General features: G+C 44.9%; 3 protein-coding genes and 1 long non-coding RNA gene across 8 annotated transcripts in view; 1 reads left to right on the top strand and 3 right to left on the bottom strand.

Moving 5' to 3' along the window:
* Window positions 1-34,027, bottom strand: part of Rabgef1 (RAB guanine nucleotide exchange factor 1) — a 50,147-nt gene extending 16,120 nt beyond the window's left edge. Inside the window, exons 1-4 of one of the 2 annotated variants that reach the window (XM_059248817.1) lie at window positions 33,947-34,027; window positions 12,914-13,099; window positions 10,523-10,689; window positions 861-1,030 (exon numbers count right to left, since the gene is read on the bottom strand). In XM_059248817.1, the coding sequence (XP_059104800.1) occupies window positions 861-1,030; window positions 10,523-10,689; window positions 12,914-13,092 (516 nt within the window). In that variant the 5' untranslated portion in view covers window positions 13,093-13,099; window positions 33,947-34,027. Of the gene's footprint in view, window positions 1-860; window positions 1,031-10,522; window positions 10,690-12,913; window positions 13,114-33,946 lie in introns of those variants that run through there. The other variant, XM_059248816.1, reaches the window with a different exon arrangement.
* A 30-nt stretch (window positions 34,028-34,057) lies between these two features.
* On the top strand, window positions 34,058-35,096 carry LOC131898444 (uncharacterized). Its single transcript, XR_009375926.1, has 2 exons — window positions 34,058-34,395; window positions 34,920-35,096. It is a non-coding gene; the product is annotated as an uncharacterized LOC131898444 (long non-coding RNA).
* A 16,892-nt stretch (window positions 35,097-51,988) lies between these two features.
* Kctd7 (potassium channel tetramerization domain containing 7) lies at window positions 51,989-61,391 on the bottom strand. The gene is made up of 4 exons (XM_059248771.1): window positions 60,339-61,391; window positions 57,290-57,459; window positions 53,196-53,374; window positions 51,989-52,735 (listed from the first exon to the last, which is right to left on the bottom strand). The coding sequence occupies exons 1-4, from the start codon at window positions 60,480-60,482 to the stop codon at window positions 52,359-52,361; spliced, it is 870 nt and encodes a 289-aa protein (XP_059104754.1). The 5' UTR covers window positions 60,483-61,391; the 3' UTR covers window positions 51,989-52,358.
* Window positions 61,392-72,323: 10,932 nt separating this feature from the next.
* Window positions 72,324-136,689, bottom strand: LOC131898645 (protein-tyrosine sulfotransferase 1). Of its 4 annotated transcripts, none has more exons than XM_059249848.1 (6): window positions 136,480-136,689; window positions 113,980-114,925; window positions 102,667-102,865; window positions 78,540-78,590; window positions 73,538-73,580; window positions 72,324-72,829 (listed from the first exon to the last, which is right to left on the bottom strand). In XM_059249848.1, the coding sequence occupies exons 2-5, from the start codon at window positions 114,822-114,824 to the stop codon at window positions 73,563-73,565; spliced, it is 1,113 nt and encodes a 370-aa protein (XP_059105831.1). In that variant the 5' UTR covers window positions 114,825-114,925; window positions 136,480-136,689; the 3' UTR covers window positions 72,324-72,829; window positions 73,538-73,562. The 4 variants fall into 4 exon arrangements, with proteins under 4 accessions (XP_059105831.1, XP_059105833.1, XP_059105832.1 ...); XM_059249850.1 differs by lacking the exon at window positions 136,480-136,689 and adding an exon at window positions 136,242-136,375; XM_059249849.1 differs by lacking the exon at window positions 136,480-136,689 and adding an exon at window positions 123,166-123,294.
* Window positions 136,690-144,179: the final 7,490 nt, after the last annotated feature.

The following is a 144,179-nucleotide window of genomic DNA, read 5'->3' as shown; positions in this document are numbered from 1 at the left end:
GCCAGGCGGATCTCTGTGAGTTCCAGGAAAGGCGCAAAGCTACACAGAGAAACCTTGTCTCGAAAAAAAAAAAAAAAAACAAACAACAACAACAAAAAAAAACCACCAAACAAACCCCCTACCAGGCATGGTGGTATGCTCCTGTAATCTCAGTACTGTGAAGGCTGCGGCAGGAGGTGGGGAGCTAAAGACTATATAGTGAGATGCACGTGGAAGCCATAGCTCTAGCCTACCACTGGTGAAAACCCTAGCAAGGGACCAGACAGTTCACTTATTTTCTTTGGTTTTCAACGTCCTTCATCTACAAAACCAAAGGACTGAAATTGTAGCTGCCAAGCTGCCAATTGTAGCCTTCAGAGTCTACAGTGTATCTTTTTGTTCTCTAAATGAACACGAAGAAGAACATTAAAAACCTAAATACATGCCAGGCATGGTGGTGCACTCCTTTAATCCTAGGAGGCAGAGGCAGGCAGATTTCTGTGAGTTCGAGGCAGCTGGGCTATACTGTGAGACCCTGTCTCAACCGGGGAATAAAAGGGGAAAGGGAAAGCTCCAAACACAAAAAGTAAAACAAGTAATAACCAAGTCTACTTCATGCTACCAGCCTAGGAGTTGAGCTAAATGTCTATGGAGCAGGCTACTCCATTACAAGGTAACTCTCTAACTTCAGAAGTTCCAGACATGATCAGAGCACAGTGGAAAAGTACTAGCCTGGGAGTCAGGTGTTAGCTGAGCTAAAAAGGCTTGTCTTAGGTAAATATCACCTTGTTCTTCTCAGGTGTACAATGACAAGATTACAGTTATCTCTAACCCTCCCTAAAACCACAGCTCTTGTTTCCAAGTGGTTACTCTCAGCCTACCCTTTTGTAATGCATTGCTTCCAAAAACATCTTCGTCTGTTTATAGATTTCTTGGCCTGTCTTGTGGAAGGTCTTGAGAAAGTCTATGAACTCTTTAGTCACTCGATCCGTCTCAATGCTGGTTTGCCGGTTTATGGAGGGACTGGGAGCTTTGGCTTCCTGAATTTCTGCTGAGAAAATTAAACACAGTAAGTTTTGTTACCCAGAAGACTGATGTATGGAATTACTCTATGTAGCTAACAAGACTACTGAAATTATATGTAATCAAAGTTAAATTGATATCACTTTATAGTTAAACATTTGGCTGAGTGTCCTTAAAGTAAGGAAAATGTGAGGGTATAAGTAGATAAAACTACATGATCTAAAACATATTTAGCTGGACTGGAAACGTGGCAGTTGGTAGAGTGCTTGCCTACCATGTACAAATCCCTGGGTTCCAGTCCCAGCAATGTATAAACTAGGCATGGTGGTGCACAACAATATCCCAGCACTATAATCCTTGGGAAGTGGAGGCAGGAAGATATAGGTCAGTTCAAGTCATCCTTGAGTGAGTTTGAAGTCAGTCTGGGCTACATGAGACCCTGTCTCAAAAAGCCTAGTGACCTGAATTCAATCTCCAAGACCCACAGAATGGAAACAGAGAATGACTCCTAATTGTTCTCTGTGCTCAACAACTGAATTAGGACACAACTATTCTTAAAAATACAAATACAAGGCTGGGAACGGTGGTGACAACCTTTAATCCCATCAGAGGCAGAGGCAGAGGCAGAGGCAGAGGCAGGCGGATCTCTAAGTTGAGGCCAGCCTGGTCTGCATAGTGATTTCCAGGCCAGCCAGAGCTACAAAGTGAGATCCAGAAAATAAATGAACAAACAGAAAAAGCAAATCAAGTAATAACAAAAACTCTCAAATTTGTGCAATGATCTTAACAACTGCGTTAAAGTGAGTTACAGTGTAAGAAGGCAGGATACTTTTATAAGATAAGAAGTGAAGGGGGCCTGTGCTCCCTCAAGTCAGAAGTTCAACAGAGATGACCCCTGAGTGCAATGGAAAAGTACTAGCTCACACCCTGCCCCCAACCAAATAACATGTAGAAAAATAAAAAATAAACAAACAACTAACCATGGGCCAGTAAGATGGCTCAAAAGGGAAAAGTGCTTGCCACACAGGCCTGGAGATGTGTTTTATCTCCAGAACCCACATAAAGTAGAAGGAAAAAAACTCCACACGTTGTAATGTTATCTCTACAGGTAAACAGACACACACCCAACTGATAAATTTTTAAATTTTTTTAAAATAGCAGAAAACAAAAGATACTAAACAGAAGCTGCTCATTAGCACTCTTTTAGCCAAAACACACAATCCTTTGAGCTATATCATTAATAACTAATACTGAAATGGTACCCTTTCTTGAACAACTTTCTTAATGATCACCTGAGTCTGTCAAAAAAGTCAGCAACCAAAGTAACCATCAAGGCAGCACAAAGGCATCAGGTAACACACAGCATTAGCAAACCTTCCAAATGACATTTCACCTGCCAAAAAGACAAAGGCCAATTTATTTTTCCACCATTCAGTGTGCAAGTCACACTGCTCACAGTAAAAATGCATCCAAGCTGGATGTAATGGCACATGTCTGTAATTCTAGCACTCAAAGGCTGAAGCAGAAGGATCAAGTTCTGGGTCAACTTGGACTACACAGTGCATTTGATAGCAGGTTTATAGCAAGATTCTAACGCTGTCACACACACATTCTAAAACACACACAGGATCCTCCTGCCTCAGCTTCCTCAGTGCTAGAACTACAAGTGTGCACCACCATGCCCCACAAGAAAAAGAAATTGAAAGGCATTAAAATCGACCAACTTCACACTATTATTTTATTGATCTGTTTTTTGAGACAGAGTCTCACGATGTAGGCCTTGCTGGCCTGGACCTCAATAAGGAGGCTAGGCTGGTCTTGGACTCACAGAGATCCATCTGCCTCTACCTCTTAAATTCTGGGACTAAAGGCATGGGACACCATGCCTAGTACCACATTATTTAGCAGAAAACCTCTGACCTCTCCACACATGAGGACATACCCCACCCCTCACAAAACTAGATAAACAGACAGACAGAATTATTTATGTATTTTATGCATATGGGTCCTTTGTCTGCATAACAGAGGAGCATCAGCTTCCATTACAGGCAGTGGTGAGCCACCATGTGAATGCTGAGCCATCTCTCCAGCCCCATGACCAATAATCTTAATAGGGAAGATGGGCACTTCAAGCATGACAAATACACAAAGTAAAACCACAAGAAGATGCTACTCAAAAAGTTAACTTGCTGGGCAGTGGGCATACACCTTTAATTCCTGTATTTGGGAGGCAGAAGCAGGTGGATCTCTGTGAGTTTGAGGCCAGCCTGGTCTACAGAGCGAGATCCTGGATAGCCAGGGATACAAGCGAGAAATCTTGCCTCAAAAAAATAATAAATAAATAAATAAATAAATAAACAAACAAACAAACCAGAAAAAAAGTTAACTTAGTAATTTAGTAATAGTAAAAGTCATAAAAACTTGTGGTGGTTTGAATAAAAATGCCCCAGAGGCTCATATATTTGCATACTTAGTTCCCAGTTGCTGAACTGTTTGAGAAGGATTAAAAGTATTAGAAGGTGTGGTCTTGTTGGAGTGTGTCACTGGGGGTGGGCTTTGAGTTTCCAAAAGCCCATGCCAGGCCCAGTGGCCCTCTGCCTGCTATCTGTGGATCAGGACATAAAGTTCTCGGCTACTGCTCCAGCACCATGCCTGCCTGTACACTGCCATGCTCCCCATGAGGATAATGGACTAAGCCTCTGAACCTATAAGCAAGCCCTCAATTAAATATTTTCTTTTTTTAAAAGTTGCCGGGGTCATGGCGTCTCTTCACAGCAAAAGAAACCCTAACTAAGACAAAATCTGAAATTTGATCTTGACAAGAATATTACAGCCTCTTAGACTACGCAGGTGGAACGCAAGTGACAGAACTTTAAAGGGCGCAGTTTGGTAATAACTGCCAAAGTTAAACCCACATGTCCAGCTGGGCATGGAAGCTGCACAGTAACCCCAACACTCAGGAGGCTGAGGCAAGAGGCATGTGGATTCCAGGCCAGCCTGGGCTACAAAGTGAGACCCCATGTCACAACAACAACAAAAAGGCTGACCTGGGAACTAAGAATAGGAAAAAGATACAGTCAAATAATCAAAAAGAAATTACTCCCAACTACCAGCAAGGACATTCCACAGGAAAGTCAACTCTCCAAGACACAGTAATCCTAAATGCATATCTAACAAGGCAGCTTTAAAATGCAAAAAGGAAAACCAGAAATGTAAGGAATGAGAAACAAATTTACAACTGGAGAGTTTGATCCTCCACCGTGAGTGACTGACAAAGCAGGAAGTAGAGAAATCAGTAAGAACACAACACTGGGGCTGGCAGGATGGCCCAGCAGGTAAAGGACAAGCCTGACAGTGAGTCTGGAGCCCACACAGGAAAGGAGAAAACAACTCTCATATATTGTCCTCTGACCACCACATACTCACCAATGCCTACACACATATACACACTCATTGTGTGTGTGTGTGTAATAAAACACTTTCTTAAAAACCCACAATCTTTGTACAATACCATGGATACATATGACCAAACTAAAATTTACAGACTGCTCTAAACAGAAACAGAACATACATCCAGGTGCCAAGATAATGAAGGTAATGGCTTACAGTGAGTACTACCGTATATTAAGTGCTTCTATGAGACTGCTATGCAATCCTCACACACACCAGGTAGTATCCCTAGAATGAAGCTGAGGCTTGAAGGTGTTTAGAAACTTGAATGATCTTCAGTTGCTTCCATGGTTAAGGGCAGAACTGAACTAGAGTCGGAACGTCTGACTCCTGAGCCAGATGCCCCCCTATACTCCCTTACCCCAGAGGCAAAGAATGCCATGGGACTGAAAGCTTCAGGGTCAAAGGCAAGCAAGAAAGCCCAGTCATCTCCTTTACTATTTCGCTTTTGCACACTCCTCTCCAACAAATACTTCTGATTAAACAAAGCGGGGGAAAGTCCTCAGCTGAGCAACTGCTCATATCTATAATCTCAGCACTTTCAAGGCTGAAACAAGGATTGTTGGGAGTTCAAGGACATCCTGGATTACAAAGTGAGATGTTGTCTAAAAAACTCAGACTACCTCAAATCCCCCTTTAAAATGTAAGCAGAGAGGCTGGGGTAGAGCTCAGTGCTAGAAGATGGGATTGGCTCTATTGGTGCTCTCCAGACAACACAAAAACCTTTCAACAAAACAAAACAAACAAGAAGAAAGGAGATGGAAAAGAACAATCCAGTCACATTACAACTGTAGTGTTTGCTAGGGGCCAAGTAGCCAGAGCTTGCACATCAACTTATCCCGAGTTTCTCAAATAGAAACATAATTTACAGTTCAAGTCCATCCAGTCAAACAGGATTCTCAAGCTGTCCATCACAGCTAAACAGTTTACAAGGCTTTCCAGCTGAGCAACCCTGTACCAGAAGGAAAGTAGTATTTCAGCTATCATTCAAGAAGCACTTAGTAGGTGCCAGACACTGTGCTCATTAACTCGTTACAATTTCACAAGGTGGGTGATAGTACCACCTTACATATGAATCTTAGAGAACCTGCCACTACCTGTCCAAAGCCACGTGCTAGTAAAAGGAAAAGCTGGGATTTAAAACCAGATTGGAATCCCAAGCCCAGGCAGGTTCTTTATAACTACACTGTACCACCCTGTGATTATTGCAGCATCTGTTTATGTCTACCTAAATCAGTCCCAGAGGGGCTCAAAAGATGGATTAGTGGCTAAGAGCACATACTGCTCTTCCAAAAGACCCAGTCTAGTTCCCAGCACCCATGTTGAATGGTTCACAACCCATAACTACAGCTCCAGCAGACCCAATGCTCTCTTTTGGCCTCCCTGAGCATGGTACTCACATGGATACACTCATACAAAATAATAATAATAATAATAATAATGCCACCAAAGAGGAGGGTACAAGTATGCCAGCATGCCAAGACAACAGGCTCACTTAAGTCCAGGAGTTGGAAGCCAGCATGGAGAATACAGTGAGATCTTATGTCAGTCACTCAACTAAAAAAATCTGTGAGTACTAACCAATCACCTGCTATGTATGATTGTTAGAAAGACAGACCAAATATTATATCAAACTTAGCCTTCGGTATCTGAAGAGAATAAAATCTAATTGTATTTGAATGGTTATGAAGAATAAGACAGCCTGAGGAGGTGGGGAGGGTCAAGTATTTGTAACACAATCCTGGGAACCTGAGTTTGATTCCCAGCACCCACTAAAAAGGCCAGGTGAACTGTCATGTTTGTAATCCCAGCAATGGGATGGCAGATACTAGAGCTCACTGCTAGTCAGCCTATCCAAATTGGTGAGCTCCAGGTTCACCAAGAGACCCTATCGCAGATAGTAAGGTGGAAAATAATGAAAGAAGGTACCCAATGTCGACCTCTGGTCTCCACACTCACTCACACACAAATGCACACACCCACACAAACACATACATTTACCACACACACAAATTCTTCAAATCCCTTAGAAGATTGTGCTTTGTTTGCAACCACACTCCCTTGGCTTAAGACTATTCTTTTGTCCTACTAATATAAATAAACTAACAGGAGCACGTATTAAGGAAGTAAAGACAGAATAATAAAGTTGACACTGGTCTGGACTGTAAGTTGAGGCTGCACCTGGTAGGTATCAGCTGAGTGTGCTCACAGAAAGGCCAAATGAGCAAGCAGGCTGAAGTGGAAAGCTCACCTGGCAAACTTACATAAGCAACCCGTGAACTAACAGCCAGCAGCACCTCACTGAGAAATGAAGGATTTTTAAAGACTCTGAAGCTTTCTACCTACAAAACAGCTACAATGTTAAAAAGCTGGAGTCCAACTCCTAACACTGAAAAAGCAAAAGGCGGATGTGATGGTGCATGACTCTTACTCCAGCAGGAAATGAGGGCACGAAGATTCCAAGTTTGAAAAATCTTCAAGGTGAGCCTGAGCTACACGGTGAGTTCAAGGCTAATCTGAGGCTCTAAGTATGACCCTGTCTAGAAAAACCCAAGGACTGGGGACATACCTGGTGCTACTAGAGCCCTTGCCTAACTCAGGAGACCCTAAATTTAATCCCCAGTATTGGGGAAGTGGGTAAAAGATAGAAACTAAAGGAAAAAGTAGAACTCTCTATTGGTGACAACGTTTTCCTAGAAGCTGGAAAGGCAACAAGGCAGCTGACAGACAAAGAGCTAGCCCACAGGAACATTAATCAGTCCCTCCTTGCCAACATTTCAGAGATTTGTGCTAGCATTGCTAGGAAAGCTAGCTACAGAACTCCTAAATTTAATAGCTACTTTCCAATACTCAGAACCTGAAGACTGGGCCAAGTATCTTTTTAAATTACATTTACTTAGGTATTTGGTTAGTGTGTGAATGTGCATGCGCGTGCTTATGTATGGGAGTACACATGTTGCAGTGCACCTATGGAGGTCCGAAGACAATTTTTGGGACTCAGTTTTTTCCTTCTACTACATAAGCTCTGGGGATCTTTCAAACTCAGGTCATCAGGCTTGGAAAGAAATGCCTTTATGGACTGAGCCACCGTGCTGGCCCAGCCAAATCTCTCTCTTTTGAATTTAAAAAAACTGCTTTTTCACATAATATACTTTGATCATATTCTTTACCCTACCCCAAACATCTTATAGAAAGAATGTGGCAAGTGAATGTGACTCCTGGCCTCAGCTCCATGTCAGTCACTGGAGTCCCACCAAGATCCCCCAGACAACAGCCAAAAAGCACTTCATTGAGCAGATACGCTTCAAGGAATCTGTTCCTTAGTTCTCAGAAGAGGGATGCAAAGGTAAAAGCTATTTTGCACACGAGTTTTTACAATGCAAATCTTTTATTGTATGGGATTGTTTATCTGTACCGTGCAGTGCTGCATTGGACTCCGACTGCACAAGAGGCTTTTACAATGAGACTTTCCGAGACCAGCAACAGAGACCGGAAAAGTGCATGGGCACCAGGTGCCTAAGCAATAGGAACTGCTCATTCAGTATATGGACATACTTAATACGACATTATATTTAACATGTACTTACGTTATATACAAAATGACTATATGAGGCCTGCATATGCAGAAATCACACATGTATGTATTAAATGTAAACAGCAATAATCATCATATCTGGAAGGGCAGAAAGGGTCTTCCGGGGGCTATCACTGCTCATTCTGCCTGTAAGCAATGCATTTGCTATAGGAAGCATGCAGGGGCTCTGAGAAAGCAATCTTCCTGCCAGCATCTATGTGTACCCTCAGTCTCTCTCACCATTTCACACTTACAGCATAAGGCTGTGAGGCTCAGACACAACCAGTATCTTTTCAGCCTCACTCGAACCTCTTTCAAATAGCCTGTGTGCTCACTGAGCCTTTAATTTTATTTATTTCTTGTTTTAGTTTTATTTCATATGGATGGATGTTTTGCCTGCATAAATGTCTGTGTACTAGTTCTATGCCCAGTGACCAAGAAGGCCAGAAGAGGGTACTGGATCCCCTAGAACTGGAGTTACAGATAGCTGTCAGCTACCATGTGGGTGCTGGGTCTCAAAGCTGGGTCCTCTAGAAGAGCAGCTAATACTCCTGACTGCTGAACCATCTCTCCAGTATCAAATCACTATGCCTTTAATGACAATCTTCTTTACACAGCATTTTATACATATTTATCATTTGCGATTGTGTATATGTGTGAATAAATACAGGTGCCCACACAGGCCAAAGGCATTGGTTCCCATGGAGCTGCAGTCCTGACAGAACTGGAGTCTTCCACAAAAACAAGGGCCCTTAACTACTAAGCTATCTTTCCAGTCCTCACTGACCATTTTAAGAAGCAGTTGAGGGCCAAGAGAGCCTCAGCGGTTAAGAGCACATACTGCTCTTCCAGAGGACCTGAGTTCAGTTACCAGCACCCACATCAGACAACTCACAACTACCTGTAACTCTAGCTCCGGGGATCCCGCTCCTCTTGTCTCTTCAAGCACTTGCACTCACATAAAAAATTAAAAACTTTTTTGTTGTTGTTTTTTTGTTTTTCGAGACAGGGTTTCTCTGTGTAGCTTTGCGCCTTTCCTGGAACTCACTTGGTAGCCCAGGCTGGCCTCGAACTCACAGAGATCTGCCTGGCTCTGCCTCCCGAGTGCTGGGATTAAAGGCGTGCGCCACCACCGCCAAAACGTTTTTTTTTTTTTTTTTTTTTTTTTTTTTAAGTGACAAAAAAAGTAGATAAAGGAGCAAGGGAGAATGTAAAGTGCTTTGCTGCACAAGCATGAGGACCTCAGTTCAGCTCTCAGAGTTCATACCAAAGCTGGCATGCTGGCACAAGCCTGTAATCCCAAGCTTGGGGGGACAGAGACAGGAAGACCCCTGGGACTCAATGGCCAGACAGTCTAGCTAAATCAGGAAGGTTCTGGTTCATTAAGAGACTCTGTCGCAGAAAACAAGGTGGAAGCTGAGTGGTGGTGGTACATGCCTTTAATTCTAGCACTCAGGAGACAGAGGCAGGCTGATCTCTTTGAGTTCAAGACTAGCCTGATGTATAGAGAGAGTTCCAAGACAGCCAGGGCTGTTACATTGAGAAACCCTGTCTCGAAAAACCAAAAGCGAGAGAGAGAGAGAGAGAGAGAGAACAATCGAAGATACAAAAGTCAATCTCTGGCCTGCATGCATGCATGCATGTATATGCACGTGCATGCACGCGCGCGCGCACACACACAGAGAGAGAGAGAGAGAGAGAGAGAGAGAGAGAGAGAGAGAGAGAGAGAGAGAGAACAGATGAACGAGGAGCTGGAGAGATGGCTCAGTAGTTAAGATCACTGACTGCTCTTCCAGAAGACCCAAGTTCAATTCCCAGAACCCACATAGCACCTCATAACTATCTGTAACTTCAGTTCTGAAGCATCCAACACCCATTTGTGGCCTCTGAGGGCACCAGGCACACAGTGGTACACAGACATACAAGCAAACAAAACACTCATACACATAAAGATTTTTTAAATAGATGAAAGACTACAAATCTGTCTACAAGAAAATACTCACATTGAGTTACTCAAGAGCCTCAAATGAGCCTTCTCCTATCTGTATGTTTCCTAATAGCATAGTAAATAAGCTTTGGGAGAGAAACATCTCTCGGGTGACTTTCAATCCCAGAAAGAACCACTTCTGATAACGTATGAACAGAGTGGGTATTACACAAGGAAAACAAGGATCAAAAAAAAATAAAGGTTAAAAAAAAAATTAAGTAGCCAATGGTAAATAGTTTGGATGAGAATGGAGAGTCTTATAAACAGAACTACACATTCAATTCCCTTTAGTTCTCCTGTGGAACAGCTTCTTTGAAAAAACAAACGAACAGTGTCTCTGAATCAAAGAGAAAATTATTTCATGTATTGTCTGGCCATGAAACTTGATTTCTGTGTTAAAGCTGGACTAGAATTCTCTTAGGCTTACAGATGTAAAAGGCTGAGTCCACCTGCCTTCTAGATCCAGTCTGCCACTTATTCAGTCATACAAGAAGAAGAGAAAAAATTACCCTTCTTGGATCCAACCCTGGAAGAAGCACTGAAGAACTTCTTCACTGTGGTGACCTTGCGGGTCTTCTCATTGGTTTTCTTTTCCTCGAACTTGGAGAATGTGAGGGACTGGGCTCCTTGGCTGCTCTGGCTGCTAGCGAAGGCCTCTTCCTCTTCCCGCTGAAGTCTGAAATTCAGGGAGAGAATAAAGATCTGGATCCCCTCCAAGCTTTCCCAAGGTCTAAAAGATCTTGTTTAAATGACTGAAGAGGATCTGAAAACTTTATAAACAGGAGCTAAATATACCAAATGGGTCTGAGGGCTCTAGCACATAGCTATAAGATGAAATTCTATACCTGTTGAAGAGTTCAATGTATGGGTTTAATCCCCAGGATCTCAACAAAAGAAAACAAACAAAAACCAAACAAACAGGCTTTATACTTATAATCTCAGCATTTGGGAGGCCGAGGCAAGATTGCTGAGTTTGAGGTCAGCCTGGGTTATAGACTAAGACCCTGTCTCAAATTACCATATTAAGAAATGGTCCTGGGTGATGGAGGCATACACCTTTAATCCCAGCACTCAGAAGGCAGAGGCAGGTGGATCTCTGTGAGCTCCAGGCCAGTCTGGTCTACAGAGTGAGTTCCAGGGCAGCCAGGGCTACACAGAGAAACCCTGTCTCAAACAAACAAACAAACAAAACCAAAGAAAAGAACAGGGCTAAGGAGGGTTGGTGAGATGGCTCAGTGTGTAAAGACACTGGTCACCAGCTTGACCTCTGGAGTTTGAGCCCTGAGCTCCAACGGTGGAAGGAAAGAACCGCTGCAAGTTGTCCTCCGTCCTGCAAACAAGCACTGTGGCACCTGCACACTCACACACACACTAAATTAATGGAGGAGCTGGACAGATGGCTGAGTGTGCAAAAGCACCCGCTGCTTGTGTAGAGGATCTGGATTTGGTTCCCAGCACCACGTGGCAGCTCACAACCTCCTATAACTCCAGCTCTAGAGAATCTGACTTCTTCTGGTCTCCTCAGGCACTGAACACATGTGGTGCACTTACATACATGCAGGCACCCACACACATAAAAATAAGCCTAAAAAATATAAAAAGAAATGTAATTTTAAAAATTTAAGGCTTAGGCTGTAGCTTAGCTGATAAGACTGCTTGCCTAGCACTCACAAAGCCCTGAGTTCAGTCCCCCACACTGCATACATGGTGGCATACACCTGTATTCCCAGCATTGGGAGGTAAAGGCAGGAATATCTAAAGTCTGGGGTAATCCTCGATGACATAGTAACTTTGAGGTCAGCTTGAGATATAGGATGACTAGGAGTCTACTACACGAAAGTATAGTTTCCAACAGGAACTTAGACATAAAGTGTGGCTTCTAGCCAGGCTTGGTGGCTTACACCTGTACCTCTAGCACTTGGAAGGCAGAGACAGGAGGATCACTGATAATGAGATGGACTACATGCTGGATATACTGAAGTCTCCAGATGATGACGGATTGACTGCAAACCAACTATCATTCTGGAACTCATTGTGTGGCAGAGAACCCAGAAAGATTACAAACCCACGAAGTTACCCTGTTTATATCTGTACTTCAGCACTTACCTCCAGGAGCTATATAAAAACCTAAGAGGCTAGAGATGGCCCAGCAGTTAAGATCACAGGCCCTGGAAGTAGATCACAAGCCATAATTCTCTGAGTTCACCACAGATGTGAACGTGAACGGCACAGTTACTCAACAAATACCAAGTGACTAGACACGGAAGAGCAGCAAGCGCTAGCATCCGGTTTGACCCACTGAGACAGCATCACAGTCAGCAAGATGTCATGGCAAAGGATCAGCTTTACTCCTGGCATTTTCCAAGCCCCTGCACTTCTACCTTTTAATTTTTGTCATACTCATATTCGGAAATGACAACTACTTTGGAGTGATCCCATTTTAAAAGAAAAACTGAATATCCCCAATTCAAGGACCATGTACATAAACTAGTGTTGATTACTGAGTGAGTGTTTTATATGGTGCTACATGCCTGCCATACTGGGTATGTCAAAAGAATGAGAAGAGCAATACTTGAGCGTCACTTGCCAAACCCTGTGTGCAGCATATCACATGTATGACCTCAGTTCATCTTCACCACAAAGTATGCTTGCCTTCAAAAGAGGTAAGAACAACACACTCAAATGTAAAATCAACAAACACAAAATGAAGAAATCACTAAAAGTGATTTAATGAGTGTTGACCAGAAAGTAGAAAGAATCCTCTCTTGATGACAAACTGACCTGCTGATAGATAGCTCTTAATAAGAGAGAAGTACGGCTGGGCAATGGCAGGACTTTGTGCCTGGTTATGTCACTGGTAGCCACACCCCACCTCCACCTAGCCAGTGAGGTCCTTTTACCTTTCTGCCAATTCCCAGTCCTCTTGGATCTGCTTCTGCCGGGCCTTGTGGTACTCCTCCCTCCAGCACTTGGAGCAGAAACCCTGCCAGGCAGGGTTGCCGTAGTAACCGCATCCTTTCTTGCACAGGAGCTCAGATTGATCCACATGAATTCCCCGGCGTTCGGACTTCAGGCTCATCTTCTTCCTGATAACCAAGGAGTGAGAAAGCATTGAAAATTAATTTACTACCATACTACTAAAATACAACACTCATGAAGAAAAATTCGAGTGAGTCTGAGATCTTCAAGCTGTAAGGGGAAAAATGAAGAAGAGACAGAGGGAAGACAGAACAAAACCCAAAGTTAAGCCTGGCAAGTTCAAGCAGAGTCACACTAAAGAAAGACTTCAATCTGATGGCCCAAAATACACAGTGCACCTTAACAGACTAATACTGGATTAGAGACCTAAGCATAAAGCTTTAAACTCCTAGAGGAAAAGCCTCCTGACACTGGCGAGGACTTCTTCACTACACCGAAGCAACAAAAACAGACAAATGGGACGACAGCAAACTTGAAAACCTCTGCACAGCAAAGCAATCAGCAGAGTAAAGGGACAGCCTATGGACTGAGAGAGGACATTTCCAACATCTACAGAAACGGCAAAACCCAAATCATAAAAAGCACACTGACAATCCAACAAGATAGACAAAGAACTAGAGTAGACAACTCCAAAGAAGCAATAAAAATGGCCAGCAGATAGCAAGACCCTGTCTCAAACACACACACACACACACACACACACACACACACACACACACACAGGGCTGAGAAGATGGCTCAGCAGCTAAAGATTCTGCCCAGCAGAAGCAGATCCAAGAGGACTGGGAACTGGCAGAAAGGTAAAAGGACCTCACTCACTAGGTGGGGGTGGGATGTGGCTACCAGTGACATAACCAGTTAATTACCTGAGTTTGATCCCGCCAACTTGCATGGGAGATGGAGAGGCAACTCCTAAAAGTTGTCCACTGGCCTCCTCACATGTGCTGTGGCACATGCTTACACACAAACAAAATTAATAAAATATACTTTGTATAACGGCCAACAAGCTGAGATGGTAGTGCATGCCTTTAATCCTAGCACACGGAAAACAGAGGCAAGTGGATCTCTGTGAGTTCTAGGCCAGCCAGGAATACACAGTAAGACCCTGTCTCAAACAAACAAACAAAAATAACTAACAAAAACTGGGCATGTTGGCATATGCCTATAATTCCAGAAATCTGAGGCAGGAGGATTGCAGGTTCTGGGCCTACCTAGCTTACAAAAACTTTATCTCAAAATAAATATTTAATAGTCAACAAATGCATGAGAGAAACTATTGGAATAAATCAAAACCACAATGAGACATCACTTCACATTGGTAGGAAATTCACCTTAAACACACATACACACACACACACACACACACACACACACACACAAATTGGAGGTGTTGTTGATAGGAATGTGTGAAGATCTGAACCTTTCTGTACTGTTGAGTAGGAATGTAAAGAGGTGCAGTTACCACAGACACAACCTGTCCATTATATAGAACCTGTTTTTGAGAAGACTGGGAATTGGAAGTGATTAATAGCCTGGTGATCTGTTATCTGTAGGGCCAGGCCATATCAAGCTCCCACAACCAGGACCAGAGGTAGCTAACAGTCTAAATGATCCTTACATTATCTGTCTAGCCAGGGGCTCCCCCAAGCTCCCACAATCAGGACTGGAGATGGCTAATAGCCCAAATGACCTGTTCACAATCTGTATGACCAAGACCACACCAGATCCTTCCCTAGGCCCTTAAGCTAGTACAAGTGGTCTATCTCTAGAATCCATCTTCTTGGAAGTAGTGACATGCACTTTGAGTTGAATTTCGATATAATTATACCTCCTTGTACACCAGGGATTGTATGACATCAGGAACTTTTCCCCAAATTGTACTGTGTTTAAATATGCTGCCAATAAACCACTTGGCATCAGACTCCCAAAGATCTAGCCATGGCTGGCTAATTTGAGCTGAACTGAGTTTTCATTTTCATCTCTTTGAGGTGTGTTTCTCTACCTGCCATGACACTTGCAGGGACCCCAAAAGACCCTATCTCAAAAAAACAAAACAAAAACAACAACAATTAAAAACAAAGCCAGGTGTAGTACCACAGGCCTTTAATCCCAGGCAGGCGGATCTCTGTGAGTTGGAGGCCAGCCTGGTCTACACAGAGTTCCAGGACAGCCACGGCTACAGAGAGACCTGTCTCAACATTTAAAAAAAAAAAAAAAAAAAAAAACCAGTAGCCATCAGACACTTGAAACCATTAATTTAAATAGAAATGTGTTTTATATTTAAAAATCATTTCCTCATTTGTGTCAGCCACATCCCGTGCGCCCAGTGGTTCATGGACTGGCAGGATGGCTCGGTGGGTAAGTGACTCACACGGCGGAAGAAGACACACCTCTGACCTCCATACACAGTGGCATGTGCACAACCCAACCCTACACATGCACAAATAAATAAAAATTTTAAAATGTTAAAAAAATAATATAAAGAGAGGGCTGAGGATCTACCTCAGTGGTAGAGTACTTGCCTAGCATGTGGGAGGCCCTGTGTTCAAACCACAGTACTAGAAGAAAAATAGAAGTATATAAACTGTACTAAAAACAAGTAACAGAGAAGAGGTTCACATGCAGGTAAGATTACAATTTTTTTTCTACTACACTATCTGCAACTGCTTGTCCAAACTCACACATATGCACAAAAATTTCAGTGGGATCACTGTTTCCCATACAAATAATACTCATGCCTCAGCTGACAACTTTCTTTTTTAGTTGTTTGAGCAGAGTAAAGGTAAATTTATTAGGAATAAGTGAAGGAAAATGCTGAGTGGGAAGGACTTCAAGGGAGGAATACCCTAGAATCATTAGCTACACTTTTGCTTTTTCAAAGAAAGATATATCTATTCTAAGGATCCTTTGTTTCAGACATTGTTGCTACAGCTCCTTTTTCATGGTGAATAAGCTTTCCTTTAACATCTGACAGAGCTGAGAGCTTCCAAAAGATAGAAAGGTACTTGCGTGTGGCTGGAGAGGTGGCTTAGCAGTTAAGAGCACTGGCTGCTCTTCCAGAGGACCTGGGTTCCATTCCCAGCACCCGTAAGGCAACTCTCCATGGGTGCCAGTTACACATGTGGTGCAGAGACATACATTCAAGCAAAACACCCATATACATAAGAAGTTTTTAAAGATATTTGTCTAATAAAGAAAAAAATTGGCTAAACATATTGACAGCCATGTAACACCAGAGCCACCTCCAGCTCATCAAGCTCCATCCTAAGGAGAAGCCATGTAAGCAGGAGACCATGGCGGGGCCAGCACATAGCTAGCTGGCTGCCAGCAGACCCATTAAAGCACCTGCTCATGAGAGTACGCCCTCTCTGGAGGGGTGAGGAAGCCTCATCGTGCAGCCCTGCTACTGTGGCTCTCTATGAGACAAGTCCACTGATCCGCTTCTCAAACTTTCCTCACAAATTCAGACCTGTGCTTCCAGAAGGAAGCTGTTGGTGCTCTTCTGGGGGGGGGGGGGCGCTGTTTGACCTGATTGGTACATTTTTAAAGAACACAATCTATGTGCTAACCTCCCTAAACATGTGACCATTATGCCAAAAGATATCCAGATAGCACACTGGGCACATGGAGAATGTGCATATGAGTCCACGATGGGGTGGGCATGATGGTTCAGCAGACGCCTGATAACCTGAGTTCGATGTTAGGAAACCAAATAAAGGTGGAAGTAATTAATCAACTCCATCAGTTGTTTTCTGACCTCCACAAGCATGGTGGGGTCTCTTTATTTACACATACATGCACACACTAATAATAACAGTAACACTTCAAGCCACTGATAGGGAATGTGTCATTCCATCACTGTAACAAAACAGATGACATAAACACCTTATAAGAAGGAATGGTAGGTTGTTTGTTCATTCATTCATCCAGACAGGGTCTTGCTTTGTAGCCTAGGCTGGCATCATACCTGCAATACTGTCAAGGACGACCTTTAACTCCTGAGGGAACAAAAGTACATAAATTCTACTAAAAACTAGCAACAGAGAAGGGGTTTACACACAGGTAAAATTACAGTTTTCTACCATGCTATCTGCAACTGCTTGTCCAAACTCACATATCTGCACACACTGTTTTTTCAGCAGAGGAACTGGCTGCTCAGTCGTTAAGAATGCTTACTGCTCTTGCAGAGGACCTGTTAGGTTCCCGGCATCCACACTGGACAGTTCACAACTGCCCATAACTCGAGCTCCAGGGGATCTGACACCCTATTTTAGCTTCAGTGGGAATCTGCACTCACATGCACATACTTACACAGACACACACCCACAGTACCCCTATCAGGTACTTACAACTGCCTGGAATCCTGACCCCAGGGTACAAAGAATGTAGTGTATGTGGGCACCTTCACTAGTGCATGGATAAACATGCACAGGATAAAAATAACAAAATAATAATTTTAAAAGTTTTTTTCTTTTACTGTTATCAATAATTCTGAATGTTAGCTATTTTCCCCCAATGGGTCAAAAGGTAGCTAAGCACAAGATGAGGAAGAAAAAACACCAGGGACAGAGATCAGGTCCTAGCAGTTTTTCCATATTCATGTATGTAAATTCTTAAGATAAATTCAGAAATATAAACCGTTTAAACAAGTCAGAATGTTTCAGGGAACCAGTTTCAGTAGTTCAACTCTGAAGTCATCTTAACTATGACCTCGGCAACTGGGAGGTAGAAGCAGTGGCATCAAGAGCTCACGGTCGTCCCTGAACATAGCAGGTATGATGCCAGCCTAGGCTGCACAGCAAGACCCTGTCTGAACGAATGAACGAGCCAACCTGCCGTTGCTTCTTATAAGCTCTTATCTCGTGTGTTTGTTACAAGATGGAACACTTACAGCACTTGAATGACGACAATATTCAAGAACCACTGGAAAGATTGATTAAAACTGGGGCTGGGGAGATGGCTCAGTAGATAAAGTAACTGACGCACAAGCATAAAGACCTGAGTTCAGTCCCCAGCATCACCTCAAAGCTGGAACGGCAATATGCCATGCACCTGTAACTTCAGTGCTGGGCATAGAGACAGGGAGATAGATCCCTGGGGCTTGCTAGCCAGTCCAACTAGTGGTGATAGGCACACTCACCTATATTAATTAATGAACTAATTTTTAAAAATTTGATACAGGGTTGCATTATATAGCTCTGAATGGCAAGGAACTAGCTATGTAGACCAGGCTGGCCTCCAATTCAGAGATCTGCCTGTCCCTGCCTCCCAAGTGCTGGAAGTAAAGGTGTGTGCTAGCACATTTGGCAAATAAAAATATTTAAAAAAAATAAGGACAGCAATTGAAGAAGGTAGTCTACCCAACTTCAACCTCTGGCTTCCACACACATGCACACACATGTGTACCTATCTACACACTCATATGGACACATACATATACCATGCACAAACCAAATAGATGAAATTCCACCTACTAGTGGATCTATGTATGTGCCAAAGTATGCGCTCAGACTTCAGACTCTCATGTGTTTTCTGGAGCTACCAAGTTGCCTCTGTATTCACAGGTTCTGCCCCTCAGAACCAAAGCCCTACTGGCCAGAGAGGTTTGAGCACAATCTCACCCTTTAGCTGAATATTTAGGCATGCAGACACAAGGTGAACCCCAGAAGGAAGTCAGGCGTAACCTGACACCAAAAGCCGATCACAGAGATGAGTGGATGCAGACAAAAAGACCTGACACGTGAGCTGTAAAGACAGAAAGGGCACACTGACCACTATCTTCTTAGGATGCTCAAAAGTGAGAGGGAGGGGAGGGAGGGAGGGAAGGAAGGAGGAATATATGAATTAGGGAGAAGATCACAACTCAGTATCTCAGTATCACCAAGCCCTCAGTGAGATCGCCATTTCCCTCCAGCATCAGACACTGGGCCTGCAACACAGGGAAAGCTCAAGTTCTGGCCAAAGCAGGAGAAAGGCACAGGGAGATCCTACTAGTCTACTGTGTCTAGTGGTGGGTGTGTGTGGTGGGTGCGAGTGCATGTACTCACATGGAGGCAAGTGTCAACCTCAAGTGTCATTCCTCAGGACCATCCTTCCCCCGCCAAGGCAGGGTCTCCCACTCACCAATTAGGCTAGGCTGACTGGCCAGTGAGCCCCAGGGACAGACACTCGGTCTCTGCTTCCGCAGTGCTGGGATTACAAGTCTGCCCCCGCCCCAGGTACTTTCCTGACCGCTCTCTCCCCAGCCCCTACTTTACTGCCATCCTCTCGTAACCACAGGGACAGACAACCCTGTACACCCGCAGCAGTGGCTGGGGTAGGAGCCCAACTCGGGTTCTCCCGGCTCTGTGCTGCTCCTGGGTGGTGCCGAATGCGGAAGCAGCGAGCAGAACAACAGAAGAAAGGGAAGACAAGCCCCCAGAGAACAAAATACAGGAAAAATGTCTCAGGCACAATTCCCAAGAAAGAACTTTCCAAGCTGGAAGGTGGTGGTGCACGCCTTTAATCCCAGCATTCAGGAAGCAGAGGCAGGCGGATCTCTATGAATCTGAGGACAGCCAAGTTTACAAATCAAGGTCCAGGACAGCAAGAGCTGTTATACAGAGAAAACCAAAAAAAGAAAAAAGAAAGAACTTTCTGGCCAGATGTTGGGGTAATCCAAGTACTGGCCAGACTGAGGCAGGAGGATCATGAACTCAAGGCCAGCCTGGGCTACCCAGTAGGTTCCAGGCCAGCTTGAGCTACCTAGTGAGACTCTTTTTGGGCTAGGGCTGGCAAGATAACTCAGCAGTCAGAGCTTGCTGCCCAGCCAGACAATCTGAGTTCAACCTTTGGGTCTGAAATGGTGGAAGGAGAGAACAAACTCCAGCAAGCTGTCCTCTGACCTCCATACACACAGCATGATGTGTGTGCATCTACAAACACACACAAAACATAACTGAAAATGTAAAAAGAAAAGAGATACAAGTGTTCTTTTCCAGAACAAGGGGAGAGTCTGTTTACTGTGCAGTCCAGTGAGTGCACCACGTCTCTCCCCATGAAAGTCAATAGACTAATAAAGTCATGAAATCTGGGTTCCTTAATCTTGAACTCCTCAGCTGTGACTGCCCACATGGGACTTGTGGGGCAAAGGTACTCCCTATGACGTAAAGCCTATTCTGCTGATATCCTGAATAGCGGGTCCCTTTGTTCCTGTCTTCTGCCTGTATCTATCAACTTTGGCAGGCTCACTTGCTAGCTGTAAGCAGGGCAAAAGTTCCAGTCCTTTACTGTCCTTAACAATTCCAGCAAGGAGTACATGGGAAACTATTACCACCCTTAGCCATGAGAACATTACAAGGAGAAGCCATCAGACGGGGCTGGGGGTGTAGCTCAGTGATAGAGCACTTACCTAATTTGCTCAAGGCCCTAGGTTCGATCCCCTGCACTGCCAAAAACAAAATGAAAACTCCACCAGCGTGAGGCATCACTCACACCTATCATATTGACACAAATACTGGTACTACCCACGGCATTCCTGTACACTCTGAGGGGAATGTAAAATAGCACAGCTGACAGGTGATAGCTTCTTTTTCGTTATTTTGGTTTTCTGACATAGGGTCATACTCTGAGATGCATACTGATGTCAAACTCATAGCAATTCTCCTGCCTCATGCTCCTGAGTGCTGGCATTATAGGTGTGAACCACCACACCCACCTACATATTCTATAGTGTTTACTCAATAACAAATATTTTTACATACTGACAGATACCTGAGCCACTACCATAAGTAAAAAGCTCTGTGGGTCTTACTGTTTAACATGGGCAGCATATAGTTTAGAGCCTGAATAAAGAAATACTACTAATATTGAATAATTATTCTTTTTTCTTTTTTTTTTTATTTTGCTAGACAGGGTTTCTTTATATAGCACTGGCTGTCCTGAAACTTGCTCTATAGACTAACTCAGAGATCCACCTGCCTCTGCCTCCAGAGTGTTGGGACTAAAAGCGTGCACCACCATCTTCCCACTGAATAATTAATCTCAGAACTAAATTTCATGAACTCGTAACAAGCCAGTTATGGGGGGCTGGAGAGATGGCTCAGAGGTTAAGGACACTGGCTGTTCTTCCAGAGGTCATGAGTTCAATTCTCAGCACCCACATGGTGGCTCACAACCATCTATAATAAGATCTGGTGCCCTCTTCTGGCCTGCAGGGATATATGCAGACAGAACACTGTGTACATAATAAATAAATCTTAAAATAAAAAAAAAAATTAAAAAAAAAACAAAAAACAAAAAACAAAAAACAAAAAACAAGCCAGTTATGTGTATATGAAATCTATGGAACTCTAACAATTGCTGAATAACAAGATATATAATGAGGTACAAAATATCTCACCCACAGTAACATCAACATGTAAAAACACCTAGGAAATATTTTAATAAAAAAGTCATGGGGCTGATGTAAAAATATTGACATATAAGGCATGGTCACAGACACGAATACTCCTAGCTCTTGGGAGGTTGAGGTAGGAGGGGTCCATGTTCAAGATCAGCCTGGACTCAAAAGACAAAAATGGAAATGAAGAAAGCTAATGGTAAGGCTATAACTAGTCAGACGTACAGTGACACTGAATAAAATACATATAAAACATTAGTAAAATGACACAGGTTCCAAGATCTATAACTTTACTACAAATGACAATAAAATTCTCAAGACTTTTTGGAACTTGCCAAAATGATTCCATATCTTACCAACAACAGTAAACAGTACAGTTTTGCTGGGCAATGGTGGCACACACCTTTAACCCCAGCACTGGGGAGGCAGAGGCAGGTGGATCTCTGAGTTTGAGTCTAGTCTACAGAACAAGCTCCAGGACAGTCAGGACTACATAGAGAAACCATGCCTCAAAAAACCAAAACCAAAACCAAACCAAAAAAACCTCCATGAGACAGCTTTTAATTTTCTTTTTTTTTTTTCAGTTTTTAATTTTCTAAATTAATTTTCTGAATTTTTTCCTGCATACTAGTTAAGACAGTATGAACTCAAAAAAAAAAAACACTAAAAAATACAAAACCTCCAAATGAATTCTAATATGCCATAACACATGAAGGAAGGAAGGGAAAGGAATGTTTAAATAAATAGTTGTGAATAACTGGCCAGCAATCTGATATCCCTCAAAATAACTGGAAAGATGTGTTAAAGAGGCTGGAGAGGCAGCTCAGTGGTTAAGAGCACTGGCTGTTCTTGCTAGAGGACCTGGGTTCTATTCCCAGCACCCACAGCCGCTCACAACTGTAACTCCAGTTCCAGGGGTTTTGATGCCATCTTCTGGCCTCCAGAGGTACTGCATGCAAGCTATGATAGACAAGTCAGCAAAACACCCATACACATAAAACTCAGTGATAGCAAGGTCTGGGATGGACTAGGTTGCATGAAAACCTGTCTCAAATAATAAAAACAAGAGGCTGCAGAGAGGACTCAGTGGTTCTGTTCTTGCTGCTCCTGCAGAGAGCCTGAGTTTGATTCCCCAAATCCACAATATGTGGCTCAAAATTTCCTGAAACTCCAGCTCCAGGGGATCTGATGCCCTCTTCTGGACTCCATGAGCACCTGCACATGGGCACAGACAAATATATACACATAATTAATGAACTTATAGTGATCCACTTGCCTCAGCTGGGATTAAAGATGTGCACCATCACATCCGACCTTTTTAAGAGGGAAGAGATGACCAAGTTTCCAATTTGTCACACTTATGTAACCCAAGCTGGCCTGAGTCCTCCTAACTCAGACTCCCATGTGATGGTTACAGTGTCCACCATCACACCATCACAACTTAAAATCTTTGAAGAGAGAAAGAAAGATGAAAGACCCAACATTACACATTTATGAAACTTCTATACCTAGAGGCTACAGGAAAATCAAGAAGGAAGTGAATCTGAATACACAAATTTAAACGTCCGTCTAGTTTTAAAAAGGCCTCACCTGTGACCAAAATAGAGCGGCAAAAAGAGAGTGGAAAATAACACGACATGTGCCAACGAGGCAGTCTCTTATACAGAGAGATAATATTAATAAAAGCCTGAGATTGGCTGGCAGCTGGCAGGACAAGAGCATGGGTGGGTTCTTTGCAAACTGAGCAGCCTCCTTGAAACCCAAGTGGAAAGTCCTAGTGCATGCATTTGACATTTTCATATACGCCTCCAAACAGGCCTCAGAAAAAGGCAATGCCTGTCCTGCCTGCCATTCCACTCCCAGGGTAAGGGAACCTACTTCCCACAGCCTCAGAAGCAGCATCAGAAAACTTCCATTTTTGCCAATCAACAGTTATCCAATGTTATTGCTGTTTGCCTTTAAAGATTTTATTTTTAAGCTGGGCAGTGGTGGCGCACGCCTTTAATCCCAGCACTGGGGAGCAGAGGCAGGCGGATCTCTGTGAGTTCGAGGCCAGCCTGGGCTACAGAGTGAGTTCCAGGACAGGCTCCAAAGCTACACAGAGATACCCTGTCTTGAAAAAAAAAAAAAAAAAAGATTTTATTTTTAACTATGTGATGTATGTGTGGGGGCAGAGGGTGTCCTGTGCACATGTGAGTGCAGGTGCCCAAGGAGGCCAGAAAAGGGTGTTGGGTCCTAGGGAGCTGGAGCTACAGGTAGTTGTGTGCCTCCAACATGGGTGCTACAGGTTCTCTGTAATGGCAGAATGTGCTCTTAACCTGAGCCCTTTCTTCAGCACCCGATTAACAATTTTTATTGATATTTGTTACCACACGTAAATTTTTTCAAATAAATTAACTACTGATATTCTCTGCTCCCGTGTTGGTATCTCTAATTTTCCATTTGATTCCCAAGTGCTCTTTTTGAATGGTCTTTTTTTTTTTTTTTTTGCCTTCTTTTATGTTATGAAGGCACTATCACACAAAGACATGGCATTTCAAATCTGTACACAGGTTTCATCAACTTCCCTGCTTGATACACATTCCTTGTAAAAGCAGTATTTCGTATATACAACTGACGTCAGGCTTCCGTGTTAACTGCTACAAAACAAAGTATGTAAACACTACTCTGTCCAAGTCATCCCCAAAGATAATCAATCCATGAGACACAATTTAGAGAGTGAGCTGAGCCAGTGGAGGGGCATTCTTCAGGACTTCCAGGCAACTACCCTTTGCTGTGCTTAGCCACAACCTCTTCACTTGAGCACATCAGAACTCTAATCTGAGCACACCATTCCCAAGGCTACCTACCATCCTCCTCTCTCAATACTCTTCTGGAGAAGCAGTCAGCACTGAGATGGACAATCACTAAGTGCCTAAGCAAACAGACTTGGCTCCACCCGAGGAACAGCACTTTGATCCACCACGGGAAGGTTGTTTTCAGTTCTATCTGACTTAGTTCTGCTTTAGCCATTTCACCTTTTCTCATACACTTCTGAGTCACAAGGTCTGAGAATCTGAGTTTATCCAGGTCCTAACAATGCTACTGGGAACCACCTTGGAAATTACGGCTAGAAAGAAAGCACCACAGGTGTGAAGCGACTCATCTCTCCTCCTGACCCCAGGAGGGGATGCCCTTTTCTTTTTCAATTATTTTTATTTTATTCATATTGGTATTTTGTCTACATGTATGTCTACATACCACATATGTGCCTGGTGCCCTCAGAGACCAGAAGAAGACAGACTCTCTAGAACTAGAGTTACATACAGGTGGTTGTGAGCCACCATGTAGGTGCTGGGAATTGAACCTAAGTCCTTGAAGATCAACAAGTGCTCATAACGACTGACCCATCCCTCCAGCCTAAGATGCCCTTTTCTGAGTATGATAGAAGCCTGTGCCAACCTCCCGCTAAGAACTAGAAAGCTAAAACAACATGAAATATCAGTGTTGAAAGGCACTATCACAAATGCACTAAGAAGCTTCTGAAGTACTTCACACTAGGAGGGTCCAGGTCCTGGAAAATGGGCAACATTTTTATAAGGAGGTGACTCCAGTAAAAGGCAGAGAACCCAGGATGTGCTGCTAGAGAGAATAGAGGAAAATTGGGGAAGAGATAAAAATCAAAGCTTGGTGCTAGGAAGGCACTAGTTGATGAGTGCTTGCCTAGCATGGAGGAGCCCAAGGTTCCATCCTCAGCACCACATAAACTATATATGGTGACATATGCCTATGATACTAGCAGCCAAGGGGTGGAGGCAGGAAGATCAGGAGTTCAAAGTCATCCTCAGCTACATAGCGAATAGGAGACCAACCTGGGATACTTAAGACCCTGTCTCACAAAAAGAAAAGGAAAGGGAAGAAAGAAAGAAAGCCATACAAGTATAAGCCCAACACCTAGGAGGCTAAGACAGGAGGACTGCAAGTTTAAGGGCAGTTTGAATTAGCTAGCAAAACTCTATGTCAAAAGAAAAAAAACAAAGGCTGGTGGTAGTGTCAAAACACCTTTAATCCCAGCACACCAGCAGAGGCAGGCAGATCTCTGTGAGTTCAAGGTCAGTCTGGTCTACAGAGTGAGTTCCAGGATGGTCAAGGCTACACAGAGAAACCCTGCCCCAAGAAATAAAACAAACAATATATAGGAAGTTATTAGAGGCTAGTGAGATGGCTCAGCCGGTAAAGGCATTTGCTGCACAAGCCTGATGACTTCAGTTCAATTCCTGGAACCCACATAAAGGTGGAAGGAGAGAACCAACTCCAGAAAGTTGTCCTCTGATCTCCATACGCATGGCATGGCATTTGCAGTGTGCATGCAAGCGCACGCACACACGCACGCACACGCACGCACGCACTCACAAATACACACGTACAAGTAATAAAGTTTTTAAAGACGTTATTAGAGGGGACTGAGTGATGGCTTAGTGGTTAAGAGCACTAACTGATCTTGCAGAGGACCTGGGTTCTGTTCCCAGCATTCACATGGTGGCTAACAACTGCTATAACTCCAGCTTCAGAGGATCTTCTGGCACTGCATGCACATACGTGCAGGCAAGACACCCAAACACACACAAAAAAATTATTTTTAAAAAAGAAATTAGAGAGAAAATGGAATAAATGTGACTCTAATGTGTGTGTGGCTGGGGGTGTAGTGCAGGGGTAGAGCACTTGCCTAAAAGTATGAGGTACTGGGTTTGATTCCCAGCACACACAAAAAAATAATATATATATATATATATATATATATATGGCTGAAATATGCTATTTTAATGTTGTCTCTGTCATAAAACATTCTATTTTGTGGGGCAGGTAACAATATAATAAAGTTTTGCAGAGGAGTCAGTAGTTACTAATAAAGTGGGGAGGGGCTTGGTCTTGCCTCAAATGAATGTACCAGGCTTAGCTATCCCCCTCCATGGGAGAACTCACCCTGTTGGAGGAAGGAAGGAGGGGTGGGGGGGAAGGTGGGGAGGAGGAGGAGGGGGGAGCAGGAGGAGGGATGAGGGGGGATCTGTGGTTGGTATGTAAAATGAATAGAAATAAAGAAAGTTAAATAAAGAGTCAGTGGTTAGCATATGGGTATGAAGGCAACTTTGCCATATGAATCTCATCAATAGTATTAAAAGTGATATATTTGTGACTGGACAGTATCTGAAACCTTCCACAAACTACACAATTACCACATTAGGTTCCAACTATAGTAGCTAACAAACTTTTGAAGACTGAAACATAATTTGCTACATAGACGCCAAGCATATTATCCCAAGACACTAATTATAGAAAACTTTGGGGGGTTTTTTTTGGTTTTTCTTTTTCTTTCATGTACTTCTGAAGATGAAGGCCAGAGGTCTGTGCACACTATGAACTTACTGCACCAATGCACTGCATACCAAACCCTGTGATAGATTTTAGTCAATCTATCTCACTGGCTGTCAATTCTGTTTCTGTTTCTAGAATTCTCATTTGCATTATTCTTATTATAGTCAAAGCTTTGGTCACTGGTCCAACTCATTCTTCAGGGCACATTAAAAAAACAATGTCCAAAGTTGATGGAAAAGTAATTAAGGAGCCACACAACATTGCACAACTGTATTTAGGCAAGGATGGTCCCACCTACTGTTTACTAAGGGTAAATAAGAACAGTCTCCTGGCCACACTAACCATGCTGGCACTCTAGAAATCCTAACTATTATTCCTGAAAGAGTTACTTTTCAGTACCTAAGTGGCTATGTTCCCACCTTAAACTAAGTCCTATGTGTGGGCTTTTCAAGCTAATGATCTCTGTGCTGAAGATAGTATCTCAAAACCTACTTCTAGAAATAAATCCTCACTCTGGTTTTGTTATCCTTTCAGCCCATCTAACACACACACACACACACACACACACACACACACACACACACAGTTCTGACTGCCCAACAACACAAAACAGACCTACTCAAGGTGCTTTCCAGACAGCACAAAATCAAAGCAAAAGCTGAAAAACAAACTACTTCTGAAGGTAGTAGTCTGAAGACTGTACAGTCTTATCTGGATCATGTGAAACAGACCCTTGATTAAATGGTAAGATTGAAACACCTGGATCACATGAGGGACAGAGCACACAGCCCTTCCAAAGCAATTAAACAACAGAGCTGAGGAGTTTCTGATTATCTTTCAAGGTCACTAAGCCATTATATTCTTTTCTCAGCTGGCTGCTAAGAGCATAGCCACCTCTTTAGCCCTCAACCAGAAACTTCATACTTCAGCCCAAGCATTTGGTACAGAGCTGGTCCTTGTTCCCACCTTAACTCTCTGTCTACTCCAAATCACTCATCCACTCACTCATCTCGATTGGTATGTTAACAGCAGCAGGTTGGGCAAGTCTTCACACGTCATTAAGAATCCTTTCTGGAACAAGATGTGATACAAGAGATACGCTCTACTTAAGAAAATTATGGCATAATACAAGGAGATTTTCATCCATTAATAAGCATTTTGAGTTCATTCTCTAAAAGCATCTTTTAAATGTGCTCCAAAGTCCTATCTAAAGGGGGGAAAACTGCTCTAGCAAATAGCATGCCTAAAATTAGAAAATTCTATAGAACCTGTTATAGAGAAACTACAAAAATAAAATATTGTCATTGTGTATTTTTAACTTGAAAACACATAGAAAATTATAAATATATCCTATGTAAAAATTCCCCAAATTGTGAGACATGTATGATAAGGTCACATGAAATACATTATTTTTTCACTTTTACACTTAAAAAAAAAAAAAAAGCCAGGCAAGGTGGCACATACCTTTAATCCCACGGAGGCAGAGGAAGGCAGACTACTGTGAGTTTGAGGCCAGCCTGTTCTACACAATGAGTTGCAGGCCTCAAACAAACTAACAAAAAGAATAAAAATGTAGACCAGTACAATTTTTATATAAAGAACCAATGGTACTTTTAGGTTACTAAAGTAAGTGTAGGTTAACACAAATAAATACTTTTGTCAGAGAAAAACACATAGTGGTACCTCCATACTAAAATCACAAAACAAAGATAACCAATACTGCACGTGCACCTATCTGAAGACACTGTATTTCCTAATTCTGATGAACAGCAGTGGTAGTAGGAGAAGGATAAAAATCAGAAATTGATAAGGGACATTTAGTATTCTGCTCTTGAAAAGTTAAAAGCTCATGTAAAACTTTTTTTATTTTTTTTAAATCAGAGCTTATTTTTATTTTCTAAAAAAAAAAATAATAACCCCATTTTTCTTTCAGGGCTGGGGAGATGGCTCAGTGAGTAAAGGTGCCTGCTGCCGAGTCTAACAACCTGAATCTGATCACCAGGACCCACATGGCTGAAGGAGAAAACCAACTCCCACGGATCGTTCCCTGACCTCTACACATACCCTGAGCATGCATTCACATGTGGGCATGCTCACACACATACAAACTAATTAAATACAAAAATGATTTTAATCCTGTTTTTAACTTTTAAAGATTTATTTTTATATGTATGAGTGTTTGCCTTCATGAGTGCATGTGCACCGTCTATGTGCCTGGCGCCTACCAAGGCCAGAAGAGAACATCACAGTCCCTGAGACCAGTTACAGATGGTTGGGAGCCACCATGTGGGTGCTAGGATTCAAACCCAGGGCCCCTCCAAGAGCAGCCAGTGCTCTTAACCATTGAGCCATCTCTCCAGCCCCACCCCATTTAAAAATTTTAATCCCTACATTTAATTTTAAAATACTACAAACTCAATTATAATGGCTACGGTGAATGGCAACTCAGTAGACTAGCTTGAAAAGTGGTCCGTGGATTTTACTCAAGAACCAGGTGTGGTAGCACAGTCTACACAGTGGTCTACACAGTGAGGTCCAGGACTGCCAGAGCTACATAGAAAGCCTCTGTCTCAAAAAACAAAGCAAGCAAACAAAACAGATTTTACTCGGTTTCCTCATAGCACCACTCCCTAAGGTTAGAGCCCGCAAGGCTCTGGCTACTTTCCTGCTTCAGATCCTTTAACAATCTCTTCCACATCATTTGGGAAAAAATAAAAAGCTTATGACTCAGGACAGGGAAGGTAAATCAGTGGTACAGTACTCACAGAGCATGTGTTCCAGGTGCCCTCAGTACTCCCATCCCCAAGAAAGCCAGCCTATGAACCCCCACCTCAACATGTAATGCTCTATGCTTCCTAGTCAGGATGAACAATGTTTGTCCCTCTGATCATAACTTAGGACTCCTGTTACATCTAATTAACTGATCATAATCACAATTATTGGCTGTCCTAATGATCACAAGCCTGTAAAGAATGCTACCAGAAACAAGGAAAAAGTATGCTCCTATCCCATCGCAGTTACACTTCCTACCCCAGTGGGAAGAGCTTGGGTAAAAACAGAAGCCTCTGATAACAGGCATGATGCTGGAGAGACAGCTCAGGAGTGAAGAGCATGTACTGCTCTTGCAGAGGACCCAAGTTTAATTCCCAGCACTATATCAGGGGACCTAAGAACCTCCTCTGGTCTCCAACGGCACATCGTGTACACATGCTCACACCCACACACAAATACACACATACGCATAACTGAAAAAATAAATGCAGCCATCAGAGTCTCCGGCATGTTAGGCAAGTGCCTTACCATAGAGTGACAACCCAGGCCTTCTTTTGCTATTCTGACAGTCTCACTAAGTTGCCCAGGCTGGTCTGCTCTGGCAATCCTCTCACAGCCTCTTCTTAAAACATTTTAGGAGCTGGGCGGTGGTGGCGCATGCCTTTGATCCCAGCATTCAGGAGGCAGAGGCAGGTGGATCTCTGTGAGTTCGAGGCCAGTCTGGTCTTCAAAAGCGAGTTCCAGGAAAGGCGCAAAGCTACACAGAGAAACCCTGTCTCGAAAAACAAAAAACAAAAAACAAAACAAAAAAAATTTTTAGGAACTTTATTCAAGCATTAAAAATACCAGTTAAAAATAAAATAAAATAAAATATCATGCTTCTCTTTGAAAAAAAAAATACCAGTTAAGCTGGGCATGATGGCACATGCCTTTAATCTCAGCACTTGGGAGGCAGAGGCAGGCAGATCTCTGTGAACTCAAGGCCAGCAGTCTGATCTACAGAGTGAATTCAAGGACAGCCAGAACTACACAGAGAAACCCTGTCTCAAAAAAATAAATAAATAAATAAAAAATAAAAAAATAGAAAAAAAACAGTTAAATAATGATTAGTGTAATAGAAGTCAATTGTTTCCTCTGTACATACTACTTCTTACAGTGTTGTCTGCTAAAGGTGAACATTGGGTAAGATTTGCAAAATGATCTATTTCCATGAAATTCTCATTTTTAGCATGGTAACTTTATTATTAGGCTAAGAAAGCCACTTAGCAGCATTTCTACTGACACATAGGTGTTGATTGTACAGATAACCTCAGCTAGAGATGCTTATCTCACAGCCAATAAAAACGAGTGCCAGAATTTAATTGCACACAGTCAAGATTTAAAAGTCTACAGTACCTAGCCAAAGACTGGGAGAAGTCCATGGAGTGTTCTCATGAAGTCAGCAAATACTCATGAAACCATTAAATGTCCAATATAAATTGAGAGTGGAGAGATAAAAGTAGATTTCCTGTTATTGGAAATTTATAATGGAGCCAGTCTTAGTAAATGAGTACACAATTCAACCCAAACACTTAATGACCAAAAAAGAGAGCCATGCAAGACAGTACCTAATGCTGCGCTACATCGGACACAATCATCTCCAACCACACAGCAGCAGCCTGTGTGTGGGAGCTGCTGCTTAAAGTTTATCTGAACCACAGGATGACCTTGCTTCATGCCCTCCCCTGGCCCTGTCACCAGCGCAGAAAAGCTCCAACTGGCATCTCTGCCCTGCATATCCCTTCAACAGTAGCTTCATGTAGTTGGGTGGCCTCTTCTCCTGGTCCCTGATCCCCCAACAGACACACTAACCTGCCTCCAAAATTCCTACTCCAGCTTGTTGGTCTGAAGTGTTACACATTCTTCAAGACACTTTAGGAAGGTATTCCCTGATCCCTTCTTCCACCTTCCACACTTGACAAGGTTGGCCTGTGTTCTAGTCCTCAGAGCTCTGTGCAACATACATCATGATAGAATTATATTGAAATATTTGTGTTATTTCTGTTTCTTTGTAGTGCTGGGGATAGAATCCAGGGCCTTGGTGCAAACTAGGCAAGCACTCTATACCTTAAAGTATTATTACTGTTCACCTCTGTGATTTAAAAAAAAAAAAAGATTTATTAATCTTCATGTATGAGTATTTGCTTGCATGCATGCATATGCACCATGTGTGTGCCAGGTGCCCTGGAGGCCAGAGAAGGACATAAAATCCCAGGATCTGGAGTTGCAGACAGTTATGAACCACCATGTGGGTGCTGGGAACCAAACCAGGGTCCCTTGCAAGAGCAGCCAGATTCCCTTAAGCACTGAGCCAAGTCTCTAGTCCAATTTTTTTCTAAGCAAGTAAAAATTCAAATCCTGACTTCATCTTAACTCCCTGATTAAGAATCAGTAAATCAACAGGTGGTGGAGCACACCTTTAATCCCAGCACTCAGGAGGCAGAGGCAGGCAGATCTCTGAGTTCAAGGCCAGCCTGATCTACAAAGCAAGTTCAGGACAGCCAGGGCTACAGAGAAACCCTGTCTTGAAAAACAAAACAAAACAATAAATCTTGGAGACTCTCTTGAGCCGTCCACACCTGTGTCTTGAAGGTGTACTGTCCTTTTAAGTGTCTCTCCCTCTCCCTTAACACCTGTGCCTAAACCTATAAGAAAACTGTTTCTTAACCAATTCCAACTTCATTTCATCAAAAGCAAAAAGCGGGGCTGGGAAGACAGCTAAATCTGCAAAGCACTTGCCACACAAGCATGAGAACCTGAGTTCAGATCCCCAGTACACACACACACACACACACAGAGAGAGAGAGAGAGAGAGAGAGAGAGAGAGAGAGAGAGAGAGAGAGAGAGAGAGAGAGAGAGAGAGAGAACTTCGTCTGTAACCCCAGCATGTGGAGGCAGAGACTGAGAGATATCTGTAGCTTGCTGGCCTGCTATGGGGTCTAGCCAAACACAGCTCCAGGTTCACTGAGAGGTCCCGTCTCAAAATCCAAGGTTAGTAAAAAACTGAAGAAGATATCCAACACCAGCTAGCCTCTGGCCTCTATAGTCACACACTGTGAACACACACACCAAAAGAAAAAGACAGAAATCAGTGGCCCACGCCAGCAATCCCAGTACTTGAGAGGCACAGGCAGGAAGATCGCTCCAAGTTCAGAGTCCTGTCTGGTCTACATATGGAATTCCAGGCCAGCCAGGGCTACATGATGAGACCCCGTTCCCTTCCAAAGAAACAAATATAAATACACAACCAAAATAAATAAATAATCCCCCGAACAGTAATCCGTAAAGGATGAATGGGAGCTGGGGATGTAGCTCAGTTTAACAGCCTCTATCTAGCACATGCAAACCTCAAAGTCAGTCATACTAAGTGGCAAGTTTCTTGACAAGACAATTTTATTTGGGACTCTTCTTTTAACTGCGACTGGGGGCGGGGTGTGTGTGTAGAATTTCACTCTATAGCCAAGGCTGGTCTCAAACTCACTAGGCAGCCCTTGTTGATGTTCATGTCGAACTCCCAAGTCGGTTCCTGCCTCAGTTCCCAAACACTGAGATGACCGAAGTGGGTGACTAATCGGGTCTTTCTTTTAAAAGTAATTTTAAGTTTGCAGGTTAAAAGGCCCAACAGTTAACTTCCAAGAGGGGGAGAAAAACTCTTTTTCACACAAAACCAGGTGACTGCTGTAAACTTCTCCTGCCAAAATGTCACATCTAAACTCCACAGGCGGACAGAGCCTACCGCATCCAGCCACACATTTCCCAACCACAGGGATTGGTCACCAGCTCTGAGACACAGCCAGCTGCCCGTGACCTAGTCTCCAAGGCGCTTCCCTCTTCGGAGTCAACTTCCGCGAGGGGATGGATGGAGGGACATCCCCTCAGCTCTTCTCCTAGACATCTCGGCATCAGGGGCTACCTTTACTTTTTTCCCCTCCCCATAAAAAGGTCTTGCTATGTGGCGGAGGCTGGCCTCAAACTCGCGGCCATCCTCCTGCCTCAGCTCCAGGACTTCTCATTCAGAGACACCCATAACCTTGGCCACTACCGCCCGGCAGAAGTATTTCAAAACCCCGCGCCCACAGCAGCCCGCACCATCCATCCCCGAGACCCACGCGGGGTCCGAACGTGACCCTCCCGGCCGCAACCACAACTCGGGACTCGGACGGGACCGGAGCGGCAGCGGACGACCCGGCATCGCGTCCTCCCGGGAGCCCGAGTCCCGCCGAGCTGCGGAGAACTCGGCCGAGGCGGAGAGAGAGGCCGAGCGCGGAGCTCTGGCGGCCTGGCCCTCCGCGCCCGCCCGCCTCAGAGGCGGAACGGAGCGGCCCCGGGTCAGCGCGCGGGCCGGACGCCACCGCCGCCACCCCGCTCCGAGCGGTGAACGCGCCTCCGTGGGCCCCCCGTCCCTCCGAACCTGGTCCGCGGCTCCGCCGGCGTCCGACAGCCGCTCCCAGCGCCGCTTCAGTCAGTCGGCTTCCCTGCCCCGCCCCTGCCCCCGCACGCCCCGCCCCCGGCACCACGAGCACGCGCGCGTCGGCCTGCGTGTTGCGTCACTTCCGCGACGCTTCGGATTTCCGGGGTTTCGAGGCTGCCGGCCGGAAAAGGTACCCTACGCTCGGGAGGTTGACCACGGGAAAGGCTGTAGGGTCCGGGCTCGGGAGCTCGGCACACCGAGTGACCCTCAGGCCATCGCTGGCGTGTCCGCGACTCGAGAGAAGCCGCTCTGTCCCCCCGTCCTTCCTCACTCCATGCTTTCAGCTTCTGCTTGCACTAGCCTGAGGGCGACAAGAAGCCCCGAGGATTAGCAGGAATAGGTCGTCAGAAGAGAGGTCGCAGGGAGAGATAACGCGTGGCTGCTGGTCGGTAAAGATAGATAACAATCCCACTTTACAGTTGAGAAGCCACCTCACCGCCTTTGTTATCTCCCCGGGCCAAGAACCATCCGGGGGGAGGAGATAAAGAGGAAGAATGAATAGAGAAAGAAAAAAATGAGAGAGCCCATGAACTCTACAAATGATCAACCCTGAACTATTAGACAGTCTCCCAGCTCTGGAAAAACCACCCTTCCCGAATGCTTTTTTTCTGTCTCAATTAATGCCTGTGTTCACCTTTTCTGAGCCTTTACTTTTTTTTTTTCCAAGACAGGGTTTCTCCATGTCGTTTTGGTGCCTGTCCTGGATCTCACTTTGTAGACCAGGCCGGCCTCGAACTCACAGAGATCCGCCTGGCTCTGCCTCCTGAGTGCTGGGATTAAAGGCGTGCGCCACCACTGTCCAGCGAGTCTACTTTTTTGTCCCTGGGCATTCAATTCTTGTTCACCTCTAGGAAGAACCTGGTCACCTGGGCAGGTGGCCCACAGAACTGACACTCCCAGTTTGCCTTCACAGATCTCAGAACTTTAAAAGGATTCGAGTTTGAACCTGAAGGGAATTAGTCCAAAAAGCAACCAGGCTGTAACCCCAGTACTGGGAAAGTGGAGACAGGAGGATCAAGATTTCTCATCCCTGGTGTTTCTTGGCCTGGGTGACTTAGAACCTGTCTGAAAATTTAAAAGGTGAAAAAGGCCAGGTGTGGTGGCGTATTACTCTAATCTGAACACTTGGAGGCTGAGGCAGGAGGATGACAGCATGGGCTACACTGTAACCCTGTCTCAAAAAAAAAAAAAAAAGTGAAATGAAAGCTGTAGGTATAGCTTCCTCGCCAGGGCACATGTGGATGATGCAGGAATTTTGAGTGTAAGGGATCCTGATGGTCTAGTTGTATTTGACACAAGGACCTAGGACGCCAGACATGGTCAGATTGGCCTGGAAAATGGCTCCACGCTGGATGTTTAAGGTCTATGAAGTTTAAAGACAGGGGCACTTATAGGAGTAAAGTAAAGGCAAGTTTTATTTAAGAGGATTACAAGTTAAAAAAAAGAGGGCCAAAGAGATGGCTTGGTGAGTAAAGGGCTCAAGCTTCACAACCTGAGTCCAAATCCTGGAACTGGCATAAGGGTGTAAGGAGAGAACCAACTCACAGAGTTATCCTCTGACGTCCATACAAGTGTGGCACATGCATCCACACACAATAGTCGTAATTTTAAAAAGTTTAAAAAAGGAAAACTGAGGGAGACTCCCTGTTTACTACAGAAGAAAAGTAACACTTTTGGCATCAGTGAGAGAGGGCAGGGTTGTTGGAAGCCATCCTACAATTCAGTCTGCTATAATCAGAGAGAGGGGAAAAGGGGCAGGCCAAGCAATGGTGGTGCACACCTTTAATCCCAGCACTCGGGAGGGAGAGGCAGGTGGATCTCTGAGTTCGAAGCCAGCCTGGTCTACAGAGCAAGTTCTAGGACAGCCAGGGCTACACAGAGAAACCCTGTCTCAAAAAACCAAAGAAAAAGAAAAAGCAATAATGCCTAGCATCCAGCAGGCCAACCCACACTGACCTTGTTTCATCGGGTCCCTTGGTTTTCTCACACTTGACTTCAAGCTTCTTTGTTTCTCATCACTAGTGTTTTGGCTTGCTAGAACTCTTTCTCTCTCTCTTTTGTTTTGTTTGTTTTTTGAGACAGTTTCTCTGTGTAGACCAGGCTAGCCTCGAACTCAGAGATCTGCCTGGCTCTGCCTCCCAAGTTCTGGGATTAAAGGCGTGCGCCACGACTGCCTGGCTGCTGCTTGGACTCTTAATGTTCTTTAAAACCTTAGGTGCATTTTCATTGCAATATGTGTTTTCACCACAGGCCCTTTTCCTTCCCTCCGTCTATAGAAGGCTAGCTCCTGCCCCCAGAGGCTCTAGGTTCAAGCCTCAGGATAAAATAAATAAATAAATAAATAAATAAATAAATAAATAAATAAATAAATAATCTGAGTATAAATAAATAAATAAATAAATAATCTGAGTATAATTGACACCTAAAAGTTAAATAAGTTAGCCAGTGTTATACAGCATTACTAGTGGAGGCACAAACAACTACTTTCTTTTTTTTTAAATTTAAGTAACATTTTTTTCATTCATTTTACATACCAGTTTCCTCTCCCTCCTCTCCTTCCTTCCCCCACCTCCCACCCTTGCTTCCCATCTACCCCCCTCCCCATCCACTCCTCCATCTCCATTCAGAAAGGGGCAGACCTCCCATGTGCTTGAACAAAGCATGGCACATCAAGTTGAGGTAGGACCGAGCTCCTGCCCTTGTGTCAAGGCTGGGCAAAGTAATCCAGCATGGAGAACAGGTTTCCAAAAGCCAGCTAAGCACCAGGGACAGGTCCTGATCTCACTGCTAGGAGCATTACAGAGACCCAAGCTACACAACTATCCCCGCACACATGCAGAGGGCCTAGGTCAGTCTCATGCAGACTCCCTAAATGTTGGTCCAGAGTCCATGAGCTCCCACGAGCTCAGGTCAGCTGTCCCTATAGGCAGAACCTACTTTCAATTCCCATTGCAGGGATGTTAGAGGCGACAGACCAATGTTGTCTGCCTTGTGACATTTTCTAAAAGCCACACTTGGGTTAAAGATTCTGTAGACTGATTTTTGGAGAGTTGGAATGTTGTAGATCCGTATCTCAGACTGTCTCTAGGACTGCTTAGTAGTCATGTCTGACTCACTCTGTCTCTGACTTAATGTCCTTTTGACCATCGGGTAAAATCTTTGGAATGTATTCGTACATGCCAAACATAGCTTCCACCCATCCAAAAGCTGAGAATGTAAACAGACAGCGTCCGAAGCCTAAAGCAGAGATTTCCCCCACTTTGCTCTAACTCCCTACCCGGTGTCCCCACCAATGTGTTTGGCAAATGCATTCGTGTATGATTTACTCAGTGACCCTGAAAAGTTCACATATCATGGTGCATGCCTTTAATCCCAGTACATGGGAGGCCGAGGCAGGAGGATCGGAAGTTCATCATCAGCTACACAGTGAGTCTGAGGCCAGTCTTCTCTACATGAGACCATATCTTTTTTAAAAAAACAATGTTCATCTAACCACTACCATGGTGAGTGCATCATCTGGGACCATCTGAAAGTGCTGGGAGGGCCGTGGTCACTCACATTTGGAGTGAGTGCTGTTCTGTGTCCACAGGCTCAATATGCCAGGTGTGGTGGATCTGAGTGCGGTCACCAAACACCAGCCTGAGCTGCCATCCCTGCTTTCAGGCCAATCATTTACCAAGTGGGGATTCCTGGACTCCCTCTGCAGCTTTTCCTTCAGTGCCTGTTGTTGGACAGATTGTAAAACAAAGGTACCTTTGCTGAGGAGTTACATTCTAGGGGACAGGTCAGTGAGATGGTTAACTTGGTAAACACACTCAACCAAGCCTGGTGACCTGAGTTCAATCCCTGAGACCCGGACGCTAGGAGAGAACTGACTCCTGCAGGTTGTCCTCTGACCTCCATGCGTGTGACATGGCATGCACATGTGCAAGCACACACTCATGCACACACACACACACACACACACACACACACACACACACACACATAAATGTAATGACCTTCTTAAAAACAGCTGGGCATGGCGGTAAACACCTTTACTCTGAGCACTCGGGGAAGAGGCAGGAGGAGTTCTGGGAGTCTGAAGCCAGCCTGGTCTACCTGGAAATTTCCAGGACAGCCAGAGAAATTGTGAAACCCTTTCTCAAATTAAACAATTTTATTTTAAAATTAAAAATAGGCTGGGCATGGTGGCACAAGCCTTTGGTCCCAGCACTTGGGAGGCAGATTCAGGAGGATCTCTGTGAGTTCAAGGCCAGTCTGGTCTACAGAGAGAGATCCAGGACAGCCAGGGCTACACAGAGAAACCATGTCTTAAAAAAAAAAAAAAGTAAACAAAAACCCTGTTAAATTCTAGGTGGTGGAGTCAACAAAGAAATTTACATTAGCTGATGTGCGAGAAAAGGATATAGGGAAGGGGAAATAATGCAATGGGGAAATTTGCATTTGGGGGCTGGCCACCTTAACACAAGCTGGTAATACTCAGGTGGCTGACGCGGGAGAATTGTGAGTTAGAGTCCAGCCTTGACTGCAAAATAAGACTCTAGGAAGGAAGGAAGGGCGGTAAGTGGACAAGTCCAAGGTCAGCATGGGAAGGAACTAGCTGGAGCGTGGACCCTGGAAGTTCTGACTCATTGAGGCCGTTAGTGGAACAATCTACCCATCATGCTTTTATCATTCCTCTGCCAGTTTTGATGTTGCTTATTGATTTAAAGGGGAAATGATCATGCTGAGTACTTTCTGCTCCAGTCATGGATGGAAACCTGTTACTAAGTTACTATCTCATATCTTAGTTAAAACACTGGCTTAGTACCAAAAATTATTAATCTCGATGTGCTCATAAACTTCCATTGCCCGGTCTATTTTTTAAATTTAATATTTATGGGTGTTTTGCCATCATATGAGTCTGTTCCACATGCATGCAGTGCCATCAAAGGCCAGAAGAGGGCATCAGATTCTCTGGGACTGGGGTTATAGATGGTTGTGAGCAGCTGGGAATCAAACCTGGGGCCTCTGGTGGAGTAGCCAGTGCTCTTAACCAATGAGCCACCTCTCCAGCCCCCTACCCCATCTTGTCATTGGTGTGATTACAATGTCTGAAAGTCCACATTTTCTTGTTTCATCTTACACTTGTATCCACAGGCTTCCTTTTTTCCTCCCAATTCTGTGTTGGTCTAAAACACAAGTTGGGTAGGAGGGAAGGGGATAGAGAATTATCTTGGGAAAGAAGGTAATACAGAGTTGGTTTCATGACTTCGCCTAGGAAGGCATGAACAAATGTCTATTCACCACAGATAGGGCACAGACAACAGACCAAGGAAACCGTCCCACCCAAGCCTGCCCTGCTGAACCACTGTGTTTAATTAGGAATACTTACAGTAGCTCGGATAATTTATGGACAGCTATTATACTGAAGAAGGGACCCCACAGCACACTCTCAAGCATTTTTTTTTTTTTTTGAGACAGTATCTCTAATATCCCAGGCTGGCCCGAAGCTCATTATATAGCAGAGATTGACTATAAACTTCTGATCCTCCAGCCTCCACACACAGCCTCTTGGGGTTACAGGCATGGACGGGCCACCACACATGGCTCAAGGCCTGTCCTTGGCTGTGTTGGCATCGTATATTGTGTTCAGTACAGTGTACTATTTCTCCCAAAGCCAGAATTCAGGGACTCAGGAAGTAAGGGAACAGAATTCAGAGTGGGCCACTGAAGTTTTGCTTCTTGTCCGCATGACACCAAAGCTGATTCTTTAATATTTTAGATTTGGCCCCAGCTCTTTATTTCTCAGTACCTAACTAGTAATCCCTGCTCCTATCCTGAGATCACCCTTGTAAGGCACACAGCTATGTAGAGGGACACACCCTCACAGGCCAGCTCAGTTAGGTCTGGAGTAATTCTGCACACGTTACTCCAGGGCTTTGACACTGTATTTTTGGGACGTGGCCCTCAGACCAGCAAAACCTCAAGTGTGGATGATGGATTATCAGGTTCCCTAGTGGTCTTCCCGGGTCCGCTCTCAGAACACAAACTCCTGCTTCTTGTGGCCTCAGAACTGAACAAGCGTCTACTAGAAGTCGAGGCTTCCCTAGCCCTTCCTTTGACTTCCCCTTCAGATACATTTGTATTATGTCAGCCCTGTCTCTCTCAGTGCTGTGAGGGAGGGGACACGGTGGAGAGGACTCAAGTGTCAGTTTTAGGGTACTCTTTCGTTTATAAGAGGTGATGGTAAAATAAAGGAAGACTCCAGATTCAGGTGAGGAAATACCATTTGCTAGGCAAGGTGTGGAACTGGGAATCGGCCTGAGGCTTTTCTGTATCATGTCTACAAGCTGGTTGGATCATTTAGTGGAAGTGCAGCCGTATGAAGATAGACTGCTGAGGAGCAGAGTTCTCAGGGTTCTTGGGGGTGAACTAGGGAAATTCAAAGTCATACCAGAACCTTTGGGAGGACCATGGCTGAAAAGATGGGCCAGTGATTAAGAGTTCTTGTTCTTGCTGAAGACCCGGGTTTAGTTCCCAGCACCTTTGGCCCTCCTGGGAATGGCATGTGTGTATTTATGTGTACCGCCTGGCATCCGTGGAGGGCAGAAGAGGGTGTCAGGTCCTCTGAAACAGGAGTTATAGAAAGTTGTTGGCCTTCATGTGGGTGCTGGGAACCAAACAGCCTTTCTGGCTTCTGCATGTTCAAGGTGCACATGTAGTACATAGACACACATGCACACAAAACACTCCAATGCATAAAAATACTTTTAAAAAGAAAATAAAAGCCATGTGGTGGTGGTGCATGCCTTTAATCCCAGCACTCGGGAGGCAGAGGCAGGTGGACCTCTGTAAGTTCAAGGCCAGCCTGGTCTACAGAGCGAGTTCCAGGACAGCCAGGGCTACATAGAGAAACCCTGTCTCAACCCCCACCCCCTAAAAAGAAGAGAAAAAAAAAATACCTGGAGTCAGGCATGATAGCGTACATCTGTGATCCCAGCATGTGGGGGTCCAGGAGTAGAGGCAGGAGGATCACTGCAGGTTTAAGGCTAGCCTGGTCTGTATAGACTTCAGGCCAGCTACGACTACACAGCAAGCCCCTCAGCCCTCTATGCTGATGAACTAAACTTTCCCCGAGATGAGACAGTAAATGATTCCTCCTGTAAGGTGTTCCTGGCAGGTATTTGGCTGCAGAAGTGAGAAAGGGAGTGGATTCAGGAAGCATCTGGGAGCTCAGCTAAACCAAGAGGTGTCTGTAGCAACAGCTGAAAAATTTCAGGCGACAACATGGATTCAAGATACAGGTTGGAGATGCCCGTGCTCAACAATGGGCTATTGTAGGAAGAAAGATGACTTCCAGGGTTTTGCCGGCTTTGGTGGACGGTGCAACCTGAGATTGGGGAAACTGATGAAGATGTGTGCGGCAGAGAGGAGTAAAGAGCGCCCACACTTTTTTTTTTTTTTCCGAGACAGGGTTTCTCTGTGTAGCTTTGTGCCTTTCCTGGAACTCACTCTGTAGCCCAGGCTGGCCTCGAATTCGCAGAGATCCGCCTGCCTCTGCCTCCCGAGTGCTGGGATTAAAGGCGTGTGCCACCACGAGCGCCCACTCTTAAGTAGACATGTGAGTAGTAATATTTAACAGATAATGTGAATACGTCATTCAAAGCAGCCTTAGGCAGGATTATAAAGCTGGGTCAATCAACATAGAAATGTGATAGTTATCAACCGGTTGACTCTCAGCTGCAAATTCACCTCTCACTGCCTTTTCAAGAGGAGGGCAATGGAATCAGAGAAACGGGAGCCCTTTCGATTTTTAAAAAAGTGATATTCCTCTTTGTCGGTAGTGGGCGCTGGCGGGCCACGGAAGAGGACAGGCATTTCTTTACCTTCTTGGGCTTGCAGAGTCCAGCGCCGGCGCCTGCAGCACATGCTGCCCAGCCTCTTCAACCAGTACTCTTCTCCCGTGGGTTTATTCTGAAGCGCCCCAAGCAAGCATCCGAGGACTCCTCTGCCACTCTGTAAGCCATGGCTATGACTTCTCCAACAAGAGCTGGACCTCAGATTTGGAGGGAGAAAGGAATTCTTCCCTTGATCTCTAGGCCAACCCTAGGGCAAGGATTTTAAACTCTCAGTCCTGAGCCCTAAGGGTGGGCCTTGACCTTTTTATATGACTGGGCATATGGGTATATGAAGTAGGGAGACAAGTCAAACATTTACTGAAAACAAATCATAAAAGACTGCATTTTAGAATTCTCTGGTGTAGATATACAATTTTATCACTTATAAAAGATGAAGGCAAATTTGTGTTCTAGTGAGATGGATAAAGAACTAAATCTTAGCTGAATACTTGATGCTGCGGGACATGGAGCATCTCCAGTGGTTTTACAGAGTTACTACTTTGATTTTATAATAATCCTCAGTGCTGAGAACACCGCTTCACATACATACATAGTACAGAATGGCAGAATGTAGAGGTCTATTTAAGAAATTGTAGCAGGGCCAGTGAGAGAACCCCCAAGATGCTGAACTGACTTCAGGCTGTCCCTGGACCTCCATGTGCTATGACACGAGTGTGTCACCCCCCACTGACTAAAGTAAAAACAAAACACAATGGCATCAGGGTCCAGATGTGTGTGGAGGCACAGGCCTGCAGTCTCAGCTAGTGGGAGGTTAGCCTAGGCTACATAATGAGAAGTCTCCAAAAAGAGTTTAAAAGGGGTCGGGGTGGGGGGAGTGGGGAGGGTGGGGGAAGACTGCTGCTTCGACCTAGTAGTGCTCACCTATCATTCACAAAGCCTTGTGTTCCATCCCCAGCACGGTATAAACTAGACAAGGTGCTACATGTCTGTAATCCAGGAAGGAAGCAGAGGTAGGAAGCTTAGGAGTTTGGGGGGTTTTGTTGTTGTTGTTTTCAGACAAGTTTCCTGGAACTCGCTCTGTAGACCAGGCTGGCCTCAAACTCACAGAGATCCACCTACCTTTTAAAGGTGTGCACCACCACTGCCCCGAAAGATTAGGAGTTAATGATCATCCTTGGCTACACAGTGAGTTCAAGCCCCACCTGGGATATATGAGACCCTGTCTAAAACTAAATTAATGGTGAAGCATGATGGCTCGTAACTGTAATTCCAGCACTCAGGAGGCTGAAGCAGGAGGATTGCCATGAGTTCCAAACCAGTCAGGGAACAAGATGAACCTGTCTCAACACAAATAAATATAATAAAATAAAGCAAGATACAGTGACACATACTTTTAATCCCAATACCTGGGAAATGGAGGCAGGAATATCAGGAGTTCAAAGCTACTCTTGGCTATACAGCAAGTTTGAGGTCAGGCTAGGCTACATGAGACCAGCTCAAAATAAATAAATAAAATAATTAAAAAACACAAAAAACTCAAACTCAAACTCAAATCACAGGCTATAACATATTAGGAGAATTGTCTAAGTCATGCTCTGTGGATGGATGAATCATAATGTAGAGGGCAGAAAACACTAGAAAATTTGGATGGCATCTCCTTCCAGTTTCCAGCCTCAAATATGAAGTGTTTCGAGATGGTTCCAAGTCTTTCACACAGTTGGCTGGATGTTCCCCTGGTACACAAAAGCCCTGTTTCCATTTGGTGGCAGGTGGGAGGAGAGTTTTAATGATACGCCTTGGACCTTAGATGTGTGTTAGTGACTGTAGGAGGCAGGCATGGTCCCTGGCTGGGCATGTGGCCTGCAACCATAATCCTGCTTTCTCTAAAGGCTGGAGCAAGGAGAGCATTCAATCCCAAGGGTTCAAAGCCAGCCGGGAGACAAGAGGCCCTGTCTCAGGAACAAAACATGAGACCCTGTCCCCAGCTTGGCACTACTGAGTGGTGACAGAGCCTCTCAGAGGCAGGGGGCCTATCAGGAAGTTTTAGGGCAGTGCTTCTCAACTTTCCTAACGCTAGGACCCTTTAATACAGTTCCTCATGTTTTGGTGACCCCTTAACCATAAAAGTATTTTCGTTGTTACTTCATAACTGTAATTTTGCTACTGTTATGAATCATAATGTAAATATCTGTGTTTTCCAATGGTCTTAAGCGACCCCTGTGAAAGGGTCGTTCAGCTCCCCGTCCTGCCCCCCAAAGGGGTCGAGACCCACAAGTTGAGAACCAACTGTTCTAGATCATTGGAGGGGCATGCCTTCAAAGCAGATTATAGGGCCCTGATCTCTTCTCATTCCCAACCTTGTGGTGAATTGTTTTGCTCCATCACAGTCTCAAAATCAATCTTTTCTCTAAGTTGATTATCTCTGGTAGCTTTTAGTTTTTCATTCATTCATTCATTCATCCATCTGAGTGTGGATATGTACATGTGAATGCAGGGGCCCATAGAGGCTGGTACCCGAGATCAGACCCCCTGAAGCTGGAGTCACAGGTGGTGGTGATCTGCCTGACATCTGTGCTAAGGACCAAACTCAAGTCCTCTGGGAGAGCACAATTCGCTGATGAACCCTCTCTCCACCCCCTGTTTTTGCAAAACAGAAGCTGACACAGGTGGATTCCAGGAACTTTGGATGCTTTTTCAGAACAACTGTGTTGGGGCAAAAATCCTTGCAGCTCAGTAGTTAAGCTGCCCTGATCCAAGCTGGGCAGTGGTGGTGCACACCTTTAATCCCAGCACTCGGGAGGCAGAGCCAGGTGGATCTCTGTGAGTCTGAGGCCAACCTGGTCTACAGAGCGAGATCCCAGACAGGCACCAAAGCTACACAGAGAAACCCTGTCTTGGGGAAAAAAAAAAAAAAAAAAAAAGGACTGCCCCAATCCAAAGGCTACTCTGGCTGTTATTTTATGTTGGGGAGTGTGAGATTTTGGAAGAGGAAGTACAATTCTGGCTCCTGGAACTGGTAGGTAACCCCACGGCATGAATTCTACAGTAGCACTGTCGGTTTCCTAGATTTAGAAGCGGGCATTCACCTAAGGAAGAAATGAAGCGCGTAAGCTCACAGCGAATGCGAACACTCCCAAGGTGACTGGGAAGAAGCAGCCGTCACAGGTTAACAACTGCCTTCATCAGCATCCGACTCACATGTGGCCTTTGTTTAGAAGTTGTGTGAGAGGATGATAGTGCGTGCCTGTCATCCCAGAGGCAGGAGGATTGTTGCAAGTCGGAGGCTAGCCTGGGCTACACAGTAAGCACCTATCTCAAACAACAAAACAACCAATCAAGCAGAAACAGAGAAGGAAATGGGAAGAAGGAAGGGGAGGGAGATGAGGAGAGAGAGAGAGAGAGAAAAGCTCAAGAACAAGACAGGAAGCAAAGGATACAAAAGCTTTAAGGGATCCTGCTGTAAATACAACCAAAAATGAACTGGTACGTAAATCAGTTCAGAAGACACGTTCACAAAGCCAAAGGTTCACCCCTTTGTGTAGAAATCCTGAGTCTAAGGGCCATGAGCCAAAGCCAGACCTGGAGCAACTGAGCATAGAGCTCAACTCTCCCAACACCACAGGTCCCCGGAAGAGAGGCCATATCCTGGTTACACCCGCCCCACGCACACATGTTGAAATGCCCAGTGTGTACATGCAGGGCTGCAGCTCCACTTGCTCAGGCTTTCCCAGACCTAGGGCCCAGCCAGCAAGCCGTCACACCGTGGAGGTCATCCTGAACTCACTGTCCCAGGAGCAAGGCCTTCCTCTACCTCACAGGCACAAGGACAATCAATTAATGTCAAGGTGGAACCCACAGGGGACCCCAGAACTCAGCAGTGGAATACCAAGGTGAAGATCATATTGGGCTCCACGAGAGCCTGCTTCAAAAGAGAAAGAGAAAAACAAAAAGGGCTAAGAATTGAGAGGCCCTTTAATGTTCTGAGCTTAAGGTTTCCTTTCAGTTAAGAGTCAGGGTTTCCAGAGGCCTTGAACCATACCAGGTAAAGCTGACTGAACAAAAGGGAATACTGTGTGACACACCTCAGTTCCCAATGCAACCAGGACAAATGAAGAGGTGGGAAAGAGAAGTGAAGGGGTGTGTGTCTTTTTGTTTTTGTTTGTTTGCTTGATTTTGTGTTTGATTTTCTTTTGAGGGGGTGCTGCAGGGGGAGGGGAGGATATGGAGGGCCTAGGGGGTGAGCAGAATTAGGATGCATGATGTGAAATCCCCAAAGATGCAATAAGAAAATCATGTTAAATAATAATAATAATAATAAAAAGTCAGAGTTTTGGCCAAGTGGTGGTGGTGCACACCTTTGATCCCAGCACTCTGGATACAGAGGAAGGAGGATCTCTGTGAGTTCAAGGCCAGCCTGGTCTACAGAGCTAGTCCAAGACAGCCAGAACTGTTACACAGAGAAACCCTGTCTCGAAAAACCAACCAACCACACACACACACACAAAAAAGGTCAGGGTTTGAGCCCGAGGATACGGCTTGGCCTTAGAAGACTTGCTTGGCATATGCAGGGACCTGGGTCCAATCCCTAGCCCTGAACACACAAACAAAAGAGCAAAAGCAGCAGCCTGGCATGTAATCCCTTCCTTTCAATGTAACCCCTTACCTCCAGCAATAGAGGCAGGACCAGTTCAAAGACAAGCACTGCTACACAGTGAGACTATCTCCAAAAAATGAGGCATGGGGCGCTGGAAAGATGTCCCAGTGTGTAAAAGCATCAGCTGCTCTTCCAGAAGACCCAGGCTTGATTCCCAGCACCACATAGCAAATCACAACTATCTGTAACTCCAGTCGCAGGGGATCTGAAGCCCTCTTCTGGTCTCTGTGAGCACCTGGTCGGTACACACATGGTTCAGACAAAACAGGCATCCACCTAAAAATCTTAAAAAAAAAAAAAAAGCCAAGCATGGTGGTGCACACACCTTTAATCCCAGCACTTGGGAGGCAGAGACAGGTGTACATATCTCTGTGAGTTCGAGGCCAGATCCAGATATTTAAGACCATTGTTAAAACAACAACAACAAAAAAGCCTGACTGTAGCCAGAAGGTTTCTCCAGTCCCACCCAGCCCACGGCCCCGCAGTTGCTTATAAAATCATCATTCAGAGGCTTAGTATTAATTACCAATTGTATGGCCTTTGGCAACTTGCTAGCTAGCTCTTATAACTTAACCCATTTTTATTAATCTATAAGTTGTCATGTGGCCATGGCATTACCGGTCCGCTGGCACCTTGCATCTCCTTGGGCGGTGCTCCTTGGATGGTGGCTGGCGTCTCTCTCTCCTCTCCTTTCTTCTCTCTGTATATCTGCTTGGATTTCTTACCTGCCTCTAAGCTGCCTTGCCATAGGCCAATGCAGCTTTATCAACCAATCAGCACAAAAATATTCACAGCATACAGAAAGACATCCCACAGCACCCGACAGAAATTAGACATTTGTCTCTGGTCATTCTGTTTTCCCCTGCAATGGTCCCTTTGGTCACTGCTCACTCTCACCCTTGAATGTGCCTCAAATTATTCTGTAATAAGCCCCATCATCATTTAAAAAAGCAAAAATCACTGGAGCAAGCTAGCCCCCGAACTCCTGGGTTTAATCCTACTTTATCTTCCCAGGTAACTGAGACTGTGGGTACCTGGCTTAAGGAAGCTCTCAGATGTACTTTTCAAGTTTCCACTGTTAGGCAGGGTAATGCTCAGAGCCTTGGAGGTCGCTATTGATCTGCACGAGGGAGGGCGGTCTCTGCTGGCACCTGAACCCTGGCTCTGCTGTTTGGGTTGACCTGGAAACTCACCTCCAATGAGTAAGGTGTTATATCGTCAGTGGGCCAGGGACAACAACCAGCAAGGATGAGGCACAGCTTTCGATAACAGTCGGACAAATCAGAGATTTAAGGGGAGCAACAAGACCCGTGGTTCTCAACCTTCCCAACACTGCAACCCTTTAATACAGTTCCTCATGTTGTGGTGACCCCCAACCATAAAAATGTTCATTGCTACTTCATAACTAATTCTGTTACTGTTAGGAATCATAATGCCAAGATGTGATACATGATCCCCAAGGGGTCACGACCCCCAGGTTGAGAACAATTGTACTAGACAGTTGTGCAGCCCTGGGCACTTCAGAATTCATCTGTGTGGTCAATCCAGGAAGTGACTCCAAGGAGTGTCTTGATGAGGTTAGCCAGGGAGGTGTCACACTCTGTTTTCAAGGGAAAAAACAAATTTCATTCATTTCTTCAGGGGTCTTGATCTTAAACTTAACTGAGGCTCATACATGCTTATTGGAGCCACTATTTCTCCCTTGAAAAAGAAGTGGTGATTGGAGAGAGGGATTTGTTGTTGTTGTTGTTAGCGACTTCTTGTGCTAGGGTGGGCACGCTCCTGTCTAAGCTTCCATAGGGCCAGGCATTCTCAGGGCGACTTCCCCTCAACTTCAAGCTAGCCCAGAAGTCCAGCGCTGGTCTCCAGGGAGAGCTAGGTTATTATTTATTATTTTATTGTGGCATCCCTAGACCCCAGATCTAAAGCAGTGGTCAAGAGACATTTGCCAGCAAAGGAGGGATGACCTAAGTCAGTAACGAAAGGCACATCACCCGGGTTCTAGTCCTTGATTTTAATGTCATCCAAGGGAACTGAGGCTCTATATGCAAGAGTAGTCACAGATAGTGAGTGATGTTATTGAACACAAAACCAAAATTATGCAAATGAAGACATTGGGCCCAGCTGACCTCCCACACTCAGAAGTATGTGCCTGTTCCCACGCCCAATCTGTTCCCGCATTCCCAATCCAACCCTCCCCACTACATATATATTTTCCCCAGAATTCCAAAAATATCTCTCTCCCATCCCAGTTCCCAACATCCTACCTTCAGATAAGGGAAGGCTCCCTTAAGAGTCACGGGATGGGCATCCGCTCTAGGCAACAGCGTGTGCAGAAGTCCAAGAGAGCTTAACTATTTACATTACGATCAAATACGGTTTAAAAGTATGCAGGACACTTGAGATTCTTCCTAGGATCAAAATGCTTTGTGTGAAAAGTGTTTTGGGTGATGTTTGTCTTAAGACTCAGCCCAGCATCGCACAACCATCCCCATAACACCCCCTCCAACCCCCCCCCCCCCCCCCCCCGCTTGCTCTGTATTGGAGGTATGTGTTAGTACTCCAGGGAGCACTCAGAACTTGATCAGCCTGGGACACAGAGCTCAGGCTGTTAGTTCACAATTACCCTAAAGCCTGAGAGAAAAGAACAGGAGGTTCCTGAAGACTGTTGGCTTTCAGGAAGTACTGGGCAGCCAGGCGAACACACAGAGGTAGGTTGTGGATGGTGATTATTACATCAGTAACAGTGAAGTCTCCCCCCCCAAAACACACACACACACACCCCTTGGGATGTTCTGTTTCAATGTGGCTCTGCCTCAGTCTTCTCTGCTGTGACTCTATTTGTTTGTATTGCTTTCCGCTGAGGCTGAAGTTGTACCATGTGGTGCTATGAAACCTTTCATCTTCCCAACCAGTGAGCATGTTACCCAGGAGAAAAGATGCCTGAAGTGAAGCAGGAGGGAAGCTCTAGGGCAGGCACTTGGGGCTGATTCAGCAATGACTGGTCTGACTCTAACCAGATGAGAGCCATTGATTGACATGACGCACAAAGAATTTTAAGGATGTACTTCCTGCAGATCAAGGACAAACCTTCCTTACAAGTCTTTTGGTCTGGGCCCGAGCAATTGCAACTGGAAAGGGATCAGACAGACAGACAGACAGACAATTTCCACAGACATGACCCCTTTATTTGGAAGCCATACTCAGCCGCCACATACAATAGCACATTTCAGAATGGTTTCAGCTTCTTATTAGAGAGGCCCAAACAGGCTGATGAATTCTTTTATTCCATTTAAGAAAAGCCCCAAGAGAGGTGAGCAGAAAGTGAGTGTAGAGGCCCATACAGCAAAGATACACTCTGATATGATACTGTTTTTTGTTTTTGTTTTTTGTTTTTTGGTGGTGCTGGGGAGGGAACCCAGGGCCTTGTGCATAGTAGGTAGGTCTTCTATCATGAAACCACATCCCAGATCCCAATATATATTGCTTTATTTTATATTCCATATTTCTATTTCACTAGTCAAGGAAGAATTGTGATTATAATAAATATATTTTTTAGTACAAAGAAAAGTTTCTGTGCTGCAAGAAAGTACAGAAGTCACTGGCTTAAAAATGCAAAGGGTTTTGTTATTAAAAAACACATACACACACACACAAGAAGATTCATCACATAGTCTGCCCTAATATTGCAAACATCAAGTCAACTATTAAAAAAAAAAAAAAGGAATTGAAAGGGAAGGGGAGGGGAGGGGAGGGGATTCTGAGCTGGTTATCGAGTGCCCCTCTTCTGCCTGTTCCAGTGGCCTGGAGCATTCTTGTCACAATGACACAAAACATGTCATCCTGAGAATAAAAGAGGGGACGGAAAAAGTGTCTCCAGCAAGTTATAGAGACAATGTCTTTACCCAGAATCCTTGTGACCTTAAGCAAGCAGTCTGGGCCTGGTTTTGGAGCAGATCTGTTTTCTTTGTCTTCTATCTGTGGACTCTAAAGTTCCAAGCATTGAAGGACTCTACAGCAGGAATGGAAAGAGGCCCAGGCCCAGGTCCTAAAAGCCCCAGGCTTACCTGTCGGCTCTCTACTCCTATGGACATCATCCTCAATGGTGTGCTTCACTAGCTATTAAAAAAGAAAGGAACACAGAGCCAGGTGTTGTGGGACATGCCTATACCCCCAAGAGCACTGGGGGGGGGCAGGGGTAGAGGCAGGAAGGTCAAGAATATAAGGCCATCCTTAGCTATACAGCTAATTTGAGGCCAACCTGGGCTACATGAGACCCTGTCGAAAAAACAGAAATAAAATCTATTTAAATAAAGAACTTCTTTGCTACGACAAGGCCAGAGCCATAGCGTCGGGCTAGGCTAAGAGCCAAGCAGGGGCATCAGCACCCGAGAAGATGCTATTATTTGCTGAGGAGAACAGAGAGAGCAGGCGTCCTGGAAGATGACTGCTTCTTACTCCCTCTTGGACCTCAGTCTCTACCTCTGTTACACTCAGAGTGAAGCACAAATTCAAAACCATGTGTTTCCGCCAGAGCCCGGGGAAGCCACTGCCCTCCACCTGCGTGCAGGAATTTAGCTCAGTGCCCAGACCTTGGCCTTCTAGTTCTCCGAAGCACATGGATGCTCTTAACCCCCCAGTGCCTCACTGGACCACTCTGATCCTACAGGACTGATATTGGTGGTGCTGCCCTTAACAACTCCTTACATTAAAGAAAAAGTTGAATTAAAAAGAAAATACTATCCAGGAATGGTCAAGGACACCCATGATTACCCACTGTGCAGCCTGGACATGCAATGCTCTCAGAGGAGAGCTACACTACTTTAGGGGATCCATGCTGCACCCTGACTGAAGAGAAAGAAGTTATTGTGGACTGTTTTCTCTTTCTGAAACAGGAAGTAGAACACATAAGTCTACTTCCATCACCTTCAGCCCCCAGGACGGCTGTGCCTCCAACCCAGGACTTATGTTCCTCGGCCCCGACCCTGAAGAAACAATACCAAAGAAAGAGGGTGTCCCTTCCGGAGGTCCACCACATTGGACCACCACACAAGACTTGGCAGCAGGCCATGCTCTCGGCCCCCGAGAGGGATGCTACATGTCAAGAGATCTAGACTCCGTGTCTGCCTGACTGGGGGACTCGTCAGTCCTGTGAGAGGATGACTCTGCAAGGAAGGTAAAGCCAAAGCCCCAGGGCAGGGCTGTAAACATGTGGTTTTTTTTTTTTTCTAAGGCCCAACTGGTACATGGCTTTGGCAGCTGTGGTTAATCTCCAAGAGAAGGTGACAGGTATGTTCTGGGAGCACAGGATGTATCTTTCCACACTAAGACAAGGTGCTTCAGGCACCGGAAGAGCAAGGAGCACACTGGGAGGGAAGGGACTCTCTCTTCTTTGGCCAGGGCTACAGGGTGATACTTGGGTAAATCCCCTACCGCACTCCTTATTCCGACTAACACACCGAGCACAGGAATGTTCGGATGGGGTGAGAAAGTGGCGACACCTCCTTTAGTGACACGGCTCTAACCTGGGCAGAAGCACTCCTGCACCGTGTCAAGAAGGTATCAAACCTCTCTGGACTCCCAGTGACGTCCTCACTAGGTCCCGTGGCCTCCAGTGAAGATCGCCGCCATGCCTCGAGGAAAAGACCGGGTGAGAGCAGACTGAGTCCCCAAGGTAGCGGAGCCAGGGAGACGGCAGCAGCACCTGAGCCTCTGCATCTGTGCCTCAGCACGCTGTCCTCACCTCAGCAGGTTCTGGGACAGTCAGCAGCTCCTCTGGGGATCAGACTCCCAGAGCCCCCCAAGAGGATGGACGGACAGCCTCCTTCATGGGACCCTTGCCTAGCAGGACTGCTCACCACCATGTGATTTTGAACTCATAGATGGGGCGTTTGCAGTAGTAGTGGTTGACAAGGTGCTTGTCGCACACCCCGATGCACTGGTGGTCCACTGTGAGGCCCTGGGCTGACAGGTCCGTGACCAGACAGTGCAACAGGTCATACACGTCAGCCACTGCCTCCCAGGGCCCGAAAGACACGTCCACTTCACAGTGGTGTTCAAAGAGCTGTCCGTCACTCTCGCTCCGCTCAAAGCGCAGGGAGTTGAGGAGTGGACACTCATAGGGGGTGATGGGCATCTCTTCCTTGAAGACACAGACTTTGAGCTTGGCAAAGCGGGCCTTCCGCTGGACTGCGCGCAGCCGGGCAATCTCCACGATCCGCTCCAAATGGTCTACAGAGTTTAACGACAGCCATCAATGGACGGAGGTGGAATAGAGGGGACAGAGAGAGACACACACACAAAACAGGGACATATAGCAGTGACAGGAGGCAGAGGGGAAGAGGCTGATTTCACTAGGGGACTCCATGGACTCCATGGACTCACAGGAAGGGCACACTTCAACAAGGCCCAATTGCTTTCCAAAGCTAGGAAACCCACACAGGGTGAGGGCAATCCTCTTGAAATTGGATCTGCTGGCAGTCCTGGGAAGACTGTGGCAGGGTGTATATGTGTGTGTGTGTGTGTGTGATGTTCTTCCCAACTTGAAAAGCCCCAGTGTCACTGAAAGAGGGGAAGAGTTTCTCCTAACCTGGATGCATGCTGGACCTACCCACTTTGGGGAAAGGCCTAGGATCTGAAAGAAGCCTTTGCAACCCCTTTTTCCAACTGTGCAGGGCAGCTGATCTCTTACCTTTGTAATAGGGCATGAGCCCCAGAAAGGCCTGGCGCACCTTCTCGCCCTTCAGAGGCTGCATGTTCTCCAGCTGCTCCAAGAGGGGCCCGATGGCATAGTACTGGGCCTCTTTGTGCACAGCCCGCACATGCTCCCGGGGTGGCAGGTCCCCTGACCGCAGGAAGTTCAGCACATCTCTGTGAGGAGAAAGGGTGAGAAGGAGATAAGGACCATGGGGTTTGGGGTGGGGGGAGGGCTGGTACCGAGGTGGCTAGAGCGGAATGTGGGCCACATTGCCAGCTGTATAACTTTGGCTAAGTAAACATGACCTTTGTGTGCCTTGGTGTCGTCACCTATAAAATGAAAGAAAGAAAATTACCTCACTGGGCGGTGGTGGCACACGCCTTTGATCCCAGCACTCAGGAGGCAGAGGCAAGAGGATCTCTGTGAGTTCAAGGCCAGCCTGGTCTACAGAGTGAGTTCCAGGACAGCCAGGGCTACACAGAGAAACTCTTTCTCAAAAACAACAACAAAATTCTACTTGTCTCACATCCTTACCATTAGTAGTATTCTGTAGCTATATGGAGAAGACAAAATACCAAACAACTTGGAAACTAACTGGTTTCACAGCTAAGTAAAGCCATATTTAGTTTCTTAAAGTACATATTCAGTTCTTCTTTTTCTTTGTTGATTTTTTGAGATGGAGTTTCTCTGTGTAACTATCCTGGCTGTCCTGGAACTCACTCTGTAGACCAGGCTGGCCTCAAACTCACAGAGATCTGCCTGTCTCTGCCTCCCAAGTGCTGGGATTAAAATCATGCACCACCACCCAGAATATTCAGTCCTTCTAATCTTCTTCAGATTCTTTAGTTAGTGCTGAGAGTAATAATAGTCAGACCTATCGTCAGTAGTTATGGGAAGACAGTGAGTAAACCCCCAGATCAATCTGTTACATCAATAATTAATCTAAACTATAATGCAACAAGAGCTAACACTATTTTTTTGGTTTTATTTTTGTTATTTTGTTTCTCGAGACAGGGTTTCTCTATGTAGCCCTGGCTGTCCTGGATCTCACTCTGTAGACCAGGCTGGCCTCGAACTCAGAGATCCACTTGCCTCGGCCTCCTGAGTGCTGGGATTAAAGGCGTGCGCCATCACCTGACTTAACACTAAGTATTAATCTGCGTTAGCGACTAATCATGTGCCACCCATTTGGTCCTTTTAATGACATTATAGGGCAGGTTCTTAGTTCCGGTCTATAAATGAGGCCCGCCCGGGGCCTGAGAGGTTATGGAAAACACTTATTGAAGGAGCCACAACGGGCAAAGGCTCAGGTCCAGATATACGTGACTCCAAGCCTACAACCGCAATGGTCCTGACTTCATGAAAAGCAGTCAAACCAAAGTCCTGTATGCACAAGGAGGGACTTCTCCAGAAGTCCTAGCAGCCCCCAGGATGGCAGTGTCGATGCATGAGCTACAACAGCAGACATGTGTGTACCCTTCCTAATGCCCTGACCTCATACTTTGAATCTTTGGAAAATTCCATCTACTGCCGATAGACCTCCAGCATCCCAAGCATGAACGCCACTACATCTTGCTTTCTGCTACATTTTTGCCACTTTCCAGCCAAGGCCATCAGGGCACCGGCATATATAAGCCTTAATTTGGATCCTGTTCTCCCTCCCTACAACCGTCTTAAAGATCTTTATTTCACTGTTTGGTTTCAAGTGTGTGGATACGTGCACAGAGGACAGGCACACTGTAGAGGGCAAAAGTGCCAGATCCCCTGGAACCGAAGTTACAAGTTATGGAGAGCAACCTGACACAGGGGCTGGGACTTGAACTCAGGTCCTATGCAGGCACAGTGCACGCTCTTAACCTCTGAGCCATCCCTCTAGCCACCCCCACCCCCTTGAATTCAGTCCTCTGGGATCTTCAATAAACCCTTATGAGCTCTGACAAACAGAGCCCTGGGCATGGCCCAGCCAAGAGCTGCCAGCTGGGGCCAGCACTTTCCTCCCCAAATGGCCTGCAAACAAAAATCTTTTTATAGTTACAGAGTGGTGTGACACTTTGTTTTCTCACCATCAGAGGCAGCTGAGAGCCCACTGGGGAAAAGCAGACACTGAAAAACAAATTATTTGGCCAGAGGCTCCTTTCTGGGGACAAAAATGACCCTTGTAGGCCAACCTTACTTGAAGGTCAACACGAAGATGTATAGATCAGTTGAAGAGTTTCTGCTTCCCGGCCGACAGTTCAAGGTCAAAGGCCATGCCAATCCTCCAGTCCACAGTTAAGACTGAAGGAGCAGAGGACGACAGCCATGTACTCTGAAGATGTGACCTAGCTGGGGCCACACACAGGCTCTTTACTTCACCCTCACTGACAAGCCCACCAGACATCTATGTTGTAGAATATTATTTTAAGATGTGTTACATTTGTTTATGCTGTTTAATGAGGCAAAGATGTGTTGCATTCTTTTATGTTGCATTTGTTTAACTCTGTGAAGCTGTGTTACTGTGCCTGTCTAAAACACCCGATGGTCTAATAAAGAGCTGAATGGCCAATAGTGAGGCAGGAGAAAGGATAGGCAGGGCTGACAGGCAGAGAGAATAAACAGAAGGAGAACTCTGGGAAAAAGAAGAAAGAGCAAGAGAACAAGGAGAGGAGGATGCCAGGGGCCAGCCACAGAGTAAGAGTGAAAGTAAGATATACAGAAGTAAGAAAAGGAAAAAGCTCAGAAGCAAAAGATAGATGGGATAACTTAAAGTTAAGAAAAGCTGGCAAGAAACAAGCCAAGCTAAGACCAGGCACTTAAGTAAGAATAAGCCTCATTGTGTGATTTGTTTGGGAGCTAGGTAGCAGGCCCCCCCAAAGAGCCAAAGACCAAAGAGTAAAAGAAAAAACCAACAACACAGCAACAATCATTTCTCATATCAACAAGGAAATTAACGGCTAGAAGGATGGCTCAGTGGTTGAGAATACTTGCTGTTCCTCCAGAGGACCCAAGTGCAGTTCTCAGCACCCACAACGGCAGCTCACAACTGCTTGTGACTCCAGTTCTAGGGGATCCAACATCCTACTGCGGCCTCTAAGGGTATCCACATACAAGTGAGACACACCCATAAATAAAAATATATCTTAAAAAAAAAAACACAATGAAACTGAGACAGTATAAGGTTTGTCAGAAGTGTTTTCATGGGAAGGTGTACAAATCACATATACATTTCTTTAGGATATATATATATATATATTGAGGCTGTGGGCTGTGTGTGTGTGTGTGTGTGTGTGTGTGTGTGTGTGTGTATGTGTATGTGTGTGTGTGTGTTGTCATTATTAAAATCCCAGTAACAACACAAGTTGTTTGTTTAAGGTTTTCTTAGCAAAATGAAGGCACAGCAATCCGGCATCAGCCTTTCCTTCACCTTTTTTGTTTTAAACCACCTCAGAGTCACTGTTACAGACCATGCCTCCTCCCTGTTGAGTAAGTGGTGGTATCTGAGTGTTGAGTCAGGGTCTTGTTATATAACCCGAGCTGGCCTAGCAACACCTGGAATCCCCCTGTTTCCACCTCTCAAGAGCTGAGATTATCCGCTGAGTGCCACCATGCCAATATATGTGGTATCATCAAGCTCCAGGATCTAAATGTAAAGGTTTTCTCTAAGACGTTTTTTGACATTCTCTGACTCCAAGTGCATTCCTCTCCATATAGATAATGACTCCCCAAGTCTCAAACTGAACAGGATGGGACAAGTTCCATAAAGTCCTGCCAGTGGATGGTGGTGGCACATGCCTTTAATCCCAGCACTTGGGAGGCAGAGGCAAGAGGATTTCTGAGTTCAAGGCCAGCCTGGTCTACAGAGTGAGTTCCAGGACAGCCAAGGCTACACAGAGAAACCCTGTCTCAAAAGAATTTTGTTTTTCTCTTGCTATCTTCAACTCCTCTGGCAAAGCAACTAAGCATTTTAATGCAAGTCAATAAGAACATTTATTAAATTCCACCACTAGGATATCTCCTCTAGTACCCTGGAACATGCCAACACCCAAGACGGAATCCCAGGCTACCGGCTTGCTAGGACTGTGGAGCTCATCGTAAAGGAAGAGACATACCCGAAGTGTGTGCCATCTCGGTCAATGAAGTACCGGCCCTCAGAGTCTGTGGGGATGTAATGTCGCCCGCTGAACATGGCAGCCAACATGGTGTCTTCATAGCGCCGCAGGGTAGACAGGCGTGTGGTAAAGTGAGCTCCTCCAATGTTAAGGGGGACGACCTCAGGAAACTGGAAAGAGACCACCAAAGCTTTCAGACTGGCCAAGGTAACGAGAGCAGGGCTCCTCCATAGCTGTCTGCCTAGGTCTGATTAATGTCGCACCGTTAGTTATTCAGACTCAGGGACCATCTGAACACTGTCTTTTTGTCCTCTTTCCTTGAGCATCAATCACCAAGTCCTGCTCGTTCTGCCTGATAGCTCTTAAATCAGGTCTCCCTTCAGCCCAACCCCACAACCTCTGCTCAGCCTTCAGCATCTCCTTCCTGAACTCATCATCTCTATATCCTTATTCATGCTGTCTCCTTGGCCACCAACGCTCTTACCGGCCTCCTCCTGTCCAGCTAGCAAATGAAATCCCAAATGCAGTGGTACAGGTTGTTGACTGTGTAAGCACCTGGATGAGCGTTGCCTGTCAACCCAGGTGTGGTGTGTGCCCTTGTCTAACTTACACCAAGGCACAGGATAAGTTAGCAACATTGGTTTATTCTCTGAGTTTCTGTGACCACTACTGCTCTATCATCCTTCATATGTTCCTAAGACAGAATTATGTACATATTCCTCCATCATGCCTTCACGACATGCCACACTAGAACAATACAATGGCAATCACTTCCCTGTGTACCCATTTTACTAGATGCCAGGCATCCCACAGACACAAAGACGGTGTGTGCTTGCCAGTTGTGAACAGAGACCAAGAGCTGTTTTTGAATGCACCGAGGCATTCAGTCCTCAATCTTTTCTTTTTATCCAGAGACTTCACATGCTATGCAGGAGCTCTACTGCTGAGCTTCTTCGCCCTCAGCACCCCCAATCCTCAGTATCCACCTCACTCCATCCCTCTCCTGCTTGGTCTGTAGTGATTGCTTAGTCTCCGAGTCAACTAAGGTTCTGGTGGCAAGGGCTAAGTGAGGACAGGACAATGAGGGTAAAGGTTAGCCTTGGGACCCTCACAAGGGCCTCTTCTTAAAATGCTCGAGAATTAAAAAGAAAAAAAAATCTTTCAGTGCTCTATTTTTTCCAAACTATATATGAAAGAACTGTCTCCAGGTCTAACTTTCCCACAAACTGCCTCCAAATCGACTAAAATTTTATCCCAGCATCAATTTTATGTCTTTTTCAATGTTATAACATCACTCAAGCTATGGTGAAAGTCTAAAGTCTATATATGTATCTAAACAGTCCTTTCCCCCAGTTTTCACAAATCCTTTGTTTTAAAAAACCAGAAAGGACACAGCTGGGCACGGTGGTGCACACCTCTGATCCCAGCACTTGGGAGGCAGAGGCTAGATAATCTCTATGAGGCCAGCCTGGTTCTGCATAGTGAGATAGGCTAATCAGGGCTACATAGAGAGGCCCTGTCTCAAGAAAAAAACAAACAGAAAAAAAAAAAAAACAAACCTGGCACAAATGATGAAATAAAGCTTATTTACCTAAGACCTGCCTTACAGTAAAAACTAAACTTCACAAAATCAATTAATTAAACACACAGGATTTACATTTCTAAGTATGAACTCAAGTCTGGTTTTGAGACAGAGTCTGACTTTGTACCCCTGGCTGTCCTGGAACTCACTAGTCACACCAGGCTGGCCTTGAACTCACCACGCCCAGCAAATTCAACTCTTACAGTGCAAAATGCCTTCTGCTTTTCTCCAGAAACTCTAAACCCATTCTCGGTATATGTCAATCAGATCTCATTTTAGTATAATGCTGTGCACTTCTGGAGTTCTTTTTTAGAGGTAGTTCATACTAATCCACTTCTTGGTACCATATGTGAAACAACAAACTGAACAGAGTTCTAGATATTGCATGGAGGGATGTGATTCATAGGAAGCTGGGAGTGAACACCTGGCATGCAGTCTGTGAGGTTGCGTGCCTTTTCCCTCAAACCACATCTTTTGCCCAATGACAGCACGCACACACACACACACACACACACACACACACACACACACACACACACACACTAGCACCACTGTGTCTCTATTGGCTCTTTTCTCCGACTGCAGAGTTATGTCTAGAATTTTGCTGATTTTCACAAGTTTCCCACGATGCTGGCAATTCGGGGCTTCTAACCCCTAACACCAAGTATTCTACAGCATCTGCTGCCTGAGAGCCTCACCCAGACAGCCCCTTCAGACAACTCTGTCTGCTGAGTCTCCACTTCTGTATTCATCTTCCTGTTTAATCTCGAGGGTCATTTCAGGTGCAAAGTGTCACACACATGAAGGACTACTAATGAAGCCACAGTGTGCCACAGTACAGCAACAGACGATCGAGGACCCCGATCCCACCATCTCTGCTCTAGAGTTCAAGCCTCCTATTTCCCGAATTTATCACCTTTATGTCCTCGTTCATGCTGTTTTCTTTGCCCCAAATGCTCAACCACTCATTTCTATCCATCTAGCAAATGAAATTAATTGCCCCATGTGGTAACGAAGGTTGTTCACTGCAGGAAAGCAACTGGATGGGAGTGGTCGGCCCGCTCGGGTGTGTCCTTTTCCTAAATCATACCAAGGCACCGTACAGTTTATCTGAACACAGCTTTTCCCACCACTCTCTAGACAGCTGGCGAATACACCTGGGCAACCCAGGGCCTCTTTTTGGATTGTATGGAACATGCTATGTGCTGAGGAGTCCGGAGTCCTCCTCTAGTTGATAAAGGTGAGATAGGATACAGGGATGGAATTGAACATCCTGGTAGCCACAGAGAATGGGAAGGAGTGGTGCAGGTGACCCCGGGCAGGGAGGACACACCTAGCGCAGGAGGAGCATCAGGGGTGGCTAGCTCCTTGGGGAGGCTCACCTCCCAAGGTCAGTTCTACAAGGCACCGGTTTCTGCCGTGCTTCCCATCACGTCCTCCCTTCCCCCCATCGCTCGGTCCAGGTACCTCCTGGGGCAGCAGGGGCAGCCCGTGCCCCGCCTGCGTGGCCGTAGGAGTGGCCGGCTCCAGGAAGTCGTCTTCGGCTTCGGAGCTGGACATGGCACCGTCCGAGTGACGGCTGTCTGGCTCCCGCCCGGTGACTACCACCATCCCTCTGGCTCTGGGCGGTGGGCGCGGCTTCGGGTAGGCGGGTGGGCGGAGGCCTGAAGGACTAAATCCAAGCAGGGCCTGACATGACGAGATGGGCCGCCGGCGGGCGCTAGACGCCGAGGGCCGGCGCGCAGGTAGGGTGTCGTGGGTGCAGCCTCCCAACCGTCTTAACGACCACCGCGCCTACAGTTAGTCGCAGGGCTGACCTGGCCGCCTCCTGCTATTGGCCGAGCCTTGGCTGGCTCCGCCCTGATTGTCAGGCGGCTCGCCCAATCACAGAGGAAACAGTTCGGCCTGCAGCCGCAGGGGCCGCCGGCTTACCCAACTCTGATTGGCTCTCTGACTGACAAGCGCGCGCGACGCCGGCCTGCTCCAGGGGTTTGGCTTAAGGGGAGGTGGATCACCAAGCGCCGACCTCGATCGCAACCACCGCGTGGACCCGGCGCCGCAAATCGGAACCGGGGGCTTCTTGCTATTGGCCGAGATTTCGTGGCTCCCGCTGTGATTGGCACGGACATCGCCCAATCGGAGGAGAGATACGTTTGGCCTCGAGGCGGGGTGGCTGTTGGTCGTTGGCTTGGCTTGTTCCACTCTGATTGGCTCTCTGACTAACGGGCAGCGCTGCCTCCCTCGGTCCAGGCCGCTTACCTAGGGCAGCGGTTTCTCGGCGCGGACTTGTATTTCCTCAGCGATCACAACGCAGGGAGCATCTCTGGCCTGACCCGGCCGCCTCCTGCTATTGGTAGAGTGCGATTTAGCCCCGCCCTGATTGTTAAGGGTCTGGTCCAGCCACAGAGGAAACACGTTCGGGCCTTGAGCCGGAGTGACAGCCGGCAGCCGGCTTGCCCATCGGCCCCACTCTGATTGGCCAAATGACTAACGGGCACGCGCTCTGCACTCCCGATGCTCAACGACAGCGCTGGTCCCGGGCGCGGCCACCGCAAGGACCAACCACCCAACTGCTTCCTGCTATTGGCTGTGCCCTCGGTGGCTCCGCCCCCTGATTGGCAGGAAGCTCGCTCATAGGGGCAGCGCCTCGGCCGGGTTTTCATTGGCTCTCTCATTAGCGGGCGCGAAGCTCCAGGCTGCTTCATCTTCACCGGCCTTGTGCGTCCTGGGCAAGCACCCACCCAGTTCTAGCTGGTTTGCTCCATAGGAAAGAGAGGCCTGGGCAGGATGTCTCTGAGGCTGTGTCGAGGAGGGCTGAAGATACAGGCGGTGGAGAAGACGGAAATCGAGCCCTGCAACAACGTGGCTGGTCCTTCTGGAACCACAAGGGCATGGCTGCTGTGCTAGGCGTGGACTCACACAGGAATCTGAAGGAAAAAAACCAGGCTTGGTGGCTCACATTTTTAATCGCAGCGACTAGGGAGGCTTAGACAGAAGGATTTCTAAGAATTCAACTCTTGTATCTAATAATAATAACAATAATGATAGAGTTGGGCATGGTGATTCATACTGTAATCCCAGTACTTGGGAGGTGGTGACAGGACTCAAGGCCAGCCTCGGCTAAGTAGCATGTTTGAGGCCATCTTGGGTTGCAAGAGGGAACACACACACACACACACACACACACACACACACACACACACTAAAATAAAAATCACGGAGGGGAGAAAAAAAAAGAAAACCCCAAATAGGAACTATTGAGATCAATGAATGGCAACGCCTCCTGACAGGCTGGCAAAGAAGCCCTCTAGGTAGACAACAAGATGGCAAACAGAGCAGGCGCTTCACCAAGAGCAAAAGCCAGCAATCCCGAACCTACCCCCTAGCCCCTCCCACAAGCAAGGTCCCCCATCTCACTTAGACCTGCCCAGACATGCCATGGCTTTCATGATGTTATGGGTCTATCAGCTCCCTCCTGTTTATTTAAATTGACCAATCAGATAAAGGGATGGAGATCCGCCCTATATCACTAAAAGACTCAAGTCCTCCTTTAGGCTGAATTTCTGACTCCCTTCTTCCCTGTGTGTGTGACTTCAATAAAACGTGGCTGACTGCTGAGTCCTTGCCCTTCCTGCTTTCTCATTCTTTGGACTGGACAGAGAAAAAGAATCCACACCTGCCAATCTAGATGACCTCACCATGATGGCATCATTACCTCTGCACCAGGACACAGCTGGAAACAGGCTCTTCCAGAAGGATCTTCCCAGCTAGCCAGATGACCCACTTGATGCAAAACACCTCAGTCACTGGGTGACTGTGACCTCTGTTGAGGGAGGCTCCTTCAGAAAAAGCCCTGTGCCTCTCAGCAGCTCCAACAGGCTTTGTCTCCTGTTCCGGTAAACCACGTAAAGAGAAAATCAGAGATTTAATCAACATGGCCACACTGGGAAGAGGAAACGGTGAAGGAGTCCTGTTACCTCCAAGTTCATCTGAAAACTGACATGAACTTGAGGCTTCAGCAGATGAATTAGGGCAGAAGAGTAGGGCTATGCATAACGAAGCAGCCCAGTCAAGGTGTGGGCTGCCTTGGTTTCGACTCTGTAAGGCGGTCCAAAGAAATCCTTTCAGCTTGAGACAAGGATTATCAGCTGTGGCCTCACCATCATGGACAATCGCTCCAGGGGCTGTGGGTGGGTGTCTATTTGTGAGTCTCTGCTGTTGCTAGAATCCAAGGTGACTTGAAGACTTAGAACAATGACTGAACACCGTGAGGAGCGCCCGAAAGAGGACATTGTCAAAAGTGGACAGTGAGATGTCTCAGTCATCTTTTGCTTTCAATGGTGAGGGAACTGGGGTATGTTTAGGCAGATAACTCACGGGACAAATACGCCCATGTAGAATCAGCCAGGACTCTGACACAAAGAGAAGGAGACCGACAAAATGAGGACGCTGATGTCAGGCTTTCGTGCAGCTTTGTGGATGTGCAGTACCCTTGGAAGCCAGAAGAGGGCAACCTGGAGCTGAAGTTAAGGTTCCTTATGCTGCCCAATGAGCAGGCTGGGATCAGAACTCAGGTCCTAGGAGAGAGCAACAAGTGCTCTTAACCACTGAGTCATCTCTCCAGCCCAGATTTTAGCTTTTAAACTACTTTCTCACTGAGTTCCTAATGTGCTCTCATACTTTTGACAGAAATGGAAAATGAAACCAGGGCGTGGAGACGCAGACCTGGTATCCCAGCACTTGGGACATGGATGCAGAAGGTCCTCCTCAGCTACATAATGAGTTAGAGGCCAGCCTGGACTTTTTGAAGTCCTGTCAAGGGAGAAAAAAAACAAACAAAACCCACCAACCTAACCAATTTCCCCTCCTCATGACAATTAGAGTGTTTACATGGCAACAGAAATTACAACCAAATTTTGGTTCAGGTAACAAAAGAATTTTATCATACATGACAAGAAATCTGAGCAGGCCCAAGGTTGGTTCACTGGATCAACTTTGTTTCATTTATCCACTCTGCCAGAAGGCCTCTTCTCCCTTAGGAGTCTGTGTGAAAAAATCACGTAGCTGAGGAGCATGGAGTAGACATTCTGACAAGCTAATGGAAATTTGAGTAAGGTGGCAATGGCCTGCAACCCCTGCACTTGGGAAACTGAGGCAGGAAGAGTTTGAGGCCAGATTGGGATACATCTGAGAGATTAAAAAAAAAAGAGTTGAAGTTGTAGTTTAGTTGGTAGAGTGCCTACCATGCACTAAGCCCTGGGTTTGACCCCCAGTGACATATTAACTGGATAATGTGGTAATCATCAAAATAAAACTTGGGCCAATGAGGTGACTCATCAGGTCAAGGCACTTGCCACTAACCTGTGTTCAAACGCTGGAGCCCACATGATAGGAGAGAACCAACTCCTGAACGTTGTCCTCCAACCTCCACACGCACACCATGGCATACATGGGCGCATGTGCACAAACACACAAAGAAATATAACTCCCAGCACTCAGGTACAAACAAGAGGATCAGAAGTTGAAATTTATCCTCAGCTACATAGTGGGTTCAAGGCCAGCCTGAGCTATGCAAGACCCTGTTTCAAAAATGGAAGTGGGCTGGGCACTGGTGGCACACGACTTTAATCCCAGCACTCTGAAGGCAGAGGCAAGCGGATCTTTGTGAGTTCGAGGCCAGCCTGGTCTACAGAGTGAGTTCTAAGACAGCCAGGGCTACACAGAGAAACCCTGTCTCAAGAAAAAAAAAAAGTGGGAGTGGGGGAGAGAAAGAAAGAAGGAAGGAAAGAAAGGGACAATGCATACGTAATCATTTTTATGTGCTGGAGCTGTCTTCTGTTTTCTGCCAAGAATTTCCTTTAGGAATGTACTGTCCCATTTGGTGTTGTTTATACGGTTTGGGAAATCCAAGGTCAGCAGCCTGGAGTGAGGGCTGCTGGGAGAGTAGGAAGGGATACAGGAGGCGTTCTGGGAAGGACAGTTTGCTGGCAGCAAACGGTTACCCTCCACGCCACCCCAGGAATGACTTCCAGCCAGCTCACAGGGAGGCTGTGCAGAAGGGTCAGGGAGCCTCTGAGGATGAGCTGGGCGGGTCTCTTCTCAGAGAACAGAGGCTGTTATGCCCTGGAACTCCCCCAAGAATCAGATAAACAAGTCATATGACATCAAGCCCTGAAATCAGGCACTGAGTTGTACTGTTTTCTGCCAACTCTCCCCAAAGAAAAAATTTTAAATGGTTTATTTTTATTTTACATACATTGGTGTTTTGCCTGCATGTATATCTGTATGAGGATGTCAGATCAGCTGCAACTGGAATTGTAGACAGTTGTGAGCTGCCAGGTGGGTGCTTAGAATTGAACCCAGGTCCTCTAGGAAGAGCAGCCAGTGCTCTTAAGTGCTGAGCCATCTCTCCAGCCTCATATTTTTTCATTTTTTTTTAAAGGAAAGAACCTGAGTGCCCATTCAGGTGTTATTTACTAATTTTATTTTTTTTCCTTACGTGTGTCTGTGTGTTTATGCACCTGTGTATGGGTACCTGCAGAGTCCAAAAGAGTGTCAGGTCTCTGAGAGCTGAAGTTACAGGTGGTTGTAAGCCACCCAACATGGGAGCCAGAAACTGAACTCAGGTCCTCTGGAAAAGCAGCAAGTGCTTTTAACTGCTGAGCCATATTTCCAGTCTTTATTTTATTTTGAGACAGGGTCTGACATGTCCCAGAGTTGCCTAGAGCTCCCTTAGCACTCCAGAATGACTTTGAACTTGGAGCCCCCTGTCTCCACTACAGGCATACACCATCACACCTGACTGACTAGCTCTTCAGTTCTGGCATTTGTTTGGAACTGAATTCAGTTGAACTCTTTTAGTTGGCTAGAAATCTTCAGGCGCAGGGAAATACTAGTCCCAAGGCAATATAGGATTAAAATAGCGAGAGCAGAGGTCGGCCCGACTTTCCTGACCAGAGCCAGAGAGTCAAGGTCTCTAGGTCTGGCAAGCCTTTTGGTTTCTGTCACGGTAGAAAGGAAAGCAACCACAGACAAGACCGAAATGAGCATGGCCGAACCTGGCTCTCTGGCCGTCACTGACCACCCCTGCAAAAGGAAGACATAAATCCTAGCCTCACTGTGATCTCTCCAAGCCAGCTCCATCTGAGTTGTAGAGAGGAGAATCTGCTTCGTCTTGAGTCACATTTCAATGATATAGTTGTGAAGATCAAAAAAGTCTTGACAGCATCGGTATTGCTAATCTTAACTCAAAAGGGCAGGTTACGTAATAAGTCATTAGAAAATAAATGTGTCGAGTCAAGTGGGGTATTGTTACGTGCCTGGCATCCCAGCACTTGAGGCAGGATTAGCAGTTCAGAGCAGTCCTCAGCTACCTAGAAAATTAAACACCAGCCTGGGATACATGAGAACATCACTTTAAAAAAAGAAGACCAGGGGGGGAAAAGAAAGAAAGAAAAAGAGATGGGTTAGTATTACGTTTAAGTAGTCATGTCAATCACATTATTCAAAACCACAGGTACTTTTTTTCACCTGTAAAATTAGAGAATTCAATCTCTTGATTTTTTTTTCCCATCTAAGGAAATGTCTTGGGACTGGAGAGATGGCTCAGCCAGCAGTTAAGAGCACTGAGTGCTTTTCCAGAGGACCCAGGTTCAATTCCCAGGACGCACCTAGGGGTTTACAACCATCTGCCCTCTTCTGGCCTCTGTGTGTGTCAGCCACTCATACTGTACACAGACACAGATGCAGGCAAAACACTCATACACATAAAAATCAATAACAACTTTATGCCCAGCTCATTTTTAAAAAATAGGCTCATTGTAGAGGACTTTTTTGTAAACAAAACTTCCTCCTTTTTGCTATTACAAAAAACAAATTTAAGATCTGTTTGTGTGAATGTCTGGCCTCTATGTATGTATGTATGTATGTATGTATGTATGTCTATGCACCAAATGCCGCCTAGTACCTAGTAACCTAGTACCTACCTAGTTGAGAGGAGGGCATTGGATCCCCAGAACTGGACTTACAGATAGTTGTGAAACACCATGTAAGTGCTGACAACAGCCTGGGTCCTCTGCTGGGCCATAGCTCCAGCCCCACTGTCTCTTTTTAAAAACAATTTCTTTTTCCTCATTCTGTGTTATGGTCAGAGGGCAACATGCAGGATTCAGTTCTCTCCTTCCACCATGGGGGTTCCTGGGATAGAACTCAAGTGACCAGTCTTGACAGCAACGCACTGAGCCCAAGGCAGACAAAGCCTTCAATACATTCTGATCGATTTCCTTGCCCGCCACACACCATTTTCAGATCCAGCAGTCATTCCATGTTTAGTCAACAGAGGGCGCTTTAGGCTTTCCATAGCAAAGCCAGACCATGAGGTCATTTCTACACTGTGTAACAAAACAGTGGCTTTGCTGTGAAAACGAACCAACGTTAGATCTTTAGTTCTCACCCTGCAAAGGATGAGCCCCGTTTATTTTTCTAACAAGATAGGCATGGTAGTGAGCTCCTGAGACCTAGCACTTGGGAGGCAGAGGTTAGAGGATGAAGGGGTTAAAGGCATCCTTGGCTACAAAGAGAGTTGGAAGCCTCGGTGGGCTACCTGAGACTACCTCAGACAACCAAAAATAAGCAAAAATGAAACATAAGCCTAATCTCCAATCTCAATATCTCTCTCTCTCTCTCTCTCTCTCTCTCTCTCTCTCTCTCTCTTTCCCTCTCTCTCTCTCTTTCTCTCTCTCTCTACACACACACACACACACACACACACACACTGCTCAAAATCACAAACTACTTTGCTATGATTTAAACCTTATGGAGAAAAAGAATCATTAAATCATTTAGACCTTGAGGAGAAAAAGAAATAAAAACAAGTCCTAAAGGAATAAAATTTACCTTTTGTCCAGTTCCACATAAGGCAGTGTTCTCTATGCAAAGACACAAAGTCCTAGAAGGCTACGGTGAACAACGACAATGTAGCAGGAGAAGCAACTCAACCCCTAGAACAGCCCAGACAGGCCGGAATTCTGAGTTCTTTAGAAATACAGATTTTTGAAGCTAGACTTGGTGACACGTTTGTAATCCCAACACTCAGGAAACTGAGGCAAGAAGATTTTAAGTTTGAGATAGCCTGGGCTACATAGTTAAGTTCTAGACCAGCCTGGGCTACACAGTGAATCCTGTTTCAAAAAACAATCATTGCTCTTACAGAGAACCAGAGTTTGGCTCCCATCGTGTGTTTGGGGGGTGGGGGGGGAGCTCACAACCAGTTGTAACTCTAGCTTTAAGGGATCTGGTGCCCTCTTCTGGCCTCCACAGGCACTGCACTCATCTGTGCATGCACACACAGCAAAAGACACACAGACAATTACAAATTAAAATCTATAGGGCTGAGGAGATGGCTCAGAGGTTAAGAATGTTCGCTGCTCTTCCAGAGGACCTGGGTTCAATTCCCAGTACTTACATGGTGGCTCACAACTGTCTGGAACTTCAGTCCAAGTGGACCCAACACCCTCTTCTGGCCATCATGGGTACCAGGCATACAAGTGTTGCATAGACATACATGCAGGCAAAAATTAAAATTTAAAAATAAATACATGAAACCAGGTGGTGGTGGTGCACACCTTTAGTCCCAGCACTCAGGAGGCAGAGGCAGGCGGATCTCTGAGTTCAAGGCCAGCCTGGTCTACAGAGTGAGTTCCAGGACAGCCAAGATTACACAGAGAAACCCTGTCTCAAAAAAAAAAAAACAAAAACAAAATAAATAAATGAGTCTTAAAAAACAAAAAGACCAAAGCAACAACAAAAACTTAAACAAGCAAAAAGGAATGTCTTGCCTAGCCCATCACCTACCAACCAGTTTTTGGTAGCTAACATTATCTTTGTGACTGCTTGAACTAAGGGTTTACATGTGTTTTTCTTGATTTCCAGCACTATCTTAAAGTCCTAAGGATAGTAATCTACCTCAAGTTCTTAGCACACAATCCCGTCTGTGAAATGACGAAGTCTGGGGTGGCATTTAAAACATTCCCCTAAGTACTAACGATGAGTAAAGACAAACGTCTCATGTAAAGATGGTCATTGGAAGGTAATAAGTGGTAATTAAGACCCAGGCTCTGGGGCCAGGCTGCCTGCACTTGGGCTCCACCCCCAACATTTGCTCAATGGGCAACATTGGGCAAGATACTTTATTTCCCTGAACTCATTCATTATCTTGACAAATGTAGGTCTCAGCACGGCACCCACCCACTATCTATCATTCAGGCTCCAGCTCCAGGCAAAGTGGTTTGCACTGGGCCTTGACCTTAAAGGAGCTCTGGGTAACCCTCCTCAGAATGCCTGGTTAAGGGATTACTGTATCTCCCCCCCCCCACACACACTGCTTCCTTACTTTTTGTTTTTATTTTTAAAAACAAATTTTAGATTTTATATGAGTGTTTTGCCTGTGTATTTGTACGCCTTGTGTGCTGTGCTGGAAGAGGCCAGAAAGGGGTGACAGCTGGGAGCCACCTCATAGGTCCTGGGAACTGAACTTGGGTTCTGTGCAAGAGCAAGAACAGCAAGTATTCTTAACCACTGAGCCATTTCTCTGGTCCTTTTTTATTTTGAGAAAGGTCTCATGTAGCCCAGGCTGGCCCTGAATTCCCAATACTCCCAAGTGATGGAATTACAGGCATGTATTACCACACCCACTTACTGTTTTTTACTTCATAGCCCAGGTTTGCCTGACCTCTATATTTATCTCGGGCTAGTCCCATAAATTGTAATCCTCCTGCCTCAGCTTCCCAGTTTCCTCACGTTTGGCTCTATCCAGCTATCTGTTCTTCAACTTTACTTTTCAGTTATTCTATAGGGCTTCATTTGATTCTGTGAAACCCTAACTTTTCACAAATATAGACATGGTTATAAAATGATTAAGGACACTTGGTAGGATAAGGCAGAAAAATGGCCACAAGTCTGAAGGCTGCCTAGGATATATAGTGAAGTCCAGGTCAGCCTGGGCTATACAGAGTAAGAAAGATCCTGTCTGAAAAATAAATAAGTAGATGAATAAAATAAAACGCTGAAAGGAATCTCTTATGTTATATAGAAAGGTCTTTCTTCATAGAGCTCAAGAAATATATGCTTAGACCAGGGCAAGACATAGTGGCTCACACCTATAATCCTGACAGAAAGGTTGCTACAATTTTTGGGCCAGCCTGGACTACATAGTTAGACTGGCCTGGCCTACAGAATGAGATCCTGTCTTCAAAAAAAAAAAAAAAAAAAAAGAAAGAAAGAAAGAAAGAAAGAAAGACAAGAAAAGAGAGCCATGAGAATGTGGCTCACACCTTTAATCCCAGCACTCAGGAGGCAGAGTCAGGCAAATTGGAGTCTGAGGTTAGCCTGATCTACAGACTGAGTGCCAGGGCAGCCAGGGCTACACAGAAAAACCCTGTCTGGGGTGGGGCGCGGGGCGGGGGGGAGTGGAGAGGAAGAAAAAAGAAAAAGGAAAAAGAAATATACTTAGGCCAGAAAAAAAAGATGTTACGAAAAAGGGGTGCAGTGGGGTACAGAGGCCACATCATAGATTTTTGGTCAGCTGTGAGTGGGAACTATACTTCAGGAACCTAATGGAAGTATTAATATGTCATCAGGGGTGTGGAAGGTCTCGGACATGGGTTTAAGAGGAACACCGAGAAGGATTGTTGAGGTTAAGGAGTTTACCAAAGAGTTATTAACTCTGTAGACAGACAGACAAAAACATGTCACAGCTCTCAAGAAAATTGGCCCCAGCCACCGCAAGACAGACAGACAGCATGATGAGCTAGCTGAAGGGGGACATCAGGGCCTACATGGCAAAAGCAGGGGTCTCTCCCACTTTTCTGAGGATGGGAACACAATCCTGCAGCCAGGCTCTCCCATTCCCAGGCAGGAGGCAGAAAGTAGGAAGTAGGATAGCCACCAAGACCCCCTTTAGTGTTAGCTAACATCCACAGGTCAGAAATCTAGTCACATGGAAACCTGTTAGGCAGGGACTCAACAGATGTCTCAGTAAGAGGAGCCTGTTGGGATGGAAGGGGAAGAGTGCTGGAATACTGTGGTCTGAGCAGCAACCGGATTCTAACATTATCTTCTTCCAGGGTGCACCTTTGAAGGTTATACCCATGCCTGGCTCTGGCCACTATGCTTCCTGGCCAACCATACTCAACATCCACTCTCCATGTCTTCCCTCCATGATGGACTGTAAGCCAAAAAAAAAAAAAAAAAAAAACCCTTTCTTCCTGCGAAGTTGGTCACAGCAATGCAAAAGTAACCACCACAGGTGACTAGTTTTAGTACAAGAGCTAGGAGAATCTTCCTGAGGACATAGGACATGCAGAGACCTCAGGATAAGGAGGCGGCTACCAGGCCAGGAGCAGAGGGGAGACATTCCAGGAGAGTGCCAACACTTATGGAGCCTATGGTGGGATGGAGCAGAGGGCTGGGCTGGATCACAGCAGAGTGTGTGCTCTGTCAGAGTTTTAAGTGGAAAGGATTGGGACATGAGTGGGACTGGAGATACTGCTTCAATGATCCGCTGTAATGATGTCATGGTGACAGATGGCGAATTCTTTGATTAGGGTTGGGACAGAGGAGCTGGAGGCAAGGGGATAGATTCAATAAATACTTGAAGGTAGGATCAAAGGTCTTGGACTCTTGTGCATGCATGGGTGGAAAGAGAAGCGGGTGAGAACAAGGATGACCTTTAAGTTTCTGGATGAGTGACTGGGCAGAAAGTGCGGTCGTTGGTGACGCAGATATGACTGAAGCGGGAGCAGGTGTGAAGATGGAATAATACATAAACCATCTTTTTCTGGGCCTGGCACGTGAAACATAATCAATAAAAGTGATTGTTATTATTCTGTGTTCCACAATAATGGCTTCTTGGAAACAGTAAGTCCTTTGACGTTAAACATAGCATGCCAGCATCAAACAGAACAGGATTCATAGAAGAATGGCAATGGGTCTTGGAAATAAGCTACAGAAAACTTCACTAGGAAAGTGGTGCACTCTTTAATCCCAGCACTCTTGGAGGCAGAGGCAGGCAATGGTGCAAGGCTCGATAACCCCAGAGCTGGTGAAGGGGAGACAGGCAGGTCCCCAGGGCTTGCTGGCTAGCTAGTCTAGCAGCCTAGCCAAAACTACAAGTTCCAGGTTCACTGGGAAACCAACCTTGTCTCAAAAGATACGGTGAGGGGTGAGGAGGACACCTGGTATCAACCTCTGGCCACACACATGCATGACTAAGTATGTGTACATACCCCCCCACACCCCCAAATATATACGTACACACACAAAGCGGGGGAAGGGAGGGAGAGAGAGGGTTCAGAGAGGGAACCTATAGCACAGCCCGCAGGCAGCTGGTTCAGCGCCATCTGAGGAGGTTTGTGCCTCTGAATGACAGTACTGAGAACATAACCACTAGAATGCTTCACATTTAAGCTTTTATTTTGAAAAATAAAATACAAAAGTCATTAAGTTGTAAATGTATACAGTAATTTCCAAACGTCTCTGAAACAATACAATGAATTATTTAAATAATTAAGGTATTTACTATTATCCACATCAATACATTTAAACAGGTACGAGTCTTCTACAAAATACCAGAATGTGTACAGACAACCTATTCCAAACAAGAGCGCCAGTTTTGTTAACAGAATGCCATCTTTAAACCCTTCTTCTCTTGAAATGAAAGACTGGAATCTGGTAAGAAAAGACAAGACCAAGAGGAGCTGTAACAGAACTCTGTCCCTGTTGGTCTCCTCATCTTGAGGGCTGTGCATGTCACTGGGCTCAGGAGCCATCACTCAGGGAGCCTGGCTGTGTGACACCCACTCAGGGACGGGAGGCTGGCAGGTGAACAGGACATCCCACTTCTCCCAGCAGAAGACAGCGTTCCAGAGATTTCCCTTCTGTAGAAAAGGCAGCAGTCGTCCCTAGGGCAAACACAGCACGTGGTCACGGGCACAGATCAAAGCAGCCCGTCCTGCACCAGCTCCCCACCTGCTTCCTTGTTTGCGCTAGGGAGTGGGTGGGTTCCAGCAGTTCGGGGGCAGGAGGACGGACAACCATCAACACAATGCCTCTGAGGGACGGCATGAGGGCACACCTTCCCATCTGCGATGTTCCCAGTACCTGCCAATAACTTCAAGGTACAAAGCAAAGGAGCACAGGGGCTGCCACAGACCCTTTCTAATGACGGCAACGGTCACCTGCACCCGAAGCTACCACTAATGTCCAAAGTCCAATCCACCATACTGACTTTTCATTATGTGACATGACCTTCACAGAAGAGGGGGCTCTCTGGGATCACTCTTCTTGTCAGCACACAGGTGACTGGGCCTCTCAGTCTCTCAGTCCCTCACACCGTTAAAGCCCCCTTCCCAACACCATCTCCACGCTTACTCTACGCCAGACTCTGAGGAAGTCACATGAGTTAGATCTGACCATGGAGCTCTGCTTAGCTACTCATCATTTCAGATAAGGAAACAGACACAGAATTAAGCTGCTTGGTGCCAGGAAGTGGCAGAGCTAATGCCGACCCAGGCTGCCTGAGGCCAGAGCTGTGCTCTCTATCCGGACACACAGCTGTCTCTGCCAGCCCAAGTGGAGAATCCCCACCCAGCAGCACCCAGAGGCCTCACCTCACTGTGGGAAGTTCCAGATCAGCTACTCCACTTGCTCAGTCTGTGGAAGGAACCCATAGATATGTTAAAATCCTTGCAGTTAGGCAAGGTGATCAGTAGAGGTGATGACTGCTCTCACCAACACACCATGTATGGCCCAAAGGATTGTGACGGCTAAATTACATTTAAGGTCGAAACATACTATGCTTGAGACCAAAAAGAAAAAAAAAAAGCCTCTAGCATGTAAGCCCCTGGCTTGTATAGGCTGTACTCTAGCAGCCCACTTCCCTTTTTCCCAAGACATTGAAGACTGTTCTTAAAATTGACTGATCTTGTCAAATTTGCTGTTCTAGTAAGACAGTAGGCCTTAAGACTGACGGCTATTTCTGCTTTTGTGACCAAGCTTGCTTACTCTGCTCACAAAGATGACCAGACAACTGCAGGACACATATGCTAAAGTAAGATCCTGCCTACACAGACAGAATACACGTAATCTTATGGCTTTGCCCCTATCAGCCCTGGGCTGATGTGGCTAGGGGCTGCATCTTGGGAGCGCTCTCAGGGACAGTCCTGGCCCCATGTTGGGGGCCAGCACCTAGATAAAAAGCCTCTTCTTATTATTAAAATATATTCATGGTCATGGCGAATGACCCTCTGAGCGACCCCAGACCCGTAACAGGTTTGCTCAGACTTTTAGATAAATTCAGCCTGTAATTTTCTAAAGAAAGAAACTGGACGGGCCTTTCCCACACTCCAGGGAGACTAAATCCTTGGCATCTCCTGAGTAACAGGGACGCCTTTGTTCCTCACAAGCCCCATGAGTCACATCTAAGTCTATGTTAGGACATAAGATGACAGGGTGGGCTAATTATCAGAAAGATCAACCCTGTGGCCGGATGTTTGAAATGTCGAGTCAGCCTGGCCTCAAGTCAAATGCTGGGAGCTACAGTCCAGGAGCCTGTGGTTACTGCACACTTGACCAAGCAGAAAGAGTGTGGGCTCTGACTCCACAGGGACAAGAAACATGGTTGTCTCCAGGGCCCTCCCAGACCCGGCTTGTGTACCTCTTCCTTAGTTCTGACTGACCTTGAACTCAACTATGTAGAACAGGCTGGCTGAACTTGCAGCAATCCTCCTGCCTCCGCCTCCTGATTCTTGGGTTAAAAGTATGTGCTGCCATGCCTACCCAGTTTCTATTTCTTTTTTCTTTCTTGTGACAGAGTTTCATGTAATCCCAGAGGGCCTTGAACACTCTGTGTAGCTGAAGATGACCTGGATCTTGATTCCTCTGCCTCCAATTCACAAGGACTGAGACTAAAATCATGTGCCCACACTTGGACCATTTCTTACTTAAACCATAATCTTTCTTTTAAATTTTTATTTGTTTAATATGTATGGGTATCTTGCCTACATGTATGTCTACACACCATGTGCATGCCTGGTACCTGAAGAGGGCATCAGATTCCTTGGACAAGTAGTTGGAAGCCACCATGTGGGTGGCTAGGAATTGAACCTGGGTCCTCTGGAAGAACAGCCATTATTCTTAACCACTGATCCATTGCTATAGCATGCTTTTTCAAAATTTCTATTTTTCAACGTATGTGTATGTGCACATCTGTCTGTTCTGTCTGTCTGTCTGTCTGTCTGTATAAGAGTACATACATGTGAGTGTGATGCCCCAAGAGGCCAGAAGAGACTGTCAGATCCTTTGGAGCGGAAGTTCTAGCCAGTTGTAAGTCAGCTGACATGGGTGCTGGCAATGGAACAAAGGGCCTCTGCAAGAGCAGCCAGTGATCTTAATCACTGAGTCAGCTAGCCCAGAACCACAGTCTTTCATTTTCTAAATGTGTCTGTATGAAAGATTAAATAAAGTCACCATAGTGAGTAACATCAAATGCTTATCAAAGCATTGAAAAACTTTTTCTTATTGTCTTAAAAGACTTCTCTATATTCTATAAATCAGTATTGTGTTTCAAAAATTGTGTCCTACTGAGAGCTTATCTTCTACCATTTATTTATAGTTCTTATAGATTTTATTCTTGGAGTTGGGTATTTGTGGAGCATGCCTTTAATCCCAGCACTTGTGAGGCAGAGGCAGTCATATCTCTGTGAGTTCGAGGCCAGCCTGGTCTACAGAGTAAGTTCCAGAACAGCCAACATTACATAATAGAAAGACCTTGTCTCAAAAACAAAAACAAATGTTATTATTGGGCTGGAAAGAAGTCTCAGTGGTTAAGAACATTTGTTGCTCTTCCAGAGAACTCAGGTTTGATTCACAGAACCCACATGGTAGCTCACAACCGTCTCTTAACCCTAGTTGCAGGGGATTTGACACCCTCTTCTGGCCTCCTTGGGCACCAGGAATGCATGTGGTACACAGATACGAATGCAGGCAAAACATGCATACCCTTAAGAATAATAATTTAAAGTTTATTATTAGTACTACTATTTTGAGACAAGGCCTCACTATGTAGCACTGGTTGGCCTAGAGCTCACCATATAGACCAGGCTGGCCTTGAACTCATAGAAATCCACCTGCCTCTGTCTCCTAAGTGCTGAGGTTTCAAGGCTGTATTACCATACTCAACTCTGGCATTCATTTTAAAAATTGCTTGTTTACTTCTTTATTTTTGTGTAGATGGATGTTGGTGTGAATGCTGTGGGGGAATGTGTGTACCACAGCACATATGTGGAAGAGACTCAGTTCATCCCTTCCCCCTTTATGTGGGCTCCAGGAATCAAGCTCAGGTTGTCAGGCTTGGTGACAATGTCTTTACCCACTGAGCCATCTCAGCAACTCTAGCATTATTCATTGTTTGTGTTTGTTTAAGATAGGGTTTGGCTCTGTAGCCCAGGCTAGCCTTGAAGTTATTATCCTCCTGCTTCCATCTTCCCTGTGTTGGGAAAACAGGCATTCGCCACTATATCCAGCTATGATAAGTTTTAATAAATAAATATTCTCAACTCTAGTGTGTAATTTATCAGTCTCCTCCCAAGCCCCCAGACAGGGTTTCTTGAGTTATTCCTGTAGCTCTGGCTGTCCTGGAACTCACTCTGTAGTCCAGGCTGGCCTCAAACTCAGAGATCTACCTGCCTCTGATTCCCGAGTGCTGGGCTTAAAGATTTCTGCCACCACTGCCCTGCAATTTATCATTCTTTAAATTCACGATCATGTCTTTATGACTAAAGACATCTTTCCTTCTAAAGGATGGAACATTCTCTTGTATGTTCTACCCACTTCCTTCTCCATCTGGAGATGACGTGGGTTACGTGCTACAGCACAGGAATGCCTTCAGTTTTGGTCTTAAATCCCCTTTCTTGGTTTCTCCAAGTTTACCCGCCTCTTGGATTGCTTTCTGGCTCTAATTTCCAAGGTTGTGAGTAATAGTTCATTCAGGAATTCACCCAGGGCTCCAGGATGTCAAGCACACTTTGGGCCCGGCCTTGCTCTCCCCTCTAGATAAGTAAGCATCAGGTATTTGAGGAAGATCAAGAATTCCTTGAGAAGACCTTCCCTTTGTCCCTAACTCCTGAGGACATATCCTAATTTCTCACTCATTACAGACACCTTAGCAAACAACTGTTGAATACATGAAAAGAATGGGAAAGGGTTAAATCTCTACTGCTAAGAGTATGCCTTGGATGTACTCTGAAATGCTCTGGTGTCACGCATCATTGCGGAGGGCTGGGAACTGAGAGTGGTCAGGTTGGCCCCAGCCTTCATGCCTGGTGGGAGAGACTGTGTCACTGTGGTCCAAAGGACAGCCTGCTTATGCCAGGCTTGCTGCTGGAGACACAGCTCACACAAACACAGAAGGTGCACTTCCCCTGCGACCGTAACTGAAACATCGTTAGAAACTGTATGGACAGCAGCTCCCTAGACATAGTACGTCTCAGCCCCATGCCGAACATCAAGGCTAATGCAGACAGGCAGTGACTTCACTCTTCCAGCTGTTACACAGGTGACAGGGGATGACAGGACACTCTGTGCTACTTCAGGCACATCCACCACAACATTCTCTGTTTTTCTTCAACTCAGGACACAATAATGGAATGCAAGTGAACTGAAACATTAACAGTTGTAATTATCGACTGGCTTCCTTTTAGTTTTTGGGACAGGGTCTTCCTATGTAGACCTGGCTGTTCTGGAACTTACTATGTAGACCAGGCTGGCCCTGAACACACAGAGATTTGCCTGCTTCTGCCTCCCAAATGGGACTAAAGGCATGTACCACCATGCTGTCCTAGTTCAAGGTTGGTTTCCTGGTTTCTTTGTTGGAGTCAGGGACTCTCTGACTAGCCCTAGCTGTCTTGGAACTCACTATGTAGACCAGGATGGCCTCGAACTCACAGAAATCCACTTGCTTCTGCCCCAAGTGGGATAAAAAGGCATGTATCCCATGCCCAGTGGTTTCAATTATTTTTAAAAGCATAAGGATTACAAGCTTTGAACTCTCACCATTTGCTGACAGCCAATTGCTGAGTGCATTGTGTATTACAGGTCTTTTGGTTTCCAATGTGAGAACAACTAAAACACCACAGATGTGAACATAATAAAAACACCAAAGATGGCTGCATATTCTTAATGCAAAGTAGATGCTCCAGAGGCTGGGTAGCCAGCTGCTCAGACATTCTCCTTACTTACATGTGAAAATACTGTGTGGCTGTGTATGCAATCAGATCTGTTATCAACAAAGCACTTCCCTAGCTGTGGAAGACCTTGAACTCTCTCAAATCACGACCATTAGCTACCACCAGCACAGGTCACCGTCTTTTTCTATTTCCCTTACTTGTTTGTTTGCATGTTGAGAAGGGAGCTGGCCTGGAACACCGTATGTAGCCCAGACTGGCCTTGGATCTATAGCGATCCTCTCGTCTCAGCTGACGGCTGGCATTAGAGGTATAAACCAGCACACCTGGCTTTTGTTTTCTTGTTTAAATTTCATTGTCTTTCCAAAAGCTTACTTTATGGAAGAGCCAGCTCTGACCTAAGAGAGGAGGAAGAAGTGGTGTACAGTACCTGGGGTTTTTCTTTCAGAAAGTCAGGGAGCTGAAATTCTCCTTTATAGACCTGGAAAGAACAGAGCAGGAGTGAGTTTAAGGGAACAGGAGCCTCCTGGTGCACATCTGCAGCCACTGGGCTGCTGCTTCACTTCTGGGGCGTTTGGAATGGGAGAGAAACCTGTCAGTCCAGGGGCGGTGAGAGAATCAGAACTTAGGGAGACCCCCCAACCCCCTGCAGTCTACCCCCATGCTCCTGAGCTGGCTGGCTAAGAAAGGGCAGGGAGGGAATCAAACTAAAAATGCCATTCCTAGTAGCTGGGAAAAGCAAGCCCGCGGTAAGCTCCCTCAGAATTCATCTTGGTTTGGAGCAAGCTCCTCCTGGCTGCCCATCAATTTTCCAGTTCTAACCCTGGAATGGAGTCAACTTCAGGTTCCTCAGTTTACCCAAGAATCCTATTAAGCTGTGTCAGCTGACCCTTAAAGTGACATCTACTTAAAGCTCATAGATCTTTTCTTTTGAGACATCATTTAGCCAAGAATTACCTTGAACTTCTAATTCCTGTCTCTGCCGCCCAGTGCTGGGATTCCAGGCCTGCATCATTATGCCTGGTTTGGACAGTCTTGGGCATCAAATCCAGGACTTCTGGCATGCTAGGTAAGCACTCTACAAACTCAGCTACATCCCGACTCCGTGCATATATGTAGAAATACTTGGTCCCCCAACTGGCAGAACTGTTTAGGAAGGGTTAGAAGGTGTGGCTTTGTTGGAGAAGGTCTGTCACTGGGGGCAGGCTTTGAGATTTCAAAAGACTCACACCATTCCCGGTGTGCTCTCTCTCCGCTTCCTGTTTGTGGGTTGGGAAATGAACTGAGTTGCTGCTCCAGTGCCAACATGCCTGCTGCTTGCTGTCATGCCAGCTTTCATGATGGACTCTAGCCCTCTGAAACCTTAAGCCCAGTTAATTGCTTTCTTTTTATGTATTGCTTTGGTCATGGCGTTTGGTTACTGGAACTGAAAGGTAACTAATATGGTGTATATATGCACACAGACATGAATTTGCACTAAACAAGCATCCATAACTAGGACAACAGTTCTGACATGAGGGCATACAATACAACAAACCCTCACTTCAGCACAGTACGACCAAAGCAGTCCCGAGAAACAACACACGCAGAATGGATGAGTAAAACAGGAACAGGGATGCATAATCCAAGCAGCCGGAAGGTGGAGGCAGGAGAATCTCAAGTTTAAGGCCAGCCTCAGCTACATAGTGAGTTAAAGGCCAGCACAGGCTACTTGACACCCTGTCTCAACAAAACTACAAATAGGCGGGATGTGATGGTATATGCTTTTAATGCCAGCACTGGGGAAGTAGAGGCAGGCTGGCCAGGGATACACAGCAACAGCCTGTCTAAAAGAGGGTGTGGCTCATTGGTAGAGTAATTTCCTAGCATGTATGATATCCTAGCTTTAATCCTCAGGACCATTCAATAATAATAATAATAATAAATAATTAATAATAAATTATTAAACATAGTCAATGCATACAGTGTATACTCTACAGTGAAAATAATATGAATTGCTATACTCCTAATGACAGAGATGACTCGACACATAATCGTGATAGTGTGTTGAGGGGGGGAGACAGATCTTAAGAAATATATTGTCTTGATATTGTAGTCATTATGAGGTGTGAGAATTCTGTGATCTTTTAGTGATGTGTTGGATATACTTACTATATATATACTTAAGCAGAACATTTTTTTCTTTTTCAGAGCTGAGGACCAAACCCAGGGCCTTGCGCTTGCTAGACAAGCGCTCTACCGCTGATAGGAAAAACTAATAATCAAATTAACTCAGTGGCTTAATGTTAAACAGTGATCGCTTGCTGGTCACGGTGGTACATATCTAGTATGCAGTACTTGAAAAGCAGAAGCAGGAGCAGAAGAATCTTGAGTTTGAGGCCAGCTTTGGCTACAGAGTGAGATCCTATTTCTTTCTCCAAAAGAAACAAACAAATAAATATATTGCTACTAAAACACATACATACCCACTGTTTAAGTATAAAAATGTTTCAACACAGTTTGCAGTGGTTTTGTCTTTGTTCTTTTAAGAACTATTAATGTCATAAAGAATGGAAAAGCAGTCTATTAAAAAAAAAAGTTTGAGCCTGATGTGGTGACGCACATCTTTAATTTCAACACCCAGGAAGCAGAGGCAGGTGGATCTCTGTGAGTTCGAGGCCAGCCTGGTCTACAAAGTGAGTTCTAGGACAGCCAGGGCTACACAGAGAAACCCTGTCTTGAAAAACCACACACACACACACACACACACACACACACACACACACACACACAAGTTTGTTCAGAATTACTGTGGTAAGAACCTATGGATCTCATGAGAGTCACCACATAGCTCCCCAGCATACAAAGACATGTTCTAAATGATGGTTTAAAAGACAAACAGCTGGGCGGTGGTGGCACCCGCATTTAATTCCAGCACTCGGGAGGCAGAGGCAGACTGATCTGATTTCGAAGCCAGCCTGGCGCAGGACAGCCAGGGCTACACAAATAAACCCTGTCTCAAAACAAAACAAAACAAAAACCAATAATAATAATAGTAATAACTTAAAAATAGAATTAAATTAAAAAGAAACAAGCAAACACAAACTAGGAGGAGTTAAACCAAAAGGAATTCGATATTAGATTCTGTTGCAGGATATTTGATCACATTTTGACACTCTGAAACTGTCAAATAAAGTTTACTTTGAATCAGGGGGCAGAGCCAGCAACTAGCTGACTGGAATTAGCCATAGAGAAGCCAGCAATTTGGATAGAAAAAGCGCACAGGAAGGAAAGAACAGGGACTTGAGTGTGGCGCTTCCTTTTGGTTTTGGGAGGAGTGAAGAGACATGTCTCTTGCTAGGTCTCCAGCCAAAAAGCAAGGTTGCTGGTTGCTTCTCGGCCTCTCTGATCTAGCAGGTTTTCACCCTCACATCTGACTTCTGGGTCTTTGTTAGTAAACAGAACAATAGAGACTTAGTTTAAACCTACACATTGTAGCCGCAGCAGAGCGGGAGCCCTGGGACCGAAAGGCCCTCCAGGCCATGGCCTGAGTGGCCAGCAGAGTGCTGACTGCAGGGCCATTGGGACACAGATGATAATTAAAATATCAATTCATGTGTAGCCACTAAGCCAACAACAACAACAAAAAAAATCAAAATTCTTTAAAATTTTTTTATTTGTGCTTGTGTGTATGTATGTGTGTGTGTGTGTGTGTGTGTGTGTGTGTGTGTGTCTATCTGTCTGTCTGTCTGTGTTTGTGTCTGTATATGCCACATGAGGAAATATGCTCAGAGGGGCCAAAAAGGGTGTTGGATCCCCTGGAGCTGGAGTTACAAGCAGTTGTGAGCTGCCTGGTGTGGTGCTGAGAATAGGACTCAGGTACTTTGCGAGAAGAACAATCAGGTGTGATAGCATGGGCACATGCCACTAATCCAAGCACTTGGAAGGTAGAGGTGGCCGAGCTTGGTCTACACAACAAATTCCAGGACAGCCAGGACTACATAGAAACCTGTCTTGAAAAAAACAAAAGCAGCAGCAACAACAAAAGACTGTAATGTAATAATAGAGGGGCTCAGTGGTTTAGCTGCTCTGGATGAGGACCCAGGTTTGATTTCCAGCACCTACACGCTGGCTGACAGCTATCCTTAACTCTAGTTCCAGGAGACCCAATGCCCTCTTCTGACCTTGGAGGGCACTGCATACATATGGTACATATACATGCAAGCAGTCAAAGTACTCATACACCTAAAATAGAATAAAAAACCTTTAAACTTGTTTTTTAAAAGATTATATTACAATCGGACTGCTGTTTAGGTTACACTACACTACCTGCAGCACCACTTCCCCCATCATGGATACTGACAGGTACCTGCTGAGACACTATCTGTCAGTCTCTAGCTGTCACATTTCCAGGTCCAGTTTCTGATCTGGGAAAGTGAATTTACATGAAAGGAAGTATTTGTGGCCACACAGCCTGCTCCCTACTACCTTCCCTGGCAACAGGCTTGCACTGTGAAACCACTCCTGTGTTCCTAGATAGAAGAAGAGACCCATCTTCAGCCACGTGGGCTTGATTCTTATCGGCAGACACCCTACCATACTGTCTGTCTCCGGTGCTGGGGGTTCAACTCTCCTTGGAGCCCCAAGTATGTTTGCTGTCTGCCTGTTTGGGGCATTAGTAACTCTTCTAACAAACTTATCTCCTAACAAACCATCTCTTCAGTTTCCTCCTGCACCGGCATCTGAGACCTTTCAGCTGCACCTGGTCCCATCCCTAGATGCTAAGATTATGTGTGTTTGTGGTTTTAAACTGCTAATAGGCCTGAGGGCAATGTGTTATGTCTCAGCAGATAAGGAACAGGGTTGAAATTATTATATTGCAACAAATACCTAAAATGTGGACAGTATCACCATGGAGAAGCAGGACTTTAAAGAGCCTACCTATGAGCATTTTACAGGAAGAGAAGGATAACATGGAGGCAGGGAGAGCTTTTCCAGAGGACCCTGTTCAATTCTCAGTACCCACATCAGGGGGTTCACAACCACCTGTAACTCCAGCTCTAGAGGATCCAATACCCTCTTCTGGACTCTGCAGGTACTTCTCCTCACATGTGTGCCTGCACGCGCATGTGCGCACACATACATACACCATTAAAAATAAACAACAAAAAAACCTCTCACACATGTCCTTGAATCTTTTAAAAATTTATTTATCTACCATCCCAACCACATTTTCTCCTCCCTCCTCTCCTTCCATTTTCTCCCCTCACCTCCCTTCCACACACACCCCCAATCCACTCTTCTGTTTCTGTTCAGAAAGGGGCAGGCCTCCCACGGTATCAACAAAGCATGGCATATCAAGGTGCAGTAAGACTAAGCACCTCCCCTTGTATTTAGGCTGGGCAAGGTGATCCAGTATGAGGACTAGGTTCCCAAGAGCCAGCCAAGGCATTAGGGACAGCCTCTGCTCCTATTGTTAGGAGTTCCACAAACAGACCAAGCTGTACATCTGTCACATATATGTAGAGGGCTTAGGTCAGTCCCATGCAGGATCCCTGGTTGCTGATTCAGACTCTGTGAGTTCCTACGAGCCAGGCTAGTTGTTTCTGTGGGTTTTCCTGTGATGTCCTTGCCCCCTCTGGCTGCTACACTCTTTTCTCCCTCTCTACAGCAGGATTCCCTGAGCTCGGCTTCATGTTTGGCCATGGGTCTCTGCATCTGTTTCCATCAGTTACTGGATGAAGGCTCTCTGATGACAATTGAGGCAGTCACCAATCTGATAACAGGAGAAGGGCAGTTTGGGCTACATATCCACTATTGCTAGGAGTCTTAGCTGGGGTCATCCTTGTAGATTCGTGGGCGTTTCCCTTATATCCAGTTTCTACCTGGCCCCCAAAAGCCCCCCTTTCCAGTCATCTCTTCTAGTGCTGTCCCCTCCATCCCCCCAACCTGACCCCTCAAGTTCTCATGGCCACCCACCCCATGTCACTGAATCTTAACTCAGTTGGTTATATGGACAACTTTCTTCCAGATGTATGTGCCAAGGAAGTGGAGTATTTGCCACTGTCAAATAATAAAACAGCTGAAGCCAAAGTCCTGTGTCACACACAGGAGAAATAAGGCAATCAGGGAAAATTGTAAGACCCAAAGTCTATGTTAAGGGTATAAAGTCATACTATTCTTTCAAGTGTTCCCTGAGCGAAGTCAGAGAAATAAAAACTCTTTTAAATAACAAATACATTAACCTTACAAAGTTCACTGGGCTAGATGGTAAATATCAGGGCTGGAGAGATGGCTCAGTGGCTAAGAACACTTGTTCTTGCATAGGATCTGGTTTTGTGGCTCACAGTCATCCATAACTACAGTTCCAGGGGATCAGACCCCATCTCCTGACCTCTTTAGGCATTAGGCACACGTGTGGCAAGCAGATATAAATGTGAGCAAAACATTCACACACATTTAAAAAAAGAATCATATTAGGGGGCTGAAGAGATGGCTCAGCAGTTAAGAGCACTGGCTGCTCTTCTGAGGACCCAAGTTCAGTTCCTAGCACTGACACTGGGCAGCTCACAACCACCTAAAACTTCAGCTCCACTGGATCCAACACCTTCTTCTGGCCTCTGTGGTTATTGTCCCCCGCCACACTTGTAAAATCTTTTAAGGAAGAAAAATAAAACAATAAATCTTAAAACAAGTGTGTGCCCTGATGCCTCCTCCTCAGAGAGGGAGGAGGGAAGGGGTGGAGAGCATCATTTGTGGAGGGACTGAAACCCAAGAAGAAGTATACGATATAACAGGCAGAGACGATTTTAGGCTTTGTGGGGCCACACAGTCTCTGTCTCAGTGCCCAGCTCCACCCCTGTAGGGCACACACAATCCTGCACAACATACAAATGAGACAATGTGGCATGGCTCTGGTAACAACTGATCTACAAAACAGGTGTCAGAATAGATCTGCCTGTGAGTAATGACCTCCAATCTCTAGAACTTAAAAAAAAAAATCCTTACAATGAGAAAGCTTTATACAACCTCCAACAGTATGTACTGGTCCCTAGATTACGTACTTGGTATTGAACTAGACACCTCAGACTTTAAAGTTCTGCTCACAGTTTTCTTCAAAGTACACATACTATGTTTTCCTTTATTTTTTGCAGTGCTGTGGATGGATCCCAGGGCTTTGCACATCCCAGACAGGCCCTACACCACTCACTAGAGCCCAACTCCATATTTTTAACTGCAAAGGCCAAAGATTGGTCTTATAGTCTTTTCCCATCCAAGGTCGTAAATTCAAAATTTGCCCTAAATTAGAACATCTGTTATTCTTTGCCTTTCTTTCTCTAAACTCACTACAATTCCTGCTTTGTCCTCCCAATTGTACTGAAGTGCACAGAATGCTTAAACGTAATTATGTGCAGAATTGGATTAATTTTAAATTTCAGTTCCTGATAGACCCTCACCAACAGTACATGCTTTGCCTGCTACTCATCATTAATACAATTCATTATTTCTATTACCTTTCCCCTTGAGGAATTATGACTTGGTAGTTTCACATGCAGAGAAAACACAATCCTAGCCAGGAATGACAATACAGGAAGGAAGCTAGCTTTGAAGTTTACATTCCTAGTCCCTCTGGGCTTGTGTGACCCAGAAGGGACTCGTTATCTCCAAAACAGAAATGCTGTCTAACAGCTGGTGACACTCATGTTTACATGTTCTCATCTGACTCTAAGGATTCTGGCAGCTGTGCACATCATGGATTGGTTCTTAGAAAGTTCAACAGTCTTGTCCTGTCTGGAAACAACAAGATGTTAATGTTTCCTACACTGTGAAGAAAATGCATAATTAGCTCAGAAGCACAAAAATCCACTCTGAACATATCTTTAATACACACACACACACACACACACACACACACACACACACACACACACACAAAGCTACAGTGCCAGAACTATTGGATGAAGATGAGCCAGAAAGTGATTCAATCGGGACTATTGGCCAGTGTAAAATAGAAAACTTCCCAGCACAGTAAGCAGGACCAATATATGAAATTAGCATTAAAACTTAGATTTTCAGCCGGGCGGTGGTCGCGCACGCCTTTAATCCCAGCACTCGGGAGGCAGAGCCAGGCAGATCTCTGTGAGTTCGAGGCCAGCCTGGGCTACCAAGTAAGTTCCAGGAAAGGCGCAAAGCTACACAGAGAAACCCTGTCTCGAAAAACCAAACAAAAAAACAAAAAACAAAACAAAAAAACCCCAAAAAGATTTTCAGGCCCAGGATGGTGACACATATCTTGATCCCAGACCTTAGGAAGTAGAGAGGAAAATACATACAGTTCATTTGTTTTCACTGTATGTGTATCAGTGTTCTGCCTGCATATATGCCTGTTTAGAACATTCATGTAGTACCCATGGAGTCCAGAAGAGAGTATCAGATCCCTCCTGGAACTGGAGTTACAGGCAGTTCTGAGTCACCATGTGGGTGCTGGGAATTGAACCTGGGTTCTCTGGAAGAGCAGCTAATGCTCTTAACTGTGAAACCATCTCTCCAGCCCACAGGATTAGCTTCTAAAGACTACAGTTTAAGACCAGTGTGCTGAACCATGCTTGTCAAGGACGATAGACACATTGCTATGAGTATTAAGTGCTCCAAAAAACCAGCCACTACCATATTAAAACTGGTTTCCAGCTCTCCACTATTCATTCTTTCTTTCTTCCTTTCCTCCTTCCTTCCTTCCTTTCTTTTTCTATTATCAGCTTGATACAGTACAAATTCTTATCCTAATAGTGAAATGATTCATTGAGGCTTGCCCAGTAATTGAATAAAACCAAAACTTATTCTAAGCCACAGTTATCCTAGGGTCCCCCCTGCAATATAGCCTCCCTGGTTCTGTGGGTTGCAGTCTGATTGTTCTTTGCTTTAAATCTAGAATACACTTATGAGCGAGTACATACCGTGTTTGTCCTTCTGGGTTTGGGTTACCTCACTCAGGATGACGTATTCTAGTTCCATCCATTTGTCTGCATATTTCATGCTGTCATTGTTTTTCTCTGCTGAGTAGTACTCCATTGTGTATATGTACCACATTTTCTTAATCCATTCTTCAGTTGACGGGCATCTAGGTTGTTTCCAGGTTCTGGCTATTACGAATAATGCTGCTATGAATACAGTTGAGCATGTATCTTTGTGGTATGATTGAGCATTCCTTGGGTATATGCCCAAGAGTGGTATGGCTGGGTCTTGACGTAGGTTGATCCCCAATTTCCTGAGAAACTGCCATATTGATTTCCACAGTGGTTGTACAAGTTTGCATTCCCACCAACAGTGGAGAAGTGTTCCCTTTGCTCCACATCCTCTCCAACATGAACTGTCATTAATGTTTTTGATCATAGCCATTCCGACAGGTGTAAGGTGATATCTCAGAGTCGTTTTGATTTGTATTTCTCTGATGATTAAGGATTTTGAGCATTTCTTTAAATGTCTTTCAGGCATTTGTGATTCTTCTTTTGAGAATTCTCTGTTTAGCTCTTTAGCCCATTTTTTAATTGGATTGTTCAGTATTTTGATGTCTAGTTTCTTAAGTTCTTTATATACTTTGGAGATCAGTTCTCTGTCAGATGTGGGGTTGGTAAAGGTCTTTTCCCATTCTGTAGGCCGTCTTTTTGTCTTATTGACCATGTCTTTTGCCCTACAAAAAGCTTCTCAGTTTCTAGAGGTCCCATTTATTAACTGTTGTGCTCAGTGTCTGTGCTGCTGGTGTTATATTTAGGAAGTGATCTCTTGTGCCAATGTGTTCAAGAGTACTTCTTACTTTCTCTTCTATTAAGTTTAGTGTAACTGGATTTATGTTGAGGTCTTTGATCCACTTGGACTTGAGTTTTGTGCATGGTGACAGATATGGATCTATTTGTAATCTTTTACATATTTACATTCAGTTATGCCAGCACCTTTTGTTGAAGATATTTTCTTTTTTCCATTGTATAGTTTTGGCTTCTTTGTCAAAAATCAGGTGTTCATATGTGCATGGATTAATGTCAGGGTCTTCAATTTGATTCCATTGGTCTGTATGTTGGTTTTTATACCAGTACTAAGCTGTTTTTATTACTATAGCTCTATAGTAGAGCTTGAGGTCAGGGATGGTGATGCCTCCAGAGGTTGCTTTATTATACAGGATTCTTTTAGCTATCCTGGGTCTTTTGTTTTTCCATATGAAGTTGAGTATTTTTCTTTCCAAGTGTGTGAAGAATTGTGTTGGGATTTTGATGGGGATTGCACTGAATCTGTAGATTGCCTTTGGTAAGACTGCCATTTTTACTATGTTAATCCTACCTATCCATGAGCATGGGAGATCCTTCCATTTTCTGATATCTTCTTCAATTTCTTTCTTTAGAGATTTAAAGTTCTTATCAAAAAAGGTCCTTCACTTGTCTAGTTAGTGTTATCCCAAGATATTTTATATTATTTGTGGCTATTGTAAAGGGTGATGTTTCTCTGACTTCTTTCTCAGCCCTTTTATCATTTGTGTATAGGAGGGCTACTGATTTTTTTGAGTTGATCTTGTATCCTGCCACTTTACTGAAGGAGTTTATCAGCTGTAGGAGTTCCCTGGTAGAATTTTTGGGGTCACTTATGTATACTATCATATCATCTGCAAATAGTGAAAATTTAACTTCTTCCTTTCCAATTTGTATCCCTTTGATCTCCTTTTATTGTCTTATTGCTCTAGCTAGAACTTCAAGTACTATATTGAATAAATATGAGGAGAGTGGACAGCCTTGTCTTGTTCCTGATTTTAGTGGTATCGCTTTGAGTTTCTCTCTGTTTAATTTGATAGTGGCTGTTGGCTTGCTGTAAATTGCCTTTATTATGTTTAGGAATGTTCCTTGTATTCCTGATCTCTCTAGGACCTTTATCATCAAGGGGTGTTGGATTTTGTCAAAGGCTTTTTCAGCATCTAATGAGATGATCATGTGGTTTTTTTCCTTTCAGTTTGTTTATATGGTGTATTACACTGACAGATTTTCATATGTTGAACCATCCTTGCATCCCTGGGATGAAACCTACTTGGTCATGGTGGACAATTTTTTTGATGTGTTCTTGGATTCGGTTTGCCAATACTCTGTTGAGTATTTTTGCATTGATGTTCATGAGGGAGATTGGTCTGTAATTCTCTTTCTTTGTTGCATCTTTGTGTGGTTTGGGTATCAGGGTAATTGTAACCTCATAAAAAGAGTTTGGTAATGTTCCTTCTGTTTCTATTGTGTGGAACAATTTGAAGAGTATTGGAATTAGTTTTTCTTTGAAAGTCTGGTAGAATTCTGCACTGAAACCATCTGGTCCTGGGCTTTTTTTGGTTGGGAGACTTTTGATGACTGTTTCTATTTCTTTAGGGGTTATTGGCCTATTTAAATAGTTTATCTGGTCTTGATTTAACTTTGGTATGTGGTGTCTATCCAGAAAATTGTCCATTTCTTCCAGAATTGCCAATTTTGTGGAGTACAGGTTTTTGAAGTATAACCTGATGATTCTCTGGATTTCCTCGTTGTCTGTTGTTATGTCTCCCTTTTCATTTCTGATTTTGTTAATTTGGGTGCTCTCTCTTTGCCTTTTGGTTAATTTGGCTAGGGGTTTGTCTATCTTGTTGATTTTTTCAAAGAACCAACTCTTTGTTTCATTGATTTTTTTTGTATTGTTCTCTCGGTTTCGCTCCCCACTATTCTTGTGGAAAGGCTGGGGAATATGTATGTGTGCATATATGTATGTATAAATCCTAAGTCCATTTAGTGTGGCTTATATAAACATGTGTTTAGGGCTGACCACTTGGGACTGGATAACATAACAAGGGGCCTGTCCCTGGAGAAAACAGACTCCCTACCTCAGCAGCCACCAAGTGGCCGTAGCTCCTCCATCTAGTCGAGGCTTATGAAATGTCCCCCAACCACATTGGCATGTTGACTGGTGTGGTCACTATGCACGTCTTGTTTAGGTAACTATATTGTTGAGATTTCATTGGGGCAGCTTCCCTGCTATGTTTAGGAGATACTATTTTGTAGCAGGTGCTATTCCTGTTCAGAAATATCACTAGATTATTTAAAAGGCAATGGAGGATCTGGAGACATGGTTCAGCAGTTAAGAGCACTTGTTGCTACTTCAGAGGACCTGAATTTGGTTTCCAGCACCCACATGGTGGCTCACAAGCACCTATAACTCCAATCCCAAGGGTTCTGACTCCTTCTTCTGAACTCTGCACATAACATTATGCACAGACATCCATGCATGCAAAACACTCATACACATAAAAAATTTAAAAATCTATAAATAAAAATTATAAAAGGCAGTAGGTTGGGCATGGTGTCGTTCATCAGCAATTCCAGCACTCAAAGGGTTGAGACAGTAGATTGTAAATCTGGGCCTAGACTGGGCTATATAGTGAGCTCCTGTCTAATTCGGGCTGCACAGCCAGAAAATGAATACATGAAAAGAAACCAGAGGCTAAGGGGCATGACACACACAACCTACTCAAAAGCTGGTAAGAAAACTACACGTGCAGTTAAAAATCACTGCCATGCCTGCTACTTGCTAACATTTAGGATCACAAGTGAGAACACTGCATGCAGCCAGTATTATTTCTATTTGCTGACAATCCCTCCCTCCCTCCATATCTTTTTCCTTGATACCAACCCCTCAAGATCCTTGAAATTTAAAAACACTCCCCAAATCTATCTAGGTTCTGCTGCATCTTCACAGTGTTTCTTAGAATCAGTGAGAGCATGTACCTGTCAGGTTGCAGCCAGCCCAGAAAGCTTTCTACTGCCCTGTTCTCTCCTTTGGAGGCATCGATAATCATTCATTGGCTAATCCTCCATTTTGTTTCATGTGTGTGAGTTTACTCTAATTATCACCTTCACCTCTAGTCTTTTAAAAATTTTTAACCTTTATTTTTTGTGTGTATGGGTATTTTGTTTGCATGTAAGTCTGTGTACCATGTGTGTACCTGGCACCTGCCTAGGCCAGAAGGGGGTTTCAGATCCCATAGAACTTGAATTACAGATGGTTATCAGCCACCATGTGTACGCCGGGAATCGAACCCAGGTCCTCTAGAGGAGTGGCAAGTTGTCTGAACCACTTAACCTCATGGCTGAGCCATCCCTCCAGCCTCCTCTCCTCTAGCCCTTGACTATGCATCCTGAAAGAGCATCTCCAGTGTGTCTGTGTCCCTCACTCGAACACTTCTGCAGTTTCTGCTTTGTCCTTACATGTTCCTGCTCCTGAAATGTACACAGGTGAGGCTGGAGGGGAGATGTCAGGATTGCGGTTTTCAACAGACTGGCTTGTCCCTTGAGCTGTCTGACTTTCTGGGCAGGGTGGCCCCTCCGATTTGGATAAGAAGAGCCGTAAAGATGAGTCAGTCTTGTTCTGTCTCCCTGTTTTAGAAGTGATGTCCTGGTTTAAGGAGCTACACGGCACAGTCACAAACGTAGTGGGAACACTGCTTACTCTGCAGCATAGTTTTTCATGTCTTTATTTTCGAATGTCTTTATAAAAAGTTAGGGTATGGTTAGAGGTGAAAACAAAACAGAGCCCCAACTCTGATTGCCCGGCACTCACCATGTGGCCTAGGCTGACTCTGGACTCACGGCAACCCTCCTAAATCAAGTACTGGGATTACAGGAGTATATACCACAGCCAGCTAAAACTGAAGTTGTTTTTAGAGTTTTTTGTTTTTTTTTTGTTTGTTTTTTTTTGTTGTTGTTTTTTTGTTTTAAAGAAAAAGTAATTGGAACTGGAAATCAGACCTGCAGTTAACCCAGGTGCTATCTTATCCACTGTGCCATGAACAGCAGCATGGGTCTTAAAAACCAACATCTAGTTATACTGGTTTACTCTGCCCATCCCCACACCCCATAGGTGCTGGGTCTTCTAAGAGTTAGACATTGATGGTTAGTGCAACTATTTTTGCAAGTTCTAGGCTGTCTGTTGACATAAAGAGAACTGATTTCCTTCTTTAAAACTCCAGGGGAAATTGTAAATAGCTACTCAGCTTGCTTTCACAAGTCAGTCTAACTAATGAAGACAGAGGCAGCTTGGAAACTCCTCCTCTGTGTGAGGCTCCAACAGGCCTTCAGATGGGTTAACCAACAGTTGTGAAAGAACACAGAATACATCAGGAATGGCTTAAAAGAACTTAAACACACAACAGAGGGGCACCCTGCTATACACAGAAAAAGAGGACAAACTGCTTTATAAAGCAGACAGGAGCTCAGGAAAGAATTGACCCGAAGAGGATTTCTGGTAGACATAAAGAACAGTGGCGGGCTGGACAGATGGTTCAGAGGTTAAGAGCACTGACTGCTCTTCCAGAGGTCCTGAGTTCAATTCCCAGCAACCACATGGTGGCTCACAACCATCTGTAATGAGATCTGGTGCCCTTTTCTGGCCTGCTGTCATATATGCTGTATACATAATAATAATAAAAAAATCTTAAAAAAAAAAGTGTCAAAACGAGTCAGAAAAGACGGGGTTTGTTTGGTTTTGTTTTATTTTTGTTTTGGTTTTTCGAGACAGGGTTTCTCTGTGTAGCCCTGATGTTCTTGGAACTTGCTCTGTAGACCAGGCTGGCCTCGAGCTCACAGAGATCCTCCTGCCTCTGCCTCCCAAGTGCTGGGATTAAAGGTGTGCAACACCACCACCAGCTAAATGATATGAGTTTTAAGGATGAGCCAGGCTGGCTGGGTGGTGGTGGCACACACCATTAATCCCAGCAATTGGGAGGCAGACAGATCTCTGTGAGTTCAAGGCCAGCCTGGTTTACAGAGTGAGATCTAGGACAGGCACCAAAACTACACTGAGAAACCCTGTCTCGACAAACCAAAAGAAAAAAGAATGAGCCAGGCCTTGCCACAGCAACTTACTGAGGTAGTCTTGGGATTTTCACACTGACCCTGTGAACAAATCATTTTCTAACACTTTTAATCCCTTTAAAACAGAGTGGAAGATCTGAAGAGATGGCTTCAGTGTAACCACTTTTTGCTCTTGCAGAGGACCTAAGGTTTGGTTGTTAGCACTCATATGGTGGCTCACAACCATCCATCATTCCAGTTCCAGGGGATCTAATGCCTTCCTCTGACTTATGCAGGTAACAAGCATGCATGTGACACACATACATACATGCGGGCAAAACATTCACATACATAGAGTTAAATAAATAACCTAAATACAAACAAACAAAAACCTACAATGGAGCTAGTGGGTTTCAGGGAGCATGGCTGTAACTCCAGTACTTGGGAGGCAGAGGCAAGAGGATCAGAAGTTCAGTATCATCCTAACTTCACAGTGAGTTCCAGCCAGCCTAGACTACATGAAACCCTGGTTTCAAAAAGAAAAGAAAGCTAAACAATGCAACTCATAGCTCCACAGAGTCTAGCTAGTAAAGAGGACCCTAGGAAAGACACAGGGAGATCATGAGATCTACATGAGCAAACTGGGAGTGAGGGGGGTAATGGAGGGCAAAGGTGGAGGAAAGAGAGCTTAGGGGAGCGGGAGGTCCTAGCTGGATCAGGAACAGAGTGGGAGAACAAGGAAAGAGATACCAGATAAATGAAGACACCACGGGAAGAGAAAGAAGCAGAGTGCTAGAGAGGTCCCCAGGAATCCACAAAGTTGACTCCACTATAGACTACTGGCAATGGTAGAGAATGTGCCTGAGCTGACCTACCCTGGTGATCGGATGGCTGAATACCCTGTCATGATAGAACACTCATCCAGTGACTGATGGAAGCAGATGCAGAGATCCATGGCCAAGCCCCAGGCAGAGCTCCAGGAGTCCAATTGAAGAGAGAGTGGAGGGATCGTATGAGCAAGAGATACTGAGACCGTGATTGGAAAATGTACAGAGACAACTAGCCAAACTAGTGGAAACACATGAACTGTGAACCAATAGCTGAGGAGCCCCCATGGAACTGGACCAGGCCCTCTGGATAAGTGAGATAGCTGTTTAGCTTTATCTGTTTAGGGTGCCCCAGGCAGTGAGTCCGGGACCTGTCCTTAGTTCATGAGCCAGCTTTTTGGAACCTAGTGCCTATGCTGAGACACTGCTCAGCCTTGGTGCAGGGAGGAGGGGCCTGGACCTGCCTCAACTGAATGTACCAGGTTCTACTGTCTCCCCAAGGGAGATCTTGCCTTGGAGGAGGGGGAATTGGGGGAGGAATGCTGGGAGGTGGTAGGAGGGAGGACAAGGGAATCTGTGGTTGATATGTAAATGAAAAGAAAAGAAAAAAAAAGAAAGAAAGAAAGCTAAACAAACAGCAGCCACCACCTCCAACCCCCCACCCACCCCACCCCCGCAGTGGAAGTCTGCAGGACAGCACTTGCGCTGGGATGGCCCAGCTCTAGGTAGGCTGAGGTGGGAGGATTAATTAAACCTAGATGTTCCAGCCCCGCAGCATGGTGAGTCCACATTTCCAGCGCCTGCCCGCCACCCCCTTTTTAAATGCCAGCACTCACAAGGAAGAGAAGCAGGAGGATCTCTGTGAGTTAGGGCAGCCTGGTCTACGTAGCAAGCTCAAGGCCAGCCAGTGCTACATGGTGAGACTGCCTCAAACAACAAGGCTGTGGAAGGACACCAGGGTACAAATCAATCTCTAGTGGGCAACTGTCCCCAGGGGGTTCTGCAGAGGGAGGGGTGACTGGGCAGAGCTGGATAGAGGACTGCAGCACAGACTACCTCCCTGAGGAATCCTGCTGCAAACCAAGAAAATCAGACCTTCATCTAGGAGCACAGGGGTGTGGGGATGTGGGAAGTGGGCTAAAGGTCACTATCTCCCTTGATTTACTAACTCCAGAAAGAAAGCTAAAGTTAAAAGCTAGGGTTCAACCCCAGAGAAGCTCACTGTAATATCTGAACAATCACTCCAGCTAAATGAAGGAGAAAAAAAAGACAGTTTGGGGAAAATATAAGTATTTACTTTACTTCCTATTGGGGTGTACGTGATATATATGTTCACATGAGTGTGTCCATGTATGAATACATGTGCACACGTATGCAGAGGCCAGAGATCAATGCTGAGTGTTTTCCTCTAGTGCTTTCTACTTTATTTTCTGAGACAGTCTCACTGAACTGTTGCTCAGTGATTCAGCTAAAGTAGCCGGCTAGGAATCCTCCATTCTCTATCTGTGTAGCACTTGGATTGCTGGCTCATGCCACTGTGCCCAGGGTTTTGATGTAGGTACTTGGGACTGAACTCAGGTCTTCCCAGCTGCAGGATGACCTCTATGAACAGAGCCATTGCTCCAGTCCCATAACTCTGCTTTCACATAAAAGTTCCAGTATAGCAACAAACATCAAAGGCATGTAGAGAAGTAAATAAATAGAATCCATAATTCTAAAGGGTCAGCAGAGGCCTGTGGGTGAAGACATTGATTGTGAAGCTATCTCTGAAGCACTGGCCTGGGATAGAAAGAGAGATGGGAAGGGAAAGACCCCTCTCTCCACAGTCTGGCTGAAGACCCTCACCAGCTGAGAATCAAGAATCCAAACAATGAACAGCATCTGCTGTGAAGGCTGCTGACATGGAGACAGGTAGGCCTTTTACACAGATACTTCAAACAATGTCAGCACAGTAAGGAACCATTCGGAACACCTGGGCAAATATAATCTTGAATATGGCTTCACTCCTTTCCCACATGAAACTGTCTCAAGCTCACAAACAAGACTGTTTAATTTACAGTAAAATCATCCCACTTCTCCACACTTGTGATCTGGAGTTTTCCTTTCTCAGCTGTAATCCTATGCAGTACACATCAGGAACCACTCGAGCATCTCATTTAAATTCCTTAGCATTCCTTTGAAGAGACAAATTCAGAACCTTCCAAAATTATATATAAAAAGACAATGAAGCAAGTGTCTTTCAAGGAACCCACACTTGAGTGTATCCTATCCTGATCTGTCCCTGAGCACCTCTATTTCTAAATAATGCTAACCTCAAATCAATGTCAAAGTCTCTTCATAATAATCTCCAACTCACTTGAGAAGAGAATTTGGACAACAAACTCCTCAGGCAACAGCACACAGATATGTTTCTGGCCAGTGTCAGTGACATATTGAAGAACACAGAAAGATGAACACAATGAAGAGATGGAAGATTCCAAAGAGAAATAGAAATTCAAGAACTGGAAAATGCATTGTCTGAAATGAAAATGTCACTGGGTGGCAAATTAGGTTCAGAAGAAAAAAGGATAGGTGAATTAAAAATTAGGTTTATTTAATTTAAAACTAATAAAAAGCCAGAGGGGCTACGAGATGGTTTAGTAGCTAAAGCACTGTTATGCAAGAATGAGTTTGTATTCCTAGATCCCACATACGTGCTGGGTGGGTGTGGTGTCTCCCTGCAATCCCAGTGATTGGATGGATGGTGGAAACAAGGGATTCCCCAGAGCTAGCTGGCTAGTCCTATCTGTGAGATCTGGGTTCAATAGCAAGCCCCTGCCTCAATGAGAAAGGTGGGGAGGGAATGAGGAAGACATCTGAAGTCAGCCTCTGGCCTACAATCCAACCCCATACACATACTTAGAGCCAGGCACGGTGGTGCATATGCACCTCTCCCCATACCAATAAATACATGTAATGGAAAATTCCCAAAGAAAAACATTTAGCTTAAAAAACAAAGAGAATTAGTAGCTAGTAAACCCTAATAAGGCCAGCATCTGGCTGAAGAGAAAAGATGCTGGGAAGAAATCTGTATCAAGAAAAACATGTGGTCCACAATGCATAAAATATTTAATAACTGTCTGTTTACAGAAAGAATTGCAGCCCTTGTTATAGAGGAACCATAACAGACAAACAGAAAACATAGTTAAAACGAAGAGATAATTGCTACAGCAGATAAAACAAAATACTAAAAAATACCGTATTAATCCAAAAGAAGCCAGGAAAACAAAGGAACCAAGACAGACAGTTCAAAACTAAGAAACAAACGCTTGATGGCAGACCTCATGCAGCCCAACCAGATGAGCAACTACAATACACATAAGGACTTACACACCTCATTTAAAATGAAGGGACGGTCAAACTACATTGGCCACAATACCATCGCTTAATCACTTTAAATAGAAAGACACAGTTTAAAATGAGAGGCTAGGGAAAACAGACCACACATATTGTTCTACTCTCATCAGACAAGGCCAACTTCTAGGAGAAACTTCAGTGCTGAGGTTACCTCATGATAAGAGCTAATTCCTCAGCTGTCTGCTTATTCTCTTGGCAATGCAGACTCACAATGCATTAAACACAACTGACAATAAAAAGAAAACGGCCACAACCATAGCACTCTTCTCAAAATGTATAAACCACTAAGAGTTATCAGACTAAACAACATGATCACAACTGCACAACAGTTTTCCTGCATGAATGTGAGGTCACATGCTGTCCACAAAGCAATTTTAAGTATATTTAAAGAATTGAAACCATAGCATGTATGTTCTCTGACCACAGAACAATCACATTAAAAACCGGGATTAAAAAAAATCCCCAAATATTTAAAAAGTAAATGTTGTTCTAAGAAGTCTAAACTATACACCATACTAAGAGTAGAGCTACTTTTTGTTTGTTTCAAGACAGGGTTTCTCTGTGTAGCCCTGGCTGTCCTGGAACTCGCTCTGTAGACCAGGCTGGTCTTGAACTCACAGAGATCTGCCTACCTCTGCCTCCCAAGTGCTGGGATTAAAGGAATGTGCCACCACCGCCCAGCCAAGTATTGTTAAATACTTAACAATATTTTTTTAAAGATTTATTTTAGGTAGGAGTGTGTGTGTGTGTGTGTGTGTGTGTGTGTGTGTGTGTCTGTGTGCTTACAGTTAAGGTGCCTGCAGAGGCCAAAAGAAGGTATCAGATCTCCTGGAGTTGGAATTGGAGGTAGGTGGTGAGCGCAGGTCCTCTCTAAGAGGGGCAAGCACTCTTAACTACTGAGCCATCTCTCCAGGCCCTACTCAAGAATTTTCACATGGGATCTGCAATGCCAGGTGATCCTAAGGTGACCAGCTGGACAAACAAGAATGCCATGCACAGAGACACACAAGCAGAAGCAGCTTTGGCTGGGAACAGGCATGTGAACATGCGACAGTACTTTCTAGGCTCTAGCAAGTACTTGTTTCACCTGCTGCAGTTTCTTCCTTTCTTTTCTAAATAACCTATTTAAGGGAGTGTGTTACTGGGTGTGTACTTGTGTGTGTGCAGGTGTGCCTTGGTGTATGTATGGAGGTCAGTGAACAGCTTTCTCCATCCACCATGGGTTCCATGGACAGAACTCAAGGTGTCAGGCTGACAGGTGCCTTTACCAACTGAGCCATCTCTGTGGCCCTGGACATGGCTTCCGACTGCAGGGGTCAGGCAGTTAACCCAGCTTTCCTCACTCACTGCAAGTTCCCTTTTGTCTTGTAGTGCGCCTTCTGCACCCTGACCCTTGCTTCCCACTGACTACGACTTCTTCTTTTCTCAGTAGGGTCGGCATGGGATATGCCATTCATACTTGAAGCTGCTTTACCTCCTCTTCCCTCTTGGCTTTCTTGTTTAAGAAACAAGAAACATTTATTTTTGTTTTTGAGAGTTTCATATATGAGTACTGCATGTACCACATTTCTACCCCATCTTCTCCCCACTCCGGCTTCTTCTATGCCTCCCCACCCTCTCTCAAATTCGTACCTCTTCAATTATTACTGTTACATAGCTTTTCTTTTTAAAATTTTTTTATGTGAATGATGTTTTACCTGAATGTATATGTGTGCCTGGTGCCCATGGAAGCTAAAAGAGGGTATCAGATCCCCTGGAACTGGAGGTACAGACCGTTTGTGAGTTGCCATGTGGGTGCTTGTACAAGAGCAGCAAGTGCTCTTCACCACTGAACCATCTCTCCAGCCCCACATATACCTTTTCTCGAGACAAGATCTTATTCTGTAGTTGACACTGCCCTGGAATCCCAGGGTAGACCACTGTGGCTTAAATTGGTGATGACCTTTCTACTCTGCCTCCAAAGTGCTGGAATTACATGCCTGCACCACCATACCTGGCTTGGAACTTCTTTTCAGCTCACTGTTCAATTTTACTTCATTTTGTAGTAGCACAAGGGATTGAATCCAGGGCCTCATACATGCTCGCAAAGTGCTCTACCACTGAGCTACAACCAAGACCCTGATTCTTCAAGTTTAACAACCAGGTCTTCAAACAGCATTGGGCTTGGCCTATGTGCACCAACTCCTATCTGCTCTCTGACTCACAGACTCTGCACATGTGGGCCATCACAGCTGCATTCCTATTATCTAGTCTGGATTTCTTCCAGCTGGGAACAATTCCAGCCAACTCTCAACAAGTTTGGACAGTAAAAACGCTAGATTCTTGAGGTTCTTTCGTGCACCCAAGTAGCAGTTAGGAACAATGAACCTTCAGCTCAGCAAAAGCAACTCCCCCTCAGAAAAAGACCATAGAGTGACAGTCATCAGCAAACAGGTTGTAATAAAAAGTCTTAAGGGTGGATGAGCTTGACAAGAACACTATGATACAGGAGACTTTAATCTGTGCCCACTGAAATTCAATGTACGCATATGCCTACATTTCTGAGGTAGGGAGGGTCTATATTTGGTCACATTGTCAAATAAGCTGCTAAGTCTAAAAAGGTTAAAAAGCTATGGGAGAGGGAGAAGGCTGAAATGTGACACAGAGAGCATTATTTATAAAAGTGTCCCCTGTCTGGGGATTAGAGAGTGGTGGGAGAGGGCATGGAACGTGTTAGCATCTCGTTTCTAGTTTACTGTGTGAGTCACGGCAATCACAACACACATGACTTTGATTTAGAACTGGACAATGTATTCCTAAGATGCGCTGACTCAGACATCATTACTTCTGGGCTCTGCACACTATGACAACCAGCATTTTTAGGCCTAAATAGGAACTTCTACATTCCGAGTCAAAATGTGATTTTTCTCCTCCCCTCTTCCTCCCCTCTCACCACCATAAGTAAAGGCACAATTTCTGCAGCCACCTTTTTTCTCTAGAGTCACCCAAATCTGACAATTAGAGATCTCTTTGGAAGTATATGATCATGATTGCTCATGACTGCTGCATATTATCAGCATCTCAGTCATCAAAGGCAAAAGAAAAAAAAAACAAAGTAAAAAATTTGAAGATACACAGGATTTGGCTTGAAATTCAGCTAGCTAGTAAGACAGACAATGAAACTCAAATTCAAAAACAAGGCTGGGGTCAGCAAGATGGCTCACTAGGTTCAAACGGCTAGCAGTGCAAACCTGGCAAGCTGAGTCGGACTCCTGGAACCCACCAGAAGTGGAAGGAGAGAAATTTCTCCACAGAATGGTCCTCTGACTTCCACATGCATGCCATAGCACACACAGTAAATGTACAATAACAAACAAAAATCCAAGCACATTAGTATTGCATACATTATTACAAAGGGATCAATAATGGAATTCATCTTTTCTTTTTTAACTCTCCACCCCCAGGATGCATTAAGAAACCCTTTCAAAAGCCACAGTGTGTATAAAACACATTCTCGAGTCACATGGATTCAAACCACAGCATTCTTCCCAACTACCCCTCAAGAAAGCCAAGAGTAATCGGGCTTGCACATGTGAAACTGTAGTGACTACTGTCCTGGGAACCTGGGAATATTGTTGACACATGTATCTTGGTTTACAGAAATCCCTTTCAGTCCTGTGCACAGAAGAAAGCTACTGGTTACATCCCATTACAAAAAGACTGTCAGGGATTGCCGAGTGGCAGGCTAGACTAATGTTGGCTTGCTATTTAGCAAACTGCAGTTCTAAACTTCAATATAAGAAATAATAAAACTTTTTAGAAACTTAAAAGGCAGGTCATAAAACACATGCCAAGAGTTGGGCATTTGTTGGTGGCTCACACCTTTAATACCGGCAGTCGAGAGGCTGATCTCTGTGAGTTCAAGGCCAGCCTCGTCTACAAAGCAAGTTCTAGGACAGCCAAGAGAAACACAGAGAAACCCTGTATTGAAAAAACAAAAACAAACAAACAAATCCACATACAAACAGCTAATAAACTGGAAATGTTCAATTATATTAATCAGTGATGCCTATTAAAATTAACAAAAATCTAAATCACCTCGATTATGTTGGTTTTCAAGTTTCTGCAGTATACATGTGTGTTCAGCAACATATATCAAGCACCTTAAAAAAAAATCTTAGAGACTTTGACCTGTTCAATCTTACCTTTATTAATCTAACCATAATGAAAACCCTAAAATATATAGCCTATATTAAGTACCCAGCACCTCTTCTATATAGTGAGTTAAAGGCCAGCTTGAGCCATAGGAGACTCTGACCAAATCCAACCACAACCTGGATGTCAAAAAAAAAAAGTGTGTGTAAATTTCATGTTTATCTTACCCAATAAAAACTTTCAGCAAAAATATAAAATGCTGATTTGAAACCAGACCTAACCACCAATGTATTTATTCATATTAGTTCAAGTCTTTAGCACTTTCTGAAACAACATTCTGTAAAGCTGCAACCCTGTTTATTTTTGTTGTATGTATTTAAGTGTTTTGTCTGCATGGATGTAGTGCACCGTGTGTATACAGTACCCATGGAGGCCAAAAAAATGGCATCTGATGCCCTGGAACTGAAGTTAGAGGCTGTTGTGAGCTGCCAGGTGGCAGCCAGTGCTCTTAACTACTGAGACATCTCTCCACGACAAAATGTATTTATTTTTAATGTGTATGTGTGACTATATATGTTGGGGGAACTGCATGCCCACATGTGTATGGAGGTGGCTATCACACCTAGCTTTTCTGTGGGTTCTGGGGACTGAACCCAGGACCTTAAATCTGAGTAACAAGCTTTACTGGTGAGTCATCTCCCCAGCCCTTACTAGTAACTTTGAACACAGCGCTAGCATATCTAATCTTTCTTCTCATGTAGCTAACGTCTGGCCTTCAGGGGGGTCAAGAAATCACATCTCATCTAAACAAAGCCTTAAAAGTAAAGGGCTCCTCATACTTAAGGAAAGGAAAAAGAAAGCAGAAGTAAGGTCACTAATAATTCTGGTGTTTGTGCAAATTTGGGGTAATCAGCTATGGGAATAGATGTCAGCATGCAAACGGAAGTCAGAGGACAACATCCTACAAACTGAGCAGAGCACAGGGTTGAACTGTCTCCACAGCTCTTTGAAAGAAGGGTTTTGCTGACATTGCAGACTTCTGATGATAAAGCATTCAACAAGTTAGAACAACGGTAATTTAAAATAATTTTCTGAGCCGGGCGGTGGTGGTGCACGCCTTTAATCCCAGCACTCAGGAGGCAGAGGCAGGCAGATCTCTGTGAGTTCGAGGCCAGCCTGGTCTACAGAGCGAGATCCAGGAAAAGCACAAAGCTACACAGAGAAACCCTGTCTCGAAAAAAAAAAACCCAAAATAAATAAATAAAATAAAAAAATAAAAATAATTTTCTGGTCATAAAATGTAAGAAATAAAACAAGAAAAATCTACTCAAAACCAAATTCCATGTCTAGTATCCTTAGTTAATTTGGGAGTCTCACTTACCCTTCTGGTGTTTTCAAGGATCTTGGGGTCAGGTTTTCCGTAGTTAGGGGGATTGGCATATGGGTCATATCCAAGTTTGGCAAGCATGGGTGCAATCACAGCCATGTCTTGTAAAACATCTGGGGGTATCTTCCCAACCCACTTTGATAGAGCCCCCACGTTGACAGGCTTGATGACTTGGTCTGTTGATCTTTCCACTCTGAAAACAACAACATGAACAATAACTTACTTCAGATCTAAACAAAACCAAAACATGGTGGCAGGCCCTATAATCTCAGCGCTCCAAAAGCAGAGGCAGGAGGATCAGGAGTTCCAGGATAACCTTGTGTACAAGAGCAAGTCAGAGGTCAGCCTGACTCCATGAGACTCTCATCTCAACAGTTAAATGATTGTAAATTCTCTTTGATAGCTTTAAATTCTTTCATTGTCTGAGCTGCTGACTTGGCTCAGAAGGTAAAAGTACTTAATAGAGGAAGATGGCTGACTCTCAAACTTGTCTTCTGACCCATACAGTGTGTTGATATACTGCCTCCCCCCCACTCTGTCTCTCTCTGTGTATGTGTCCTCTGAGCCAAACAATGTGCCCATATTCACTCATTCATACACTCTCTCTAACACACACACACACAGTCACACCACACACGGCAAATAATTAAAATCATAATTGTCTGCATTATATTATAAAGCAATTATAAAAGGTTAGATGGATGTTGTCATGATTCATTAGAATAGATGGTATGGGAGCTAGGTATGGTGGTATACACCTTTAATCCCAGCACTTGGAAGACAGAAACAGCTGGACTTCTTTATGTTCAAAACCAGTTTGGTCTACATAGTGAGTTCAAAGTCAGCCAAGCCTAATTAGTGAGACCTGTCTCAAGTAAAAAGAATGGACAGTATGGGCGGGTGAAGTGGTTTAGTCTTTCCACTTGCCAACAAGCCTATCAACCTGAGTTTGATCCCCAGGACCAACTGGATGAAAGAGGAGAACTGACTCCCACTGGTTGTCCACACACACACACACACACACACACACACACACACTCTAAACATAATACAAATTTAAAAGAATGGACAGCAGAAGAGTGTCTCCTTCAGTTTTAGAAAGTAGCCAACATGTAGTCTTGATATATACTAGGGCTTTTGGTTATCATTCTGGCACTCTCCACCTCCCTGGAACCTTAAAACACAGCTTGACACACTGGTGTGCTTCAAAAACCCACATGAACCAGCCATCACCCCCATTAGCCTCTGCTCAGCACCCCCTGTGACAGCTGCTCCATCTCAAGAAATGGGATCAAACCGGGCAGCGGTGACACACGCCTTATTCCCAGCACTCGGAAGGCAGAGCCAGGCGGATCTCTGTGAGTTCAAGGCCAGCCTGGGTCTACAGAGCGAGATCCAGGACAGGCACCAAAACTACACAGAGAAACCCTGTCTCGAAAAACCAAACCAACCAACCAACCAAACAACAACAACAACAACCAAAAAGAAATGGGATCAAGGCCAAAGCCCTGAATGTCTGTTGAGTAGCTAAACACCACAGCCAGACTGTCTGTCAAGCCGCAGCTGAATTACAGTATGCAGCAACTACTACCGGAACTCAAATCCTCCGTAGCACAGCAGCAGTGCTGGAGTGGACATGCCAAGAGGAATGAACGAAAGTCAGTAACCGAAGCCAGATGATCACAGGGAAATACACAATGAAATGCCACCAGAAGCCATATTTTTAAAGACTAATATTAGAAAATGTTCAGGTTTTGTCTTTGGGAAAGATGGTTTTAAAATGCAGACAGGACCAATGAGATAGCTGAGCCAAGAAAGGCACCAGCTGCCAAGCCTGATGACTTAGTTCCATCCCGGGAACCTACATGGTAGAAAACCAACTTCTACAACTGTCCTCTGAGTTCCACATATACACACCACGTCATGTGTACAGACAGACAGAAACACACAGACATACAAATACATGGAATTTTAATAATTCTAACAAACGTATTTTTCAATGTATATACAACAGAAATTCAGGTGGTATGGGACTGGAGACATGGCTCAGTAGCTAAGAGCACTTGCTGCTCTTAAAGTGGACCAGAGTTCAGATCCTAGCACCCACTTTGGGTGGCTCATGACTGCCTGTCACTCCAGCTCCAGATGATCCAACACCCTCTTCTGGCCTGGGTGGGCACCCACGGAGCACATAGGTGTACACAAAGACACACACATATGCACAGATAAAATCTTTTTTAAAAATGTGCTATATTAGAGGCTGGATTGATGGCTCAGTAGTTAAGAGCACATGTTCTTGCAAAGGAGCAAGATTCAGCTCCCAGCACCCAAATGGCAGCTCACAACTATCTGTAACTCCACTTTCCGGGTGATGCCTTATTCTGACCTCCACAGGTACCAGGCATGCAGGTGACACACATACATGCAGACAAATCTCATACACATAAAACAAAATATGTAAATATGAAAATAAAAAATGTGCTATACACAGATGATATATCTATAGCATAACTGCTTACACATGTGGGCAATGTGCACACAAAGAACCATGCACAAATGCTAACAAATAGAGCACTGGGATATTAAAAAGTCATTAAAATTTTATAACTAATATATGAAAAAGCAATCAAAATTAGATTGTAAAAAGATACAAGATACAGCAAACTGATAAATCTAGGCATGGAAGATCAACAGCTGCTAACATCATGGAAGAAAGAGAACCACACACTAATACTAACATTGCCAAATCAGACTGTGGGCCTGTCTAAGCCTCCAGATTCAGCTGCCAACTGGTAAGTAGTATAGAACTGAGAAGAATGTGAGGGACAATCAGCATGCTACAAATAACATTAAACTATTATCCCTGTATCCTTCAAAAATAAAGTATAGAGTAAAAAAGATGGCTGGTGAGATGGTTCTAAGGTTAGAGCTGCTCTTGCAGAAGATCCCACATTCAGTTTCCAGCCACCTATAACAGGCAGCTCCAGGGCAGTGGTTCTCAACCTTCCTAAGGTTGTGACCCTTTAATATAGTTCATCATGTTGTAGTGACCCCCCAAACCATAAAATTATTACTGCTTCATAACTATAATTTTGCTACTGTTATGGTCCTTTTTCTAAAAAGATTTATTTATTTTTATGTATATGAATGCTCTATCCGCATGTATGCCTGCACACCAGAAGAGGGCATCAGATCACACTATAGATGGTTGTGAGCCACCGTATAGTTGCTGGGAATTGAACTCAGGACCTCTGGAAGAGCAGCTGGCGCTCTTAAGGTCTGAGTCATCTCTCCAGCCCATTATGAATCTTAATGTAAATATCTGTGTTTCCTGGTGACCTCAGGCAGCTCCTGTGAAAGGGTTGTTTGACCCCCTAAGGGGTCAAGACCCACAGGTTGAGAAACACTTCTTTAGGCACTCCAACAACCTTTCCTGGTTTTCATAGGCCTACAGAGACATGGCACGCACACACAGACATACAAACACATAAAAAATGAAAATATCCAGCACTCAGGAAGTGTAAACTCCGTAAGTTTGAGGCTGGCTAGGTCTAGTTCCAGGTCAGTCAAGGCTACACACTGCCCATTGAGGGTGGTGCCATCCCTGGGCTGGTGGTCCTGGGTGCTATAAGTAAGCAGGTTGAACAAGCCATGAGGAGCAAGTCAGTAAGTAGCACCCCTCCATGGCCTCTGCATCAGCTCCTGCCTCCAGGTTCCTGTCCTGCCCTCCTTCAAAGATGCACAGTGACATGGGACTGTAAGCTGAAAACCCTTTTCTCCCCAACTTGCTTTTGGTCATGGTGTTTCATCACAGCAATAGTAACCCTGACTGAGACAGTCTCCAATTCTCCATAGATCAGACCCTAGCTAGCCTTCAACTCCTCATCCCCCTGTCTCTAGCTCCAGTGCTGGGACTACAGGTGTCAGCCACAATGCTTGCTTCTCTCTCCTCCCTCTCTCTCTCTCTCTCTCTCTCTCTCTCTCTCAAATGATTTATGTAACAGACTATTTGTTCTCTAATGGATGGAAATAATCTAGTTGTGATCACCTTATAAATGACATCTCTTCACCATCTTTAATTTCTTCGATGCTAATCAACCTGTTTAAGTTCAACATCCATCTTGTAAAATCAGTGATTGTCTCAAGAATGAAATTAATAAACATGCACTTTCATGACTGCTTTAAATACTTTATATCCGATTATTTCTCCTCATCTACTGAATAAAAGAAACTGGGGAAATCTGTTTCTATTCTTCAGAAACAATGAGCATTTCTCAGTTTACAATAACAGTTAACACAAGAGTAAGGAGAAAAAGGCCTCCCTTTAGTCTACTCTGCAGCTCCCCCACATGCTGGCCATGCCTCAGCCTTTATTCTTTTGTGTGGGGACAAAGCAGTTGTGCTGCAGTTCCTCCCTGGTTGTCTTATTTTCTCTGTGGAGCAACATCTTGGTGTGTGGCCAGCCAGCCCTGCATTCTTTGCAAACAGCAAATCTCATTTCATTTTTTTTTTTTTTAAATTTCCCAATGTGGTTGTAAAAACACTGCATCCCGTTTCTCAAATGTTCCCTCACTAACACATTCTGCTTGGGCCCTCCAGCATGAAGTAACAACCAGCTTGGTGAAAGGCTGCTTCCAATTATGCTGGACTTCCAATTAGTCCTGGACTTCAGGAGTAACACAGGGCCAAGTACTAAAACGCTAACTCAAATCCAGTATGTGAACTGTCTTGATTTGCTCTCTGTTGCTGTGATTAAACACCATGACCAAAAGTAACTTGGGGAGGAAAGGATGTATTTGGCTTACACATCCCAATCACAGTCCATCCTGGGAAGTCAGGGCAGGAACCTGGAGGAGGCATGAACTGAAGCAGAGACCAGGGAAGGCCACTGTTTCCTGGACTGCTCTCTTCATGCTTGTCCAGCTTGCTTTCTTACAGAACCAAGGATTGCTTGCACAGGGGTGGTACTGCCCACAGTGGGCTGGGCCCTCCCACAATAATTAGTAGTCCCACACACTTGCCTACAGGAAAACAAAAGAAATGTTTCTCTTTATTTCTCAGAATTACTCATTTTATTTTGTGTGTGTTACTGTTTTGCCTGCACGTATGTGTGCACCACATGTGTTCAGTGCCTGTGGAAATCAGAAGGTATTTGATCCCTTGAGCTGGAGTTGCAGATTGTTATAAACCACTGTGTGGGTGCTGGGGACTGAATCCAGATGCTTCAAGAGCAGTAACTGCTCTTAACTGTTAAGTTATCTCTACAGAGCCCCTGGAGGAATTTTCTCAACTGAAGGTCCCTCTTCCCAAAATGACCCTGGCTTGTGTCAAGCTGACAAAAACAAAAACAAAAGAAAACAAAAAGTCCCAACTAAGCACCACAGGAACCAACAGACTCATAATTAGATTTGGGTTGACGTTTTTTTGGCTTTTTTGTTTGTGTATTGTTTTATTGTTGTTTGAGACAGGGTTTCTCTCTGTGTAACCCTGTCCTGGAACTCACTATCTAGATAAGACAGGCCTTGAAAGGACAGAGATCTACCTGCTTCTGGCTTGTTTTTAATTAAAAAATATATCATTTAGGACCTGGGACATGGCACCATCCGTAAAGCGTTTGCTCTGCAAGTGTTGGTCCTCAGAACATATGCAAAATGCACATGCTTATAATCCTAGTGCTGGAGCAGTAGAGACAGGCAGAGATCCCTGGGGCTTAATCAGCGAATTCCAGACCAATGAGAGACGCTGTCTCAAAAAACAAGCTGGATAGCACTTGAGAAAAAACACCCAAGGTTGACTTCTGGCCTCCACCTGCACACATACACAATGTGTGGTCATTAGCATATAGGTGTACCCCACACGAATGAACACACACAGTTTGCCCTAGTTGTTGCTTAGTTTATAATTTTCTTCAGAACTGACTCTACAAAGTCTCTATCTCTTTTTTTTTTTTTTTTTTTTTTTTTTTTTAAAAGATGCACACAGATGCCTGGTGTGGTGCATACCTTTTTTTTTTTTTTAAGTTAATTTATTTATTTATTATGTATACAGTGTTCTGTTTGTATGTATGTCTGTATACCAGAAGAGGGCACCAGATCTCATTATGGATGGTTGTGAGCCACCATGTGGTTGCTGGGATTTGAACTCAAGACCTCTGGAAAAAGCAGTCAGTGCTCTTAACCTCTGAGCCATCTCTCCAGCCCTCTCTATCTCTTTTTTGTTATGTGGTACTGAAGTCTGTTTGTCAAGCTGGTGGTCAGCCAACAACCACACAGAGTTTCTTTTTTGTTTATTTTGGTTTTTTTTTTGTTTTGTTTTTTGAGAGAGGGTTTCTCTGTGTAGCCCTGGCTGTCCTGGAACTCACTCTGTAGACCAGGTTGGCCTTGAATTCAGATCCACTTGCCTCTGCCTCATGAGTACTGTGCTTAAAGGCATGTGTCACCACTGCCCGGCTACAAAAAGCTTCTTATATGCCTAAAGCCACAAGTGCTCCATGTGTGTTTAGGGCACAGCATTCAGCCAGCTGTTTTATAAGTCTGCCTTTGCCTTTGTTTCCTGCTGCTGTGGAGCCTTGAGATCAGCCAGAAGGCCTCCCCAGGCATGCACACATGTCCAGGACCTTGGCCATCTGTGCTTGCAGAAGCATGTCAGAGTCCTTATATGTTTTCAGGGTTTCTGGTGTTTGTCTACATTGCTATCTACTGACTCAGGCAGCACGACCAAACCCCATAAATGTTTCTGGTGGTAATAGGCCTCCACATTCTCAGCAGCTTCAGTGGTGAAACAGTTCTGGGTCAGAAGGAATAAAGAGACTTGATTTGGTTTGGTTTGGTTTTTGGTTTTCGAGACAGGGTTTCACTGTATAGCTTTGGAGCCTGTCCTGGAACTCCCTCACAGACCAGGCTGGCCTGGAACTCACAGAGATCCACCTGCCTCTGCCTCCCCAGTGCTGGGACTAAAGGTGTATGCCACCTTCACCCAGCTATAAAGAGACTTTTAAACTGGCTTTCCAAGGAACTACCAAAAAAGAAAACCAGTACCAATAATCCAGGTTGTCCATTCAGTCCAGCTGATCTGACAAGCAGAGCTGGGGTAAATAAAACACCACAAAAATCAACCTTCCCACTGAAATTCAGGTATTTTATGAATAAGTACTCCCCAAGATGCTTTTTAGCAGATTTGTATTTTACATGTATGAGTGTTGCCTGCTTGTATGTCTGTGCATCACAGGCATGCAGTGCCTGCTGCAGCCAGAAGAGTGGTGGATTCTGTAACCAAAGTGACAGACGGTTATCAGAGGCTTGGAGTGCTGAGAACCAAACCCAAGACCTCTGCAAGAGCAACAAGTGCTCTTATCTGATGAGCCATCTCTCTAGTGCCTAGATGTTTTGAGCTTTTGACTAATTTCTAGATTTCCAAAAAACTTGATTCTGACAGGTTTGGTTATTTTCCTGTGGGTTGTGTTTGCACGTGGGGTATGTATTGCTCTTACAGAAGAAGAAAATCCCACAGCTCTTTCCTGAACCATTTTTTTTTCTGATGTCACCCTAAAACAGCAAAATATTTTATTTTTAATTATTACACACACACACACACACACACACACACGTGTGTATGTTGCAATATGAAGATCAGAGGACAACTTGTAATGAGTCACTCTTCTTCAACCAGTTGGGCTCCGGTTAGACTCACACTCAGGTCATCAGTCTTGAAGGCAAGACTGACTTTTAGCCATTCAGTCATCTCACCTGCCTAGGAAAACATTTTCAAAATAAGTTATTATTATTTTGATCTTTTCTTTTCTTTTCTTTTTTTTTCCTGCAGCTGAGGACCGAACCCAGGGCCTTGCGCTTGCTAGGCAAGCGCTCTGCCACTGAGCTAAATCCCCAACCCCTATTATTTTGAAATAATAATTTTTTATGTTTTTAGAGGTGACCATGCAGTGAGGACTATGGAGGTGAGAGGACTGGGAAGAACTGGTTCTCTCTTTCCACCATATGGGTACGGAAAGCACCCTCATCTGCTGAGCTAACTCACTGATCCCCAGAAAACATTTTAAGATTGATTCATTTCTAGTTTATGTATACAAATGTTTTGCCTACGTGTATGTATGTGAACCATGTGTGTGCCTGATATGCACAGAGGCCAGAAGAGGGCTTTGGATCTCCCTGGATTTGGAATTACATACTGTTGTAAGCTGTCATGGGAGTGCTGGGAATTGACCCTGAGTTCTCTTGCAAGAGCAGCTAGTACTCTTAACTGATGAGCCATCTCTCCAGCCTCATTACGGTCTTATTTTGAAGATCTATAGATATTTATTTATTTATTGTATTGTATTGTATTGTGTACCTGGGTATTGTATATGTGTACCTCCTCCACATGTGTGCAGCTGTCAGTGGAGGGTGAAGAGAGCATCAGAGCCCCTGAAACTAGGAATCACTCAATGTGAGTGCTGGGAACTGAACTTGGGTTCCCTGCAGGCACAGCAAGTATTCTTTAACTACTGAACCATCACTTCAGACCCCAGCAAAACATTGAAAACCATCTGAAGATGCCTCTTTCCTCAATTCCTATTAAATCAATGTATCAAGCACTTAACATGGATTTGCAATGTTGTGTAGCTAAGAGAAAACAATACCAAGAAAAGTTTGCCCTCAAATAATGTGATAAAAGATAAAGGATTTCAAAGGAAACTGCAGTAACTGTGACATGGAGTCCAGCTGTGATTAACACAGCATCCAAGATGTCTGAGATGCAATGGTTTAGAAAAAAAAATAGCCTTAGGTTTTCTTCAGGCTCTACACATCAGGAATGCATACTGAAAAGTAACATGATTATGTTACAGAGACAGCAGAAAATTGAGCACTCAGAACAGGAAAGTCACAACTACATGAAGCAGAACGTATTACCACATGACAGGAAGAAGACATGGGACTGGTGGCACATGCCTGAATCCCAACAGTCCAGAAATACAAGTAGGAGGGTCAGAAATCCAAGACCATCCTCGACTACTGTGAGGGCTATTCTTGGTTGTCAACCTGACTACATCTGGAGTGAACTGCAATCCAGAAATGGAGGCAACCTGTGAGAGATCGTTTGCTTGGTTTGAAATGGGTAAATCCACTTCTAGTCTGAACCTCTGAGACAGGAAGACACACGCCTTTGATCCAGATCTTGAGGTGGGAAGACTCATCTTTAATCTGGGTCCTACCTTCTGTTAGAAGCCTATATAAGAACATAGAAGGAAACTTTTGCTCTCTGCCAGCTTGCCCTTGCCTTGTTAGCACATCCACTCCTTCACTCGCATTGGTGCCTACTTCTTTGGGAGTCCAGCCTACACTGAAGACCAGCTGAAATGTCCAGTCTTGTGGACTGAGAAACTATTGGATTCTTGGACTATCCATTCACAGCCAGTCATTGTTGGATTAGTTGAACTGCAGCCTGTATTTAAGTCATTCCAATAAATCATATATACATATATATATTCATATAAATACTTAAATATGTTTATATATATATATATATTCATTCTATACGTTCCGTTACTCTACAGAACCCTGACTGATACAACTATATAAGGAGTTCAAAGCCAATCTGGGCTACATAGTACATGTTCCACTATGAAGGTTGGGTCAGTAGACACTAAAAAAAAAAAAAAAAATGGAGTACAAAGTCCAAAGAAAGGAGAGTGGCTAGAGCTTTCAGGACAGAGACAAAACTGACACAGGGATTTCTGAGCAGTGATAAGGGGAAAAAAACATCTAAAACAATGCATAGGGAATTGTGTCCAGCCCTTATATAGAAACAGAACAAGACCTGATCTACCATCCAGGTGGGAAAACTCTGCCCAGTAGACAGTACTCAGGAAGACCTTACTCATACAAAGCATAAAGTAAGCAGTTCTTTGACTCACCAAACAATTCATAGACACAAAATTCTAAACATTCAAACTGGCCAAGTTATTTAAATGAACTTCAGAAAAAGCTCAATATTTTTAGAGTATTTATAGAAAGTACAAAAATATCCAAGACCCAAAATAGTAATATATTCATAATGTCTGCCACACAAATGAGCAGAAAAACATAATGAATAATGAGGAAAATAATCAAACAAAACTGAAATAAATTTAGAATTATGAAACACATTTAAAAGCTAGTTCCACCGGGCGGTGGTGGCGCACGCCTTTAATCCCAGCACTCGGGAGGCAGAGCCAGGCCGATCTCTGTGAGTTCGAGGCCAGCCTGAGCTACCATGTGAGTTCCAGGAAAGGCACAAAGCTACACAGAGAAACCCTGTCTCAAAAAAACCAAAAAAAAAAAAAAAAAAAAAAAAAAAAAAAGCTAGTTCCATAGATTTTTATTAAATAGTTATCCAAGCAACAACATAAGCAAAAAAAAAAAAAAAACCCTCAAACAAAATTTTGATAGGGTTTTTGGGGAGTTTGCTTTGTTTTGTTTGAAACAGGATCTCAACTGAACAGTGTCAACTGGCTGTCCTGGAACTCACTACTGTAGATAAGGCTGGCCCCTAACTCATAGCGATCCATCTGCCTCTGTCCCCTGAGCTCTGAGATTCAAGGTATATGCCACCATGCCCATCATCAAATCAAAATTTGAAAGATAAGTATTATGTATTGGTTTTAAAAAAAAAAGTGGGATTAATTAGTAGAGGAAAACGTTGCAATAGAGTCTGAAGCTAGCCTGAGGAATATGAGAGCCTGTCTCAAAAAAAAAAAAAAAGCAAAGAAGGAAGGAAAGAAAGAAAGAGAAACAGAAGGAAAGAGGGACAAGAAAAAAATCTAAATGCTTTTAATTCACTAAGTGCTTACACACGAGGTAGATGTACTTCCTGATACAAGCTACAAAAAAAAGTCAATTATTCTTATTTGCAGAACTACCTGGGAATCAGAAGCCACTGAACGGGAATGATGGACACTGAAGCCTGAGGTCAGTGAAAAAGCTTTTCACTGCATTTAACTTGGGTTTGGACTGATCAAACACACACAAATCACTAGATATGATCAAAATGGAAGGACAGAAAATAAACTGGTAGCAAATGAACCAAAGAAACCTCACCAATGAAAAACAAACACAAACATACACTTGTGTATATCTTTTCTTTCTTGAGACAGGGTCTCTCTATGGACATGACTGGTACGCAACACTTCCTAGACCTGGCTGGCCTCAAACTCACAGAAGCTTGCCTCTGCCTCTCGAATGCTGGCCTGAGCCAATGTAAGTGGCATGCTTCCATACCTTTATCAGTTGAATAAAGGGTTAAAAAAGAAGAAGAAACACTGCGTTTACTCACTTTGACAGAGACACTCCCCCAGCTTTCCCGATCATTTCTTCATGGTGCAAAACTGAATGGTTCCATGGAATATGGAGGAACTTTAAGAGTGTTCTCATCCACCGTTCAGGGTGTAAGACAAGCTGTTCATAGTGAACCAACATGCACTTTTTATAACCAACCTCCATACACTGGTTGTACATGGTTTCTATGGCCCGATTCCACTTGGTCAAACAGTCCCTGTAGCTGTTCAGGTCAAATCCAGCTATGGTAACCCTTCGAGAAATCATTGAATGTACTGATGCCCGGCCATCTCGGACCATCAGGAGAAATTTGGCATTGGGAAATAACCTAGCAAGGTAAGTCAAGGATTTCAGGGCAAAAGGATCTTTGTTACATAAATAAGGTGCTGGCTCCCCGTGTTTAACAATGACCTCCAGAAGGAAGGCTTGCATGGCAGAATCCAGCACTTCATCAGTGACACCAGCCTCATCCAGGCGGATCTTCTCTTTACTGGACCGGGACCACATCTGCTTCAAGGCAAGGATTCGAGGGATGACCCTGGTTTCCTCTCCACAACGGATGTCAGGATGTGCATCCAGCATAGCCCTCATGAGCGTGGTTCCACTCCGAGGCACACCTCCGATAAATATTAAAGGCATATCTTTGTGATAAGTGAGTGTTTTGTTGGATTTGATGTCCAGGCCAGTTCCCACAGTTGTCTTGGGGTTCTCCAGTCTAGCTGGCTGGCTACGTTCCTCTATTCGGTGATGGCACTCCATGGCATGCTGGCCCAGGTAAAACACTGTCACAGAACTAATCACCAGACATGCCAAAAGTAAGTTCTGCTTCAGCTTTCCCACCATCTTGATGTGGTTATCTTCTTATTAAACGTATAACTTGCTCAAAATGATTGTCAAGAAATGTTCAGGCCATGGAGATTCTATTTCAGAAAGATGGTCAGCATCTGGTAAGAAAAAAACAAAGATTACCATCACATTATGATGTTTACAAACCAGTTTTAGACAGAAAGCAGCAGAAGCAATCTGGATGCTTTACTATCCTAAGAACATAAGATCCACAAATGTGGGCACAAACGAGGTGGTGAAGCACTGTGGTGCAGGCCTACAACCTGGCTACTCAGGAGGCTGAGGTAAGCAGACTGCGTTAAGGCCAGCCTAAGTACAGAGTACGTTCGAGGCCAGTGTAGGCAACTTCATAAGATCCTGTCTCAAAAGAAAAGGATGCTGGGAATACAGCTAAATGGCAGAGTGCTTGCCTAGCATGAAGACCCAGGTCCAACCTCTAGAAGAGAGCCCCACCTCCTCCAACAAACAAATGCTTATAATCAGAAACAGCTTTTTTTGATTTCACAAATCTGAAGCTGTGCACCTGGCTCACAATAGAAAAACCAAAACTATTTTTAGCAGCAAATTTAGCAAATATTTAATTCATTCCGACATGTATTCAATGTTGGGAGTCCAATCTAATATTGATCACTTGTATTCAAATTGCTTCACACACATACACACACACACACACACACACACACACACACACACACACACACCACTATCACTAGCTCCACATTCTATTAAAAAGACAAATTACCTAACTAGGAGTCCAGAGTGCCTAACTCATATATGCCTAACTGTCCTAGGGATTTCAATTTGTAGTCTCATAATCACTAAGCCAGTTCCTTAAAATCAATCTTTTAGCTGTTCCATCCTTCCTTCCCCTGGTTGTGTGTGTGTGTGTGTGTGTGTGTGTGTGTGTGTGTTCCCTGAACATACCCTACTGGCTCTATTTCCCAGCAGGATGCTAACTAAAACAGTCAAAAAAAAAAAGTCTATTACGGAGAAATGATTGGATATACTAGAGAAAAAAGTATATTCTAAGGGGCTGGAGAGATGGCCCAGCACTTGCTGCTCTTTCAGAGGACCTGGGTCCAATTCCCAGCACCCACATGGTGGCTAATATTCATCTGTACCTCCAGTTTCAGGGGATCTGATGCCCTCTCCCAGCTTCCATGGGTGCCAGGCCCACGTGTGATACATATACATACACATAGACAAAACACCCACACACATAAAATAAAAATAAAAAAATAAGTCTTAGAAAGAGAGGAGGAGGAGAGGAGAAGGAGGGGGAGAGGAGGGGGAGGGGGTAGGGGGAGAAGAAGGAGGAGGAGAATATATTCTGAGAGTCAGGACTTCAGCTCTGGCCTAGTGACAATGCAGTCAATTCCCCACCCCAACCAATTATAAAGCAATTAGACCTTTCAATGCTCTGGAAATCGAAGGAATGAACAACCTAAGAACATTTACAACTAAACACTGTACAAGCTGGTCAGAACAAGCCAGAGTCTGTAACTCCGCCATCTCCCAACTCAGGAAGTACCAAGGGCAGCAGGGCAGCGTAAACAGTTAGCACTGCCAGCTTTTGCTCGGAAGTGGATGGGAGCTTGCTAATTTGAGGGGGTGAACAAGATACATGCCCAAGTGCACTGTCAAGTTGAACGAGAAGGTGAGCAACTCTAGCAGGCTGAGGCTGCAGTACTAGCTGGGCAACTCAGGCACACAAGAGTCGGGAACAGAGAAGTTTGTATGGCTCAGATTTATAATCCCAATACTTAGAAATTGGAGGCAGGTAGAATGCTGGGAGTTTGGTGCTAGCCTGGGCTATATACTGACCTATATATAGGTCAGGATGGACTAGTGTGATACCTTGTCTGAAAAAAATTAAAGAAGAAGGGAAAGGGGAAAAAGGGGGAATGGGAAAGAGAAAAGAAGGGAATGCAAAGGAAACAAGTAGATAGATGTCCAAACAGCCTGAACTTGACAGCTCCCCTGCTCAAGGCCAGATCTACTGGTGGAAGAGCTCAGGTAGGTGTCTAATCCAAGCACTATTCAAGCACCAGCTGACGTCTGGGTACTGAGCTAGGCAGACAGAGACAACTCCTAGAAACCATGCTAGAAAAACAATTACAAGAGCACAGATACTTTACACAAATAGGGTTGGGGTACGTCTAAGCCATTCATAATAGTGTGTGTGTGTGTGTGTGTGTGTGTGTGTGTGTGTGTGTGTGTTTCTGAAACAGGGTTTCTCTGGGTAACAGCCCTTGCTGCCCTGGAACTTCCTCTATAGACCAGGCTGGCCTCAAACTCACAGAGATCCACCTGCCTCTGCCTCCCGAGTGCTAGGATTAAAGTCATGCGCCACCACCACCCAGCAGTATATATATAATAGCTTCCATTTAACGATCTAAAAAGTAACAACCACATACACATATACAGCATATCCATATGGGCAAGCTCACAGAGAGAGAACAGACTGCAGAATCAAGACTTTAACTGCCAACGGGCAATGTGGGACTTTCCACAGTAGATGAAAATTATCTGCCTCAACTGTTGTCACAGTGGCACAACTATATAATCTAAGAAAAATCACTGAATTATACTCTAACAATGGGTGACTATTATGACATACAAATCACACCTCAATACAGCCATTATCTAAAAATGAATACATAACTAAAATTGTATTAATAGTCTCAGTGAGCGATACCAACTGAGATCTGGTTTTTGTTTATTCATATATTAATTCATTTGATGTCGCTGAGCACATACTATTCTGTCAGGCATTGCACAGAACTTCAATCAAGAATCCTGAAGAATCGGTTGAGATTAAGATTGGCTTAATAAAAAAGACTACAAATGAAAAGCATTAATTAGGATAACTGGTAGCAATACAGCTCCAAAAAGTCTTAATACAAAATGGTATCCATTGTATGGAAGGCACACTTAAGATATTATCCTGGACTTCAATTTCAAAGGGAGCTTATGGGAAGAAAAGCAATAGCAAGAAGACCAAGAAACAGAAACCAGTGAGATCCAACCCCAGAACAGTCACACTCTGGGTTTTTTGTTTGTTTGTTTTGGGTTTTTTGTTTTGTTTTGTTTTGTTTTGTTTGCTTGTTTTCTGAGACAGGGTTTCCCTGTGTAGTTTTGGAGCCTATCCTAGAACTCACTCTGTAGCCCTGGCTGGCCTCGAACTCACAGAGATCTGCCTGCCTCTGGCTCTTGAGTGCTGGGATTAAAAAAAGGTGTGCGCCACCACCGCCGGGAGAACAGTCACACTGTGGTTGATGAAATTAGAACTGTATTATAAGGAGAAGGGGGACCAAATGACAACAGGTCCAAAGAAGACATAGCATGACACTTTTAAGCGTGCAGGAAATAATTCAGGAGGACATCAAATCAAAAGAATATAAGAGGGGGCTGGAGAGATGGCTCAGTAGTTAAGAGCACTGGTTGCTCTTCCAGAGGACCCGGGTCAATTCCCAGCACCCACATGGCAGCTGACACCTGTCTGTAACTCAAGTGCATCTGACACCCTCACACAGACACGCAGGTCAAACATCAACGCACATTAAAACAAAACAAAACAAAACCCAGAAAAAACCAAGAACCAAAGGGCCAAACAACCAGTTGACACCAGATGTCTCGACTCAATGCTTGTCCTTGAGTGTGTGTGTGTGAGATGTGAGAGTGTGCCTGTAGGTAGAGGTGAGATGTCAACCTTGGGTGTCATCCTCAGAAACACTACCCACCTCTTGAGACAGGGATTTCCACTGGCCTGGAATTCACCATTGATGTCATACTGGCAGGCTAGTGAGCCCTGAGGCTCAACCTGTCTCTACCTTTCCAGCACTGGGATTACAGGCATGCACCGCCACACTCAGTGTTTTACATGAGTTCTGGGGGTCTAATTCACATCCTCGTGCTTGCTAGGCAAGTACATCACTAAAGCCATCCCTCAAACCAATCTTTCCTTCAAAGTGGCACTTGGGCTAAGACTTGAAGAATGCGTAGAAGTGAGGCAGTGTGAGGTGAAGGGCATGCCAAGCACCAGGGCCATGTTGAGAAGGCATTTCAGCGCTGTCAGGAAGAAAAGGCCAGTGTAGTTACAAGGTGGGGAACAGGGGGCAAATGAAGAAGAGAGGAAACCAGGCAGGGGCTGGACTACAAACCTCACAGTGCAAGGAAGGGATGTGAAATTGTACAGCAGAGTTCAGTGTGACTGATTCTAACAAGGAGTCACTTATCAAACTTAGCATAATAAAACCTCATTCTAGCCAAAACAACCTCAACAAAGAATAAAGCTGAAGGACTCACACTTTGAAGTTTCAGACTACAAAGCTATTAGAATGACGCCAACCTAAAATGGCTAACACAAAGACCGACTGTCCAGAGCAATGAGTTTATTTGGAAATTAGCAAGAGGCTGTGATCCAGGATTCATGTGCCATGACAGGGCATTCAAGGGGAAGCTTTTAAAGATGGAGGGCTGAGGAGATATTTAAATGGGCAAAATGCTTGCCTTGAAGGCACTAGCACCACTTTTCCACCCTCAGAATCCATGTTAAGGTGTGTGTGTGTGTGTGTGTGTGTGTGTGTGTGTGTGTGTGTAAACAGGTAAAAGCATCTACTGTGCAAGCCTAACAACCTGAGTTCAATTCCTCGAACTCACAGTAGAAGCAGAGAACTGACTTCCAATATTTTTTACCTCCATATACACTTGTTTATATTTGCACATGCGCACACACGCACACATAAATTTAAAAAGCAGTGCACATGCACACGGCATGTGTGTGCAATCTCAGCAAAGGGAAGTGGAGGCAGGCAGGACTCTGGCCACCTGTCTAACCTGCTTGGCTAATAAAAAGTGCATGGCACCAGAAGAACAACACACTTGGAGGTAGTCACCTGGCCTCTCAACACACATGCGCCCACATGTGCACTGGACTGACAAAAACTAGGGGAGTGTTTGCCTGAATGCATGAAGCCCTGGGACTCATCTCCAGTACCACATAAATCCAGCGTGGTGGCACATGCCTGTGATCCCTGCACTTAGGAGGTGGAGGAAGGAAAACCAGCCTTGCCTACATGAGAGCATTTCAAACAAACAAAAAGGTCACAGAACTGTGTAGAAAAAAGGTCAGTTTTTCTATATGTAAGTTTTAGTTCTTCTTCTTCTTCTTCTTTTTCTTCTTCTTCTTCTTCTTCTTCTTCTTCTTCTTCTTCTTCTTCTTCTTCTTTTTCCTTTTGGTTTTTCAAGACAGGGTTTTTTTTTTTTTTGGTTTTTTGAGACAGGGTTTCTCTGTGTAGCTTTGTGCCTTTCCTGGAACTCACTTGGTAGCCCAGGCTGGCCTCGAACTCACAAAGATCCGCCTGGCTCTGCCTCCCGAGTGCTGGGATTAAAGGCGTGCGCCACCACCGCCCGGCCGACAGGGTTTCTTTTAATGAAACTCTGGGATTTAAGGCATGCATCACTGTATCACCACTGCCTGGCTTGGTTCTTTTTTAAAGATTATTATTAATTTTGTGTATGCCTGTGTGCGTGTGTGTGTGCGTGTGTGCGTGTGCGTGTGTGTGTGTGTGTGTGTGTGTGTGTGTGTGTGTGTGTTGTGTGTGTGTGCAAACAAGCACACACATGATTGCAGGTGCTGGAGGAGTCTAGATGAGGGTGTTGGGTCCTCTGGAACTACAGTTACAGGAAGTTGTGAGAGCTGCCTGACCTGGGTGTCAGAGCAGAATGCAAGTTATGCAAGAGCATAACTTCTGAGGCATCTCTCTTGCTCCTACTTTTTCTTTTCAATGAAGGGAAATTTGAGGGAAAACACAATGCTTTTCATGGAAAACAAGAAGGTGGATTTAAGTCGGAGGCCATGGCCCTATATTTTCCAATCACTACATAATGTTTCTGATCAAACAGTACTTACAGGCATGAGTCCGGTGGTAATGAACGAAGTTGAATGATAAATTTTGCTGATATTGACAGAGAAATGATCCTGGGGAAAAAAGCTGTCATGTCTATTTTACAAACTAATGAAATTTTCAAAATAATTGAAATCTGGGCAAAGGGCGTTCGACTCCATGAAACAGAGCAGAGCTGATTTTAGGGGCTTTAATAATGGTTGCTCTATCTTTGGATTATCACAGGAGTGGCTGTCTAACACGCTCCATTTGTTTTAGGTTTGTATAAGCATACTATAGGAGAGCAGAGAAGTAAAACCAGCCAGAATTATTCTGAACAAGCAAGGCTTTTTGATAAAAACCTACACTTCATATGTTCAATTACATTTAACTTGCTAACTTTTGACAACTGTCAGGATACAATAGGTAACAGATGACTCAACGTCTTTCAAAATTACCTTCAAAATCAGCAAGGTGAAAGTCAACTGAAGGTGGGGATGTAGCTCAGTGGTAGTGTTTGTGCAGCATGCATGAGGCTTCTATATCCATGAGGGGGAAAAAACCCACTCAGTTGTAAAACAAAAACAAATGACTAGCTACCTCACTAAAATAAGAAATAAAAAGTATATCTTACCAAAAATTAACAAGGTGAGCTGGTCATGGTACCACATGCCTTTAATCTCAGCACTCAGAGGCAGAGACAAATGGATCTCTGGAGGCCAGCCTGGTCTACAGAGAAAGTTCCAGGACAGCCAGGGCTACAGAGAGAAACCCTGTCTCAAAAAATCAAAAAGAAAAAAAAAAAATTAACAAGATGGTCATGTCTACTATCCCAGTACTGAGAGGGCTGAGGTAGGAAGACGAGGAATTCAAAGCCATACTTAGCTTCAAGGCCATTCTTAGCTACAAATGGAATTGGGGCCATCCTGAGTTAGAGACTCTAGCTCAGAAAAGAAAAGGTTAACAAGGCTAATGTCTGCAGTATCTTCTACCATTACCAGTTTTCTACTAAAACGTCTCAACTCCCAGTTCTGAACATACTGACGAGTGCTAACAGTTTCTCCAACATACTCAGACACAGATCTTCCTGATCCTACATGTGACTTCTGCACACCTAACAGGCCATCAACCCATAATTCAGTTAGGACAGAAGGATCCCTTGGGCATGTTGTCCAGACAAAAACCCAAAAAAATCCAACAAGGGGTCTTTGGCTTCTGCACATTTTCACTAACTCATGAAGCTTGACTTCCTCTTTGGATGTTTCTCAAACTGGAAGACCACAGGTCCATACTGCAGCCCTGCTACAAGGGGCCTCAGGGTCACTCCACTTCACAGATGAACAATCTGAGGCTCAGGCAGTAGATTCTCCTCAGCACTACTCCAGAGCCAACCAAATCTTCAAATGTCCTTTTGCATTTCACCTTACATATTTCATTTACTCCAAAAGATGTTCAATCCCTACAGCCCAAAGCCTTTGTCTACACCTCACCTCCACCACAGCAGGTGGAGCAGAGAGCCAGCTCTCACTGTCTACGGCATCTCCAGCAAGCTTCCAAAAGAACCCATTTGGTAGCACCTTTCTCTAGATAAGAGAAAGGGTCAAGCCTGAGGTCCCTACACCTTGATGTTCTTCCTTCCAAAGCCTTGGCTAATAGCCCTTTAAGAAAGCACACGGCTGGGGATATGGTTCAAAGGGTAAAACCCTTGCCAGGCAAGTGTGAGAACCACAGTTTAGATCCCTAGAGTCCACACAAAAAAGGTGGCCAGGCATGGTAGCTACCTGTGATCTTAGCACTTGGGAAACAGAGACAGGGGTTCCCTAGGGCAAATTGGCCAGTTAAGACTAGTTCAATCAGTAAGGTCATGGTTCAGTGAGAGACCCTGCCTCAATAAAGTGCGAGAGACTGAGGAAGACACCATTGAGTCCAGGCCTGCACACACACACACACACACACACACACACACCCCAAAACAACAAACAAAAAAACAAACAAAAACCTGACATGGCAGGGACTGGAGAGATGCCTTAGTGGTTAAGTCTTGTATAATATTAAAGGACCAGCCTTCCCAGGGACTCAGAAGAGAAATGACAAACAACAGAACTATTTTTGGGAAATGAATCTAAGTACACCAAGCTCTTTGTCTCTCTACTTTATCCCTCTGGGATAAAATCCTATCTACACAGCTTCAGTCTGTACTCAAGCCTAGTTCCTTTCTGTTAATTCTCTCTACATTTATCTTCTGTCCCCTCTAAGTTCTATCTAATTCTCTCATCTTAGTTCTGCCTCATCTAGGTTCTTGTTCATCTAGTTCCTTCCCATCTTAGCTCCTCTCTCATCTTGTTCTTCCCCATCTGGCTCTTCCTCATTGTCCATCTCGTTCCTCTAGTTCCTCTTTTAGCCCTTCAATCTAGTTCTTCCCATCTAGTTGGTTCCTCTCTAGTTCTTACCCATCTAGTTCTTCTGTTGTCTTTTTTACTCTCTCTCTCCTCCTCTCAGTCTCCTTATTCTCTCAGTTCTCCCTAAGTCTCTCAAGAATCCAGTTATAAACCCAAGCAATAGCAATCCTCTCACAGAGCAAGGTCACCAGGCTTGAATTCTTACGGTGTCATAAAGGCAGGTAAGAACTTTCCTCAGGGAGTGACCACCAGGCTTTCTTTTACAACCAAAAAGGGGAGTGGTAAAGGAGGAGGCCAATAGAGAGCTAATGATTGGTTAGTACATCAAGAAGGGAATTTATATGCTCAATCTATATTCCTAGTAGTGGTTAGGTAAGAAATTAGGAGTCTATTAGTAAGGCTGTAAGGAAGGAGGGTCTCACCCTAAACTGCACAAGAAATAAAGCTATCCTCCTGACCTAGGAGAGAGGTGTTGTTTCATTTGGCCTTTTTTTTTTTTTTTCTTGATAGGTATTTTAGATAAATACACCGTTAGGAATTCTTGGAAGCACACACAGCATTCCAAGAAAAATCACTGTAGGAACCAGCTAATATATATATATATATACAAAAGCTAAAAGATCACCAAGACTTCTTAAGCCATGGCTTGACCTATGGACAAGTCCTTGACTTTTGTGATAGTAGCTGAATTCCATTACATTTTGCTGTGGCTTGCAGCAGTTAAAAGTCCATACTGTTTTTCCTGAGGACCTGAGTTTGACTTCCAGAAACCCCATCAGGCAGCTTCCAACTGCCTGTAACCCCAGCTCCAGGGGAATCTTACACCTCTGACCTCTGTGGGCATTTGCACTCATGTCCATACACATAATTAAAATAATAAAAATAAATCATTTTTAAAAAGACATGGAAAAAAAGACATGGAAGTAGGAGGGCTTGTTGGGAAGGTCAGAGAAGGAACTAAGAGAGGATAATGGGAGGGTATGATGAAAGATTATATATATATATATAGTGTGTGTGTGTGTGTGTGTGTGTGTGTGTGTGTGTGTGTGAAAGGCTAAGTCAATCAAAAAAAAAAGCACAGTAAAGACTGACCTGACAATTTCCTTTACACATCCTAATACTCCATACATGCAAGTGTATATGGACATCTGTGTGATGGGGCGGGGGGGGGGGGGCGGGGAGACCTCTTCCCAGGACCTTAAATGCTACATCATGTCTTTTCAAACAGAACCAGAACAGAACCCTAGGATGGTTCGTTTCAATTTTAGTCAAGAGAAAGAGAAAGAAGAGAAACTCTGTAGAAACATAACTTCAAACACTATTAATAGAAGTGCTCCCTGCAGCATGTGCTGTCTCTGCAGCCCAAATGACATCGACTGCTTAGAAAGACCTGAAAGCTTCTAGACTCAGAGTGTCACAATTTCTCTTTCCCTTTCTTCCTCTTTCATTGTTTATGTAGTGTTGGAGACCAAATGAAAGGCTTCACATGCTGGGCAAGCATTTACACTCACTCCCCAAAATCTTTGCAAAATTTCCAAAGTCATTCTGCTAATTAAAAACAGCATTGAGCTGGAAAGATGGATGGCTCAGAGGTAAAGAGCACTGGCTGCTCTTCCAGAGAAACCAGGTTTGATTCCCAGCACCCACATGGTGGCTCACAGCTGTCTGTAACTCCAGTCTCAGGGAACCCCGCCCCTCTTCTGGCCTCCAGGGGCACTGCATGCATGTGGCACACAGACACGGAAACAGACAAAAAAACCAAACTCATAAAATAAATATTAAAACAGCACTGCCAGATGTGGCAGTGCACACCTTTAACCACAGCACTCGGGAGGCCAAGGCAAGTGTATCTCTCTGGGTTTGAGGCCCTACAGCAAGCTCCAGGCCAGCCAAGGCTATAGAGTGAGACCCTATCTCAAACAAACAAAGAAACAAGCAAGCAAAATGAACTCAAATAAAGAAATGAAAAAATAAAACCAGTAATGATTAGCCAGCAAGGTGACTTCCTGAGTAAAGGTGCTTGCTGCCACTCTGATGACCTGACTTCAACCCCCCAAACTCACATTAAAATAAGAGAGAACCAACTCCTACAGGTTAAATTGTCCTCTCACCTCCACAAGCACGCCATGGCACAAGCCCACCCACCTCTCCTATACACATACACATAATAAAAAAATGAAATTCAAATGCCACACTGTGCAACTTGAGGGAGTTGGTTGGTGTCAAGTGTCTCCACTGACCCATCTTGCTGACCCTGCTATGGATTCTGTAGTTGTTGTGCTGATTGGGGGAGGGGGCAATGTGTGGCTCAGCAGTTAAGAACACTGACTACTCTTCAAGTCCCAGAACATGGCATCTCATAACTGTCGTCTATAACTACAGTTCCTGGGGAACCTACCCCCTCTTCTGGCTTCAGTGGGCACCAGGCACTCATGTGATACACAGACATACATGTAGGCAAACCACCCATATGGATAACATAAAAATAAATAAATCTCCCATCTTCAACACAACTCCTAAACCTAAGGCTCAAGGATTAAGTGTAGAAGAGGGGGCAGAAACACTGTAAGACCAGAGGAACAAGAAGGTGCTGTGAGATTCCCTCTCCTAGAAATGCAAGAGAAGCTCCACCCATGAAATTGCACCAACAGGAGCCTAACCATGCTGTGAACAAGGAAGACACCAACGGATATGCTAATGTGGAAGGAGGCAAGCTCAGGAGGCCTCAACCCTAGACAAGGAACTCCAAGGATGGGATGGACCTGACTGGAGGCAGCAGACTTCAATAGGCCCTATGGTCATGAGCAGAGAGCTGGCCAGGCATTAACAACTGCCCCTAACATCCAGGATACATTTTAGGGGCCGGGGAGCACAAGCTAAACACTCAAGCACTTTTGAAAGTTCAAGTTAAATGAACTAATGTCTGGGAGTTGTGTTAAGAACATTGGAGGGGCCGGGCTGTGTTAGCACACGCCTTTAACCTCAGCACTTGGGAGGCAGAGGCAGGCGGATCTCTGAGTTCAAGGCCATCCTGGTCTACAGAGTTCCAGGAGAGTCAGAGCTACACAGAGAAACTCTCTCTTGGAAAAACAAAAACAAGCAAACAGACAAAAGAACACTGAGGTCAGGTGGGTGGAGGAGAGCATCTAACAGGAGACTGGTGAGCTGGCTTGCTGAAACTTAGCAAGGATCTGAGGGTTCAATAGAACAATTCATTTTAGAATACATATGTCATTTGTCAAAAGAAGCTAGAATGGGGCAGCGAAATGGTTCAGTGGAGTGGGTAAAGGTACTTGCCACCCAGTGGTGCAAGCTTATGCCTTCCTATCAACTCTGTAAATTCTAGATTGAATCAAGACAAGGAAAAGTAGACAAGAAGAGGGCACCGAGATAGTCTAACAGCCAGTTGGTTACTAGAGATGGGGGAACTGAGCTTGGTCTGAATAAGACTTTCTTCGTCACCTGACTTTAGATAAAGCACTGAGTCATAGTTTTCTAATCCACAAAACAAGAGCAATGATAAACTCTTTCACAGTAATCAGAGGGGAAATTAAGAAAGGACGGAGCAGGGAGCAGAGGAAATGGAGCACACTTGCTGGGTTCTCCTTTTTAAAGAGCAGCTTCCAGGGCGCCCACACGGACTGGTCCTTGTGTGCCTTTACCTCCCAAGCAGGACTGGTGCCATGGAGCCTGCCCTCAGGACTACTCACACCAGTTCCAGCTTGTCAACAACCGCCTGTGCTTGCCTCCGGTGTTGTTCTCCTTTTCCTTTATCCATCCCTCGGGGACGTCTTCTCGAGGTGCTCTTTTTCCATCCTCCAGCCCCAAATCAACCACTTCCCCTTCTGCAACCTCAAACTACTGGGTGAAACATCTTGTGTCCACTCAGACAGACCACTGCATGTGGTTAGTTTACTCTAGTAGACTGCAATCTTTGTAAAAACCCATCATCATCCAGTATGCTGTAGATATGTGAATACTGGGTAAGGATAAAACCAAGAACCCACAGGTAAAAGAGATAAAGGAGTGAAGGGTCATTTCCTAAATCTTCTTGAAATACCTATAAAGTCATCTGAGACAAATGAAGCAAATATTCAAGAAAATAATCAAGAAGTAAAACAAAGAACTACAAGTAAACAGAAACAAAGTAATCTGAAAGCGATGAAAAGGTTTTGCAATTATAAACATTATCCTTTAAGGGTTTTTATTATTTTGATTTTATGTGTATGGGCGTGTCTGTGTACCACTTATGCCTTGGTGCCCAGGGAGGCTAGAAGAGAATGCTGGACCCCCTAGAACTAGAACTAGGCTTACAGACAGCTGTGAGCCACCATGCAGGTGCTGGGAATTGAACCCAGGTCCTCTGGAAGGGCAGCCAGTGCTCTTAACAGCTGAGCCATCTCTCTAGCCCTACTTGTTGGTAGTTCACTATCATCTTCTTCTTTTTGAGACAAGGGTTCTCTGTGTAACAGCCCTGGCTATCCTGAAACTCACCCTGTAGACCATGCTGGTCTCAAACTCAGAAATCCCCTGCCTCTGCCTTCTGACTGCTGGGATTAAAAGCATGCTCAATCACCATCTGGCCTATTTCTTCTTCTTCTTTTTTTTTAATCAACAAAGTAACCACAAAATTTATGGCAGGACCAGTAAGATGGCTCCGTGGGTAAAGACACTGCACTAAGCCCGGCAACCTGAATTCAATCCCAAGGAAGGAGAGAAGCAACTCCCTCAAGCTGTCCTCTGACTTCTGTACATTTGCACTGTGACATGTGTGCACACACAGAATGAAATATAAACACCAATTATCCCCAGCCTCGTGCCTGAGCTTTAACTTTCTCCACTCAGTTCGTTCACTATCCCAATGTGCAAATACACTCAACATTCCCTACTTAAAACCTTTCAGTGGGCAGTTCCTCTCGGAAAACAATCTCTAACTGAAATGTAAGGAAAGCTCTTTGGGATCCAGCCCCAGCCTGCATCTGCCTTGGTCTCTAACTCCTCTCACCACCAGCACTGGTCTCCCCTTCTCTCACCCAACGCTGCATGCCTACGTCAGAAGCATCTCCTAGTTGCTATTACAAGGCACCACGTCTATGTATAACCCCGACTCATCCTTTCAGTTCAATTCCTTAGTGTCATGTACTAATATCGATTATGTCACTCTGTTACATTACATGGTTAATTTGTCTGCTTTTCCAAAAAACTATGAGCTCCTTGAAAATAGGACTTTGTTATTTTTAAATATGAATATGTGTGTGCACATAAGTACAGTGTCCACAGAGACTAGGAGAACAACTGGAGATCCCCTAGAGCTGGAGTTACAGGTGACTGTGAGCCACCTGCCATGAATGCTGGGATCGAACTTAGATCCTCTGTGCTCTTAACCACTGAGCCATCTCTCCGGCCCCCAACTAATGCACTCTTCATCTATTAGTCTGTTACATTTGCCTGTGTCAACTCCCACTCCCACTGATGTATAAAACAATCTTACCTTTATTGTGATCACTTATGTTTAATATAAGAAATAACAAGGTGGGCTGTGCATATAATTCAGCCATTAAAGAACCTGCATGTAGCATCAGAACCTAGGTCAAGTTCATGCACTGTGGCATTGGAAGGGAGCACCAAAGTAAAAGAACATTTCTAAGAATAATTTTAGATGTGAAGAAACAGGCTCAGGAGGATGGTTTTCTTTATGCATCTACTTGGTAAACTGTTGGCCAAGCCAGGAGCCAGCTAGGTCTGACTTGGTATTCTGTAGTGCTTCCCAGACACTAGGGATGACATGAGCAAAAAGCCATGTGTGTGTTGTAAGAGAAATGAATTTCAGATTTTTGACATTATAAGCCTTTCATAAGCAAACAGTTCCCATTTTCTCTGGAGGAACCATCTCAAATACACTTAGAATGACGAAGGAAAGCCTCAACCGCACATACACTCTTTTACTTTCACGGGTGAGAAGCACAGCTTTGGCCTCTCCACAGATTGCACCTGGATGAACTAAAGGACGGAGAACTAGGTCTGGTCTTGAGGTAGCAGATCTGTATGGAGGCCAGAAAGTGCACATACAAGTAGCTCTGCCTTTCCTGTGTTTTGTTTTGTTAAGATTTTGTTGTTGTTGTTCTTGTTTGCAGTTTTTTGTTTGTTTTGTTTTGTTTTGTTTTTTGAGACAGGGTCTTACGATGTAACCTTGGCTGACCTAGAACTCACTATATAGACCTACCTGGCCTTGATCTCACAGAGATCCAGCTGCCTCAGCCTTCTGAGTGCTGAGAGTAAAGGAGTGCACCACCACGCCCAGCTAGGATTTTCTATACAAATTTATGTGCCTACATGAGTTTATGCATACCTGGTGCTTTCAGAAGCCAGAAGAGAACATCAAATCCTTAAATGTGAAGTCACAGACAGTTTGTGACCTGCCTGATATGAATGCTAGGAGCCAAACTCGGGTCCTCTGCAAAAGCATGTGATGGTTCGAGTAAGAATGGCCCCCAAAGGCTCATATAGTTGAATGCTTTAGTCCCCAGGGAGGGGCATTATTGAAAGGATTAAAAGGATTAGGAAATGCAGCCTTGTTGGACAAAGTGTGCCATTGGGAATGGGCTTTGAGGTTTCAAAAACCCATGTTGAGCCCAGAACCTCTCTCTCTGCCTAAAGATCGTGATGTAGCTTTCAGCTACTGCTGCATCATCTGCTTGCATGCCACCATGCTTCCTGCCATGACCATAATGGATCAAACCTCCGAAACTGTAAGCAAGCCCCCAATCAATGCCTTCTTTTGTAAGAGCTTGGTCATGGTGTCTCTTCACAGCAATATAACAGTGATTAAGACAAGCAGCACACGCACATAACCACTGAGCCATCTCTCCAGCCCTATCTGTTGTTATAATCAGTAAAATTTTTCCTTTGTAAAAAAGATTTCTTTGTTGTGTGTGTGTGTGTGTGTGTGTGTGTGTGTGTGTGTGTGCGCGCCCTTGAGCAGTGCCCTTGGAGGTCAAAAGAGGGCATCAGATCCCCTGCAGTGGGAGTTATAGGAGGTTGTGAACTACCCTGTGGGTGCTGGGAATCAAACCCAGGTCCTCTGGAAGAGCAGCCAGTGTTCTTAACCACTGAGCCATCTCTCCAGCTCAAGTGTACTTTTACTTATCGCAATCACTATCCCACATAAACTGGCTCTATACTTCTGTTTTGGGAAATTGCTGCCTCTAACCTACTTACTCATAGATGAAATTCTGTCATCTTCTTTTTGAAAAGACAGACATGAAAATGCTCATCAGAAACCATTACAATTACAATATTTAAGAGCAAAATGGAAACACCTTATTATTTTATCTTCTTGCACCTTTCTGAGGACTTCATGACAGAGGCCCATATACCTTCTCTAGGGTATGAAACATCCTTCAGTCTGGTACTGAACAAACAAAATGCAATCCATAGTAACGGTATCTTAACCGTAGACTGTTCTTGCCATGAGCTCAGACTCCTACATTTCAGTCAAACACAGAGAGCACACAAACAAACAGGGCCCACCATCTGCCGCAAGAGCTGGCAGGGAAGAAGACAGGACCCTCCACACATGCTATGACGGAATGATAAAAAGGTCACACAGGAGGTACGAACGGACAGAGGAGAAGTCTAAGGAAGAGTTAGGTCGATGGGCTGAGGAAGGGCAGGACGGAGGAAATGGCACTAGAGGAAAGGGTCCCTAACAGCCCCACTCTGGTGTGGAAGGACAATGCAGAGGAGGGCAAGAACACATATTGAGGGACTATTAAAGTTAACTCTCAGGGAACAGAAATAACGGCACAAAACGGAAACAGAAAAACAGATCTGTAGTATTTCAGAGTTGTCAGGGGCCTAAACAAATGTGCTAAATCATAGTGCATGAAGGGCTGGAGACATGGCTCAGTGGTTAAGAGCACTGGCTGCTCTTCCAGAGGTCCTGAGTTCAATTCCCAGCACCTACATGGCAGCTCATAGTCTGATGCCCTCTCGTGGTCTGCAGACATAACACCTGTATATATTAAAAAAAAAAAAAAACAAAAAAACAGACATATAATATGGGTTGGAGAGATGGCTCAGAGGTTAAGAGCATTGGCTGCTCTTCCAGAGGTCCTGAGTTCAATTCCCAGCAACCACATGATGGCTCACAACCAATCTGTAATGAGTGAGATCTGGTGTCCTCTTCTGGCCTGCAAGCATACATGCAGGCAGAACAGTATATACATAAATATTAAAAAAAATAAAATAAAACATAGTGCAAGAGCCCCTTGTCCTCCATAAACAGAAGGAGAGGCAGGAGGAAGCACTCCTAGGATGGTGGAACAGGGACTTCCAAAGTCTGCTCTTCATGAAAGTATAGAACACTGACAGAATGGTCAAGACCAGCTTTCTCAGAACTCTAAATATTCACCAAAGGCTTACAAAAATCCAAGGAATGTTTATACAAGAAAGAAGCCTGACTCTCGGCAAGCAGTGAGCACTAAAGCACTGTACCTTGCCTTACTTACTCCCTTTCTCCAGCTCTGAAGAACCTTGAAAACCAACAGCCTCATAAACATCTTATGAACACCGGGAGCCACTGACTGGGGCAGAACAGAACTGCAGCTCCCAACAAAACAGTGCCCTCAGAGAGCTGTCGCTACTTACCCTGTCAGGCGGCTCACTGACAAAGCTCCATTCTTAGGACTTCTCTTGGTTAGAATGGAATCAGCTCCCTTCATATGAATGGTCATATCCCAAAGCATTTGTAAAAATAATCAAAGACAACTACTTAATGCCACAGCTTCAGGCAATGGCAACCACAAATGGAGCAGTCAAGACTAAAGATTGGGGGAATGAGACATTCATAGAGCTTAGAAAAGTCCCCAAAATGTCATGGGATGTCTCTCAGCACTGCTTGACCTGATGTTCTGTACAAAGAGAAAATATGAACTAAGGCACAGTGGCAAACTGGTGGTACACAAAATAAGTGTATGTACGTGCATGCGTGCGCGCACACACACACACACACACTCTTCCAGGTTGGTGGAAGTGGGACTTCCAAAGTCTGGTCTTAATGGAAGTAACAAGAACCCTGACAATGGTTAGGATCAGCTTTCTCAGAACTCTGAAAATTCACCAAAGGCTTACAAATCTCCAGGGACTGCTTATGCAAGGGCCGACTCAGCAAGCAGAGTGAACTCTGTAACAGATACACCCCTGGGTTGCTCCTTTTCTCTTCAAAACCTGTTCCTTTTCTGGCATTTCCTAACAGGATGAATAGAAACATTATTTCTATTATTATTATTAGGACAGTTACCAAAGCCAGAAATGGAGAAGTCGTCTTAGGACTTGGGATGTAGCTCACATCAGTGCAGCGTGCTTGCTTAACATGCTCAAGACCCTGAATTTGATACCCAAGTCCCCCAAAGTCTCTATCCTCCAATCTACCCCCTCAGCCCTACTGGCCTCATCATCCGTACCCAGTGTCCTGTGGTGACCTCCATGAAGCCAGTAATGTCTCTCTCTAAATGATCTTCCACAATGCTACCAGGATCAGAAGACTCTTCAAAGCAGATTCTCCACACTGGAGAGAATGCTCTCCAGTCGCTGTTCTTGCAGAGGACCCAAATTTGATTACCAGCACATAAAGCAGCTCACAACCATCTGTAACTCTAGCTCCAGGGGATTTGACGTCCTCTTCTGGCCTTAACAGGCATTATACTCACGTATACACACTCACATACAGAAACACACACACAATTAAAAATAAATCTTTTTAAAAAATCTATTCTCATTCATGTGACCTGCCAGAGTGGAAGATGTAGAAATGGAAGCCCATCTTGATTTCAAAGCCCTACCCTTAGGGCAGAGAAAGAGGAAAAAGACACATAAACAAGCAAAAGCCACAATCACAGGTACTTTGGGCAGTAGACATTAAGCATAAGATAGCCCAGTGTGGTGGCTCATGCCTGTCATCTTAGCACTCAGGACCCTGAGGCAGGGGGATAGAGAAATGTTTCAGTGGGGTAAAGTGTTTGCACTCAAGCATGAGGACCTCAGTTCAGATCCCCAGAACCCATATAAAGCCAGACACAGTAGTGTGTGCTACAATTTCAACATTCCCACAGCAAGGTGGGAGGTGAGAAAAAAGGACCTCCGGAAGCTAGCCAGCCAGCCAGCATGATATGGTGAAGAAACAGAAGAGACCTTGCCTTAGGAAAACAAGATAGAAGGTGAGGACCACACACATGTGCACCCACACTCACACAAATATCCATAAAAGGAAGATAGATTGAAAGCTTTTTATAAGCAGGGGTGGGGGTGGGGGTGCACACCCTTAGTCTCAGCACTCGGGAGGCAGAGGCTGGTGGATCTCTGAGTTAGAGGGCAGCCTGGGCTACACAGAAAACTCTGTCTTGAAAAACCAAAAAAAAAAAAAAAAGGTTTCCTATAAACTAGACACACAATGGGCTATATGACTCCGGCCCATTCCGTTCCCTTTATTACACTTGGAATCCCCCAATTCACCTGCTGTCTCCCACCCCAGTCTTCAGGTAAAGGGTCAAAATCTTCTGGAGGCTGGAGAGATGGTTCACTGCTAAGAATGCTTGCTACAGTCACAAGGACCAGGGATGCCCTCTTCTGGCCTCTGTGCATACACTGGCACATGCACCCCCAACACACACACATGTGCACACACTCATACATACAGACACATACACACCTATAAATAAATCTTTTTTAAAAAAATCACTTCGGGGCTGGGCGGTGTGGTAGTGCACACCTTTAATCCAAGCACTTGGGAGGCAGAAGCAGGCGGATCGTTGTGAGTTCGAGGCCAGCCTGGAACTGTGTTCGAGGACTGTGTTCGAGGCACAAAGAGAGAGGTAGGGAAGAGAGCAAGTCAAAGAATCTCCAAGTACTCTAAGTAAAGCTGGGACTACCTTCCATGTGCTAGACCACTGTGTGATCCAGCAAGATCCAGGAAAGGCACTGAAACTACACAAAGAAATCCTGTCTCGGAAAAAAAAATCAAATAAATAAATAAATATCACTTTGGAAAAGCTGGGAAGATGGCTCAGTGGTTAAAAACACTTGCTGCTCTTCCAGACCACCCAGGTTCAATTCCCAGCACCCACACAGCAGGTCATATCCATGATTTGGCACAACCAATGCCTGAGTCAACTCTCTGTCCATGAAGAGAGAATAAGACCTGAGGTCACAATAGGATATATGACAGACCCAAAGCAAAGGGAAAAAATGATCCTGATATTTGTTTTTAAAGATTTATTGTTAATTTTGTGCATATAAGTGTGCATGTGTGTGGGGGTACATGCATGTGGGTGCAGGTGCCCCATAGTCCAGAAGAGGGCATCATATCTCCTGAGCAGTTGTGAACTGCCCAATATAGGTTCTGGGAACTGAACTTAGGTCCTTTTTAAGAGTAGTACAAACTCTGCACTCCTGAGCCATCTCTTTCTACAACTCCCTAGTTCTAAGAAGAAATGGATACACGTGGGCGTGTGCACACACAAACACACACACACACACACACACACACACACACACACACACTTAGAGGTCATGGGTACAGAGAAGACAGAAGGAGGGAAGAATAGACAGCCATATTTGTAATGTCAAGGTTATCCAGCAGAGATGAAAACTGAGACCTGAGATTCACCAGAAATGAGGACTGAATAAACATCTTTGAAAATCACAAATGTTCTGGGCATGGCAGTTTTTAATGCCAGCACTCAGAAGACAGAGACAGGTGGCTCCTCCTAGGAATGAGGACCCCTCTTCCTGAGATAAAAGGACAGATCAGAATCAAATAAGCATGAACAACAGGCAAAAATGAAAAACCCTTAAGAGTCCCAGGCCTAATACCCACCAATTTCTTCTGTTAAGCGGGAGGCACAAAGAGAGAGAGGTAGGGGGGAGAGCAAGTCAAAGGATCTCCAAGTACTAAGTAAAGCTGGGACTACCTTCCATGTGCTAGACCACTGTGTAAGCGATCATCAATGAGGAGTTAACACATTATGGGTACAGCTTACCTAAGGACAAATTATGATACTTGTTTAGATATACTTTACATCATTTCTTCTTAGGGTATAAGTGGCTCTTGTGGCGGTCACAGGACAACTTGCAGAAGCCAGGTCTCTCCTTCTACCAGGTTTTGGGCTCTGAGGATCTAACTGAGGTAGTCAGGTTCGGCAACTCCCTGAGCCGTCTGCTTGTCCCCAGCAATGTTTAAAGGATGGCTCTCAATTTGCTCACTGTGGCTCCCGCCTGTCATCCCAACCAGTGGGAGGCTGAAGCAGGACTGTTTGGAGTTCAAGGCTACACAGTCTGTTCTGGCCAATCTAGAACTAGTGTGAGGCCCTGACTCACATTGGAAGGGTGCTAACTGGAGCCACTGCTCGGAGGTTTGAGCACTTGTTGCTCTCCCAGAGGATGGGACTTCAATTCCCAGTACCCACAACCATCCGTGACTCCAAAACACAGGTCCCCAACGCCCTCTTCTGGCCTCTGGGGCACTAGGCACACACATGGTGCACACACATACCTAAAGACAAAACATGTATACGTATAAATAAAATATGTATAAAATAAAATTTTTATAAAAAAAGGAACTGGCATCAGGACCGTGGGAAATGTCTGAAGGGTCACATGTCGAGAAGAAGAAAAGGCAAGAGATGGAGGTTGACAATCAGGAGATTTAAGCAGAGGAGATGAAGGGTCTCCGGGGGAAAAAAAGGGTATGTGAACTACACCCCATGAAGGGGAGTCAGCAACTGACATGGAAGGGGGGGGGGGGCTCACGGTGGCCCATGCTCGTCATCATAGGACTTAGGAGGTAGAGGCACGAAGATGACCATCCCCCTGGGGCCAGCTAGACGGTGATTCCGAGGTCAGCCTGAGCTACAAAGTCTGAAGCCAGCCTAGGCTACTCAACGAGTTCGAAGAATGAATCGAGTTCGAAGCCAACACTGAGTTCAAGGCCAGCCTGGGCTACAAAGTGAACTGTCTCATAAAAATGGGGTGTGCGGGGGAAGAGTTTGAAGCCAACACTGAGTTCAAGGCCAGCCTGGGCTACAAAGTGAACTGTCTCATAAAAACGGGGGGAGGGGGCAGGGTCTCACATAAACGGGATAACGGTCTCCATCAGGCCAGGGATGCCGATGTGAGTGTGCGCAGGTGAGGCGGCGGACGGTGACCGGAGAGTCGGAATGCCTGCTGGGCAGAGACAGCAGCAGCAGCAGCGCCCGGGACTGCTGGGCAAAGGGAGCGGGGCGTACGGGCGGCCGGGGCGAGGGAGGAAGGGGCCGCCGGGATGAAGGATGGAAGATGGAGGAGGCGTCGGGGCTCGGCGCCGCTTACCTACGATGGCGGAGGCGCAGCCGTGCCGACGCTCCGGCATCTTGGGCTTCGGCCGTTTCTCCCGCCGCCCTAGCTGGTGGCCATGGCGCCCGCCCCGGGAGCGCGTCCTCACCGCCAGGCGACGGCCCTGCCCGGCCCCCGCCGAGAAGAAGCGCACCCGCGGCCGCCTCAGCAGCGACTGGCCGCGGTCCCCGCCTCAGCGCCCGCCGCCCGCCGCGTGGCCGCAGGATCTCACACGCGCCGCCATTGGCTGCCCCGAGCTCGGCCGCGCGATGTCTCTGCTTCTCTGATTGGTCGGGTCCGGGGGGAGGCGGGGTTTGGGAGAGAGCCGGTGGGGCAGGCGCTGAGGGGTGGGGTCTGACATCCGGGCCCAGCGTTTGGCCAACTGTCCGGAGGGGGCTCCCCTGCCGCTACCTGCAGGGGTAGTTTGTTGCTACAGCAACGGTGCGGGTGGCCTAACTGGATGGGAGCCAGGACAGGGTCCTGAGCTGGATGTCCAAGAAGGTCTTCATCTCTAAACTCAGGGAGGGACAAACAAAAGAGGGTTCCTAGAAAGACACGCCCCCCCCCCCCCCCCCCCCCCGCGCGCGCGCGCCTTGACACAGCACTCAAGCACACAAATCAAAATTTGCACACTACCACAGAAAAGTGTAAATGAGGGCTGAGGATGGAGCTCAGTGGGTAGCGTGCTTGCCTAGAGTGAAGCCCTGGGTTCCATCCCCAGCACTGCATGACCTGGAAGTGGCGGTGCGTCTCTAACCCGAATACTGAGGTCATAGAGGCAAGAGGATCCGAACTTCGAGGCCATCCTTGGCTACAAAGGGAGTGTGAGGCCATCCTGGACAGCGTGAAACCATGTCTGGGAGAAAAAAAAAACCAAACGTATAAATGAAAGAAGGTGTTATGACTCACATCTGTAATATCTCAGAAGGCTGAGGCAGGAGGATTGCCAGGAGTTTGAAGCCAGTCTGAGTTCCAGACAAAAATGTCGATTACAGAACATGATCTTATCTCAACCTCCCTTTGCCACCTGCCCAGAAGCCAGGCAAAGTGGGGCACACCTATTATCCCAAGACTTGAGAGGCCAAGGCAGGGCAGAATTCAAGACCAGCCTGGGCTGCACAGCAAGATCCTTCTCAGACTTTAAAATTTTTCAAAGAGGAAAGTTGGGCATGGAACTCAGCTACTAAAATGCTTGCTATATGTACGGAAGGCCCTGATCCCATCTCAAGCTCCATATAAACTAGAAAGGATGACGCATGCCTATTATCCCAGCACTTAGGAGGATAGGGAGTTCAGGGTCGTCCTTGTCTACACACTGAGTTTGAGGCCAGACTTAGCTATAGATAAGTACATAAATAAATAAAAGGTGATAAGCAAGCCATTACATGAAAGAAGGACACCATGAAACAGGGAAAGAGAGCCGGGCAGTGGTGGCACATGCCTTTAATCCCAGCACTCGGGAGGCAGAGGCAGGTAGATCTCTGTGAGATCAAGGCCAGCCTGGGCTACAGTGAGTTCCAAGACAGACTCCAAAAGCTACACAGAGAAACCCTGTCTCAGAAAAAAAGGGGGAAGAGAAATGAGAGGGAGAGCAGAGGGCTGAAATTGCAGAACTGAAAACCAATCGTTCCCATTTACAATCCCCTGCACATCTATGCCAGGTTTTATCAATGCCGCGATTTCAACTCTGCTGACATGGACTGGAGATAGCATGGGCTCAAGGACCTGGAAGCCAAATCCAAAATTCCTGTCATCACCCTGGGAGCAAATGTCACCTAGAAAATGATGCCCAATCTTAGAAATTCACTGAGAAGACTAAAAGAGGGCTCCATGGATGTTTGTGGGAACAGCATTTATTATAGTCCCTCTCCCCCAAAAAAGAGTAAAATTCTAGATGGATGTGGCACTTGCCTGAAATCGGATAACTAGGGAGGCTAAGGCAGAAGAATCAGGAGTTCATATCTATGCTCATATACTCCCTACACTTGGGAGGTGGAGAAAGGAGAGTCAATATTTAAGGCTATCCTTAGCTACATAGGCAGGTTTGAAGCACCCCTAGGCTACATGAGGCCCCGACTCAAAAACAGGTTGGTTCAACAATACAGATTGCTACTGCTCTTTCTAAGGACCAGAGTTTATTTCCCAGCACCCATGCATGACAAGTGACTCATGACCACCTGTAACTGCAGCTCCAGAGGATCTGACACTCTCTTTGGCTTCCACCGGCATCCACATGTGCGTCCACATACAGGCAGAGAAACACACATAGACACATACATGATATAAATGTATTAAAAAGCTTAAACCAACCAAGATGCTCATCAACTGATTCATACCGATCAAAATACAAACAAGATAAGAGTTGACCATAAAAAAGAGTTAAGAATTGATACACAGGGTCAGCAAGACGGCGCAATGGGCAAGAGTGCTGTGCACCTTGACAGGCTGAGTTCAATCCTAGGACCCCAGAGTGGGAGGACGAAGACCAACTTCCACAAGGTGTCCTAGACCTACACGTGCACACAATGGCACAAGTGAAAGGGTAAACGGTGCTGGTGGCTGGCGCTGGTTACTGCATGGAAAGGGCACGATCACCACAAACCCAGTGGTGCCTTTTAGAGCTTTATTAGGAGAGAGAGAGAGAGAGAGAGAGAGAGAGAGAGAGAGAGAGAGACCAGGGAACATGGCGCCGCCTTATAAAGGCCAGGATGCACCTATGCACACAGGCCCACTTGCACAGAAATCACGTGGTCACATCCACACGACTATGTGACTGCGTAACCATGGGGCATGGGTCACATATGACCCAGAAATGACTAGGCGGAGATGACTAAGTGTCCCGCCGGGCATGCATGACCATGGGACATGGTTGGAATTCCTATCAACAAGCATGCCCATACACACACACACACACACACACACACACACACCAATAATAATAATAATAATAATAATAATAATAATAATAATAATAATGGGGTATTTTTAAATAATTGAAAGGTCAGCTAAATGTCAATAAGTAAAGGTGCTTTCCATATGAGCCAGGTAATCTTAGTTTGATCCCCAGAACCCTGGTGGAAGGAGAGACCCAACTTCACAAAGTTGCCCTCTGACCTCTGCATGCAGACACACACACACCCCTTATGCCCCATACATAATAATAAATAAAATTTTAAATGTATCTCTTGGGAGGCTTGTACAGGTGTACATGTGAGCATGCCCCAGTGAACATGTGAAGAACATAGGAAACCCCTTTCACCATGTAGGTCCTAGGGATCGAACTCAGCTTGTCAGCCTTGGCCAAAGTACATTTACCACTGAGCCGTCTTGCCAACCCGACACTAAAATGTTCTTATTCCTGTCCCTGAGTTGAGTTTTACTCTATGAGCAGCACTTGGGAGGTGGAGCCAAAATTTTAGGGATTAAGGACAATCTTGGCTACTCAGCAAGTGTGAAGCCAGCCAGCTTCTGCCTCCTGAGTGCTGGGATTGAAGACGTGTGCCACCGGACCTGGTTCATAAAGACATTTATTAGAGGATTTCTTTTAAAGATAACAAGTCTTCCTAGAAAGCTCACTGTTAAAGCACATAGAAGCATCTGGCCCCATGACACCTTTCTCCTGGAATCTGGCATCTGTGCTTGTAGGGTAAGGGCGCTATCACTGAGGAATAGCCCCAGCAAGCACCCCTCACCGCTCCTTCTTGTAAAACTTGAGATAAGGTATCACTAATTTGCCCAAGATGGCCTTTAAATGTGTTAAAATTTTACATTTTACTTTGTGTGTGTATGTGTGTGCAAGTGCACTCAGGTGTGCATGAGGGGTGTGTGTGTGCGTGTGTGTGTGTGTGTGTGTGTGTGTGTGTGTGTGTGTGTGTGTATGTACAAATGCCATGCCCCACTTGTGGAGGTCAGAGGACAACTTGTGGGAGCTGGTTCTCTCTCCTTCCACCCCATGGTTCCCGGAGGATGAGCTCAGGTCATCAAGCTTGGCGGCCAGTGTCTTTACCCATGGGCCCTTTTGTAGTTGCTGGGCTGGAAAGATGCCTCAGTGATGAAGAGCACATACTGCTCTTGCAGAAGGACTCTGAGTTCCACTCCCAGCATCCACATTGGGCAGCTCACAACTACCTGTTATACCATATCTAAGGAATCCGATGCATTTGGCTTCTATGGGCACTGCATTCATACACACTCAAAAAAAATTAAAAAATTTCAAATAATCTTAGAAGATGTTCATTGCATTTATTTATGTGGAAAAGGAATACACACATACCATGACTCACCCACAGAGATCAGAAAACAACTTTCAGAAGTTGGTTCTCTCCTTCTATTGTGGGATAGAACTCAGGAGGTCAAACTTGGCAACAAACACCCTCACCCACTGAGCAATCTCAGCAGCCTCCAAGCTAGCCATTTTGATTGTCTGATTTTTGTTTTGAGACAGGGTCTCAGGCTAGGGATGTAGCTCAGTGGTAAAGCACCTGCCTGCTATGTGCAAGGCCCTGGGTTCCATCTCCAGGACAAAAAACAAAAACAAAACACTGAATAAACGACAACAAACCAGACAGGGTTCCATGTAGCCCAGGCTGGCCATCAACTTGATATATAACCAAAGATGTCCCTTAACTCTTGTTCCTCCTACCTCAGCCTCCTCGGGTCTGGGTTTTAAGTGTGCCTGGCTATCTCAGTTTGGCCTTGAATTTGTGAGCCTTCTACCTCATCTTCCCAAATAGTTGAACCAACCAAGACTCATCCTGAATATAAATATTCTTAGACTGGAGACCTGGCTCAGTGGTTAAGAGTGTATACTACATTTGCGAGGACCTGAGTTCAATTCCCAGCACCCATGTTGGGCAGCTCACAATGGCCTGTAAAGTCCAGCTCCAAGGGATCCAACACACTCTTCCAGACTCTATGAACACCTACAAGTGAATGCATAAGCCACACACAAATACATTTTTTTAAAAAAAGCTAAAGCTCTAAATATTTTCATCATTTTGCCTCTGTATCTATTTTTGTGCTCCAGACTTACCTCTTCCAGGTCATCAGACGAGACTCATAAAATCTCACCAGAGACTGCAGGCTACAGGCACCTTTGAACAAGGAGCTCAAAAGGCATAGCTCCTGTCTATTTGGGGGAATAGCCCAGACAGTGCCTACAGTCTCAGAAGCAAGAAGAGGTGCTTGCTGGTACCCATGGAAGGAGCCAGAAGCCTGTCCCATTTGGACCAGTAACTGTGTATCTTCTCCCTCAGAGACTGGTCCAAAGAAGAAGGTCTAGCTGAGGTTAAGGGTTTCTTGCTACAGTAATGTCACCTCTAGAAAGGAAGTCTCCATGTTATACACAGAGATGTTCGAGGTTTGAGAGGTGAAAAGGCACCACAGACCTCAAGCACTCACAGCTTGGTTATTGGCATTGCTTTTGGAAACGACAAAAATGCCAAAGCTTGGTGGTACAGTCCTGTAATCCCAGCTACTCCAGAGGCTAAGGCATGAGGGTGGAAAATTCAGGACCAGCTGGTGTTATAATATGAGTTCAGAGCTAGCCTGGGTAACTTGATGAGCCCCTGCCTCAAAAACAAAAGCCTCAAAGAAAGCTTTCCTTGAGGCTGGGGCATCACTCAGTGGGAGAGCTCTTCCTAGAAGGCCTCGGTGAATGGCTGGAGGTGCAATTCAGCAGCAGAGCACCTGCCTAAAATGCCCCAGTGAGGGGCTGGGGGTGTGGCTCAGTGGTAGAGCACCTGCCTTGAATCCCCCAGTGAGGGGCTGGGGGTGTGGCTCAGTGGTAGAGCACCTGCCTAGAATCCCCCAGTGAGGGGCTGGGGTGTGGCTCAGTGGTAGAGCACCTGCCTAGAATCCCTAGTAAGGGGCTTCAGCAGCACAGGCCTTGTCCAGCTCACTCAATCTCTAGGTTCAACTCCCAGTATTGAAAACAAAACAAACCTAAACACTGACAAGGTCTACTGTTATAACATTGTCATTCCAGGCTCTGGCTAGGCAAAAGGATGCTATGGTGGAGCGGAGGGGGAGGTGGGGAGGTGAGAAGTGAAAAACTGAGCCCCTGAGGATCTAGGAACGGGAAGGCTATGGCAAAGGGCTTGCAAACGGAAATGGAAAGGCAGGTTAGGTCCTCAAGGGAAGGGAAGGTACAGAGATTTTTTTCAGAGGTGCATACAGACATGGCCATGAGTGGAACCGTGGGCAAAAAAAGGGCCACGAAGGGCATAGAAATGATGTGGCAACAGATGGTTGTCTGTCCGACCTTCCACTCTGACCTGCCACTGCTTGGATGGTGCTTGGGTGGATGGGTGGATGGACAAGTAAGTAATGAATGAATAACAAGTCTGCAGCCATTCATGAGGACTACCAGAGACACATGGAAGAAACAGGAGAGCAGAGGGGGCCTGCCAGGCCAGGGAAAGGAAGGGAGATTCCAGGTGAGGGCTTCAGAGCCAAGACCTGCAATGTAGGAACTGAAAGGTAAACTTGCATTCCATAAAGGGATCCAAGAGCCTTAGCTAATTTGGGACAAGAAAGAGCTTGCTTACCTGCAGATAACATCAAAGACGCCACGAGCTGCAGGAGACCCCTCACCGTCCTTTTGAAGCCTGTGGGATAGACAGAGTGGAGGCAAAAAGAAACTAGTGATACAACTTCAAGGAAAAAAGAGAGAAATGAGCATGCCTCCTCACTTTTCCCCACCTCTGGATCCCAGAGCCCTGGCCAGGTCAGGCCCTTCAGCCACATCAGCATCTTAAAACCCAGCCCAGCTTGTGAGCAGGCATTTTCCAAACGGCAACAGAACTCAGCACCTTCCAAAAATACCACTTGGAGTAACTCATGCCAGGGAACAAGGGCCACATGCCCAGGCTAGAACCAGCCAATGGGATGTCCTAAGCCCCAGGAGCTACCACCACGTGCTCTACAGACCCCCCCAGACAGGAAATGCTTACTGCTTGGAAGGTAAGCCAGACCAGGATGCTCCTAGAGCAAAGCCTCAGGCTGAAAACTTCAAACACCCTCGAGTTTTACTTGGGTGTTTTTGTTTTGCATTATGTAGCCCTGTAACTTGTAGCAAACCTCCAACCTCAGGCCTCCTGATTGCTAGCATTATAGGGATGAGATAAGACACTTGACTTTTCTAGTTTTACTTTTGTTTTTTGTTTGCTTTGTTTTGTTTTGTCTGAGACAGAGCCTCATGTGTCCCAGGCTAGCCTCAAACTTACTATATAACCAAAGATAGCTTTGAACTCTTGATTCTCCTGCTTCGGCCTTCAGAGGCTGAGAGGACAGGCAGGCACTGCTGCTATGGAATGCAGTGATATTGTTTCTTGACTAGGATGCAGTTATTCAGTTTACTCACTTAGTGAGCATTCCATATTATATGCACATTTACACAGCCTTAAAAACATAAAGACTGGTTACGGTGGTATACGTTCACAGTTAGAGGCAGGAGGATCAGGAGTTCAAGGCTAGTGTGGGCTACACAGTGTGACCTTGCTTCAAAAAAATAAAATGAAAAAGACCAGCGAAACCCTTTCTTTAGAAAACATAGTAATCATTAAAATAAATGGTGAGAATGAAATTAACTTCATAATGCTTACTCTTCAGTAGTTGTTAATAATTATCACATTTGCTAAAAAGAGAAGACAGATGGATGATAGATAGATAGATAGATAGATAGATAGATAGATAGA

This window comes from Peromyscus eremicus, chromosome 23 (genome assembly GCF_949786415.1).
Source record: "Peromyscus eremicus chromosome 23, PerEre_H2_v1, whole genome shotgun sequence".
NCBI lineage: Eukaryota > Metazoa > Chordata > Mammalia > Rodentia > Cricetidae > Peromyscus > Peromyscus eremicus.
The sequence above is the reverse complement of the archived record's forward strand: the minus strand, read 5'-3'. Positions and strand labels throughout refer to the sequence as shown.

What these genes read in the sequence shown, in the direction of transcription:
- Kctd7 (XM_059248771.1), bottom strand. Translation starts at nt 60,482, where the DNA reads ATGGTGGTAGTCACCGGGCGGGAGCCAGACAGCCGTCACTCGGACGGT. An exon ending in TGCCCCTGCTGCCCCAGGAG is followed by an intron (nt 57,460 to 60,338) that starts GTACCTGGACCG and finishes GTCTCTTTCCAG; the next exon opens with TTTCCTGAGGTCGTCCCCCT. An exon ending in GCTCATGCCCTATTACAAAG is followed by an intron (nt 52,736 to 53,195) that starts GTAAGAGATCAG and finishes TAAACTCTGTAG; the next exon opens with ACCATTTGGAGCGGATCGTG.
- LOC131898645 (XM_059249848.1), bottom strand. Translation starts at nt 114,824, where the DNA reads ATGGTGGGAAAGCTGAAGCAGAACTTACTTTTGGCATGTCTGGTGATT. An exon ending in GGGGGAGTGTCTCTGTCAAA is followed by an intron (nt 102,866 to 113,979) that starts GTGAGTAAACGC and finishes TGTTGTTTTCAG; the next exon opens with AGTGGAAAGATCAACAGACC. An exon ending in TCCTTGAAAACACCAGAAGG is followed by an intron (nt 78,591 to 102,666) that starts GTAAGTGAGACT and finishes TGTTCTTTCCAG; the next exon opens with GTCTATAAAGGAGAATTTCA.